The sequence below is a fragment of the Chlorocebus sabaeus genome, chromosome 29 (assembly GCF_047675955.1).
Source record: "Chlorocebus sabaeus isolate Y175 chromosome 29, mChlSab1.0.hap1, whole genome shotgun sequence".
Classification (NCBI taxonomy): domain Eukaryota; kingdom Metazoa; phylum Chordata; class Mammalia; order Primates; family Cercopithecidae; genus Chlorocebus; species Chlorocebus sabaeus.
In genome coordinates this window covers 15,749,681-15,893,859 of record NC_132932.1, presented here as the reverse complement: position 1 = coordinate 15,893,859, position 144,179 = coordinate 15,749,681, and the positions used below count along the sequence as shown (strand labels likewise).

Sequence of the window (144,179 nt, the reverse complement as noted above, 5' to 3'; positions counted from 1 at the left end):
ACCTGAGGTCAAGAGTTCTAGGACAGCCTGACCAACATGGTGAAACCCCGCCTCCACTAAAAATACAAAAATTAGCCGGGCATGGTGGCGGGAGCCTGTAATCCCAGCTACTCGGGAGGCTGAGGCAGGAGAATCACTTGAACCCAGGAGGCAGAGGTTACAGTGATCCGAGGTCATGCCACTGCACTCCAGCCTGGGCAACAGAGTGAGACACCGTCTCAAAAAAAAAAAAAAGAAAGAAAGTACTCAATTCACCAGGCATGGTGGCCCACACCTGTAATCCCAATACTTTGAGAGGCCAAGGCAGGAGGATCGGTTGAGCCCAGGAAGATGAGGCTGCAGTGAGCTGAGATCATGCCACTGCACTTCAGCCTGAGCGACAGAGCAAAACCCTGTCTTAAAAAGAAAAAAAAAAAGAAAATACTCAATCCACGCTTGTCTGAATGAATGAGCAAATGGGTGGGTGGGCATGAGTGAGTGGAGAGGCTACCCCACTGCCTGCAGCCCACCTGTCTGAGTCCTCAGGGAGGATTAAGTAAAACCCCCCTTGCTCACACGGTTCCATGTCTCAGTGAGTCTGTGCCACGTCCCCCCAGCAGGACTGTCATTGCTGTGGGCATCTTCCCCAGTGTGGCAGCACTACCCCCTCCCCACCAGGCACATCGCTGGGCCCCCCAGGCTCTTGGTCCCAGGCCACAGGTTCATGGAAGGCTCCCAGGCCCAGGGGAGCTAGGGAGGGTACAGCCAGGCCCTTGAGGCTGCAGGTCTGGCCCTGTCACTCATCTGCCTCCTCAGTTAAGGAGGTGGCATGGATGAGCCTCCAGGTCATTTTGGGGGCCTGTGCTATTTGCCAGCACAAAGCAGCACCAGTGTGGAGAAGCCACAGCCTCAGAGGCCCTGCTTATGGGTGGGGGCTGAGACCTGGGTGTTCAGGACCAGATTACTGCTCTGTTTACAGCCTGCCTCTGGCTCATCGTCACCAGCTGTTATGAAAGCACCTTCAGTCCATAAAACGTGGAAGTTGCATCTGAGCACTCAGGCTGAGTCATTTCTCTGAGCAAGCCTTCAGCTGGAACAGCATTTTTTTCGACCAGGCCTGGAGCGGGGCTCCATGTGGTTCTGTGTTTACTCTGTGGGCAGACCCAGGGGGCCTGGCAGGCCCTGGGCACAAGCTTCATTTACTCACTCATTGAATCAAGAACCATTTTTAGGCTGGACACGGTGGCTCATGCCTTTAATCCCAACACTTTGGGAGGCCAAGGCAGGAGAATGGCTTGAGTCCAGGAGATCGAAACCAGCTTAGGCAACATAGACTCCATCCCTACAAAAAAAAAAAAAAAATTGGCCAGGCATTGTGGCGTGTGCCTGTAGTGCCAGCTACTCAGAAGTCTCAGGGGTAAGATCGCTTGAGCCCTGGAGGTCAAGGCTGCAGTGGGCAGTGTTTGTGCCATTGCACTACAGCCTGGGGGACAAGACAAGACACTGTCTCAAAAACAAAAACAAAAACAAAAACAAAAACAAAAAACACCAGTTTTAGCCACGTGTGGTGGTATGTGCCTGTGGTCCCAGCTACTTAGGAGTCTGAGGCTGGAGAATTGCTTGAGCCCAGGAGTTGAAGGTTACAGTGTAACTGTGGTGACATCCAGCCTGGGTGATAGAGTGAGACTCTTCTCTAAAAAAGAATTTTTAAAAATTATTTTTTCTTTTTTTTTTGAGATGGAGTGTCACTCTTGTCGCCCAGGCTGGAGTGCAAAGGCGTGATCTTGGCTCACTGCAACCTCTGCCTCCTGTGTTCAAGTGATTCTCCTGCCTCAGCCTCCTGAGTAGCTGGGATTACAGACATGCTCCAACACACTCGGCTCATTTTGTATTTTTGGTAGAGACAGGGTTTCTCCATGTTGATCAGGCTGGTCTCGAACTCCTGACCTCAGGTGATCTGCCCGCCTCGGCCTCCCAAAGTGCTGGGATTACAGGTGTGAGCCACCAAGCCCGGCAAAAAAATTATTTTTTCAAAGGATCATTTTAGAGCCCCCTTTGTGTGTTGAGAGTCAAGCACTATCACCAGGATGGACAAGGAGAATAAGGGAGGGAGAACTCTGAGTTCTTACATCCACAAATAACCTGGGGATGTGTGGAGAGGCCAGGTGCAGGTTCAGGAAGACTGGGAAGAGAAAGGGAAGGGAGGAGCTGAACTGCAGGGTGGAAAGATTGAACTGTAGGGTGGAAAAAGATTGGGCTCAGCCTGGGTCTGCCCTGCACCTCCACCTGGGGGTCCTTGGCCTGGAGCTCTGTCTGCCCTGCCATAGCCTCTGGGCTGAATGAGAAGGAGGGAGGAGGGAGGTGTGGTAGAAACCAGTCTTTTTTTTTTTTTTTTTTTTTGAGACAGTCTTGCTCTGTTGCCCTGGCTGGAGTGCAGTGGTACGATCTTGGCTCACTGCAACGTCTACCTCCCAGGTTCAAGCTATTCCCCTCCCTCAGCCTCCCGAGAGCTGGGATTATAGGCAGGTGCCGCCACTGCACCTGACTAATCTTTTGTATTTTAGCAGAGACAGGGTTTCGCCATGTTGCCCAGGTTGGTCTGAAACTCCTGGGCTCAAGTGATCCTCCCACCTCAGCCTCCCAAAATGCTGGGATTGCAGGCATGAACCACTGTGCCCAGGCCAAAACCAGTTTTTATTGAGCACTTAATTCATGCCAAGCCCTGGGCTAGCTTGTTCTCTTAAGGCCTCACACCTGGTCCAAGAATTCTGACCACTTGCCGTCTGCAAGGATTTGGGTTAGTGACTTCACCTCCTACGTGTTATATCCTCTTAGTCCTCTGCCTCATCTTCCTCACGTGGCCTTATGGTTGTGAGGGTCAAGCGAGATGACACAAGCAAAGGCATTTACTCCATAAATGGCAGATGGTGCTTTTATAAAGCATCATGCTGTGGTTAGCATTTATGAAGTGCACATTATACCAGGCACGACGCTGAGTGTTTTCCTCACAGTAACTCAGTGAATCCATCATCTCTGGTCCATTAAAAAAAATTGTTTTATAGTCAGATAAGGAAAACATGCAAACATCACATTCTCCCTCCGGGGGAATTCCTGGAGCACTTGAATATATTAAAGGCTCTTAGCCTGGGCGCAGTGACTCATGCCTGTAATCCCAGCACTTTGGGAGGATGAGGCAGGAGGATTGCTTGAGCCCAGGAGTTCGAGGCTGCAGTGAGCTGTGATTGTGCCACTGTACTCCAGCCTGGGCAACAGAGCAAGACCCTTTACTGTATATTACAGGGACTCAGGAGTCCTGTGGTTAAATGGAAATAAAAGCAAAACCCACCTATTTGTGTTTAGCCAGAATTTTCCATGTTTGTTTGCTCCCTGAGCTTCATTTCTGCGGAGCCCTTATTAAGATTGACATTGAAGCCTGTCTGTGTTCACAGGTACACATGCAGACCTTCAATAGCTGCCTCACCCGTCTTTTACTGGCTTATGGGCCCCGTGTACCACTTTGGCTTTCAGACCCTGTATTGTTCATTTTTTCTCTCATTCATTCATTCTTTCAACCATGCATCCCTTGATTCTCAAAGGCACAGTGAGAGGTGGGTAAGACATAGCTTCTGTTTTAAGGATCTCATGGATCAGGCCAGGCACAGTGGCTCACACCTGTAATCCCAGCACTTTGGGAGGCCGAGGCAGGCAAATTGCTTAAGCCCAGGAGTTCGAGACCAGCCTGGGTAATAAAGCAAGACCTTGACAACTTAAAAATTAGCTGGGCATGGTGGCATACACTTCTAGTCCCAGCTACTAGGGAGGCTAAAGATCCCTTGAGCCCAGGAGTTTGAAGTTGTAGTGAGCTATGACTGTGCCACTGCACTCCAGCCTGGGTGACACAGTGAGACTCTGTCTCAAAAAAAAAAAAAAAAAAAATCTCGTATATCTGATGGGGGAGACGGAACAGTGTGATCAGAAATTCAAGGCACTGAGAGAGCCCAGGGGCTGGCACTTAACCCAGTCTGGGCATCAGGGGTGGCTTCCTGGAGGAGGTGTAGGTTAAGTTGACCAGGTAAAGGACGTCGGTGGTCAGAGTTGTACATATTTGTACATCTTTGAAAACATTTGTACATCTTTGAAAAACTGTGCATTATCTAGACTCTCCAGGACCTCCCTTGGATTATCTGATTCCATTCTGTGAAGACTACTTACAACTCTTTAACTTGTAGGCTAGTGATAGCAATGCAAAATTCATTGTACACCTGCAGATTCCAAACTCCAGTAGGACACTAGCTGACTCTCCCTTCCCTAGCTTTGCCCCATTTGCGTGTTGTTGTTGTTGTTGTTGTTGTTTTGAGATGGAGTTTTGCTCTTGTTGGCCAGGCTGGAATGCAGTGGTGCAATCTCAGCTCACTGCAACCTCTACCTCACAGGTTCAAGCGATTCTCCTGCCTCAGCCTACTGAGTAGCTTGGATTACAGGCATGTGCCACCACACCCAGCTAATTTTTTTTTTTTTTTTTTTTTTTTTTGGTGGAGACGGGTTTTTACCATGTTGACCAGGCTGGTCTGGAACTCCTGACCTCAGGTGATCTACCCACCTCGGCCTCCCAAAGTGCTGGAATTACAGGCATGAGCTGCTGTGCCCAGCCCCCATTTGCATGTTCTTTTCCATATTCCTGATTATTAACTGTGTCTGTTCTTTAGATTTCATTTGAACCAGTTGTAACATCTGCCTGGTTTCCTTAAATTGGTTTAGGAGTAGAATAAAATATTTAACACATGTTCTTTTTTAAATCTATGTATGGATGTCATGATTTTGCCTCTTTTTGAAGTGTCTTTTAAAAGGATGATAGTGAGAGGCTCACCAGGCAGAAGGCATGCGTGCAGAGGCCTGGAGGCTTGCTCTTCTCGGCTGTTGAGCAACCAGTGGCCTGATGCAAATCCTTACCAGAGCGTATCACCAGGAGCTGCTGCAATAGACACATTTTTCAGTCCCCACTCATGAAGGGTGGAGGGAGCCGGAGGAAAATGAAAATGTGCTAATGACCAGTGGCTAGGCATTGATGCGTCTGCACAACCAGGGATTTCAGGACTCTGCGTCACCTTCCAGTTATGTTTGCATTTGAGTTACATGCGCTTCTGCGGTGGAATCCATTGCATCTCGGTCAGTGCAATTGAAGTGGTCGTTTTAGAGAGCCAGCACTGGGCAGGGGCCACTGTGTTTAATGAATTCACCTTGTTCACTAACACAAGCAAAACTCACCAAGAACAGAAGTGAGTTGGGACATTCACAGCCTTGGTCTGAAACCAGTGAGATTCCACAAAAGCTTATTAGTATTGCTATTCAAGAGCCCTTCAATCAATTAGCTTAAAAAACTTCTGAAGTGCACACACAAAAAAAGCAAAAGAAACTGGACTTTCCATCTAAGAATGTTGTGTAATATACACAGCATTGGAAGGAAACTGGCTTTGGGCTCTTCCAGGCTGGCCTGGAGCGTGGGGCCCAGCATGGCCTGCATTAGCCTCAGGCTGTGTTGGGAAGCATCTCACACTTCTCTTCTCCCTCTTTCTTGTCCATTTTGTTGGCTGGGCTAACAGCAAAACCCCTGTTCTGTCATCCTCAAGAACAAGTCTAGGCCAGGCACGTTGGCTCACGCCTGTAACCCCAGCACTTTGGGAGGCCGAGGTGGGTGGATCACCTGAAGTCAGGAGTTTGAGACTTGCCTGGCCAACATTTGAAGCCGTCTCTACTAAAAATACAAAAATTAGTTGGGCATGGTGGTGCGTGCCTATAATCGCAACTACTCAGGAGGCTGAGGCAGGAGAATCATTTGAACCCAGGAGGCGGAGGTGGCAGTGAGCCAAGATTGAGCCACTGCACTCCAGCCTGGGTAATGAGTGAGACTCCATCTCAAAAAAAAGAGCAGGCCCTGTGTGGGTGCCTCAGCCAGGCATCACTTTGTTCCCTGAGGCCCAGTTCCCCGTGGATGTGGTGCTGTCAGGGGAGTTCGTTGGTGTAGGAGCACTAGGCATCTGTGATGTGCCAGGCACTGTGCCGGGCACTGGGGAGACAACACTGACCTAAGCACACTATGCTCTCATGGAGCTCACAGCTAAGGAGATAATGCAGTGTGGAGGGGGCTGGACTGAGAGGAGGCGCCCAGCGGGGCATGGGCACAGAGACACCCCAGGGGACGTCCCTGCAGTGGAGGGGCCCCGAGTGGTAGAGGGAAGGAAAATGGCCATCACATCCCAGTACCTGTTGGGACTGGTTCTGAGCTCCCATCAGATCCTCTGGAGAACTCGTAGGAATGCAGGAGGTGGAGCTGAGGGGCAGAGGCCAGAGTCAGACTCTTTTCCCTGCACCGGATGGATAGCGGGCCCTTTCCTGAACCCCAGGCCTCCCGCAGGGCCTAAGTAGGGGCTCCTACTGCAGCTTCTTCCCTGGTAGAGCCCAGCAGAAGCTCCTCTGCTCCCCTAGCTCTGCTTCCTCTTTTGATTTGCATAACAATCTGCCCAGACTAGCTTTGTACCTCTGCATCAGGGCTGGAACCCCGCACTGAGCTCTGCCAAAGGAGGAAAAAAAAAAGCTCTCACAATAAGAAAGCCCGATGGTGGTTCCTGGGCAGGCTTCCCAGGGAATCAGCTCTGGACGACCTGCTGCCTTTGGTGTGGGTTTGGGTCAGACCCAGGTGAGGGGCCCTCTTTGAATCTTCCCCTCCTGGCATAAGGCCCAGAGTCCTGTTCGTGGGGCCTGCTGGAGCCTGGTGCCCAGAACATTTATCCTATACACATCCACATGCCAAGATGTAGGATAACGTAGTCATCACAACACTGCTTGTCTTAGCAAAAGACTGGAAATAACCTGCATGTCCATCAGCAGGGGATTGGTGATTCTGGATGTCCATACAATAGAGTGCTGGGACCCTGTAAAAAGAATGAGGTCTGGGGCTGGGCGCAGTGGCTCACGCATGTAATCCCAGCAATTGGGGAGGCTGAGGCAGCCGGATCACCTGGATCACCTGAGGTCAGGAGTTCAAGACCAGCCTGGCCAACATGGCAAAACTCCGTCTCTACTAAAAATACAAAAATTAGCTGGGTGTGGTGGCTCATGCCTGTAATCCCAGCTACTTGGGAGGCTGAGTCAGGAGAATCGCTGGAACCCAGGAGGTGGAGGTTGCAGTGAGCCGAGATTATGCCACTGCACTCCAGCCTGGGTGATAAAGTGAGGCTCTGTCTCAAAAAAAGAACGAGGTTCCATGGGGTGTGCTGGGCATCAGTTCTTGCACCCCCATGTGGGCACTTTGCCTATTCCATGCCCCTAGAGGCTTCAACAAATGCATCAGCTGGGGGTGGCCCACATGCCCCAGAGACTCAGCATCCCTGGTTTCCGTGGCTCTAGTCCTTGCCTGGCACTGGGGCTGAGGAGTCTGCTGAACCCAATGGGCCTGCCAGTCTCCACTGTGTGGCCACGAGTGGCCTCTTCTGCACTTCCTGCCTCCACTCCCTCATCTGTAAAATGGGGACAATCCACCGACCTTGCATGTGTGGTGAGCGCCTGGTGTACAGAGTGGCTGTGCAATAAAGGTGACTCTGACGTTTTGCCTCATGGGAACTGCAGGGTGGGGGACTGTGCTGACCAGGGAGAGAGGAACAGAGTCCCAGAGATGCCCTGTTTGGTCTTCAGGGAGGAGCGGGGGCTTCAGGACTTGGGCCCTACCTGTCACCCGCTATGTGTGTGTTGGGGGCCTGAGCCGCCTTCATAGCAGACAGCGCTCTGGAGGGGAAGAGTTCACCTCACAATTTCCTGAACTGGGGAGGAGGGTGCGTCAGGCAACACCGCGGTGACAGCCCCCGCCCTCGCCCCCGCCTGCCCCGAGATTTACCCAGCCCTGCTGGCAGTGGCAGGTGACCTCAGCTCACCCACCAGTCTCAGGAAGGGGTGAGGTTGTGCTGGGGGATTGCCCTGAAGCTGCATTTGCTGCAGTGCCTAGAAGGTATGATTTGGGGGTGATTTTGTAGAACCTGGTGGAGATGGTGTGGGATGACACTTTCCAAGGCTCTGCAGGGGCACGGGTGCCTGAGCTGAAAGAGAAGGGGGCTGAGCCGGGCGCGGTGGCTAACGCCTGCAATCCCAGCATTTTGGGAGGCCGGGGCAGGCAGATCACCTGAAGTCAGGAGTTCGAGACCAGCCTGACCAACATGGTGAAACCCCATCTCTACTAAAAATACAAAAATTAGCCGGGCGTGGTGGCACATGCCTGTAGTCCCAGCTATTTGGGAGGCTGAGGCAGGAGAATCGCTTGAACCTGGGAGGTGGAGGTTGTAATGAGCCGAGATTGTGCCACTGCACTCCAACCTGGGTGACAGAGTGAAACTCCATCTCAAAGGAAAAAAAAAGAAAGTAGGGGGCTGAGAAGGGAGGCCCCACTGGGCCTGGAGGTCTGGGCCCAGTCCTGTCCAGCATCTCCCAGTGTCTGACAGTGCCCCTGTGACCCCCACAGACCCTCAGCTGGCTCCATAGGAAGCCTCTGTCCTCCCAGGAAAGTTAGGGTTTTTTAATTTCCATTACAACTTTTTTTCACATTCTTCCCTTACTGACTTGATTTCCCCTTTTCATTCCCCCTTCCTGTAAGCTCATGTCTCATTGTCATTCTTTCCAACAAACCTGAAACTAAAAATAGCTAACATTTCACACATGATCTTCTTGATTCCTATCAAGCAGCTTGTGATGCCCCTATTTTTCCGATGAGGAAACAGAGTCATCCAGGGCGAAGGACTTGGCCAAGGTCATCCAGTGGGCAGGGCTTGTGTGCCTTCCTGCCTCCTTGGTGCAAGGCCTCAAGGCTTTGCCGGCTCTGAGCCTCTGAGTCACTGGACCTTGGCAGAGCCAGGTGGTCTGGCCTGTCAGGGCAGCCTTCCAGAAAAGGAGGCCTGGAAGCCTGGGAGCGAGGGAAGCAGGGGAGGGAGGAGATTCTGGTGGAGGAAAAAGCACCTGCAAAAGCCAGGAAGTGGTTGGCTGGGTGCGGTGGCTCACACCTGTAACCCAGTACTCTGGGAGGCCAAGGCGGCAGATCACTTGAGGTCAGGAGTTCGAGACCAGCGTGGCCAACATGGTGAAGCCCCATCTGTACTAAAAATACAAAAATTAGCCAGGCATGGTGGTGCACACCTATAGTCCCAGTTACTCAGAAGGCTGAGGTAGGAGAATCACCTGAACCTGGGAGGCGGAGGTTGCAGTGAGCAGAGATCGTGCCACTGGCACTCCAGCCTGGGTGACAGAGCAAGACTCCATCTCCAAAAAAAAAAAAAAAAAAAAAGCCAGGCAGTGGGCAGGCCTGTATGGCCAGAGTGAGGGCACAGTGGACGGGGCAGGAGTCAGGGCCCCGCTTAAGAGATAGGTGGATGATGAGGGGGAGGAATGGATGGGGCTTGGGGGGCTCACCAATGCCAATGAAGCAAGGGCTTAGTTAGGATCAGGACTGGGACAAGCATCTCTGGCAAGAGGGCCTCAGGAGACAGGCTGGATGGTTCTTCCTTCCAAGAGGGGCTGAATACCCAGGGGAACCAACTTCCCTTTTCAGCTCTTCCCAGGGTCAGCTGCTCCGCAGGGAATCTTATCTTTAGCTGGGACCTCCAGAGACTCTGGGTCCCCACGCTGTCTTCCTGAAAACCCTGTTTACACAAGAGTGTCAATGACTCATCCAGCTTCAAATGTAGTGGTTCTCAACTCCAGCTGTTCAGAAGAATCATCCTCCATGGATGTGTGTGTTTATGTGTGTGTGTGAAGGTAAATAGTTTTCTTTTCTTTTCTTTTTTTGAGAAGGAGTCTTGCTCCATCACCCGGGCTGGAGTACAATGGCATGATCTCAGCTCACTGCAACCTCCACCTCCTGGGTTCAGGCAATTCTCCTGCCTCAGCCTCCCAAGTAGTTGGGATTACAGGCACCTACCACCACGCCTGGCTAGTTTTTGTATTTTTAATAGAGACAGGGTTTCACCATGTTGGTCAGGCTGGTCTCGAACTCCTGACTTCAGGTGATCCACCTGCCTTGGCCTTCAAAAGTGCTGGGATTACAGGCAGGAGTTATTGCGCCCAGCCTTTGTTTTTATAAAAATGATATATGGCCAGGCGTGGTGGCGCATGCTCTCTCTACTAAAAATGCAAAAATTAGCCAGGCATGGTGGCGCGTGCCTGTAATCTCAGCTACTTGGGAGGCTGAGGCAGGAGAATTACTTGAACCCAGGAGGCGTAGGTTACAGTGAGCCAAGATCACACCATTGCACTCCAGCCAGGGCGACAGAGTAAGACTCCATCTCAGGAAAAAAAAAAAAAAAAAATTATGTATTCTGGCTGGGTGTGGTGGCTCATGCCCATAATCCTAGCACTTTGGGAGGCCAAGGCAGGTGGATGACTTGAAGTCAGGAGATCGAAACCAGCCTGGCCAACATGGTCAAACCCTGTCTATAAGAAAAAAAAAAAAAAAAAAAAAATTAGCCAGGCGTGGTGGCGCGTGTCTCTAATCCCAGCTATTCAGGAGCCTGAGGCAGGAGAATTGCTTGAACCTGGGAGGTGGAGATTGCAGTGAGCTGAGATCATGCCACCACACTCCAGCCTGGGTGACAGAGACTCCGTCTCCAAAAAAAAAAAAAAAGATAGATGCTAACTCTCAAACAAAACAAACAATACAGAAAAGTACAAAGAAGGAAGTAACAAATTCCTCCCATTAGAATTATATCTTCGGGCTGGGTGTGGTGGCTCATGCCTGTAATCCCAGCACTTTGGGAGGCTGAGGTGGGTGGATCACGAGGTCAGGAGTTCAAGACCAGCCTGGCTAAGATGGTGAAACCCTATTTCTACTAAAAATACAAAAATTAGCCGGGCATGGTGGCGGGTGCCTGTAATCCCAGCTACTTGGGAGGCTGAGGCAGAGAATTGCTTGAACCCGGGGGGCAGAGGTTGCAATGAGCCGAGATCGTGCCACCACACTCCAGCCTAGGCGACAGAGTGAGACTCCATTTAAAAAAAAAAAAAAAGACATCTTCATGAAGGCAGGGGTTTCATCTGCTCTATTCTCTGCTGCACCTAAAACCTCTGGTGCTCAGTACATGCTTACTATAGCCCATTATTCGTGTTAACCTTGGGGAATGCCATCTACACAGAGAAGTTTGGAGAAATGAAGAGGGATAGGAAGGTTGGGACTCAGAAAGTGATACCCAGGACTGGTGCTCTGACATGCTGAGAGGCAGGTGAAGCTGCCTAACCTTGTCTTGTACCCTCTCACCCTCCCTACCCCTGACTGGAGGGAGGGACTCTTCCTGGAATCCTTATCTGACTAAGAAAGCTTCTTTCCGGCTGGGCGCGGTGGCTCAAGCCTGTAATCCCAGCACTTTGGGAGGCCGAGACGGGTGGATCACGAGGTCAGGAGATCGAGACCATCCTGGCTAACATGGTGAAACCCCATCTCTACTAAAAAATACAAAAAAAAACTAGCCGGGCGAGGTGGCGGGCGCTTGTAGTCCCAGCTACTCAGGAGGCTGAGGCAGGAGAATGGCATACACCCAGGAGGCGGAGCTTGCAGTGAGCTGAGATCCGGTCACTGCACTCCAGCCTGGGCAACAGAGTGAGACTCCATCTCAAAAAAAAAAAAAAAAAAAAAAGAAAGCTTCTTTCCAAAACAATTACAAAACCAGGTACAGCAGCATGCACCTATAATCCCAGCTATTTAGGAGGTTAAGGCTGGAGGATCACTTGAGCCCAGGAGTTTGAGACCAGACCCAGCAACATAAGGAGACTCCCATCTCAAAAACAATGACAATAAAAGAATTGTGGTTGTCTGGGCTGGGCACGGTGGCTCAGGCCTGTAATCACAGCACTTTGGGAGGCCGAGGCGAGTGAATCACCTGAGCTCAGTAGTTTGAGACCAGCCTGGCCAACATGGTGAAACCCCGTCTCTACTAAAAATACAAAAAATTGGCCAGGCATGGTGGTGCGTGCCTGTAGTTCCAGCTACTTGGGAGGCTGAGGCAAGAGAATTGCTTGAAACTGGGAGGCAGAGGTTGCAGTAAGCCGAGATCACGCCATTGCACTCCAGCCTGGGCAACAAGAGCGAAACTCTGTCTCAAAACAAACAAATGAACAAACCCAAGTTTTGTTCCTGTGCAGTTCTGCCCTCGCCTTCACATAACTTGTCCCGTTCAGCTCCCAGAGAATCATTTGCTAACCACTGTCTGAGCACTGAGCCATTCATTTCTCCATTTTCCTCTCTTCAACCTTTTGACGCCTCTTAGAGTTCATATATTGTATGTCTCATGTGCGTGTAATAAGCCTGCTATTCTTTTCTCTTGTTAACTTGTTTTTTGTTATAGGGGTGCCGGTCATGACCCTTTACATGGGAAGGAAAGAGATCACCCCCCTTCTGCCCCTGCAGTTCAGAGAAAGGTAAGTCCAAACAATTTTAGAAGATGAGATTTCACCGTACCAGTTCTATTTTAAACTAAATATATTCTGTTTTACTTGAGTTTAACAGAAAAAAAAAAAAAAAAAAAAATCAGGGGCTGTGGCTCACACCTGTAATCCCAGCTCTTTGGGAGGACAAGGTAAGAGGATCCCAGGAGTTTGAGACCAGCCTGGGCAACATAGTGAGACCCCCGTCTCTACAAAAAAAATTTTAAAAACTAGCTGGGTGTGGGAACATGTGCCGCCTGTAATCCTAGCTACTCAGGAGGCTGAGGTGGAAGGATCACTTAAGCCCAGAAGTTCAGAGCTGCAGTGAGCCATGATCGTGCCACTGCACTCCAGCCTGGGCAACAGAGTGAGACACTGTATCTGGAAAAAAAAAAAAAAAAAAAGGAAAAAAAAGAAAACCCAGAAAAATTGCTGAATCTTAAAATATTTACTTTCCACAAGAGCTGTTACTTCATAATGAATTTCTCATGGTTAACAAAAAAGATTACGAAATTCATTAAGACATTGGAGTCTTGGGGGGAAAACCCAGATGTTTCACTTTGAGCAGAATCAGTGATTTCTTGGGATAAAAGAGGGGACCACTCCCCTCAAACATCCTCCTTCTTCCTCTTGCCCACCCCAGCTCTGATTTTGATGCTGATATTTTTACTTTGTCAAGGTTTATTTGTTTATTTATTATTTTATTTATTTATTTTTGAGACAGAGTCTAGCTCTGTCACCCAGGCTGGAGTGCAGTGGCATGATGTCAGGTCACTGCAACCTCTGCCTCCTGGGTTCAGTCTGGTCTCGAACTCCTGACCTGAGGTGATCCGCCTGCCTCAGCCTCCCAAAGTGCTAGGATTACAGGTGTGAACCACTGCGCTGGATTTTGTCAAGGTTTGTAACACTTTTACTTTACAACCGTAATTCTCCCAGTATTTAGTCTTTTTTTTTTTTTTTTGAAATGGAGTTTCACTCTTTCTGCCTGCAACCTCTGCCTCCCAGGTTCAAGCAGTTCTCTTGCTTTAGCCTCCCAAGTAGCTGAGATTACAGGCGCACACCACCACGCCCAGCTAATTTTGTATTTTTAGTAGAGACGGGGTTTCACCATTTTGACCAGGCTGGTCTTGAACTCCTGACCTCCAGTAATCCACCCACCTCTGCCTCCCAAAGTGCTGGGATTATAGGCGTGAGCCACCACGCCTGGTCGTCTTTTTTTTTTTTTGAGATGTAGTGTTGCTGTGTCGCTCAGACTGGAGTGCAGTGGTGTGATCTTGGCTCACTGCAACTTCTGCCTCCCAGGTTCAAGTGATTCTCCTGACTCAGCCACCTGAGTAGTTGAGATTACAGGCACTGGCCATCACGCCTGGCTAATTTTTGTATTTTTATACACAGAGTTTCACCATGTTGTCCAGGCTGGTCTCGAACCCCTGAGCTCAAGTGATCCACCCGCCTTGGCCTCCCAAAATGCTGGAATTACTGGCGTGAGCCACTATGCCTGACTATCAGCATTTAGCCTTATATTGAAATTGAAATAGATTCCATTCCATTCTTTTTTTTTTTTAAACAGAGTTTTGCTCTTGTTGCCCAGCCTGGAGTGCAGTGGTGTGATCTTGGCTCACTGCAACCTCTGCCTCCCGGGTTCAAGTGATTCTCCTGCCTCAACCTCCCAAGTAGCTGGGATTACAGGCATGCACCACCACAATCCTGGCTAATTTTTGTATTTGTATTTGTATTTATTTATTTATTTTTGAGATGGAGTTTTGCTTTTCTTACCCAGGCTGGAGTGCAATGGCGCGATCTCCACTCACAGCAACCTTGCCTCCCGGGTTCAAATGATTCTCCTGCCTCAGCCTCCCCAGTAGCTAGGATTACAGGCCTGTGCCACCACACTGGCTAATTTTGCATTTTTAGTAGAGAAGGAGTTTCTCCTTGTTGGTCAGGCTGGTCTTGAACTCCTGACCTCAAGTGATCTGCCCACCTCAGCCTCCCAAAGTGCTGGGATTACAGGTTTAAGCCACCACGCCCGGCCTTCCATTCCATTCTTTCACGACATTTTGTCCGGGTGCCCGAAGAATTTTTTTCTTTATCCTTAAAGTTCAATAACTCGGCCAGGCACAGTGGCTCATGCCTGTAATCCTAGCACTTTGGGAGGCCAAGGCGGGCTGATTACCTGAGGTTGGGAGTTCGAGACCAGCCTGACCAACATGGCGAAACCCTGTCTCTATTAAAAATACAAAAATAGCCGGGCGTGGTGGCACTTTCCTGTAATCCTAGCTACTCGGGAGGCTGAGGCAGGAGAATCGCTTGAACCCGGAAGGCATAGGTTGTGGTGAGGCGATATTATGCCATTGCACTCCAGCCTAGGCAACAAGAGCAAAACTCTGTCTCAAAAAAAAAAAAAAAAAAAAAAAGTTCAGTAACTCAGCCAGTATGTTCCGATGTTGGTCATTCTGAATTTGCTTCCCTGCAGTCGTCCCTTACAGTCTGTAGACTTGGTTCTTCGTTTCAGAAAGGCTTTCTCTAAATAGCCTTCTGTTTTAGTTGTTGGATAATCTACTTCAGGGAGTCCAGTCACCCTGAGATTGGAAGGTCTGGGACCCATAATGACCATTGTCTCTCTAATTGTTTTAATTTATTTGTTCTTATTCTCTAAATTCATTGCAATTATTTCAAGTTTCTCTCCCACACTATTCCCTTGCTTTTCAGATGCATGTGCTATGTTCTAACTGTTTTTAGATGTGTTGTGGTCCTGTTTTGGTTAATGTGTTTCCTCCCCTCTGCAGTGTCTTTGCATTTCCTGATAATGTTTTTTTGGTCATCTCTCCTTTTTTTTTTTTCTTTTTTTTTTTTGAGACAGAATCTCGCTCTGTCACCTAGGCCAGAGTACAGTGGTGCAATCTTAGCTCACTGCAACACCTGCCTCCCAGATTCAAGCGATTCTCCTGCCTCAGCCTCCCGAGTAGCTGGGATTACAGGTGCCCCCCACCACACCGGGCTAATTTTTGTATTTTTAGTAGAAACAGGGTTTCACCATGTTGGCCAGGCTGGTCTCGAACTCCTGGCCTCAGGTGATCTGCTTGCCTTGGCCTCCCAAAGTGTTGTGATTATAGGCATGAGCCACGGTGCCTGGCCTGTCATCTCTTCTTTGTGCTCTTTTCGTTCAACAATTTTTTTTTTTAAAGAAATGGGGCTTCACAAGGTTGCCCAGGCTGGTCTCAAATCCCTGGGCTCAAGTGATGCTCCCTCCTGGCCCCCTAGCAGGTGGGGTTGACAGGCGCACACCACTGCACCTGGCTCGTGCTTTTTATACCTGGTTCATATTCTCATTCACTTTTGTCTAACGCGAAGCTATCAGTTCCAGGAAAGCCGCTCATGTCCTTGGCTCTGCTGGCTTTCAGCTGTGCCCCGTGCAATTTCCTTCCCTTTCCTGGCACTTGCATGTAGGGTGGCCTTGCAAGCTTTTTTCATCTTGCTCGGTTAGCTAACTCCTGACGTTTTACTTGTTCTGTTACAGGAACCTGCCTGTCTTCCCCACAGAAGGGCAGTTTTGAGGCTGCATCATTTTCAGTTGGGTAGCCTGAGTGTGTAGAGGTGGGTGGGAAAGACCCCCCGACTGAGGCCACCCTGTTGGGGGCCACAGGTCTTCTCTGCCCTGTCATCCCCTAAACACCCTGTGCCCAGCCCCTTCTGCCCTACTCCTCACCCCAGAAGCTGAACACGACAGCCCTGGAGGCCCCTTCTCACTCTGTCACCCAGGCTGGAGTGCAGTGGCAAGATCTCGGCTCACTGCAACCTCCATCTCCTGGGTGCAAGCAATTCTCCTGCCGGAGCCTCCTGAGTAGCTGGGACCACAAGTGAACCATCACAGCCAGCTCATTTTTGTATTTTTAGTAGAGATGGGGTTTCACCATGTTTGCCAGGATGGTCTCCGACTCCTGACCTTAGGTAATCCACCCACCTCGTCCTGTGCTGGCTCACTCTTTTCCCAAAAATTTGTCATTGTTGCGCATGTGGTCAGGTATTGGGGTGGGAGAGTCTGCGTTCTCCCCTCATCCTGTCTTCTAAAGTCTGAACTCGCCTCCTCAGCAGTCTCTGCAAAATGCAAATCTCCAGGGCCTGTCCACCCCAAGAGCAGAGGTCTGTGGGTCTGGGTGGGACCTCTCGCTCCCGCCCAAGTGACACGACTGAGCAGGCTTGGGGTTAAGTGCTGACTCATCCGCCAGGAACATTTGCATTTTACTCAGATTAAAGAAATGTAGCCCTGCTTATGTAAGTCCACATGGCACTGAAATTGAACAGTCCTGGAATGTCCACGTGGGTGGGCGGATTTATTATCAGCTTCCGATGAGGATCATTCTATTGGTGAGGCCTTTGAGGCACAGAGAGGTGAAGTGACTTGCCCAATGTCACCCAGCACGTCAGCAACAGGCAGGTTTGAAGAATTGGAAATGCTGACTCCAGATCTGGGGGCTGGGATCAGGGTGGCCCACTTCAGGAAGCAGGAAGGTCTTAAATTTTTTTTTTTTAAATTTTTTTTTGACACAGAGTTTCACTCTGTCTCCCAGGCTAGAGTGCAGTGGCATGATCTCGGTTCGCTGCAACCTCCGCCTCCTGGGTTCAAGCAATTCGCATGCCTCAGCCTGTCTAGTAGCTGGGACTACAGGCACGTACCACCACACCTAGCTAATTTTGTATTTTTAGTAGAGATAGGGTTTCACCTCACCACGTTGGCCAGGGTGGTCTTGAACTCCTGACCTCTAGTGAGGTCAGTGCTGGGATTATAGGCGTGAACCACTGCACCTGGCCAGGAAGGTCTTTGTCTTTAGTATGAGGAACCCATTCCCATTTCCGGGCCTCACAGAAGAAATGGTTGTGGCCTTCCCATGGGAACTTTGGTCTTGAACCTCATGGAGGGAGGGTGGCCAGACCAAGAGCTCACTGCCAATCCCAGCCCTCCCAGGAGCAGTGACCCCCCGCCTCCCCTCGTCCCTGCCCCACCCCCATCCACGCACTGTCAGGGCAGCCGTGTCCAAGCAGAGCTGAGCCCAGTGTGAGTGTGGGCTGAGCAGTGGGTGGAGAGGTCCAGGTAAGGAAACAGCATCAGAGAAGGTGGGGAGGCTGGGATTAGGTTGGGTCAGGTCTTCCTGGGAGGATCCCACATCCATCTGGGGAAGAAGCTACAGGCTACTTGGGCCATGACTAGTAGCAAAGCTTGGCTCTCTGACCGGGACCCTGGGCCGGGACCCCGGAGGGCAGTTGGGCCAGGATGTCCTACTGGGGTGCCTTGGGTGTCATCAGTCCCTGGCCCTGTTCTCATCTTGCCCCACTTTGCAGTGACCTGGCGGGACCAGCCTGGTGAACGTCAGGCAGATCCTCCTTTACTTGTTTCATGGCCTTGGTGATTCAGCTGCTTTGGCTGTGAAAAGGGAAAAATGACTGGACCTCCCCAACCCCCCACGGTTGTGAGGATGAATTCATGTGAAGAGCTGAGCTGAGGTACAAGAATCGCAGGCTGGGCATGGTGGCTCACACCTGTAATCCCAGCACTTTGGGAGGCCTAGTTGGGTGGATTATTTGAGGCCAGGAGTACAAGACCAGCCTGGCCAACATGGTGAAACCCCACGTCTACTAAAAATACAAAAATTAGCCAGGCATGGTGTCGTGCACCTGTAATCCCAGCTACTTGGGAGGCTGAGGCAGGAGAATCACTTGAACCCGAGAGGCAGAGGTTGTAGTGAGCTGATATCACGCCACTGCACTCCAGCCTGGGGTGACCGACAGAGCGAGATTCCATCTCAAGTAATAATAATAATCACTTGAACCCAGAAGGCAGAGCCCGGCGCACACTAAGCATAGGAGCTCAGGAACCGCGAGGGAGCTCAGAATAGATCTATGACACAAGGTGGCAAAGATTGTATTGGAATTTTTCGGTGAGGATATGGGAAAAAGGACTCTCACTGTTCACCGCAGAACTGCAATTTAATTTCTCTCTGGGACGTTTCTGCTCTTTCCTTGCTAAATTTCCCCCCTTCCTCCTTTCCCACCTCCCACCCGGCCCCAACTTCCCCTCTATTGTCCAGCCCCAGCCTTCTGCTGGCACAGCCCTGACCAAAAGCGGGGTGTAGGGGGGTGCCCACGGCAGCCCCCAAGTGTCCCCAGGGAGCGTGAATCATGACAAAGGCTACAGCTTGCCAGGCTCCCAATGTGCACAAAGCATGTTTGTACATTGCAGACTCTGCATCCCTGTGGCAGGGACTGTCACCACCCCCTTGGACCCAGGAGCCCCCAGGAGGAAGCGCTGGTGCGGGGTGTCAATGTGGCTACCCAGTGCCCGCTGCTTCTGAAGCTGACCTCAAATGAGTCGCCCATATCCATGGCTTCTGGGCTCTTCACAGCAACCGTGGAGGAAGGTGGGCTAGGTGACTGCTACCCATTTTCCCTGGAATCCCATTTCTCAGGTGAGAGAAGCTCAGAGAGGCCAAGGGCTCGGGGCAGCTGTGGTGCCGCCTCTGGCTGTTTGGTCTGAACTGCCCCGTGGGCTGCACACAGGTCCCATGTCCTGTGTCCTGTCCCCTGCAGACCTACCGCCTCCTGAAACCCTTGCTGTTTGTGACGATGCAGAGCCACTCTGTGTCCTAAGTCACAGGCAGCCTGTCATCGCGGCTAACTGGAATGATGCTTGCTCGCCAGGGGTTCACACTTCTGAGTGTGCGCTGCCATCCGATTTTGTTGTTTTCTCCTGGCTTCGGAGAGGGCTTGGCTCTCAGCAAAGGAGATGCGGAGTGAGCCACTCCCATCTTTGCCCCGGGGTTTTGATGCCTGGGGATGCCCAGGGTGTCCCTAGGAGTGTCTGTGCTGTTCAAGGCACCTGCTGAGGCCTGCATCAGCTTTCCTGAGGCAGAATCTTACACCTTCTGGGGGTTGCTGGCTCCTTTGACAACCTGAGAAAAATTGTGGTCCCTTTCCCAGAAATCTGCAAAGACACACAAGAATAATACATGCCCTTGAGGGATTTAAATACCCTCTGACACCTATTTCAGGATTTTCCAGGCGTTCCTAGAGCCTGGATTGAGACCTATATTATGGGGTGCTGTCTACCTGTTCTGCAATTTCCAGAGCTCCAAAATGTGGATGCTTACATTATGTTTGGATAGCTGGGTGTAGCCGTGCCTGAAGGAGACTTCTTTTTTGGAGACTGATTCCATAAAAGGATTAGGTTGAGATTGGCTGAGCCCCACTGAGTGAAAATGATGTCCTGTTTATCCACCGATCAACTTCTGCACAAATAGATGCGGCAAGCAACGAGTACATACAGTGTGGGTCTACATATTACGCTACAATAACCTTCACTGAGAGCCAGGCACTCTGTTATGGGCTGAGCAGGCATTATCCTGTTAGTCCTCATAATCCCCCAGTCGACCCTGTAGGGGATTAGAGTGGTGGGAAAAACTATAGGGAAAGGATGCAAACCTTCTGAAGGGTCAGAAGGTTTTGTAGAGCCCCGGGGAAGAGTAGCTGAAGGCAGCTGTTCTATAACCCTGAGGCAAAGGGCAAGGAGTAGGTACAAGGAAGTGTGGGGAAATTTATCTTAAAAGGCTTATTTACTTATGTTGACTAGGAACTGACCTTTGATCATGCACGTGTGAGGTTCTCTGAAAGGGGAACAATAATTTTTTTTTTTTAATTTTTTTTTTTTTTTGAGATAGAGTCTCACTCTGTCACCCAGGCTAAAGTGCAGTGTCACTATCTCAGCTCACTGCAACCTCTGCCACCCCGGGATTCAAGCAATTCTCCTGCCTTGTCCTCACGAGTAGCTGGGATTACAGGGGCCTGCCACCACTCCTGGCTAATTTTTGTATTTTTGGTAGAGACAGGGTTTCACCATCTTGGTCAGGCAGGTCTTGAACTCCTGACCTCGTGATCCACCTGCCTTGGCCTCCCAAAGTGCTGGGATTACAGGCATGAGCCACCACACCTGGCCACAATAATTGTTAATTACCTGCAGGTCGTGTTGGCTCCAGGTTTTCTGTATTGTGCCTTCACTGAATAAAAGCAAGCAGCTCCAGCTTCTTAGGGCTGCTCTCTAGCCACTAGAGCCAGGCAGTCACCTAGCTGCTCTTACACTGCGTACCTGTGTCTGAGTACTCATTTCATCAATTTCCCAGGGTCTATGGGACAGATCTGGCACAACCCTACAGTATAGTGCTGTTATGAGCTCCCTGAAGCACAGAGAAGTTAAATAACTTGCTCAAGGGCTCAAAGTCACACAGCAGGTGGTGAAAGTGGCCTTTGACCCCAAGCAATCTGACTCTGGGGCCATTCGATAGTCTAAGAAATTAGAGGCCCAGGCCGGCGCGGTGGCTCAAGCCTGTAATCCCAGCACTTTGGGAGGCCGAGACGGGCGGATCACGAGGTCAGGAGATCGAGATCATCCTGGCTAACCCGGTGAAACCCCGTCTCTACTAAAAAATACAAAAAACTAGCCGGGCAAGGTGGCAGGCGCCTGTAGTCCCTCCCAGCTACTCGGGAGGCTGAGGCAGGAGAATGGCGTAAACCCGGGAGGCGGAGCTTGTAGTGAGCCGAGATCCGGCCACTGCACTCCAGCCTGGGCGACAGAGCGAGACTCTGTCTCAAAAAAAAAAAAAAAAAAAAGAAATTGGAGGCCCAGCATGGTGGCTCAAGCTTGTAATCCCAGCACTTTGGGATGCTGAGGCAGGCAGATCACCTGTGTTGAGGAGTTCAAGACCAGCCTGGCCAACATGGTGAAACTCTGTCGCTACTAAAAATACAAGAATTATTTTGTATTTTTTGTATTTGGGCGTGGTGGCTGGCACCTGTGGTCCCAGCTACTTGGGAGGCTGAGGTACGAGAATCGCTTGAACCCAGGAGGCAGAGGTTGCAGTGAGCCGAGATCATGCCATTGCACTCCAGCCTGGGTGACAGAATAGAATAGAATAGAATAAAAAAAGAATAGAAAAGAAATTGGTTGAGTGTCCCCCATCCTGTTCTGGGACTTGAGTCTATTTCCCGCTGAGGCCATTGGATCCTGCTGGGGCCCAGGCAAGAAGAGCGGGCTCTGAGCAAACCCTGCAATTGAATTTTTCTAGAAAGCCTTCATCACATGTTGGAGTCTAAGGTCCCTATCTAGGAGTTCTCAACAGACCGTATCTTGAAGTGGCATTTGCCTGGCCCGGCAGGGAGACAGGACTCTGTTCTCAGACAGATTTGGGTGGTAACATGACCTCATTTGACTCCCAGGCTGGCAGGGCCTGGGAAATGTCAGTTTACGCTTGTTTCCAGAGTTTTAAAGGAGGTTTCCTTTGCCTCTTGTATACTGCAAAATGCCTGCTGGGAGTAGTGCTTTTGCTTCTTGCTTCCTGGTTGCTGAGTCTCCCTTTAAGTTCCAAGTCTCTCTCTAAGAGGCCCTTTGGTGTGGGAAGGGGCTTAGAACCCTGGCTTTGTCATGAGTCCCTTTCCTGAAAATGGCTCCCGTGCAAGGCTGTTCCACTTCCACATTCTCAAACACCTTCCCGCCCACGGATCCCCAGCCCACCCCAACAGGCCTGTCCAACTTGAGGATGGAGGTGACAGCCATCACGGAGTCTAATGTCCTCACTTTTTTTTTTTTTTTTTTTGAGACAGGGTCTCACTCTGTTGCCCAGGCTGACGTACAGTGGCATGGTCATGGCTCACGGCTCACAGCAGTCTCAACTTCCCAGGCTCAAGAGATCCTCCTGCCTCAGCTTCCTGAATAGCTGTGATTACAGGAGCACACCACCAGCCAGGCTAATTTTTTAATTTTTCTGTAGAGACGGGGGTCTTGCTATGTTGCCCAGGCTGGTGTCAGACTCCTAGGCTCAGGTGATCCTCCCACCTTGGCCTCCCAAAGTGCTGGGATTACAGGTGTGAGCCACTGCACCCTACTCCCTCACTCTTGCAGATGGGAAACCAAGGATGAAGGAGAGGAGAATCCCTTGCCCAAGACCTCAGAGCTAAAATTCCCAGCAGCTGTGGTTTGTATTCACCTGGGGCTGGCAGCGTCGGGACCACCAGGAGGCCAGGTGGAAATGCTCACCCTTGGGGTGCACCCCAGATTTGCTGCATTGGAAGCCGTGCCACAACCAGCCCTCCAGGTGACCAAGGCTAACACAAGTTTGAGAACTACTGCCCTGGCCCTTGCTTTCTCGGCTGGGACTGAAGTTCTGCACAGGTAGGACCCAGTGACAAAGTTTTACCTCCCAACTGCTCCATGCACCTTGGTCCCCACAAAAGCCTTCCTCACACACAAGTAAACTCTGGAAGCGCAGGATAGGAAAGAGAGCTAGAAGCAGACACTGTGGTTATGAAAATCTTCACATGATAGACAATGCAGCTCAAAGTGAAGAAACTGGCTTGCTCTTTCAGCACAAACAAGACGCCAACTGGCCAAAAACATTAGTACACAAGCAAAAGAAAACCTAGGCCAGGCACGGGGGCTCATGCCTGTAATCCCAGCACTTTGGGAGGCCGAGGTGGGTGGATCACCTGAGGTCAGGAGTTCAAGACCAGCCTGTCCAACATGGTGAAAACCCATCTCTACTAAAAATACAAAAAATTAGCTGGGTGTGGCGGCAGGCGCCTGTAATCCCAGCTACTCGGGAGGCTGAGACAGGAGAATTGCTTGAACCCAGGAGGCGGAGGTTGCAGTGAGCCGAGATCATGCCATCGCACTCCAGCCTGGGTAACAGAGCAAGACTGTCTCAAACAATAACAACAACAACAATAAAAATAAAAAACAGAAGAGAAAAGAAAACCTAGGCCAGGCACAGTGACTCATGTCTGCAATCCCAGCATTTTGGGAGCCGAGGCAGGCGGATAACCTGAGGTCAGGAGATCGAGACCATCCTGGCTAACACAGTGAAACCCCGTCTCTACTAAAAAAAAAAAAAAATACAAAAAAAAAAAATTAGCCAGATGTGGTAGCAGGTGTCTGTAGTCCCAGCTACTCCGGAGGCTGAGGCAGGAGAATGGTGTGAACCTGGGAGGCGGAGCTTGCAGTGAGCCGAAATCGTGCCACTGCACTCCAGCCTGGGTGACAGAGCGAGACTCCGCCTCAAAAAAAAAAAAAAGAAGAAAATCTAAGTGAAAACTGAAGCCAGCTGGAAAGCAGCTTCTACTTATCCAGATGAAGCCAGCAGAAGTAACAAGGGAGCCTTCGGTGACCTGGGACACCGTTCCCACTGGCCTGGTGCTGGCCGGGGGGCTGCAGGATTTTAGGGCCCTGCCGGCCTGAGGCCCCGTCTCCTCCTTGTATCTTATCCTTCCATGAGGAGGCAGTGAGACAGATGTCTTCACAGCGCCCCTGCGCCCACTCACCCACCCATCCGCTCATCTATCCATCCAACAAGCTGTTTTTAGGCACCTGCTGTGTGCCAAGTCCCTGGGGCTGGAACCCAGATGTGGGGCAAAGGTACAGACCCTAAGCTGAGGCCTGTGGAGAGAGTGGCAGGCCCTATGGGGCAGGGGTCCTGGCAGGTGTGCTGGGGTCACCCCCATTGTGCCCACTTGCTGGGCTGGAGCTCATACAGGCAGGTGGCCCAGCCCCGGGTGCGCATGTCCTCACAGTGAGGTGGTGGCCAGGCTGGCACAGGGCGCTTTCTGCTCAGGAAGGGGGTCCCACGGGTGGGCGCTGTGTCCTTTCTGCTCTTCCTAGGTGAGGAGGGGACCACAAAGGAGAGCACAGGGTGGCTTCAGCGAGGGTGGCTGGACACTGGGATGGTCAGCCTGGAGGTCACTTGGCTGCTTCAGCCCCCTGGGCACCCTCCCCCACTCCCACTGGCCCAGGTGCCCTGGGGTCTTCACCCCCACCCCTGCATACTCCAACACTGCTTTCTCCTCTCCCCGGGGCGCTTCACTCCCTGTCTGTGCCCTGGTTGAAGGCTGAACCATGCCTGGAGCGCTACTCTGGCCAAGAAATGTTTGTGGAATATCTGACCAAAAGGATGCCACAGCAGCCCTGGAGGTCAGGACCAAGTGGCATGTTTATGGTGCAGATGAGACACTGGGACTCAGAGAGGCCACAGAACTTGCCAAGGGCACTCGGTGGTTGAGGAAGGGGCCGGGTCCCACCCACTCCAGACTGGCTTTCATTTGGGTGCAAGGGACCTGTGGTGATGATGGCTGCAGAGGTCTCTGTCCTCATATTAACATCCAGCCTTGCAGGTGGGTGTCTGTGGTGGGGCTGGCATGGGCAGACCTCCGGTCTCCCTGGTGCTAACTGCTGAGTTCATCTCTGGGGTTAGCAGGGTTAACTGCGTCCGCGTCACAACGTCTCAATGCTCCCACAGCTGTGGGGGCCACAGTGGAGGGGGCCATCCCTTTCTGAGCCCAAGCAGGGCTCTGGGCAGAAGTGCCAGTGTCTCTCAGTGTCTCTAATGTCCTTCCTTCCAGGCGGGGGTTTCAGGTCTGGTAGTGGTGGCTCTTCAGACCCTTACTCCGCGTCAGCAGTTCCCGGGACACCATTGCCACCTCCTACCCTAAGGGTCCCTGCTCCAGGTTCTATCCCACTGAGGAGAGTCTTCCCTGCAGGAAGCAGGGACCTGAGCTCTCTGCTCCACTCCTGGCCCAGGCATAATGCCAGGGCCTGACCTTCATGGGGCCTTGTGGCTCCTGGCAGGGATTGAGTAGATGGGGCCGGGACAGGCAGACGCCTGTGGCCTGTGTGTGTGGCAGGCCCTGTGTGTGGGACCCATGGGGACAGACAGGCTCTCTGGGGTGAACTCCCACATCCTGAATAGACCCGAGCCTAGACACCATCAGAGTGCCATCCGGGCACCTTCTCAGGGCTCCCCGAACCCTCTGGGGGCTGTGGAACCACACAGTTGAGCTGTGATGATGCCAGAACCCCAACCTTCACCTTGGTTAGCTACAGGGACCAGCCTCAGACCTGTTCCGGGACTCCTCGCCGTGACTGGGGCTTTCTGGACTCTACTTCTGGCTTCTGTCTACCTTGTCCTGTCCTTTTTCCCAGTGGTGACCCTGTGGGGGAGGGTTCACAGCCCACCCCAACCAGGGAGGGTTTTCTCCCTTCCTCCTTCCTCTCCTGCCAACAGGGAGCGTGGGCCAGCCGAGGAGCCTTTCCGGGATGGGAGGAACAGCAGCGTGAGTGCATTTTGGAAAGCAGGAGCCTTCTGCAGGCCGAGGGGCTTGTCCCCGAAGTCCTGGGTCTGCCCTGCACAGCTGCAGAGTTGAGCCCCTGCCTACTAGTGGTTGCTGCACTCATGAACTGGAGCACCTAGCAGGCTCTGGGCCAGGCTCGGGTCCCCTGGGTGTGCCCACCAGCTGGCTTCTCTGAGCCCTGGCTTTGAGGCCACACGGGGCTGTGGCAGCTGCACTGAGGGAGAAGTGGCTGCTGGAGCCACTGGGGATTTCACTCCAGCTGCTACAGAAGACCCATCAGCCATGTCTCTGCCCAGAGGCCTCTGCCAGCAGGGGGTCCCAGGCTGGGGGAGGTTGACTGCTGCCTGCTGCTCCCCACCCAGGCAGCAGCTCTGAGCCACAGAAAGAGCCGGGCTGGGACTCTGGGAGCCTCCAAAGGACAGGGTGGGCCTCGGGGCCTCAGAGCAGTTCCAGACGGCTGCAGGAGTGGGAGAAGCAGCAGTTTCTCAAGAAGAACGAGAGGGCCTGGACCACAGCCTCCACTTCCTCTTCTGGAGAAAAGCCGCAGCTCAGCGATGCTGGCTGATAATTCTGCAGCCTCTGTGCCTGGAGCCTGCAGCAGAGGCCAGGAGTTTCGAACAGGTGACAGCAGGTGGCCCCTGAGGCTCTGGCTGGAAAGTGGGGTTGGGCGAGGAGGTTGGATAGTTCAGGGAAAGAGCTTAGATTCTTGATGCCACTGAACTTGTCTGAACTGGAGCACTTCTGAGAATGAAAGTGAGCTGTGTTAATTATCACACCAGGACAACGGATGTAAACTGGGACTCTTCAGGGCACATCGAGATGTGTATTACCCTACTTACTACCACTTGCTAGCTGCGTGGATTTGGGCAAGTTACATAACCTCTCTGAATTCTGGTTTCTGCATAAAAAAGGCCAACATCATGTGCCTGCCTCCCAGGGCTGCGGGAGGGATGGAAGAAGTGAATTACCTGAGTTCCAGAAACAGCCCTTGGCACAGTGCCAGTGGGGTGGGGGGCTCTCCATGCTTGTTCTTTTCCTCTGAGAGTGGTTGGTTCTGTCCCTGGAGGTGAGCAAGGGCCTGCCGGCCAGCGTTCTGCAGTGTGAGGGCCTCAGCAGGGCATATGTGCAGCTGCAGAGCCAGATTCCAGTCCTGCCTGTGCCCTCCAGAAGGGTGACAAGTGAGTGTGGGAGAGTTGGGCCTTCCTGTACCTAGGGAATTATGGGCCCGTGATGGGTCCCAGGCTGGCACTCCCTGGTGGACTTGTGCCCTCTCCTATCCCAGGTGGTGGCAATTTGTGCCCATGGAGGGGCACCAGCAGGGCCCAGCCCAGAGAAGCTTTGCTGTCACCGTGGACCTGTCTTTGGCTTCAAGGCCTTGGCATCGGTTCAGAGAAAGTTTGCCTGCTTCTGCCCTCCTGGGGTTGCGCTGGGCGAATGCAGAGCCTTCCCTGGGGGTCTGGGAGGGCTGGAAGATGAGCTGGAGGAAGGAGGCTGCTTGCATTTTCTGTGCCTGTTCCCGGGTCTTGAGAAACTGGGCAGAGCCTGTTCCAACCCAGAATGTTTTCAAGAGTTGGGTGTGGGGCCTGGCTCTGCCACTTGTGGTCATTTGAGCTTAGGCAAATCAGAGGTCTCTAAGCCTCAGGTTCCTTGCTGGGAGGCAGGGGCGAGCCACCCTGTCATCTTCCCAGGACATGGGGAAGGGCTGTAGGTCGTGTGGGCCCCACATGGCCTCTGCTCTCCACCTTCAGGCCCTGCACATGTTATGTTCATCTGTTCCCCCACAGCCCTGGGAGCCCCTGGAGGCACAGCCAGCGACCCTGAGGGATAAGCTCCATCTCCAGAAAGAACGAGTGGATGAGGTCAGAGCCCAGCAGTGACCTGTCTGTGCTGGGGTCCATCCCCACCAACAAGGCCAGAGCTGCTGCAGCAGGTGGAACGGACATGCCTCGTGCCAGATGCGCTGACTGGATCAGCAACTCTCCAAGGTGGCCTCATGCTGTGGACATTACCCCAGGTGCCTCAACTTCGGCTACTTTGTCTCCTTTCCACTCCTCATCCCCAGAGAAGGTTCTTCTGGCCAGAAGGATGGCCTCTGAAAATGTCAGATCCGGAAGGCATTCGTGCTAATGGTGCTCAGCCCTCAGCAAGTCACCTGGCCAGTCAACCCCATTAAATGAGGAGCCAAAAGCCCACAGGCCGCAGTTGGGGCTCACAGACAGCCCAGGAGGCAGGAAGTTGGTGTGCTACCACAAGGGTGGGTCCTCAGGGTGGGTGCAGGGTCCCTCTCAGGATTGAGTCACCAGGCGGAGGCCACATGGCTTCCAATCAACCCCTTCTTCACACCTTTGGCTTTGGCACAGGCAGGGTCTTCCCAGCTATACCCTCCTGAGTGAGGTCACAGGTAACACCACACAAGGGGCAGGTCGAGGTGTGTGTTTCACGACTTATGCCACTTCCTCGCTGTGTGGGACCCAAAGGTGACCTAGAGCTGAGAAACCCATGTCTGCAAAAACGGGGCCACTGGAGTTGAGGCAAGAGAGGCCAAAATCCTACCTAGGATGCTGGGGCCAATCAGCCCATTATGGAGCATCCTGAAAAGCGAGGCCACCACAATACCGAAGGACTAGAGGAACTGCCACACACGCCACCCAAACAACCTGCCAACCTTTCTCGCTGACCCCAAATACTGGGATATTATCCAGTGTAAATTTGTAGGCAAAAGAATGAACTCACGTGGTTTTATCATATTTTTATTCAGGGAGATTGACCATTTGCACGTATTTGCAGAGCATATGTATTTATTTCCTTCTCTTTTTTTTGGGGGGACGGAGTCTCACTGTTGCCCAGGCTGGACTGCAACGGCATGATCTTGGCTCACTGCAATCTCTGCCTCCCGGGTTCCAGCGATTCTCCTGCCTCAGCCTCCCGAGTAGCTGGGACTACAGTCGTGCCTGTACACCACACCTGGCTAATTTTTGTATTTTTAATAGAGACGGGGTTTCACCATGTTGGTCAGGCTAGTCTCGAAATCCTGACCTCATGATCCATCTGCCTCGGCCTCCCAAAGTGCTGGGATCACAGGCGTGAGCCACGGCACCCAGCCGTGGGCATGTGTATTTCTTCTTCTGAGACTAGCCTGTTCACATCCTTGGTTCACCTGCCCACTGGGATGTTTCTGACTGGTTCACAGGTATTTGGTATATGATGGATACTAATCCTTTGTAATATATTTTCTCCTCTTTTCCCCGTCATTTGTCTTTTAATTTTGTTTGTGTTGTCTCATACAAAAAGCTTTCGTTTCACAAGGGCCCACATGTGGCTTTTCCTTTGGCTTCTGGGTTTCGTGTTATGCTCAGAATCTCTTGCACTGAGATGATTCAGCTGCTGCCTCAGACGTTCTGAGAAACAACGGCCACAACACTTGCAGCAGCAGCAAAACATGCTTATTCAAAAGAAAATGTTTATTTTAAAAAGAACTATCACCCCCAGCATTTATTTAAATATTAATAGAGACGAGTAAAAATTTCAAATGGTGTAAGAAGAATAACAGCTTTATAGTCACAGATGGTCAGATGCTGACAAACAAGAAGGAGGGTCTATGTACATTGAGATTCGGTTGTTATGAGAATGCATACGAAGGCTTAAGAAATGGCCTATTTATAGGCTTCGGTGGAGCCATAATCCCCAATTTTCTATTGGCTCCTGATGTCACTTGAGAAGTATGTGAGGCTGAACTGGATCCAATGATGCTGGAGGATTTCGTTTTGGAAGATATCTTTCTACATGTGGCAGACCCCCTGAAATGTGACAAAGAAAAAATCAAAATGTTAAATGGAACCAAAAGTGAATGACCTTCTTCCTCTCGACCTGCACAGAGCTACACTATGGCTTTCCTGGGCCTTATGTGTCCTTGTGCATTTTCTGCCTATGAACCCCCCAGGTAAGGTCAGTTTCCTTTACTACTTAAGGAATAAAGGACCACTGCCCTTCATATAAATTTGTCCTGGATTTGTCCTTCTGAAATGTGAAGGACTGTTTCTTAATTTTCTGACTTGTGACCAACCCACCGCCCCTCTCTCCACCCACACCTTCGGCAGCCTACAACCAGAGCCGTACAACAAGAGGAGCTGAGGTTCACATGCCCTCATCCATTCCGACCAAATAAAGGAAGTGAAACACCTTGCTGCAAGGCCTCAGCTCCCTGCTGACAGGCACCCCGGAACGACTGGATTTGTACAGTCCAGAGCAAGGCAGCTGTGGGGTGAGCACGTGTGGCATGGAGCTGGGTGGCCAGGACTGGCAGAGCTGGGCGTCTTCCTGGCCAGCCCCAGGAAGCCCCAGGAGGGCTGCAGATGCAGCTTCCTGGGGAGGCTGAGCTCCCTTATCCAAGGGTGTGGCCTGTCTCTGTCAGGGCCGTGTCCTGCAGCTCCCTGGCTCACCTGCCTACACCGGGAGATCTGCCCGCTCTCCCTCCCACTCGCTGCCTTCTAAAGCCAAGGAAGAAGCTGCCACAGCCGATTACAAAGTCCTTCCAGCATCTCACTTTCCTTGCAGACCTTAAGATAACAGCTCCCTTCCCACCCCTAAATGAAATAAAAAACAAAACCATGAGGCCGGCATGTTTACAGTGATGACTGTGGGCAGCAGTACCCACAGAAGCCTTTCCTGCTGCTTTTAACCAGGCTGATGTCAGGCCCAACATTAGTGCCATGGCACCAGGGCATGCAAGCAGCCTCCCGTCTGAATTGAGGGTATAGGGCCACAGCCTGTGGGTAATGACATTCTGGGGGAGCTCCACGACTTCAACTCTGGCTCCAGGACAATTTTCCTGCAGAACTGGCGAAGATCTGCTAAACCGGCAGAGATGCAGCCTGAAGTTTCCCTATGTTGATTTCCTGCTGAGAAATTAAGCCCTGAGCGAAAACCTGCTGTTTATGTTGATTTACAGAATGAATCTGCCAACAGCAGCCTCCATTTCACCTGGGCCATCTATTTACTCCCACTCAGAGAGCCCAGAACACAACTGGTTCAGTGTATGTTGTTCTGAAGATGTAAAACTCTGAGGGTAGGGTGGGGAGGTGAGGTTGCTGGCAGAGAGCCACATTTATTCTTTCACTGCACAGGGACTCTCAATCCAGGGAGCAGACTGGGTTGGTGGAAAGGAGAGTGGAGCACAAAGAGGCTGCTCCAAGGGTAACACAAAGTCACACAGCGCACTGGCTTTAGCTGGTAGGGCTTAAAAAAGAATCCCATCTTGGCCAGACACAGTGGCTCACGCCTGTCATCCCAGCACTTTGGGAGGCTGAGGTGGGTGGATCACCTGAGGTCAGGAGTTTGAGACCAGCCTGGCCAACATGGTGAAACCCCATCTAAAAATACAAAAATTAGGCCGGGCACAGTGGCTCAAGCCTGTAATCCCAGCACTTTGGGAGACCGAGACGGGCAGATCACGAGGTCAGGAGATCGAGACCATCCTGGCTAACACGGTGAAACCCCGTCTCTACTAAAAAATACCAAAAAAAAAGCCGGGTGAGGTGGCGGGCGCCTGTAGTCCCAGCTACTCGGGAGGCTGAGGCAGGAGAATGGCGTAAACCTGGGAGGCGGAGCTTGCAGTGAGCTGAGATCCGGCCACTGCACTCTAGCCTGGGCAACAGAGTGAGACTCTGTCTCAAAAAAAAAAATAAAAATAAAAATAAAAATAAAAATTAGCCCAGCATGGTGGCATGCACCTGTAATCCCAGCTACTTGGGAGGCTGAGGCAGGAGAATAGCTTGAACCCGGGAGGCAGAGGTTGCAGTGAGCTGAGACAGTGCCACTGCACTCCAGCCTGGGTGACAAGAGTGAAACTCTGTAACAACAACAACAACAACAACAACAACAACAAATAATCCCATCTTAAACACCCAGGCTCACTGAACACAAGCATGGAAATTGGTACTGGCTTTTGCACGAGTGTGAGCTTTACTGCTTCTTATCAGTTTAGGTTCCAGGTGATGCTGCAAAGTGCTTCACTCTTACAAACAAAAGTTGTGAAAATTAAATAAGGGAGCCAATAGCACTGAACACTGGAATATGGTTTGCTTTGTTCTAATACATAAAAATGAGATGGGAGACCATGTGTGTTTTTTAGGAGTCTCCACAGGCAACATGCAGAAGTGGACGTGCTCCGGGCAGGTGTGGGCAGGCCAGTGTCCGCTTCTATCTTTGAAACTGATACTAGGCAGGGTTGGCCTCCGATAAGCCCTCCCCAGGCCAGGCCTCAGCTTCCTCTTCAAAAACCCAGGGTGTTGAGCCAGATGCCTTTTAAGGTCTCTGGCTCTGTGTTATGGAGGAAAGGAGTATTTCCCAAAGCGGAGGAATAAATGATGGAAATAAGAAAATGTCTTCACTTAAGAACATTTACTGATCACTTGCGCACTCAAAGCCACAAAATTAAAGTAACGTTTTCTAATGCCTTTAATTTCAGTACTCTGGCAGGAGAATTAGCACATACAAGATGTTTGTTTATGGACTTAACAAGAAAATGACAATTTGGTAATGTCTGCCTTCCTTTCTCTTCCCCCACTCAATTTTTGTTTTTTATTACCCAGAAGGACAAGAGGTAGAAAAACTGCAAAAGAAAACACAACAGCTTGCAAAGTTGACTGTGGACTTCTTTTTGGTTTCTTTTTTCTGCAAGCAATTCTGTTACAATATGCAGTTACTTTGGGGTCACGTTCTCAAGACTGATGGAATGGTCTCCCTCCTGCCAGGCCTTACCTACTAGCCAGAAGGCAGAGGGTGCCCTGGCAGAAAACCAAAAAGGGGCTGTCGGAAACAATGCAATTATTTAGAAAGGACACTGCCAAGATCATCACACAGATCAGACCGTGCTATCTTTGTTGTTCCCCTGGTGTGCAGAAAGCACCCAGAACAGACATGTCCCAGACGAGCGGCCCAGGCAAACGTGGGAAGGGGAAGACAGAAGCCATTTATGCAACCCTAAAGAGGCCTGGCTTGACTGAACTTTTGGTTTCTCTGTTGTGGCTTCTTCTTGCTACCCCTGCAAAGGCTGGGAGGTCGATTCTCCCAGGCGTTAATGAAAGGCAGGGAGTGTGCATGGCCTCAAGGTGGAGATCCATGGGATTCTGCAGCAATAAAAGCAGCAGAGCAAGTACTGACAGAATCGTAAAAGTCACGAGGACACAAAACCCTTTGTTATTTATTCAGGTAGTGTATGATTTATAGTATTTTAGGTGGAAAAGTCTCTTAGGAAGAGCCATCATTCCAAACAAGCACACAAATATCTAAGGGAAGATCAACATGGAAGACATCTTTGCAAACAAGAAATGTTAGTCAGGCCGAGTGCGGGGGCTCACGTCTGTAATGCAGCACTTTGGCGAGACCAAAGTGGGCTGATCACTTGAGCTTAGGAGTTTGAGACCCGCCTGGGCAACATGGGGAAACCCCATCTGTACAAAAAATACAAAAATTAGCCAGGAGTGATGGTATACACCTGGAGTCCCAGCTACTCAGGAGGCTGAGGTGGGAGGATCACTTGAGTACAGGAGGCAGAGGTTGCAGTGAGCCGAGATTGCGCCACTGCACTCCAGCCTGGGCAACAGAGCCGGACTTTGCCCCCGAATAAAAAAACAAAAAGAAAGAAAGAAAACTTTAGTCATAACTGTTAGTCAGTAGATGTTTTAAACATCTGAAGCAAATATTTTTTTGTTGTTTCTTGAAGCAAATATTTTTGCTTTGGATCAAACCTTAATTGTCACTCTATTAACTGGGGAGGCAATATTTAATAATGGCTTATTTTAATAAATACTTCAAAGCAAGGCAGAGCTGTTACATTTTTGTCCTTTCTTCTCTTGTTCCCTATATTGCAAAGATGTCACAAAACCTACCCCTTTGCCTTGGAACCACTGGAAGCAGTTTTTCTCCTCTTAGGCCTTTGGGAGGCTGGCATCTTTTTCCTCTTCCTTTCATTTCTGGTTTTACTTGTAAAGTAGTGGGAAGATACGGATATTTCCTCGTTGAGCTCCTCAGCGGTACTTCTTCCGGGGCCTCTGCTGCTGGACAGGCTCATCCCTGGGGAACTGTCTTCAGCTACAAATGGAAAATGCAGATGTTTACCGGTGATGTCGCACTGGTCCATGTGTTTTTAGTCTATATGAAGGGACACACTGCAGGGGCCTGTTTTAGCAGATAACCTGGCTTCCTCCCTGCCATATGGATTCAACAATTCAGCAAGAACCAAACCTTTTTTTGACTTCACAAAGCCCCAAAGTATTCAATGGCAATTCATTTTTAACAAAAGAGAATCAGAATTCATTTAAAAAATTTGTGATACTCTTGAAGTTAACTAGAGACATGAGGTTTAGCTCATACTGTCGCATATGGCCTGTGTTCCTGTTGTTGATCAGGCAGTTAGTTCTGGTAGGCAATTCAAAAAACATCAAGTGCTATAAAGATGGCAGGCAATTTTACTTATTTTAAATGTGCTGAAAAAATTAGCTCAATATCAGGGAAACAAACGGTTCTGTATCTCATCTTTGAACAATAGTTTCTTAGTAAATGAGCATAAGAAAATTCTAGACCCTATTTTACTCTTCACAGACAAAAAAACTTGTCTTTGCACAATGGTTGAACATGTCACATATTATGCGGGAGGTGGGACTGCATGAAAGCACACATTTGCAAAGAAGATGGTAATTTCCATAAGTATTTGCATCCCAAGGCACCCAAAAAGCACGAAACCTCCCTATAGATAGGTCACACGAAGACCCAGTCTCCATTTCCTGGCTGGTCTGGTTTGTCCTACAGGAGCAACATGGAGGGCACAGGACTCCACCGTGGCTGCTCCAAACCTGGCTCACTGTCAAAATGTATTCAGAACAAGGCTTTTAATGGACGAATTACCATATAGAAGAATTATAAGAAACTGACCAAGTGTGGTGGCTCATGCTGTAACCCCAGCACTTTAGGAGGCTGAGGCAGGTGGATCACTTGACGTCACAAGTTTGAGACCAGTCTGGCCAACATAGTGAAACCCCATCTCTACCAAAATATACAAAAATTAGTCAGGTATGGTGGTGCGTGCCTGCAGTCTCAGTTACTGGGGAGGCTGAGGTGGGATAAGGCTTGAACCTGGGAGGCAGAGTGAGCCAAGATTGTACCACTGAACTCCGGCCTGGAGTGAGACTCCAGACAGAGTGAGACTCTGTTAAAAAAAAAAAAAAAAAAGGTGACTGGGGAAAGAAACAACTTGAACCATCTCATCCTGCTCATCATTTCCATCACCCTTGGGAAGACCCCCACACTGCCCGTCTGGAAGCAGGAAGAACACTGAATTGGGCTTGTCTGTTGTGTCCTTTTACATGGTGATGTTATCAGAGGGCAGAAGACTTCTGTGCTCTCAATATCGCCTGCAACAAAATACTTCGTTGTTCTCATTCCCCCCGGTCAATGATTTCTAAAGCTGTAATGATGATGAAGCTCATGATTAGAGGTCAGGACAGGCCTAACGTGACTCTGGGAACGTCTGATAATGATGCACTCAGGCAGGTTCTGTCAATGACTAACGACAGTAACATTCTAGTTTCATGCTCATTTCTCCAAAACATTTAAACACTAGTCTTAAATTTTATCTTTAGACATGTTTGTCAGATAACATGTTCCTTCCTTGGTGGAGGAACCTGATTCACAAAGAGGCTATTGGTGGCCTGCCAAAGATCACACAGCATGACACGGTGGCAGATCTGGCACTGGCACCCAGGGCTCTGATTCCTCGAGCACTTGCATTACAGGAACTAGCAACCCCTGGGCCCAAAGGTCCCCTTTTGGATCCTATGAGTAAGTTCAGAACTGGCACCCGCAGGGGGCAAAAGCACTAGTGTCCTCTCAGAGATGACTGGCACACCACTGGGGGCTGACTTGGATGTCAGTGTGACGAGGTGTAGGAAGCATTCACACAACCCGGAAACTGCATCATTCTAATTCAGTGAGATGCGTCGCTTCACATTAAACAGGCTTTTAGAGAACACACATGGCTGTATACTAACCTGGTGATGTCCACTCAGAGTATTTCTGTAATACTGAAATCACTTCCGCACCATATTTTTCCAGTTTGTCTTCAGTAACACCATCAATTTGAAGCAAAACCTCAGGATCAGAAGATAAAGATTCTGTGCAGAGGCATAAAATTAGGAATTTAAATTATCACCCATAGAAAACCCACTGAATTCATGCTCATTCACGCATTCAGCACGTCTGCTAAGTGCCAACTAACTGCAGGGTACTGGGAACACAGGCCAATTTTGTAAAGGGCAAAGTTAGCACCTCAGAGGCAGCAGACGGGCGCAGAGGGCAGGAACCCACCATCCAATTCCAGCGGCACAGGCCAGGGCAGAGCAAGGGCAAGAGCCAGGGCAGGAGGAGGCTGAGGGTGGGACTTGTGCCATGTGCGCAGAGTGGAGCAGACCTGCTCTTGCCCACTATTCCCATGGCCAATACTCATCTAGCTGAGACTGGCATGCCCTGTCTTTACTGAGAAGGCTGCATTTCTATTTCCAGCTCCAGCCTCTTCTCTGCACTCCAGACTTGTACACCCCACCCTAGATGGCATAACCAAATTGTTACTTCCTCCAGCACAAACTTTTCTTCCTCCACTCTTCCCCACGTGGGGTGAGGCAACAAGCAGCCAGCTGAGTCCTCTGCATAGAGATTGCATATCAGTCTTGCAGCTAGACAAGCCTGTCATTTAAAGGTCACCCTGGCTGTGTATAAGAAACTGACTGTAGGCCGGGCACGGTGGCTCAAGCCTGTAATCCCAGCACTTTGGGAGGCTGAGACGGGTGGATCACGAGGTCAGGAGATCGAGACCATCCTGGCTAACACGGTGAAACCCCATCTCTACTAAAAAATACAAAAAACTAGCCGGGCGAGGTGGCGGGCACCTGTAGTCCCAGCTACTCGGGAGGCTGAGGCAGGAGAATGGCGTGAACCCGGGAGGTGGAGCTTGCAGTGAGCTGAGATCTGGCCACTGCACTCCATCCTGGGCGACAGAGCGAGACTCCGTCTCAAAAAAAAAAAAAAAAAAAAAAAAAGAGAAACTGACTGTAAAGGAAACAGTAGAATCCGGGAGCCTGGTGGAAGCCATTGCAGGAGCGAGTGAGGATGGAGTGAACTGGAATGCAGTAGTGGAGACACAGTGAAGCAAGGTTTGGGTGAGTTTTGGAGGCTGGCTCTGGAGGACTGACTGATGCACTGGCTCTGGGTAGCGAGGGAGTAATCATTCCTATGTATTTGAGCTGAGCAAAGGGTAGATTTCGAATCCTTTCCCATCTGGGATTTTCACATCATTCCCATGTTTAGAGGAAAAGCAACAGACTGTGGACAGAACAGAAGGTTTATGAAGGGTGTTTAATGGAAGATAAAGTGTGAGAGGCAGGAAGAAATGTAGACCCTTGATAAAATGTATACTTTATCTGGGCAGCTGTTGTAGTTTTACTAGTTTTTGAAAGATTAAAATGTACATCACATTCACAGCAGGAGGTAAGGAGGACAGTTAAGAAACTACACTAAGAGCCTAGAAATAACATACCATAAAATACCATATTTCATCAATTCCAAGATACACACCTTTTCACAACTTAGCATTCCTGAGGTCAAGATGTGTCTTAGAACTGCTGATGGCTAAATGGCAGCTGCCTTGCGGTTGTTACTGCTCACGCTTGTGAGAACTTAGTCACAGCTATTAGTACTGTCAGCATGTCAACAAAGTCACTGCACTGTTTGTACCTCATGTATTGAGTCTAACTGCCATGACATGTCTTCAAAAAGACTCTACTGTGATTAGCATTAAAAAAGTGATTGTGAATGCAGAAAAGTTCTGAAACAGAGTAGCAAGGAACACATCTGGCATTAAGAAAAGCACTATCTGGCTGAGCACGGTAGCTCATGCCTGTAATCCCAATACTTTGGGAGGCTGAGACAGGGTAGATTGCTTCAGCCCAAGAGTATGAGACCAGCCTGGGTAACAGTGAGGCCGTGTCTTTTCAAAAAAATGAAAAAGCTAGCCAAGCATGGTGGTACATGCCTGTAGTTCCAGCTACTCAGAAAGCTGGGGTAAGGAGGATCACTTGAGCCCAGGAGGTCTAGGCTGCAGTGAGCCGTGTTCAACCACTGCACCCAGCCTGGGCGACAGAATAAGATCTTATCTCCAAAAAAAAAAAAAAAAAAAACAAAGCAAAACAAAAAAAACCCAAGCACTATTTGTCTCTGAGGACACATGCCCACAATTCCATAGTTTCTTGCAAGTACAACCAAGTGCTTTACATGACCTAAGAAAGAAGACACCTAAAGTAGATGAGGCAGCATTACATCTTTGTTACTGAGAGATGTACAACCTTCTGTTGACACCTTCTGGTATCATTAAGAAACCACCACCTTCAAAATAGAACTGATAACAGAGGTTTCAATTAAATCTGGGGGAAAATAGTGGAACACTCTGGAAATGCCTTATGGCTAATGAGAATGTTAGTGATGACACAGGGAAAAACAAAGACATGGACAACTCAGTTAAAAAGTGACTCAGAAGAGTCAGGCTTTGAATGTGAACTTTTATAGGTACCTACAGTAATTTGATTATATGTATTTTTCATATAGGCACAGAGCTGTGGATAATAAAAATCAATGTCTAAATCAGTAAAAAACAGTTCTTTCAATAAAAGCACTGTGTCATAGTTTAATTAGCAGAATTTTTTCTTCCTTAACAGTCCATAAAGTAACAGTATCTTAATATAGCTGGCATCTTAGAGTCAGTGAAATATTGTAATGATCGATTATGGTAGAAGAGGGAATGAAGAAGACAGAAGGTGATGATTATGAGATTTTATGAGGAAGAACATGGAAGGTAATATAGCCCAGTTGGTCAACTGTACGAAGACGTTGTTTTCCAGGAACTCTACTACTGAAATTCTGGGTTGGGCTATCTGCCCATGGAAATAACTCAGACCAGTAAGTATTTATTAACTAAAGACATAGCAGTGTGCTAGATCCAGATTCACAGAAGCATAAAACACAATCTCTTCACTGCAGACTTTTTTTTTTTTGAGATGGAGTCTCGCTGTCACCCAGGCTGGAGTGCAGTGGCGCGATCTTGGCTCACCGCAACCTCCACCTCCTGGGTTCAAGCAATTTTCCTGCCTCAGTTTCCCAAGTAGCTGGGAGTACAAGTGCCCGCCACCACACCCAGCTAATTTTTGTATTCTTAGTAGAGAAGGGGTTTTGCCATGTTGGCCAGGCTAGTCTCTAACTCCTGACCTCAGTGATCTGCCCACCTCAGCCTCCCAAAGTGTAGGGATTACAGGTGGTGAGCCACGGCACCCAACCCATTACAATATTACAATTGGTCATTACAATATTTCACTGACTCTAAGATGCCAACTATATTAAGATACCGTTATTTTATGGACTATTAAGGAAGAAAAAATTCTGCTAATTAAACTATGACACAGTGCTTTTTTGAAAGAATTGTGTTTTAGTGATTTGGACATTGATTTTTATTATCCACAGCTCTGTGCCTATATGAAAAATACATATAATCAAAGTAAATGGTGGGCGCATGCCTGTTATGCCAGCTAATTGGGAGGTTGAGGCAGGAGAACAGCTTGAACCCAGGAGGTGGAGGATGAAGATATTTGTACATAACACAGCTAAACACTATAAGGCAAGCAAATAATCAGCACAAATAATGAAGTGATGTCTCGTTTTAGAAATTACAATAATCCGGCCGGACGCAATGGCTCACGCCTATAATCCCAGCACTTTGGGAGGCTGAGGTGGGTGGATCACCTGAGGTCAGCAGTCTGAGACTAGCCTGGCCAACATGGTGAAATCCTGCCTCTCGGGTTTAAGTGATTCTCCTGCGTCAGCCTCCCGAGTAGCTGGGATTACAGGCACCTGACACTACGCCCGGCTGATTTTTTTGTATTTTTAGTAGAGACGGGTTTTGCCATGTTGGGCAGGCTGGTCTTGAACTCCTGACCTCGTGATCCATCTGCCTCGGCCTCCCAAAGTGCTGGGGTTACAGGCATGAGCCACCGCGTCTGGCCAGATCATTGTAATTTCCAAAACCAGACATCACTTCATTATTTGTGCTGATTATTTGCCTGCCTGATAGTGTTCAGCTGTGTTATGTACGAATATCTGCAACCTCTGCCTCCTGGGTTTAAGCTATTCTCCTGTCTCAACCTCCCGAGTAGCTGGGATTACAGGCATGACCCACAATTTACTTTGAGTATATGTGTTTTTCATACAGGCACAGAGCTATAATTATACCATATATAACATATATAGGGTACTATTATACCATATATAACAAAGTACTGTATATATGTTAAAGAACATATTTTATCTTAAGAATGAGATTAATATTCAAGTCTTAGATGTCCTCAAAAAAAAAAAAAAAGAATAAGTTTCAGCCAGGCATGGTGGCTCACGCCTGTAATCCCAGCACTTTGGGAGGCTGAGGTAGGTGGATCACCTGAGGTTGGGAGTTCAAGACCAGCCTGACCAACATGGAGAAACCCCGTCTCCGCTAAAAATACAAAATTAGCTGGGCATGGTGGCGCATGCCTGTAATCCCAGCTACTTGGGAGGCTGAGGCAGGAGAATCGCTTGAACCCAGGAGGCAGAGGTTGTGATGAGTTGAGATCGCATCACTGCACTCCAGCCTGGGCAACAAGAGTGAAACACCATCTCAAAAACAAACAGAAAAAGAGTAAGTTTCAATTGTTTCTCTGAGATTTTAATCAGAGATTAAATAAAAACAGCTGAGGCCAGGCTCAGTGGCTCATGCCTATCTGTAATCCCAGCACTCTGGCAGGCTGAGGCGGGAGGATCGCTTGAAGCCAAGAGTTTGAGACCAGACTGGGCAACATGGTGAAACTCTGTCTCTACGAAAAAATACAAAAATTAACTGTGCATGCTGGTATGTACCTGTAGTCCCAGCTACTTGGGAAGTTGAGGTGGGAGGATCACTTGAGCCCAGGAGGCTGAGGCTGCAGTGAGCCATGATCACACCACAGCACTCCAGCCCGGGTGACACAGCTAGACCCTGTCTCAAAACAACCCCAAAAAGAAACAAACCACTGAGATATATTTATCACTTAAGGAGTTTCCTAGCAAGATTAACTTTCGGCCTATTAATCTGTGCCACGTAACAAAGGATACATGCGTACTCACCTGCAAGCTTCTTGAGAGTAACGGTATTAAAAATATTGAAGTAATGGACACCAAAAACTTTCCCCAGAGATTTGCAGACTTCTGTAAGTTCTCCAAGACATTTTTTAACCATCTCTTCCCTCTGAGATACTTTTGTTACTAACGCTTTTTGTTTTTTCACACTGCTGGAATTTTCTGTTTCCATAAAGTCTACCTTTTATGAGAGAGAAACAAATGATAGGAGTGGGTATATGTGCACTTGTACCCATACAGGGGCTTTATTTAATGCATAATTGCATTTTTTGGGGGTAGTTCTATTCTGTCACGCAGAGAGTGAGCCCCCTGGGAACAGGGGCTGTGCATTCTCCATCTTTGTATCTCTAGTGTCAAGCATAGAATAGCCTCTTGATAAATGTTTCTTTAATGAATATATAAAAATTTAGTGATCTGATAACCCATTAAATTACTTTTGACATTACTTGGGTTGAATTTTAAGATCTCTTTCCAATTTAAGAAGAACAGAATATGTTCATATAGAACAGTACATATAAATCCAGTATCTATAAGCTTGGACAAAGACACTATACTTCACAGTAATATATTTTGGTTGAACTCATTGTGAGATAATAAAATAAACATGAAAAATACCATACCTTTAAATTGCCATTTAGTACAGTTTGGGCTTTATTTCCGAGCATCACATAAGCAATTGCCTGGTCATTGGCATTGATATATAAGTCTTCATCCAAAATCTTGTCAAGTATCAGCTTTTTAAAAAGTCTTTCGGCATTGTGTCGTGAATAAGCAGATCCTTTTCCAAATATACCTGACTGGATTTTTGCACTCTTACTCCCTGATAAGAAGGTTCAGGAAGTAAGATGAGTAAATGTAGGTATATCATCACCCTCAAATAGAAGAGGCTAAAAAGTCATTTATGGACAAGTTTGGACAGATGGAATAGATCACAAACCCCTGGCACAGACACTCATTTCTGTAAAATGAGAATATTTGAGTAGAACGCTAAAATTTCTATGGTTGTATGTACTTTTCCTTATCTTTTTACAATACACATGGACAAAAAACAGCAGCAAAATTATATTGGAGCAAATAAATCAAAGAAAGAGTTTACATAAACCGTAATAGCTTTCTATCACTATGCTATGCATTAGGGTAACTGTCCATTACTTATCTAGTTACGATTTTTTTTTTTTTTTTTTTTTTAGAGAGAAGTTCTCACTCTATTGTGGAGGCTGGAGTGCAGTGGTGCAATCATGGTTCACTGCAGTCTCAAACTCCTGGGCTCAAGTGATCCTCCTGCCTCAGCCTCCTGACTAGCTGAGATAACAGGTGCAGTCCATCACACCCACTTATTTAAAAATTTTAAATATTTAACTGCATCTAGTATTTATTAATTTTTTAATTTTTGTAGTTACATAGTAGGTGTATATATTTGTGTAGTACATGAGATATTTGGATACAGGCATACAGCATGAAAAAAGCACATCATGGAGAATGGGCCATCCATTCCCTCAAGTATTTATCCATTGAGTTGCAAACAATCCAATGACACTCTTTATGTCCTTTTATAATATTTAATTTTTTTTGTAGAGACGAGGGTCTCACTATGTTGTTCAGGCTGGTCTCTGTAACTCCTGGCCTCAAGCAATCCTCCCACCCTGGTTTCTCAAACTATTGGGATTACAGGCATGAGCCACTGCACCTGGCTACAAAAAATTTTTGACAGTTTTATAAATACTATCCCTGGTCCTGTTATCAAAACTGCTACTAGTTGATAATCCAAGTATTTAAGTCTATTCTTTTTGTCACCCTCACTAAAGAAGCCTATTCAAATTCTCAAAGAAAAGCACAACACCCTATAAGGTGCTCAAGGGGAGAGATGAAGACAGGAATATGAACACACATTTCCCTCTTTCTCTTACCAGCCGAGAGCCACAGTAGGCTGGATCCTTTGTTTCATTCGCAAGCTGCTGTAACTGTTAATGTCTTCATTATAAACACAATTTTATTGTAACGATCTACTTAAGAGACTTTGTGACATTTATAACAATCAGAATTATTGGTTATTATGTAAAGCTTTAGCTCTGTTTTTAAAGAGTTCCAAATAATTATATTATTGTCAATTCCAAATGGCTTCTGGCCATATATCCTGAATTATTCAACTTTTTCTTTAAGTAATATATGTCCCTGAAAGGTCACATTACAGAAACAGGATTACTGTTTTGCTAATGATAGGCTGAGTGGCATGGACCAACCTTACTGCTAAGGACAACTAAGAAAGCTGGCTGAAATGCAATTTTTTTTTTTTTTTTTTTTTTTCTTTTTTGAGTCAGGGTCTTGCTCTGTTGCCTAGGCTGGGGTGCAGTGGCGAGATCACAGCTCGCTGCCACCTCAATCTCATGGGCGCAGGTGATCCTCCCACCTCAGCCTCTGGAGTAGCTGGCACTACAGGTGCGTGCCACCACGCTTGACTAATTTTTGTATTTTTGATAGAGACAGGGTTTCACCAGGTTGCTCAGGCTGATCTTGAACTCCTGGGCTCAAGCAATACACCTGTCTTGGCCTCCCAAAGTGCTGGAATTACAGACATGGGCCACTGTACCCAGCCAGAAAGGTTTATAAAAGCAATATTCCCCTGACTCATCCTTCCCTTCCCCAAGGGAATCACTTTTTGAACAGTTTTTGTTTTCAGCTGTTTACCTGAAATCTTGCCTTCTGTCCAATAGCCTGACATTTATCTATTGCCCTTGCCCCTTTACTATGAAAGATGAGGATTTATCTCATTCATACCACCCCCACTTTGTTTCATTCTTCTCTGAATTTTGCTAGTTATATGATACTATTGGGTCATGTACTAATTATGTTTCTAACTTTAGACAGAACTTCTGACCACTAACCCGCCCCACAATGTGAGATGTTATTAGTACCCAAGCCTTCCCTGTATATGCCTTCTTTTATTTTTAGTGATTGTACTTTTACTTTTACATCATCAATATTAACATTTACATCTGTTCTGTCCTGTAACCACATTTAGGTCTATGTTTATTTAAATCGTTGTTTACATGATGACAAATTTCCTTCCCTAACTGGAACAATGTCATGACTCTTATGGAACCAAAAGGAGAATGTTTATCACATCCATGTCAAATGGATATTTTTTGGTACATTTTACTAATTCTTCAAAGTCATGTTACAATTTTTTTTTTTGAAATGGAGTCTTGCTCTGTCGCCCAGGCTGGAGTGCAGTGGTGCGATCTCAGCTCACTGCAACCTCCACCTCCCAGATTCAAGCGATTCTCCTGCCTCGGCCTCCTGCGTAGCTGGGATTACAGGCACACACCATCAGTCCTGGCTAATTTTTGTATTTTTTTGTAGAGATGAGGTTTTGCCATGTTGGCCAGGCTGGTCTGGAAATCCTGACCTCAAGTGAAACACCCACCTTGGCCTCCCAAAGTACTGGGATTACAGGCATGAGCCACTGCACCTGGCCACAACTTCCTTTGTTTTATATTTGATCTTGCTCTCTTGTATAATCTTTTCCCTGGAGTTTCTAAGGGCCTCTCTCGCATTTTTTTTGTTGTTGTTGAGAAGTAACATTTGCATTCTTCACTGTTACCAATAAAACCATTCCTTTCTTACTCTCTCTCTATGTTGGGTGGGTCCTGTTCCTCCTGACTTTTTTTTTTTTTTTGAGATGGAGTTTCACTCTTGTTGCCCAGGCTGGAGTACAATGGCGTGATCTTGGCTTACCGCAACCTCCACCTTCTCAGTTCAAGCAATTCTCCTGCCTCAGCCTCGTGACTAGCTGGGATTTCTGGCACGTGCCACCACACCCAACTTATTTTGTATTTTTAGTAGAGACGGAGTTTTTCCATGTTGGTCGGGCTGGTCTCGAACTCCTGACCTCATGATTCGCCCGCCTCAGCCTCCCAAAGTGCTGGGATTACAGGCGTGAGCCACCGCGCGCAGCCTCCTCCTGACTTTTGTTAGTCTGCATGGATTGCTTACTGGCCCTGCTGCCTGACTGTGACAATGGGTTTTCTTCACTGGACCCCTGGGTGGGTTCCACTGCTTATCAAATCATGATGTGCGCTTACTTTCTTTGCCTGCTGGTCTCCAGGATTGCTGATATTAAGCTGATGTCAGTCTGGTTTGGGTTCCTGTTTTCTTTCCAGAGCTTTCAGGATTGTCTCTGAAGGGGTCCAGAATATGCCACTGTGGCATAAAAACTATTTTGAGCAGAAGGCATCTGAAATCTCTTATGTGCCAAAAAGCAGGGCCTCCCAAAAGAACTCTCAGTTGTCATAAATTCCCTCCCTTGGAAAAACCAGGGAAGGCTGACCCTTTTAAACAGAGATAAGACTTCACACCACACTTAAACAGACATTGTCATAAAAACCTTGTATCTCCCATCTGGTCTGCTAACAGTCCATCTGTCTTTCCTAACAGTCATTTGTTTTTCCGTAAGTGCCCCCCTCCTCCTCCCCTTCCTCTATTAAGATGGTATATAAGCCCCACATTCTAACTGCCCCTTTGAACCACATTTTTCTGTGAACTCCTATCCACACATGACTAAATCTGACTTTTCCCTTGCTAATCTGTCTTTTGTTGGTTTAATTTGCAGGCCCCATCACTGAATCTAAGAAGGGTTGAGGAAAAGGTTTTTCTTTTTGACATGTCTTTAACTCTTAGTATTCTCAAATCTCATGGCCATATGTCTTAATTTTTTTTTTTTTTTTTTTTTTTTTTTTTTTTTTTTTTTTACAGGCATCCTATTTGGCATTCAGTGAACATTTTAATCCAAAACTTTTATCTCTTCCACTCTAGGAAGTTTTCCTATATCATTGGTTTGATAATTCCCTTTATTTTCTATTTCCAAAATTTTTGTCAGATTTTACATCTGCTGAGGATTAATCCTTTCTATGCTTTCTCTATTTTCCATACATCATTTTGATCAGTTCCTAAATTTTCTTGACTTTATTTTCCAACCTCTCCACTAAATTTACTTTGTCAATCATTTAAAATTGACAGCTGTTTCTCATTTTTGCTTCTTTTCCATTATTCAATTATCTCTTTATTTTAAAAAATCTTTAAGATGATACTAAGGAGTCTTCTCTCCCCTCTCTCCCAAACTACTATATTCAATGATCTCTATTACCCAGGGTCAAATGTTCTATTTATTTGGTCTTCCTCTTTACTGTCCATTTCTTTCTTTCTTTTTTTTTTTTTTTTTTTTGAGATGGAGTCTCGCTCTGTCGCCCAGGCTGGAGTGCAGTGGCGCGATCTCAGCTCACTGCAAGCTCCGCCTCCCGGGTTTCTTTCTTTTTTTTGAGATGGAGTCTCACTCTGTCACCAGGCTGGAGTGCAGTGGTGCTACCTCGGCTCACTGCAACCTCCATCTCCTAGGTTCAAGCAATTCTCTTGCCTCAGTCTCCCGAGTAGCTGGGACTACAGGTGTGCGCCACCACGCCCAGCTAATTTTTGTATTTTTGGTAGAGACAGCGTTTCACCATGTTAGCAAGGATGGTCTCAATCTCTTGACCTCGTGATCCGCCCGCCTTGGCCTCCCAAAGTGGTGGGATTACAGGCATGAGCCACTGTGCTTGGCCTTTACTGTTCATTTCTAAGTAAATTTCAGGGACTAGGTGAAACTTTTTAGGTGGGTTTCTTCTGTTATTTTCTATCTAGATTTACTTCCTCCGAAATTCCTTCCCTGAATGGGGATATTTAATTGTCAGGTTTGCTTTAGGGTAAGTAGGTGGGACCAGACTTTAGGTAGGCCAGGCAGTTCCCAAATGCCACTTAGGGGCTCTGACCCCTAATTCAGCTGCCCTTCTACTCTTTAGGCAATCGCTTCATTTACTGTTGCTCTTGAGTCAATTCCAGGCATTCTATGCAGTTTTTTTGTGGGCACATTTTCTATTTTTCTTTTTTTTTTTGAGACGGAGTCTTGCTCTGTCGCCCAAGCTGGAATGCAGTGGTGTGATCTCGGCTCACTGCAACTTCCTCCTCCTGGGTTCAAGCGACCTACCTGCCTCAGCCTCCTGAGTAGCTGAGACTACAGGCATGTGCCACCATGCCTGGCTAATTCTTGTAATTTTTTTTGTAGAGACGGTATTTTGCCATGTTGCCCAGGCTAGTCTCGAACTCCTGGGCTTAGGCAATCCTCCTATGTTGGTTTCCCAAAGTGCTGGGATTACAGGTGTGAGCCACCATGTCCAGCCCTGCTTCCTAATTTTGGCTCCCTGGGTTTCACTCCTATCCTCTTGTATCTCTAGACTTCAAGACTGATGCTTAGTGTTGGGGTTTTGCCTGGCTGATAGTCCCTTTTCTGTTATAAATCTTCCCTATATTCATTTTGGGTTGTGGCTTTATTGCATTTTGTTCTATTTGTCAACATGCTTCCATCCATTTCCCAAGTCTTTTTTTTTTTTTTTTGAGACAGAGTTTTGCTCTTGTTGCCCACGCTGGAGTGCAATGGTGTGATCTCGGCTCACTGCAACCTCTGCCTCCCGGGTTCAAGTGATTCTCCTGCTTCAGCCTCCCTGGTAGCTGGGATTACAGGCGCACACCACCATACCCCACTAATTTTTGTGTTTGTTTGTTTATTTATTTTTGAGACAGAGTTTCACTCTTGTTGCCCAGGCTGGAGTACAATGGTGCGATCTCAGCTCACTGCAACCTTCACTTCCTGGGTTCAAGTGATTCTCCTGCCTTAGCCTCCCGAGTAGCTGGGATTACAGGCGCCTGCCACCACGCCTGGCTAACTTTTTGTATTTTTTAGTAGAGACAGGGTTTCACCATGTTGGCCAGGCTGATCTCGAACTCCTGACCTCAGGTGATCCACCCGCCTCAGCCTCCCAAAGTGCTGGGATTACAGGTGTGAGCTAATATGCTCAGCCCCTAAGAGATTTTTAAAGGCTCTAATCTGATAATAGTTTCTCTCCTATTCTCTAGGCTATTATGGGTCTAATCCTCATTTTATTTCCTTACTAACATTTTAATAGTTACATTCCACTCACTCAGATGAACTTGCATAAGCTTTATTATTTTCTTTTTTTGTATGTGAAACCATCTCAACTTAGTGACATATACATTATATAAAATAGTATAATAAAATTGACTTCCTTTTGTTACTCAAAAGTTTTATTCAGAAACTCCAGTTTTATAAGAAAATAGACAAAAGTGATTTTTTTCTATTGACTTGTAATAAATTCTTTAGATGCTCAATTTCAATGAATGTAATTCAAACATTCAAAACAGATGACTTACCCAAGAAAATGTCAACCAGCATATTCATAGTAAATCTTCCAGAAGGACCTACATGTTTTATATTTCTCGTTCCTTGTGATGAACTATGTTCTTGAACAAATCTTATAATACTTTTCACATCATCAGTCACATCTCTTGTTTTATAATCCTGTGAATAAAAAGAGAATACTTTCTGCTATAATTAAGGTAGCAACGCCTAGATTACTAGGGTTTAATATTAACTATGGTAGATTCATCTTAACCCATTTCCAGAGCAATACCAAGACTAAAAATTACGGAAATTTCAAATGTTCATTCTTATCTAAGTTCTAGAACAATTACCACTCTATGCTGTTACTGTTTCACAGAGATACAGCTTGTCTCTCAACTACCGGATAGCACTCTGTGGGTAGATGTTTAGCTAGTGATAGGCTGAGTGGCATGGACCAACCAACATATATAACATACAGACACACACACACACTTGAAATCCTTCATACCTCCTAGAATAGTGCTGTTACATACTGGGTGGCAACCTGTGGGATGAAAAATACTGTCCAGCCACGTATATCCACGAATTCTAACCCCTCTGGGGTCTTTGGTGCCACAGTCAATGCTCCTTCATCATCTCCTGTGAGTTTCCTTTCTCCTTTCCTTCAGCTATCCCCAAACTTTGCCCACTTTTTAGAGCCCCCATTACTAGATGACTTTTTGCCTTCCTCTCTCCTAGTTCTCTCTACCAGCAATACTGACCACTCACGGGTGTTAAAAGTTGCATCATGCTTGGTGCTTCTGTGCATGCAGTTCTCCCTACCTTCTAATCCTTGTCATTTGCACACACCAATAACCCGGAGATGAATAGGTTTGTGGTCTTACACTAACAACTGCAAGCAATTCTGAAGCCCTATCTAGAATCATTGAAAAAAGTACCCTGTCACTCCATTCCTACCTTAATATTTATTTATTTTTTGAGATGGAGTTTCGCTCTTGTTGCCCAGGCCGGAGTGCAATGGTGCAATCTCGGCTCCCTGCAACCCCCACCTCCCAGGTTCAAGCGATTCTTCTGCCTCAGCCTCCCAAGTAGCTGGGGTTACAGGCACCTGCCACCATGCCAGGCTAATTTTTTTGTATTTTTAGTAGAGATGGGGTTTCACCACGCTGGCCAGGCTAGTCTCTAACTCCTGACCTCAGGTGATCCACCGGCCTCAGCCTCCCAAAGTGCTGGGATTACAGGTGTGTGAGCCACTGCAACTGGCCACCTACCTTAATTCTTGGTGATTGGATATATAGAGCTGATCCTACTTTGACCTTTTGGTTCTTGATCTCCTCTGCTCCAATGATCCTGTCCTCCACATACATCAGTCACTCACACTTCCTACCTTAAGCTTGCTAATAATGGCAACTCCCTCATTCTCAGAAGACCACATCATATCTTTCCAACTCATGCCATCTGGTATTCTGACTCCAACAATCCCCTGGGAATGCCCATCTGCTGACTCTCACCCTCAGATGTCCTCCTAACTCAGCTGAAATTCCACAGTCAATCATTATAATCACTACCTCTCATAGAGCATCAGCTCTTTTGCCCTTAGGTCACTTCACCATATTACCTGGCAAAACATAGTGGACCCAATTCTCCATCTACACTATCCCTGTACCTACGTGACTGAACTTGGCATTTTCATGGTCAATACATGGTCACAAAGCTCGAATGGACTGTTAATGCTATAGGCAATCATTATCTTTATACTTCCCTAGCCTATCATTCCTCCATTCTCTCACAACAGAAGTCAGCAAACTATGGCCCAGGAGCTGGATGTCTGCTTTTGTGCATAAAGTTTTATTGGAACACAGCCATGGAAGATGACTGGAAAATCGGTGTATTTATTGTTTATGTCTGCATGTAGCCTACAATGGCAAAGTTGTGAGTCGTTGTGACAGAGACTATGGCTGCAAAGTGTACAACATTTACTCTGTGGCCCTTTAAAAGCAAGTTTACTGACTCCTGTCCTAGACAACTATTTCATACTTTCTCCCTTCTCTTCTGTCCCTTCTCTTATCCCAACTGTCAGCTAATGGCCATGCTTTAAATATCACCCATGTGCCATCAGTCTCTTTTCAGAATTTTTGAATCTAATATGTAACTCAATATTAGATTCCCAATTTAGGTAACCCAAACCAAACTCCTGATCTTCTCTGCCAACCAGCCTTCTGCATTGTAGCCAAGGAAAACTCCATCCTTCCAGTTACTCAGGCCTCTAGTTACTCTGGGACTCTAGCCCTCAAGTGGCTGCTCTGGCTCTCCATCACCTCTTCCTCTCGCTGGCTCTTAATCCTGCTCAGCCACATGGGGTTCCCTTGCTATCTCTCGAACACACCAGGCACACCACCACCTTAGGGCCTTTGCTCTAGCCAATGTTTCCTCCAGGAAAGCTCACATCCAGAGAGCTGCCAGCTAACTCCTTTCTTCAAGATTTTGCTCAGCTCCCATCTTCTCAATTAGACTTCCAACGACCACCCCGTCTAATACTGCATACTGCACTCTACCCATTCCTCCTGTCTTTTTACTCTGCTGTGTCATTCACCACAGTTCTTATCCTTTCACATACATTTATTGTGTATATTGTTTGTAACTGGCCTCCCTCTGCTAGAGTGTAAGCTCCGCAAGGGCAGGGATTTAAATTTTGTTTAGTGATATATCCCAAATTCCTACAATAGTGCCTGTTACACAGCCCAACAAATATCTGTTGAATGAGGGAAGTGATTAGCAATGTTTACGGGATTGTGTGGGGTGGGAGGAGATGGCATGAATTTGCCAATTCCACACTGAGAGAGATGACCCTCTGCTCTGCCTGTGCTCTGTCTTTAACTATACTTACTGAGAGTATTAAACTTTTTTTTTTTTTTTTGAGGTGAAGTTTTGCTCTTGTTGCCCAGGCTGGAGTGCAATGGCGTGATCTTGGCTCACTGTAGCCTCCTCCACCTACCAACTTCAAGCGATTCTCCTGCCTCAGCTTCCCAAGTAGCTGGGATTACAGGCATGGGCCACCACACCTGGCCAATTTTGTATTTTCTCAGTAGAGACAGGGTTTTACCATGTTGGTCAGGCTGGTCTTGAATTCCTGACCTCAGGTGATCCGCCCGCCTCGGCCACCCAAACTGCTGGAATTACAGGCATGAGCCACCGTGCCCAGCCAGAGTGTTAAACTTCTATGAACACATGTATGTCAGTCTCCACTCCAGTCTATGAATTGGTCTACACCATGTTCACTTGTGGCTCTCCAGCATCTTGCACATATAAGTTTAAAACTCCCAGATAGGTAAATAATATAACAAATATGAAAATGCTCAGTAAGCAGTAAGATACAGTAGACATTAAAATGTAGAATTACCATGATAGGTAAAATAAGTACCTAATGATTGAATTTAACAATTCCCAAGGGTATTTTAGGACAGATAATAGTGAATTTACCCACAAGCAGTTACTGTTATTCTTTACAGTTAAAAAAAAAAGGAGTAATGTAGGCCAGGCACGGTGGCTCACGCCTGTAATCCCAGCACTTTGGGAGGCCGAGGTGGGCGGATCACGAGGTCAGGAGATAGAGACCATCCTGGCTAACACGGTGAAACCCCATCTCTACTAAAAATATAAAAAAATTAGCCGGGTGTGGTGGTGGGTGCCTGTAGTCCCAGTTACTTGGAGGCTGAGGCAGGAGAATGGCGTGAACCCGGGAGGTGGAGCTTGCAGTGAGCCGAGATTGTGGCACTGCACTCCAGCCTGGGCGACAAAGCGAGACTCCGTCTCAAAAAAAAGAAAAAGAGTAATGTCATTGATTTGAATTCAAACATACAGTATGCTAGTTATTATTCTTTTGAGAATGAGCTCTTTTAGTATATTAATTAAATATTAAAAAATTAAACACTAATACATCAATCTAAATATATTTAATTTAATCAATTAAAATTTTAATATAATGTAATATATTAATAACATCAATATATTAAATTTAAAATATTCTATCTGCCCATGTTGAATCTTTTTGGGTGTTTGCATATTAATATTTCTAAAATATTTTGTAATCATCAGTGCACATATATAAACTCAATATTTTGGATATGCAGATGTCCACTATATTTTTTAACAGGGTTCTAATTATAAAGAAAAGATACTGCATGAAATTACTTTTTAAATGTTTCCATTCCAAATTACTACTGGAAGGAAGCTGTCTTTCCCCTGTTAATCTGTCGGAGACCACCTTTTGCAATCTAATTTGTATCTACATTTTTAAAATTAAAAAACATTTTAATTATAAATAATTTTAAAACTTCTTTTTTTACCTTTGTTTTACAGCAGTTATCACAAGAAACATCTGGGTGTTTCTTACAAAAATCAGGATTAAATCCATTTTCACCAAAATAGGCCAAAAGCTGTATTCTCCTGCATTCCGTTATATTTTCACAGTAATGTACCATGCTATACAAATTATTGAAGTGAGTTTCTCTTGTATGATGGTTTCCATCTTTTTCCACTGAAAGAGATGAAGAGTATAGTAAGACATATTTATAGGGGAAAAACAGAGAACATCACAGAAATATTTAGAATAGATTCATATAACTTTAAATATTAAATAAGAAAATTACTGTTAACAGCATTACGTCAATATGGCATTCTATATTATAATTAACTGAGTATTAATGTTCATCCTCAAGATTTTAGTATTATAGGAATAAATGTTAGATTTTTTTTTTTTTCAAATTTTCATTATCCCCAATGATGACGGTTTGACTTATATTTGCTGTATTTATCAGTTGAGCATGTACTGAACTGAACATCCCGAGGAAGCAGAGCCTGAGATTATGGCAGTGGCCATGCACTTCTCTGAGTATCTGAGGTCAAAGTAGTTACACCAATGGTTCCAAAATTGTGCGCCAACAAGCCCTGGGGTGCTGTGGTAAACTCACAGAGGCAGAATATTTTAAATTTAAGGGAAACACAGCAATGCCTAACATCTGTTGAACATCACCCAAATTATTAGCTTGAGGTAGTTAACGGTATTAACATTAGATTGTGCTATATTCCTATTAGCAATATCTTATCTTTGCAAAGCTGGGTTTTTGGTAGTTGTTATGATAAAAAGAAGTATCTCAAGAAAATCAATGTGAAACAGGAAATGAGGGTGGCAGTGTCTGATTTGATTCGAATGTGTGAGAACAGCAGTAGCATACTTTCCATCAGTAAGCAACTGTCGTTACTTAAGAATTTTAACACCAGGTATGGTGGCTCATGCCTGTAATCCTAGCACTCTGGGAGGCCAAGGTGGGCAGATCACCTGAGGTCAGGAGCTCGAGATCAGTCTGGCCAACATGGCAAAACCCTGTCTCTACTAAGAATACAAAAATCAGCTGAGTGTGGTGGCACGAGCCTGTAATCCCTGCTACTCAGGAGGCTGATGCTGGAGAATCGCTTAAACCCAGGAGGTGGAGGTTGCAGTGAGCTGAGATCACGCCACTGCACTCCAGCCTGGGCGACAAGAGTGCAACTCTGTCTCAAAAAAAAAAAAAAAAAAAAGAAAAGAATTTTTTAAAAATATTATTTTTTCTTCCAGTTTATGAGTATTTTTCCCCCCAAATAGTTGCTGTCATCAGGACTTAAATATCTATCAAATTGTCTGGGCCTAAATTTTTTCTTTTTTTTTGGCCTTGGCCTCCCAAAGTGCTGGGATTACAGGTGTGAGCCACCATGCCTGGCCATGTTTGGGCCTAGCTTTAATATAGATTTAAAAAAAACACACAAATCGGCAAACCGAGTATAAATATTTCATTTTCTTCACTGAGAATCACTTTGGTATAGTGCAAGGAACATGGACTTTGGAATCAGAGGAACTTGGGTTCTGTCAGGGCTCTACCATTTACTAGTTTTGCATTTCATTTTCCTCCTCTGTAAAATGAGGAAAGCAAAGGTCTTATCTCTGAGGGTTATTGTGGAGATGAAATTAGTTGATGATGCATGTAAGGCATTTAGAACGGCACACCGGAAGTGCTAAATAAATACTATCTATAATAATTACCGTTGTTATACTACCACTACAACTACTCCTATTGCTCCTGCTATATCAATGATCTTGGGGAAAAGTTACAAAACCTTTCTGAAGCTCACTTTTTATGGGAGTACCTCTACATCACAAGTTAGTTGTTTTGAACAAATAAGGTAATGAGGTGATACATGCAGCGTTGGGCACAGTGCTTGGTAAGTGCCATTTCCCATGCTCAGTACTTCTGCCAGAGTTAATTTAAAAGTGGTCTTGGCTGGGCACGGTGGCTCATGCCTGTAATCCCAGCACTTTGGGAGGCTGAGGCAGGCAGATCACTGGAGGTCAGGAGTTTAAGACCAGCCTGGCCAATGTGGTAAAACCCTGTCTCTACTAAAAATACAAAAATTAGCTGGGCGTGGTGGTGGGCGCCTGTAATCCCAGCTACTCAGGAGGCTGAGGTAGGAGAATTGCTTGAATCTGGGAGGCAGAGGTTGCAGTGAGCCAAGATCGCGCCACTACACTTCAGCCTGGGCAACAAGAGCAAAACTCCGTCTCAAAAAACAAAAAAGAGAGAGAGAAAAAAAAGTGGTCTCAAAAGAAATACATGTATTTATGAAATATATTTAACTCTCACAACCCAGGAGAAAAATGAGCAAAGAATGTAATAAAATTCTTAAATATGTATTCACTTTCACCCAGCAAGTTTAAGTTTAGAAATTTATCCTATAAGGCCGAGGGTGGTGGCTCACACCTGTAATACCAACACTTTGGGAGGCTGAGGTGGGCAGATCACCTGAGGTCAGGAGTTCGAGACCAGCTGGGACAACATGGTGAAATCCCTGTCTCTACTAAAAATACAAAAATTAGCTGGGCGTGGTAGCACATGCCTGTAGTCCCAGCTACTCTGGAGGCTGAGGAGAGAGAATTGCTTGAACCCGGGAGGCAGAGGTTGCAGTGAGCCAAGATTATGCCACTGCACTCCAGCCTGGGTGACCAAGTGAGGCTTGGTCTTAAAAAAAAAATTATCTTGTATAAATAATTGCAAAAATGCCCAAAGATATTTGTATAGGGATGTTCAACACTGCATTGTTGATAACAGTGAAAAACAATAAACAAGATGTAGTAAGAGGGGACTAGTTTAATAACCATGGAATAACCACACCGTGGAATTCTAGGTAGTCAGGCTATATGTATTCATTGGAATAATTATATCCTATTGTTGACTGAAAAAAATCGGGTCATTATATAATTCCATTTACATTTTAAAAGATGTGCGTTTGGAAAAGGTACATACCAAATACAAGATATTGCCTGCCTCTAATGGGAGAGGATGGATGAGACAAGACAGACTATGGGGTGGTGGGGAGGGGTTTAGCTCCATTGATTGTGTCTTATTTCTTTTTTTTTTTTTTTTTTTTTTTTTTGAGACGGAGTCTAGCTCTGTCGCCCAGGCTGGAATGCAGTGGCCGGATCTCAGCTCACTGCAAGCTCCGCCTCCCAGGTTTACGCCATTCTCCTGCCTCAGCCTCCCGAGTAGCTGGGACTACAGGCGCCCGCCACCGCACCCTGCTAGTTTTTTGTATTTTTAGTAGAGACCAGGTTTCACCGTGTTAGCCAGGATGGTCTCAATCTCCTGACCTTGTGATCCGCCCGTCTCGGCCTCCCAAAGTGCTGGGATTACAAGCTTGAGCCACCGCGCCCGGCCGATTGTGTTTTATTTCTTAACCCAGATGGTGGTATATGACAGCTCATTATTTTCTCCTTTTTATCTTCCTGCATGTTTGAAATATGTGTTACATGCAAGAATGCATGCAGAAATTGGGTCTGAAAGGATACAAAGGAAACCAATAACTAGAGTTATTTTTGGGGCAAAACTATAAGGCATAGTTTGTAAATTTTCTGCCTTGTACACATCTGTATCATTTGAGTTTTACATAATAAGTACTTACCACTTTTATAATAAAAATGAACTAAAATAAAATTGCCAATCTGTATAAACACCTCTATTTTTCTAAAATTATTTAAGGAAAACTGGACCAGAAGTACCACAATAGCAGGAGTAGATTACTATCATGAGACCAAAGATAATAGAATGTCTCTGCAATGGAGCCCAGCTTACTTATTATAAGTCTTTTCAGTCTGGTCACATCATGATAGGTATAGAAAAGCAGGCAGTGAGATATTTCCCCATCTCTTCCAGCTCTGCCAGATTCTTGGTAGTAACCCTCCATAGATTTAGGGAGAGATGCATGAATCACAAATCGCACGTCCGGTTTGTCAATCCCCATTCCAAATGCAATCGTCGCACAGATAACCTGATATAAAAGCAAAAGCTTATTAGATTCATAAAGCACAGACTTGAAGGAACATTTTTAATACCAGATGCTTCTAAAAGCTCTATCATTTGTTTACTTTAAAATGCACACTACATAACAACCTAATATCTTAACTTGGTCCCACTATTTAGTATAACTAATATGAGTTTTTATATTGATAACCTGCAATTCCATTAAAACCCAAGAAGGTAAAGAGAAGCTTAGCATGGCAGGCACTTTCTTGTATGACTCGGCATTCTCGTGTAAGAGAGCCAGAATCAACTGCAGTCAGCCCACGATGTGCTGCCACTGTTCTCTGTTTTTGCTACTGAGGTGTGGGGGGTGTTGCTCACACAGTCATGATATCCAGGTCACTGATCATAAGCAACATGTTGCTCAGGAGCTCCAGGGTGTTCCCAGGGCTCCTCAGAGGTCACTGCTGCTAGTTCCTCCAATGGCTCAGGAACAATGCGTTCTTACCTGCTCCACTGCTTATCATCAGTTTTCCCAATGGCACCAGCTGATCACACACCAACTCCTTCGATTCATCAGCTGATTTAAAGTCAAAGCTTGTACAATTTTAATGGAAACTCATGTGGGTAAAAGTCTGACAGTTACTTATACCAAAAAAAGGAAAAACACCAGGAACTGTGGATCTTAGCCCATACAAATTATTTAGTGGAAGCAAGGTGATAGTTCACTCTCAGGAGCTTGATAAATCCGTTTTCAAGGATATCCATTTCAGTTGCAAATTTAGGAGCTATTTAACCCAGACCAAAATGTTATATCTCCAGGCAAAATTACATTTCACAAATAAAACTGCAAGTTTTTTTTTTTTAGCACTTAAAAAAATGAATTGCTACTGCAAGAACAGTATTTCAAAGGCATCTGAAATATCTGGCAGGCAGACTGAGGCTAATGATATGATTTCAGTAACTGTGAGTACCAGCGGAAGGAACTGCAAGCTCTGGAGTATGTGGACAGTAAAGGGGTACATTTATCAACACCAGGAATGGCGGTGAGTGGCCTGTGCTCTCGGTTAGTCATCCATCTACATTTATGGCACTCCGATCAAAGGCAAATCTCCTTGGAAACAGAAAGACTATTGTAGCTTCTAGTGATGGAGAGCAGGTGGAGAGGCTGCACAGCAAGATGTCAGCCGACAGGTCCGGAAGCATGACCCACAGGGTTCCATGAAGTCCAGGTGCATCTCCCACTATCAGGGCGGGCACAGGGCTGTGAGGCACTGCCTCCAGCCTCCAGGTGAAGATGCAATGCTGCCAACTCTTTCTGAAAGCTCTTATTTCTTGAAATTGGGAAAAGTGGCTTTAATTGTGATTTCCTTTTTTATTTCTGTGCTTTTAAAACTTCAAACCACATCATTCTTTGTGAAGAATAATGGCCAAGTTTTATTCTATCTCATGAATCTAACAAGATCAAGTCTGTCGAGCTGGTGTAGGCTAATATTATATTCTGACTGTAAGGATTAATTAGTCCGAGAGCAGAAATAATTAGATTTTTATAAACCCCTATTTTTAAACCATATTTTTCATCAAAGTTATATGTATATCTCCACTGTAGATTATTTATACTATACATAACAATTTAAAGCACTTGAAAAAAATCATTTTTTTTTTTTTTTTTGAGAGAGTCTCAGTCTGTTGCCCAGGCTGGAATGCAGTGGCGCGATTTTGGCTCACCGCAACCTTCACCTCCAGGGTTCAAGCGATTCTCCTGCCTCAGCCTCGCGAGTAGCTGGGACTACAGGTGTGCACCAGTATGCCAGGCTAATTTTTGTGTTTTTTTGTAGAAACAGGGTTTCACCACATTGCTTGGGCTGGTAGTGAACTCCTAGGCTCAAGTGATCTTCCCACCTTGGCCTCCCAAAGTGCTGGGATTACAGGTGTGAACTACCATGCCTGGCCCTTTCCTGAAAACTTTTTCCTTATCATACATTGTTTTACATGTTTTCTGGTCAGTTCTGTTCCACTGATCTGCCTATAATGTATTGCAAACTAGTGTTCCTGTGTTATTAGTTGTTTTTTTTTTTTTCCAAACTCTTATTTTCACTTGAATATTCTTCCAGGCAAACTTTAGAAAAAGTTTATCAAAGGATGGAGGTGGGGGGGGGTGGACACACTGGCATTTGGGTTAAAATATAAACTAATTTGGGAAGACTGAAATCAGTATTTCAGTGAAGACAAATCAGTGATATATTTCTGAACTTTTTGCATATCTGAAAATGACCTTTCATAATGAGCTGGGTATGAAATTCTTCAGTCCCAGTCTTCCTTCTTCCAATCCTGAAGACAGTCTTCTATTATTTTTGTTATATATTTGTTATGTATTTATTTATAACGCACTTATCTGTTTCAATTATCCTGCTTTCTTGCTTGGGTACACTCACTGTTCTTAGGCTGAATCCTTACCTCCTTTTGTCAACAAAGATAATTTCTACCTCCACCCCATTTTAATCTCTTTTTTCCCTTGCATTCTCAAGTTATTCACTACATCACTGATTCTATTGTCTCCACTGAGTCATTCCATTTGTGTCTTAATATATAATTCTGCTCTTAGTTTTGTTTTTCTTATTTGGATAAACCAAATTTTTCTTTCTTTTTTTTTTTGAGATGGAGTCTCGTTCTGTTTCCTAGGCTGGAGTACAGTGGCATGATCTCAGCTCACTGCAACCTCCGGCTGCTACGTTCAAGTTATTCTCCTGCCTCAGCCTCCTGAGTAGCTGGGACTACAGATGCCCACTACCACATCTGGCTAATTTTTGCATTTTTAGTAGAGAAAGGGTTTCACCATAGTGGCCAGGCTGGTCTCAAACTCCTGATCTCAGGTGATCCGTCCACATTGGCCTCTCAAAGTGCTGGGATTACAGACATGGGCCACTGCACCTGGCCATAAACTGGATTTTTATTTCTCCCTTCATCTCACCCTGTGATCTTCTTATGGAAGTTGTTGCTAGTTCATGTATTTCAAGTCTTCTTATCTCTTTCTCAGGATACTAAACTGATATCCTCTAAAATTTTGTTTTCCCAGAGAAAACAATTTTGAGAGATATTTTTCCTCTGAATCTTCAAAGTAAATACTTTTTCCTACACCAAAACTTTTCATTGGCGTCAAGTAATTATTAGTTGTTTTGCTCAAATTCATCCTTACATTTAGAGGGATCTATCCAAGGCTGGCATTCATCACAATGAGAGATGCCTAAAGTATTCTCAGTATTTCCTCCCCACCCACCTGCGTGATGGAAAATTTCTCATCTCAGAAACAGATGCCCAATATTGTTAGTTACTAGGGAAATGCAAATCAAAACCACAAAGAGGGCCAGGCACGGTGGCTCACACCTGTAATCCCAGCACTTTGGGAGGCTGAGGTGGGCGGATCATGAGGTCAGGAGTTTGCGACCAGCCTGGCTAATATGGTGAAATCCGATCTCTACTAAAAATACAAAAATTAGCTGGGTGTGGTGGCACATGCCTGTAGTCTTGGCTACTTGGGAGGCTGAAGTAGGAAAATTGCTTGAACTGGGAGGTGGAAGTTGCAGTGAGCCAAGATCGCGCCACTGCACTCTAGCCTGGGTGACAGAGCGAGACTCTGTCTCAAAAAAGATAAAAACCCCACAAAGAGATGCCATTTCCCACCCACAAGGATGAACACATTAAAAAAGCTGGACAGTAAAAAATATTGGCGAAGATGTGGAGACACTGGCACCTCATACATTGCTGGTGAGAATGCAGAACTGCAGAGCCACTTGGAAAAGCAGTTTGACAGTTCCTCTAAAAGTTAGAGAGTTGCCATTTGACCCAGCAAGTCCACTCCCAGGTGTCTACCCAAGAGAACTGAAAGCATATGTCCATGGAAAAACTTGTACATGAATGCTCACAAAGCCATTATTCATAGTAGTCAAGAAGCAGAAACACACCGGGGATGGTGGCTACACCTATAATTGCAGCAATTTGGTAGGTTGAGGCAGGAGTATCACTTGAGTCCAGGAGTTCAAGACCAGGCTGGACAACACAGGGAGACCTCGTTTATACAAAAAATAAAAAAATTAGCTGGGCATAGTGGTGCACCTGTGGTCCTAGCAACTTGGGAAATGGAAGGATTGTTTGAGGTATGGTCTGGAGTGAGCAGAGATCATGCCACTGCACTCCAGCTCTGAATGAAAGAGTAAGACCTTGTCTCAAAAAAAAAAAAAAAAAAAAGAAAGAAAGAAAGAAAGAAACAAGCCAAATGTCTAACCAGCTGATGAGCAGATAAACAAACTGTGTTATATCCATATAACAGAATATTATCTGACCATAAAAAGGTATGAAGTACTTATATATGCTAAAATACGGATAAATCTTGAAAAATTTATGCTAAATAAAAGCAAACAGACTAGGCAAGGTGGCTCGTGCCTATAATCCCAGCAATTTGGGAGGCTGAGGCAGGTGGATCACTTGAGGCCACGAGTTCGAGATCAGCCTGGCCAACATGGCAAAATCCTGTCTCCACTAAAAATATTAAATACAAAAATTAGCCGGGCATGGTGGTGTGTGTCTGTAATTCCATCTACTCAGGAGGCTGAGGCAGGAGAATCATTTGAACCTGGGAGGTGGAGGTAGAAGTAAGTCGAGATCCCTCCACTACACTGCAGTCTGGGAGACAGAGTGAAACTCTGTCTCCGGAAAAAAAAAAAAAAGAAAAGTTACAAAGACCACATATTGTATGATTCTATTTACATGCAATGTACAGAGTAATAAACTCTAGAAACGGGTTAGTGGTAGTTAGTAGATTCGTGGTTTCCAGGCATTAGGGGGTGGGGGAAGTGAGTGGGTATGAGGTTTCTTTTTATGGTGATCAAAAATTCTGGAATTAGATAGTGATGATGATTGTACAACTTTGCAAATATAGTAAAAAGTACTAACTTATTTGCTTTGAAAGGATAAATTTTATGACATGTGAATTATATCTCAAGCACTATTTTTTTATGAAAGAAAAAGCAACTTTAGAAGTATCAAAGGAAAATCCGTTTTTAAATTTCAGTCTTATTTTGATGTTTACTACCTTCAAGGTAAAAGTTTGCATTCTACACATGCATGTTTGGTTATATGCTATAAAATATTATTTCTATTATTTGTTTATCTTTAAAAATGTTACCTGACAGCCATCCTGATTAATCCACTTCTGCTGCACTTCATCTCTGGCAGAATCACTGAGGCCAGCATGGTAAGCAAGAGCAGCGAGCCCATCTCTTTGTAATGTGTCGGCCATGGTGTCACATTCTCGCCTGGAGAGGCAGTAAATTATCCCTGAGTCATCTGCCAAGAAACCAAGAGTACTGAGAAACAAGAATTTTTAACATAAACAACAACACAATTTACACTATGTTTTTAGAAGTACATGAACCATAAATAGATCTCCCATAGTGTTCTTATACTGCTGGAAGACCACACACGTGAATAATTCAAGCAAGGAATTCATGTGCACTGGAAATGAGATGTGGCTTTTCATCCTGTTGCTGCTAATGACTCGTGAGTTGGACCTGGACGAACTCTGGGTTCTACTTCACACTAGATACATGTGGGCATCAAAAAGCCACCCTTGGTCGGGCGAGGTGGCTCATGCCTATAATCCCAGCACTTTGGGAGGCCAAGGAGGGCAGATCATTTGAGGTCAGGAGTTCAAGACCAGCGTGGCCAACATGGCGAAACCCTATCTCTATTAAAAATACAAAAAAAATTAGCCAGATGTGGTGGTGGGTGCCTGTAATCCCAGTTAGTCAGGAGGCTGAGGCAGGAGAATCACTTGAACCTAGGAGGCAGAGGTTGCAGAGAGCCAAGATTGTACCACTGTACTCCAGCCTGGAGATAGAGGAGACTCAGCCTCAAAAAAAAAAAAAAAAGCCATCCTTGCAAAACTTCAAACTTTAAAAATCACAAAGATTTTAATAGCAACATTAGGGAAATAAGTAAAGGGAACTGAGAAATAAAATATACTATAACTATCAAAAGTGTTTTCTAAATTTTTAAAAGACATGGGAAAATGCTCATGATATAAAGTAGATTAAGGATAGAAACGTATATAGTATGCTAGTGGAAAAAAATGCATAGAAAAATACTGGAAATTAATAATAACATGATAACAGTGATTTTGCTCATTGAATGATATTTGTCTTTTGTTTCTTCTTTTTGTTGCTTTCTAAATTTTCTTTTTTGTTTTTTGAGACAGTCTTGCTCTGTCGCCCAGGCTGGAGTGCAGTGGCACGATCTCAGCTCACTGCAACCTCTGCCTCCCGGGTTCAAGCAGTTCTTCTGCCTCAGCCTCCAGAATAGCTGGAATTACAGGTGTGTGCCACCATGCCTGGCTAATTTTTGTAGAGGTGGGGTTTCACCATTTTGGCCAGGCTGGTCTTGAAATCCTGACCTCAAGTGATTCACCCACCTTGGCCTCCCAAAATGCTGAGATTACAGGTGTGAGCCACAGTGCCTGGCCATCTAAATTTTCTTTAATAAGCATGTATTATATTTATTATTGTGTGTGTGTGTGTGTGTGTGTGTGTGTGTGTGTGTGTGTTTTTGAGACGGAGTCTTACCCTATCACCCAGGCTGGAGTGCAGTGGCATGATCTCGGCTCACTGCAACCTCTGCCTCCCAGGTTCATGCCATTCTCTCGCCTCAGCCGAGTAGCTGGGACAACAGGGGCCCGCCACTACACCCGGTTAATTTTTTTGTACTTTTAGTACAGACGGGGTTTTACTGTGTTAACCAGGTTGGTCTCGATCTCCTGACCTCGTGATCCTCCCATCTTGGCCTCCCAAAGTGCTGGGATTACAGGCGTGAGCCACCACGCCTGGCCATGTGTGTTGTTTTTGGAAATGGAAATTAAAAGATATTAAAGGAAAAGTCATCTCTCTGTGACTGAGCCAAAGGTCTAGATATACACGTGAAGCTATTGACATTAGCTGCCTGGGAGAGGTGGGCCTGAGCAGGGAAATCACTGACTTTTTCTTGGTGGATCTCTACTGACTGATTTGTCCACACAAACATGTATATTAATTTCTAAAAAATAAAATAGAAATACCAAAAATATTCTCCATGGAAAAGTGGAAAGGAGGTTACATGGAAAACTACTATGAATTCAGAATCTCATTTTAGTTAATAAAACTCAAAGGCAGGCAGGCTTGGGACAAGGAACTAAAACAAAAAGCTGTATAATTCAAACACTGATTGAAGCCTCAGGAAAGACATTGAAACCAAAAGTTATAATACACGTGTGCAGGAGGGAGTATTTAATATATTTTTGTTAGAATTTCTTGTTATCAAACCAAATGAGATTTTACAATTTCCAGAATTGAGAGAGTTGCAATAGTCTGCTCTATAAATAGCAAGTTAGCGCTGTCATAATGCAAAAAGGAATGTTTAATATGCAATTTTACATATCCTATTGTGGTACTAAAAAGACATTTATTTGTTACTTCTAGACAGTTAATCACATGGCTGTACTCACATGGGTAGTGTTTTCTGATCCATTCTAGGCAGTCAAATGCCACCTTTTTAGGCTTTTTCGGTAATACATAGTATTTCAGATTATGTCTGTTAAAGCTCATGCTAAACCTAAAAAAGTCCCAAACATAAAATTTAGTTATTATGAGAAAGTATAACTTTCGGTATTGTTATAGACTACATGTGTCCCCCTAAAATCCTAACCCCCAACGTGACAGTATTAGGAGTTAGAGCCTTTGGGAGATAATTAGGTCATGAGAGGTGGAGTTATGAATGAGGTAAGTGCTCAAAAATAAGCAGAGACCTCGCTGGCTCTCCCCACCCTCATATGTGAGTATACAAAGAGAATACTGCCATTTACTAACCAGGAAGAGGGACCTCATCTGACATGGGATCTGTCAGCATCTTGATCTTGGACTTCCTGGCTTTCAGAACCATGAGAAATAAATTTTTGTTTGAGCCACCCAGTCTACAGTATTCTGTCATAGCAGCCCAAGCTAATATCAAGTAGTTTTTTTTATTTTTTTGAGACAGTCTCACTCTGTCACCCAGGCTAGAGTACAGTGGCGTGATCTTGGCTCACTACAACCTCTGCCTTCTGGGTTCAAGCCATTCTCCTGCCTCAGCCTCCCAAGGAGCTGGGATTACGGATGCCCGCCATCGCGCCCGGTTAATTTTTGTATTTTTAGTAGAGACAGAGTTTCACTATGTTGGCCAGGCTGGTCTCAAACTCCTGACCTCAAGCAATCCACCCGCCTCAGCTTCCCAAAGTGCTGGGATTACAGGCATGAGCCACCAGGCCCAGCCTATCAAGTAGTCTTCAGTTGAATACTGTCATTAGCAGCTTACATAATAGAACACTGAAATGGAAGTTAGGCTAAGGGTTAAAGAAAAGAATGGTGATAAAGAGGGAATGTTTATGGGACTAGATGACAAAAAATTAGGATTGTAGAAGAGAAAACACATAGAAAAGACAAAGTAAGCAGGAGCCCAGTCTCTTGACTCCAAGATGAGGCTGACTATAAGCAGAGATGGTTAGAATATTATTTAAAATATTAAGGAACTCATACAGGAAATATACATTTTTTTTTTTTTTTGAAACGGAGTCTCGCTCTTTGGCCCAGGCTGGAGTGCAGTGGGGCGATCTTGGCTCACTGCAAGTTCCACCTCCCGGGTTGAAGCCATCCTCCCGCCTCAGCCTCCCAAGTAGCTGGGACTACAGGCGCCCACCACCACACCTGGCTAATTTTTTATTTTTAGTAGAGACGGGGTTTCACTGTGTTAGCCAGGATGGTCTTGATCTCCTGACCTCGTGATCCACCCGCCTTGGCCTCCCAAAGTGCTGGGATTACAGGCGTGAGCCAACGTGCCCGGCTGGAAATATGCGTATTTTTAGGCCATCAATATTCCCAAATTTTGACCAGGTACTCAAGCTTATCCAACCTGCAGCCCACAGGCCACATGCAGCCCAGGGTAGTTTTGAATGTGGCCCAACACAAATTCATAAGCTCCCTTAAAACAGTGAGATTTTTTGCAATTTTTAAATAAAGCTCATCAGCTATTGTTACTGTTAGTATATTATTATTATTTTTTTGAGAGGGAGTCTTGCACTTGTCACCCAGGCTGGACTGCAAGGGTGCAATCTCAGCTCACTACGACCTCCATCTCCTGGATTCAAGCACTTCTCCTGCCTCAGCCTCCTGAGTAGCTGGGATTACAGGTGCCCGCCACCACGCCCAGCTAATTTTTGTTATTTTTAGTAGAGACAGGGTTTCACCATGTTGGCCAGACTGGTCTCGAACTCCTGACCTCAGGTGATCTGCCCACCTCGGCCTCTCAAAGTGCTGGAATTACAGGTGTGAGCCACCGCACCCAGCCAGTTAGTGTATTTTATGTGTGGTCCAAGACAATCCTTCTTCTTCCAATATGGCCCAGGGAAGCCAAAAGATTGGACACCCCTGGGATATATAAAGAGCTAACTACAGGACAGCAGAAGTTGCTAAAGCCCTACTGATCATAGTCACTTTATTTTTGTTCTTGACCCCAAATAAAATGTGGCTAACTCTGAGACAGATGGGCTCCTCCTCTTCCTCTGATCTACTATTCTTGTCCCATTTCCTCCCTCCCACTTCCTCAGTGAGCTTGTTCTCTCCATTATCTCCTCTTTTGTATTTTCAGTCTGTTCTGTGAATTTTTCTTCTGTCTCTGAATATGTTCTAGGACCACCCTTTCCAACAAAAGCCTCTGTTGATCTATCTTCTAATCAACCTCTCTCTTTTCCTCCAATGGCAAGTTTCTCAGAAGATACTTATGTTCCCAACCAACTAACTACACATTCAATTTCAATTATCATTATTTTCTATTCTCAATTTTGCTTCTACCATTCTACCAATTTTTTTCCCAAGGCTTTTAAAACTAAAGAAAGGTGACAGAATTGTTATAGGGTCCTGCCCTCCAGGTACCTCCACTGCTCCACATTTCAACTATATCCAACCCACAGGAGGAGAGAGAACACTGTGGAACATGGTAAGGATAGAGCACAAAGACATCTCCATGCCTGGGTAGACAGAAGAAAAGATCATAAACTGCAGTAACCTGTGTCGCGGGGGCTGCCTATATACAGGATCAGAGGAAGAAAAGATGAGGAATAAAACCACTGGCTTTCTGTTTTTGCATCTAAATCCAACTAGATGGGCCCACACAATAGGCAGCAGTGATCTTGCTGCATTTGGTATATGCAAAGATGGGTCTTCTTTCAGACTTCACTCTCTCTGGCCTCTCTGTATTCTACTAATTTTTTTTTTTTTTTTTTTTTTTGACAGTCTCACTCTGTCCCCCAGGCTGGGGTGCAGTGGCATGATCTCGGCTCACTGCAACCTCTGCCTCCCAGGTTCAAGCAATTCTCCTGCCTCAGCCTCCTGAGCGGCTGGGACGACAGGCACTCACCACCACGCCCATCTAATATTTCATATTTTTAGTAGAAATGGGGTTTCACCATGGTGGTCAGGCTGGTCTTGAACTCTTGACCTCAGGTGATCCTCCTGCCTCAGCCTCCCAAAGTGCTGGGATTACAGTTGTGAGCCACCGCGCCTGGCCTGTATTCTACATTGTTGGCTACCCTTACTGAAAATTCTCTATTATGTCTTACAACTTTATATTCCCATGGGATTTTCTCCCTTGCATCTCTGGTTTCTCCACTTCCACCTCTTCTTCCTTTGCTCACTCCTTAAGTGAGAATCACCCCACAGACATCTGGCTCTCTTCTCTTCTCTTCCATCATCTCCTTCAGCACTCTCACTTCCTTAAACAGCACCCAAATTTCAGTCCCATGTGTCCCAGCTTTTGCCCTCACCTTAGACCTCTTTTCAGAGTTCTAAACCACATTTCAATATCTTTTTAGACCAGTGGTCTAAAATTGGGAAGCATACATTCCTAGGGGTTCACAAAGACTTTCTGTGTATACATGAGCAAAGATAGTCTTAAACAAATTCAGACCCTCAATTTTCGCATCCCTTGGTTTCCCACGGGGGATTGGTTCTAGGGCCTCCTCGGATACATAAATCCAAGGATGCTCAAGTCCCTGATATAAAATGGTGTAGTATATGTATATAACCTATGCACATCCTCCTGTATATTTTAAACCATCTCTAGATTACTTATAATACTCAATACAATGTATTAAATAAATGCCATCTAAATAGTTGCTACACTGTACTGTCAGTAATTATGTAACATTTTTCTTCTGTCATGGCGGCAGGATACAGCAGAGTATGCCTACACATCACTTCATTCATGTGGACGCAGCATAGCACTTGGTGCTCAGCAAATTCAAATCTTGCATTTTGAAATTTTCAGAAACTATTTTTCTTTCAAATGTGTTTGATATACAGTTGGGTGAATCTGCAGATGTAGAAACTGTGGATACGAAGGGCTGGCTGTCCTTTTCCCTAAGACTCATCTGAGAATGCTCCCAGACAAGACATCCTGGTCAGGGGCAGTGGCTCACATCAATAATCTCAACATTTTGGAAGGCAAAGGCAGGAGGATCACTTGTGCGCAGGAGTTAAAGACCAGTTGGGCAATAAAGTGAGACTCCTGTCTCTATTAAAAAAAAAAAAGACATCCTGGCTGGGCGCGCTAGCTCACGCCTGTAATCCCAGCACTTTGGGAGGCCAAGGCGGGCGGATGACAAGATCAGGAGTTCGAAACCAGCCTAACCAACATGGTGAAACCCTGTCTCTACTAAAAATACAAAAACTAGCCAGGCATGGTGGTACATGCCTATAATCCCAGCTACTTAGGAGGCTGAGGCAGGAGAATCCCTTGAACCCGAGAGGCGGAGGTTGCAGTGAGCCGACATCACGCCACTGCATTCCAGCCTGGGCAACAGAGCGAGACTCTGTCTAAAAAGAAAGAAAAAAAAAAAGACATCCTGCTTGTTTCACCTTTCCCATTTTTCCCCTTTACAATTGTCTCACTTTCTGAAAACAAACAAACCAATCCTACTTTTCATCCATTCTGAATTTTACCACTGTGCACTGTTCCAGGATGTAAAAACCTCCAGGACACCAAACAAAGGAAATTGAAATATAGTATGGGTGTAGGTGAAATTTTCTTTAATTAAAGCACTAGAAATCCTTGGTAGGAGGGCCTCATATCTTTAGGTGTTTTACTTATTTCTGTTAAGGGTGAAGAGTAACTAGGAACAAAGTATTTTGGCCCTTATTAGGATGTTCTGAATTCAGATATACTGAGAATAAGGCGTTGGGAATGAAGATGGCCTTCACTTCATGATGTTGTTTCTTTCATCTCTATAATCACAGAATGCATTACCCTGAAAGTCTTTGAGACTACCATTAAAAAACACTTTGATACTACTTCTCTTATGACAGCATTTCTTTGCAAAAAACACCTAGAGTCCTTTTAGTGCTTGAAAAGGAAGAATGTATAGCAGACTGTGGCAAAAAAAGGTAGTAGATTTAAGAACTGTCTAGGAATACAAATGATAAAATCTTAAAATTTATTTGACTCGATTTGGAAATGGTGCATGAGTCTCCCCACCAATAGGAATGCTATTGTGATTAGGCACAACAATGGCCTTATTGCTTTTTCCCACATTAAAAAAATATACTTTATTTTCAGAAAAGTGTTTTATTAATTTAAAAAAATCTTTGGGTCAAAAAGAGAGACAAAAACAAGTATTGGGGAGGATATGAAAAAAGTGGAACCCTCGTACATCACTAGTGAAAATGTAAAATGGCATAGCCACTTTGGAAAACAGTGTGACAGTTCTTTAAAAGGTTAAACATAGGCCAGGCACGGTGGCTTATGCCTGTAATTCCAGCACTTTGGGAGGCCGAGGCGGGCGGATCACGAGGTCAGGAGTTTGAGACCAGCCTGGCCAATATGGGGAAACCCCCATCTCTACTAAAAACACAAAAATTAGCCGGGTGTGGTGGTGCACACCTGTAGTACCAGCTACTCAGGAGGCTGAGGCAGAAGAATCACTTGAACTGGGGAGGCGGAGGTTGTGGTAAGCCAAGATTGCACCACTGCACTCCAGCCTGGGTTAGAGTGAGACTCCGTCTCAAAAAAAGAAAAAAAGAAAAGGTTAAACATCGAGTTACTATATGACCCAATAATTTCACTCCTGGTGTATATACCTAAGAGAAATGAAAACATATGTCCACACAAAAATTTATACATGTATGATTATACCAGCATTATTCATAATAGTAAAAAATAAAAATGGAAATAACCCAATATCAACTGATGAATAAATAAAATGTCATATACATATACAATGGAATATTATTCACCAATAAACCATGAAAACATTATATTAAGTAGACAGTCACAAAAGATCACATATTGGATGATTCTGATTCTGTTTACACAAGATACCCAGAGTAGGCAAATCTATACATAGAAAGTAGATTAGTGGTTGCCTAGGGCTGGCAGGGTGGAGATGTGAGGGGAAAAGGAGATTGAACTGTAATGGGTTTGGGTGTTTTTGGAGGGTGATGAAATGTTCTAAAACTCTGGCAATGGTTGTACAATTCTGAATATACTAAAAACTTTGAATTGTACTTTTTAAATATGGGAATTGTATGGTACGTGGGTTATACCACAACAAAGCTGTTACTAAAAACATCTGGCATATGATCTGAATTTCTTAAAATTTGTAGACACAATTGAAAAAGCTCAGAACTGTTTACCAGTTAATTTAGTCAAACGAATTACTTTTACTAAAAATAATAAAAATGACATGAGATTAGAACATAAAGTTGGATCACAAATCCAATTAAAACCAAGACAACTATCTCTTCTGCAAAAGGACTGTGGATAACTAACTAAAAGCAATATTTACACAATTTGTTATAATGAAAAAGTTAATAGACCCTTGGAGTTTATTACATGTAACAAATCTTACTCTGCCTGTTGGAAAATAAGACGTTTGGAATTACCAAATATCTAGTTACAGACAGTTCCCATCAACTGATGAATGGATAAATAAAATGCAAAACACTCATACACTGGAATATTATTCAGCTATAAAAATGAATGAAGTACTGACCAATGCACCAACATGGATGACCCTTGAAAACTATGCTCAGTGAAAGAAGCCAGGCACAAACAAGAGGGAGAGGATGGGGAGCAGCTGCTAATGGATACCAGGTTTCTTGCTGGGGTGATAAAAATGCCCTAAACTTAGATATTGGGGATGGTTGTACAATTCTGTGAAAATAGCAGCTGCTCCCCATCCTCTCAACTTAGATATTGGGGATGGTTGTACAATTCTGTGAAAATACAGGAAAAAACCAACCTACTAAATTGTACTCTTTAAATGGATGAATTTTATAGTGTGTGAATTACATTTTAATAAAGTTTTCTTAAAAGTTAGATTCTATTGTTTCTTGTCTAAGGTTCTGCTGGATATTACCATTAAAATGGTAAATATTATCATGTTTGAGGTGTCAAACTCATGTCTTTCCAAAGTGTTGTGTGAGGAAACAAAGTCAACTAGAGCTCAGCTTGCTGCTTTTGGAATTGACAATAGTTGTCATGTGATGTTTACTAAATAGTTAATGCAAATTGAAAAATGAGGCCAGGTGCAGTGGCTCACGCCTAATCCCAGCATTTTGGCAGGCAGAGGCGGGCAGATCACCTGAGGTCAGGAGTTCAAGACCAGCCTGCCCAACATGGCAAAACTCCGTCTCTACCAGAAACACAAAAAATTAGTTGGGCGTGGTAGCAGGAGCCTGTAATCCCAGCTACTCGGGAGGCTGAGACAGGAGAATCACTTGAACCCAGGAGGTGGAGGTTGTAGTGAGCCACTGCACTCCAGCCTTGGTGATAAGAGCAAAACTCCATCCTCCCCTCCCCCCACTCAAAAGAAAAGAAAAATGAAGTCAGCCAGGCATGGTGGTATGTGCCTGTAGTCCCAGCTACTCAGGAGGCTAGGGCAGGAAGATCACTTAAGCCCAGGAGTTCAAGACCAGCCTGGGCAACATAGTGAGAGTAAGACCTCATCTCCAAAACAAAAACAAAAACAAAAACAAAACAAAACAAAACCCACAAAGAAAAGTCTAATTTAGCAGTAAAGACTGGCTTTACCAATTAGGTTATATGGCAGTCATTTCCCAATTTTGGAAAGAGCTAATCTATAGCCACAAAGTTTTGACAAAACTGTATTTAAAAGTATATCACACAATATGGTTGGAAATGGTGGTCCACGCCTGTAATCCCAGTACTTTGGGAGGCTGGGGCAGGCAGATCCCTTGAGCTCAGGAGTTTGAGACCAGTCTGGGCAAGATGGTGAAACTCTGTCTCTACGAAAAAACAATACAGACAAACAAACAAACAAAAACCATAAAAATTAACCAGTTATGGTGGTGCACGCCTGTAGTCCCGGCTACTCGGGTGGTTGAGGCAGGAGGAGAAATTGAGCCTGGGAGGTGGAGGTTGCAGTGAGCTGAGATCGCACCACTGTACTCACTCCATTCTGGGTGACAGACTGGGACCCCTTCTCAAAAACCAACAACAAAAAAGTTATTAGAGAAGAACATCACACAATAAAATATTTTGTCAAAAATATCATATTGGAAAGGTATAATGAAACTAACAGTATTCTGATTTCTCCAACTCTTCCATACATGTTGGATACAGGGAACAGGATTCTTGTTGAAAGAATAATAAGACTACTTAATAGTCATTAGGTAAGTATTGGTAAAGCTTTTTTTAGGGTATTTTTCCTAGAAAAAAATAAAGTGAATAACCATTGATCTTGCTTATTTTCCCAGTCAGAGAGTTTCCAATTCTTTGCTTACCACAAATTTGAAGGACCTAATTGAATTAGGTTGACAGATAATTAAAAATAATTTTTGATGATGGATCATTATGTAATCTTGGCATATATGTCAGAAGGAATTCAAATAATTGTTACAGCTACAAAAAATGCCTTCCATTCTCATCTACATGTTTATGTATGCAATGTTTCTTAGTGCTTACATCCATAAAAATAAGAAATATGAACAGACCCAATTCATCCAGACATGTGAACTAACTGAACAACAAAAAGTCCTAGCTGGGTGTGGTGGTACTCACCTGTAGTCCCCACTATTTAGAAGATTAAGGTGGGAGGATCACTTGAGGCCAGAAATTCTAGACTAACCCCAACCCCAACAATATAAGGAGACCTCATCTCTTAAACAAACTAAAGGCCTATCTCATTAAGAGATCCATTCTCAATCAAAATGTTTGCTTATGGCTGGGTGTGGTGGCTCACGTAATCCCAGCATTTTGGGAGGCTGGGGCAGGCGGATCACCTGAGGTTAGGAGTTTGAGACCAGCCTGGCCAACACGGTGAAACCCTGTCTCTAATAAAAATACAAAAATTAGCCGGGCATGGTGGCAAGTGCCTGTAGTCCCAGCTACTCGGGAGGCTGAGGCAGGAGAATCACTTGAACTCGGGAGGTGGAGGTTGTAGAGATCGTGTCATTGCACTCCAGCCTGGGCAACAAGAACCAAACTCAGTCTAAAACATATATATATATATGTATGTATGTATGCAGGAGGTACACAGTTTTCCAGGGTTCTTTCAGGAGGTACATGTGACCAAAGAAGATTGAAGATAGCTATCTCGGTCATCCACTCATCCCTTAAACATCCCAGGCACCATGCATCTAAAATCAAATTTATTACTCATCTTACTTCCTCCATTTCCATTTACGGTCAATGGTACTAGTCACCTGCCCCAGGAACTACTATAAACTTCAACCATATCCACTTTTCTCATTCCATTTAGTTGCCATTCCTGCCCTCTCTCTTGACTCCATTTCTTCCTTCCACTTCTGCTGTTACCACCAGCATCAGCTCTCCTCAATTACTGCAACAGGTTCCTGAAGGGCTGCTCTACCTCTAACTTTCTGTTCTCCCACTCATCCTCTCCTCTATTCTCTTGCCAGGGTTATCATTCATCCACACAGTTCAGATCAAGCCACTTCCCAGGTTAAAGTGCCAAAAGAATAAAGTCCAAACATTTTGCCATCGTTATATGCAAGGCCCTCCATGATCTGGTCTCAAGACACCTTGTCAGGGTCATCCCTTCTCTATGTTTCTCCACTTATCCAATGGATTATTCACCATTCCTTGGGCGTGACCTGTACTTTTTTTTTTGGCTGGAGTGTAGTGGTGTGATCTTGGCTCACTGCAACCTCCGCCTCCCAGTTTCAAGCAATTCTCTTGTCTCAGCCTCCCGAGTAGCTGCAACTATAGGTGCATGCCATCACGCCCGGCTAATTTTTGTAGTTTTAGTAGAGATGGGGTTTCACCATGTTGGCCAGGCTAGTCTCCAGCTCCTGACCTCAGGTGATCCACCCGCCTCAGCCACCCAAAGTGCTGGGATTACAGGCGTGAGCCACCGAGCCTGGCCTGACCAGTATTTTTATAACAGAAACGTCAGCCCTGAATTTTCACTCTTTGCCTGCTAAAATGCCATTCACCTACCACTTCATATAGCTGTAATTAAAAAAAGACGGTAACAAATGTTGATGAGCATGTGGAAAAACTGCAACCCCCATACACTGCTGAAGGTAATATAAAATGATAGAGGCAGCCGGGCGCGGTGACTCACACCTGTAATCCCAGCATTTTGGGAGGTCGAGACAGGTGGATCACCTGAGGTCAGGAGTTTGAGAACAGCCTGGCCAACATGGTAGAACCCCGTCTCTACTAAAAATACAAAATTAGCCAGGTGTGGTGACACGTGCCTGTACTCCCAGCTTCTCGGGAGGCTAAGGCAGGAGAATCGCTTGAACCCAGGAGGTGGAGGTTGCAGTGAGCCAAGATTGTGTCACTGTACTCCAGCCTGGGTGACAGAGTGAGACTCCATTTCAAAAAAAAAAAACAAAAGATGGAGGCACTTTGAAAAATAGTTTAGCAGTCCTTGAAAAGGTTAATCGTACAGTTACCACAGACCCAGCAACCCAAGAGAAATAAAACTTATGACCACAGAACAACTTCTACACAAATGTTCACAGCAGCATTATTCAAAAAAACCAAAAAATTGAAACAGCTTGAACATCCATCAAATGATGAATGGGTAAATAAAACAGAGAGTAGGATCCATAAAATGGAGTATTATTTGAAAATTGAAAGGAATGAAATACTGGAACAGGCTACAACATGGAGGAACCTTAAAAACATGCTCAGTGAAATAAGTCAGTCACAAAAGGTCACATGTTATGTGATTCCATTTAATTCCATTTATATGAAATGTACAGAATAGGTGCAAATCTACGGAGACAGAAAGTAGATGAGGGGTTGCCTAGGAATGGAGGAGTGAGAAAGTAGGAATTGACTGCTACTGGGTGTGCTCTCCCTTTCAATGGAGACGAACATGTTCTAAAATTAGATAATGGTGATGGCTGCACAACCCTATAAACAAACTAAAAAAAAGGCCACTGAAGTGTCAACTTTAGGTGAATTTTATGATATGTAAACTGTATCTCAATACAGCTGTTTAAGCTTTTGTTGTTGTTTGTTTGTTTTTGAGATGGAGTCTTGCTCTATCACCCAGGCTGCAGTGCAGTAGCATGATCTTGGATCATTGCAACCTCCACCTCCCAGGTACAACTAATTTTCCTGCCTCAGCCTCCCAAGTAGCTGGCATTACAGATGCCCACCACCACACCTGGTTAATTTTTATATTTTTAGTAGAGATGGGGTTTCAACATGTTGGCCAGGCTGGTCTTGAACTCCTGACCTCAGGTGATCTGTCTGCCTTGGACTCCCAAAGTGCTGGGATTACAGGTGCACAGGTGTGAGCCACTGCGCTAGGCTGCTGTTCACACTTTTATTTATTTATTTATTTATTTTTTAGACAGAGTCTCACTCTTGTTGCCCAGGATGGGGTGCAGTGGTACAATCTCGGCTCACTGCAACCTCCAACTCCCAGGTTCAAGCAATTCTCCCGCCTCAGCCTCCCCAGTAGCTGGGATTACAGGCATGCACCACCAGGCCTGGCTAGTTTTGTATTTTTAGTAGAGACAGGGTTTCTTCTTGTTGGTCAGGCTGGTCTTGAATTCCTGACCTCAGGTGATCCACCCACCTCGGCCTCCCAAAGTGCTGGGATTACAGGCGTGAGCCACCACGCCCAGCCTACGCTTTTAAATAAACTACTCCTCCTACAATGCCCAGTTCCTTTATGAAATTTGATCTGACCCCTCCTCATAACAGCTGTTACTGGGGGTTCTAGCTTATCTTGTCTTCTTCAGTTCCTGTAGTTGTAATTTACATCTCAAATCACTGCTTTCTTCTTTCTGCAATTTGACCTAGTATTTAAAGGATTCTGAAACCAGCTTTCTGGGGTTTTAAGTTCTCACTCCAACTCTTGCTAGGCATATGAAGTTATGTAGTCTCTTTGTGCCTCAATTTCCTCACCTGTAGAATGAGGAAAACAGGAATACCTACCTTGCTTCTGTGTGGACAAGGGGATTAATACACATAAAATGACAACAGTGCCTGGCACACTGAGTAGGCTGGATATGTAAGTGTTAGCTATTATTATTGTTCTACTATAGTTAACTCTATATGCCTGTCTCTTTGCTCTCTTCCAGTTCATATTTGAAGGCCCTAAGGAAATGGAATATAGCCTTTCTTATGTGCCTTGTATTTCCCAAAGAGGAAGAATATTATTATAGACTGGCAGGAGGAGAGCAGCACAGGGGCTGTGGCTTCAACCTTAAGAATACCTGACTTCACCAGGGTCACGACATGGCAGCAGTTGAGCAAATTTAATCCAAACCAGGGGCCTACTGGCAGAAGAGATCAGGAAACAGAGTCCCAGAAAGTGTTCCTTAAAATTTCCTACTTCTAAATGCAGGGAAGGGCCAAACACATTAAGGAGTCAACAGACATACCTAAATTTTTACATTTACCCAAATTCCTCCATGTTTTTCATTTACTGATTATTACTGAGTACCAATTATGTACCAAGTGCTGGAAACTGGAAATCCACAACCTTGCTTTCCCAGGCAGATCTCTTCTCCACAGTACTAAGAAAAGAGATTCAAGGTGCCTGCCCCTAAATAAATAAATAAATATGTGCACTGTTTACTCAAACATAAATCACAAATCCTATACTTACAAAAAGTCATTCAAAAGGAAAAGAAATTTTTTTATCATTTAACTATGGGCATTCGCCATTAATGTAACTGATCCAAAAGAACAGTAGATTGCATCTGGCATAAGCAGACAGAAAAACCCCAGCACTTAGGAAGGCTGAGACGGGAGGATTGTTTAAGCCCAGGAGTTCGAGACCAGCCTGGGTAACAAGGCAACATGGCAAGATCTGTCTCAAAAAAAAAAAAAAAAAAAAAAAAAAATTATGGATCAATGCAGTACTTATAGAAGCAAAGTTCTTGCAAATAGGCTATTTATTAGAATCTAAAGTATAACATAAATTTTTTGTTTTTTGTGTGTGTGTGTGTTTTTTTTTTTTTTTTTTTTTTTTTGAGACAGAGCCTCACACTGTTGCCCAGGCTGGAGTACAGTGGCGTGATCTCGGCTCACTGCAACCTCCACCTCCTGGGTTTAAGCAATTCTCCTGCCTCAGCCTCCTGAGTAGCAGGTATTATAGGCGCATGCCACCAGGCCTGGCTAATTTTTGTATTTTTAGTAAAGATGGGGTATTGCCACGCTGGCCAGGCTGGTCTTGAACTCCTGACCGCAGGTGATCCGTCTGCCTTGGCTTCCCAAAGTGCTGGGATTACAGGTGTGAGCCACTATGCCTAGCCTAATATGACACGTTAAATATAGCATTATAATGCATATCAATTATAGAAGCAAAATATTTTCCCCCAAATTTTATACAAATACTCCTCTGCAAGTGAGATTAAATTAAAATATTCCATTCCAAACTTTGTGATCACACACGCAAAATTCTGAGGACTCTAAAATCCTTGCACTTGAGTATGGTCATTAGTGCTATATAACAGTGCTACTAGCAATAAAATATTCTAGGCCGGAACCAAACAACTTAAAGGCTGGAAGAAACCCAAAATGTTGGAATTCCTTGATTTAGATCAGATAATTTAGAAGCTGCCAGTTTAACCTGCAAAAGCCTTTGTAGCTATCTTACTCCAATGACCCATTCATATCCTTCATAAGGAACCTTCAGTTCTTCTCATAATCCTCTAAGAGATACTGTTGCTGTTCTTACTGCTTATAATATTTACAGAACCAGCTTGTCTTTCTTTTCTTTTTTTTTTTTTTTCTTTTTTTTTTTTGAGACAGAGTCTCGCTCTGTCGCCCAGGCTGGAGTGCAGTGGCCGGATCTCAGCTCGCTGCAAGCTCCGCCTCCCGGGTTTGCGCCATTCTCCGGCCTCAGCCTCCCGAGTAGCTGGGACTACAGGCGCCCGCCACCTCACCCGGCTAGTTTTTTGTATTTTTTTTTTTTTTTTTAGTAGAGACGGGGTTTCACCGTGTTAGCCAGGATGGTCTCGATCTCCTGACCTCGTGACCCGCCCGTCTCGGCCTCCCAAAGTGCTGGGATTACAGGCTTGAGCCACCGCGCCCGGCCCTTTATTTTCAAATGAACAAAAGCTGTGCTTCAAAAATTCACCCCAGTATCCGGTTCCGTCATTACTCCTTCAGGCATACCATGTTAATGTTTACATCTCAAACTCAAGCGCACACTAACAAACTAGAAGAAAAAAATACTTTAACCCTGGCACACAACGGTTGTTAAATAAATATTTGCTGAGTGAATAAACCTACCAAAAATCCATATCTCTACAAACTCAGGTAGAAGTATAAAATAATCCAGTACAGCCTAGATACATATGCGGGGATTTCTTTTATAGGTTTTGTTACTGAAGAGCTATGGATGTGGTGGCAACAAGCAGCAATTTGTTGTTGAGAAGAAAACAAAGTAAAAAAACTATTCGACATAGTATCTGGACCATTTTCAACATCGTGGATTCAATTGGGACCTTAGGGGGAAATGACAAAGCAGGGTCATCTTTCACTTCACGAAATATACTCTAGGATATATGGACGCCAAAATTAGATAAGTAAAAATTTATTTATTGCTGGGACTATACCAGGGATGATAGGTATGGTATGCAATTTATCCCTACTTCCAAAGTAGGTACTGAAATGGAGTTTTAATTTTAGTAAGTGAAGAAAAGCCCTAGGACTCTGGTTCCCAAACTCCGCTGCACATTGTAATCACTTGGGGATTTTTAAAAAACTACTGGCTCTCAGCCCCAAACATTCTGATTTAGCTGCCATCGGGTACAACTTGGGCATGGGGGTGGGGTGGGGTGGTGGTGTTAAAGCGCCACAGGTAATTCTAACGTGTAGCAGCTCTGGCAATCACTGCCCCAGGGTTCTCAAATAGATGACGTGCAACAACTTACACCTGAGGTCTGAGAATCTTCAGCTGAGTGAGGATGTCCTTCTGTACCCTGGGATTAGCTGTGGCCGTAAGAGCCATCACCGGAACAGAAGGAAACTTCTGGCGAAGCATATTCATTCTTTTGTAATCTTGACGAAAATCATGTCCCCACTAGTTGGGAAAAAAAAAAAAATACTGCTTTTCAGACTATTTGGAGCTTCCCTCTATAAAAAGCCAACACTGCTCAATATATTAAGAACCACCTTATTCTTCAGTAAAATAGCAGACTAGTTCACTCAACGTGGGTTTTTCTTCAGTATTGAAAATACATATATTGTTGGTAGTATGTATTTATTGATATTTCCGGATATAAAAAACAGTATTTACCTGACTGACACAATGTGCTTCATCAATAACAAAACGTGCCAAGAGCTTCCTCTCATAGAGATTCTCCAGCGTAGAAATGAGTCTGTTACTTGCACAGATCTAGGCCAGAAATATATTAGACATTTAAAAACACTGAAACACATCACCTTATGATTCTGTTGTCTTCGAATTCCATTACAACTTAAGCTGTATTAAAACCTCCATATAAGGCTGGTGCGGTGGCTCATGCCTGTAATCCCAGCACTTTGGGAGGCTGAGGCAGGCGGGTCATCTGAGGTCGCGAGTTTGTGACCAGCCTGACCAACATGGGGAAACCCCGTCTCTACTAAAAATACAAAATTAGCCGAGCGTGGTGGTGCATGCCTGTAATCTCAGCTACTCAGGAAGGCTGAGGCAGGAGAATTGCTTGAACCCGGGAGGTAGAGGTTGCAGTGAGCCGAGATCACGCCACTGCACTCCAGCCTGGGCAACAGCAGCAAAACTCGGTCTCAAGAAAAAACAAAACAAACAAAAAAAACACCTCCATATAAAATGGGTTCTTATTTCAATCTATGAGGAGAACAGCAGAAGTAACAGAAAATAGCAGATCACATTTTAGAATGTTCACCAACATTAAGCAAACAGCTTATTTAGCAGGTTAGTGGTTCTAAAACTTTTGTCTGCTTCAAGACATCTGAGGGCCATCACACATTTACACTGGCAACACGGTTCCATATCTGGGTTATATGGATGCATATTGGCTGGGGAAGAAATTATATATTTTATAGCTCTCTTCATAACAGGGCCTAGAAGCAAGGACATCTCAGTAGCAACGAGCACATGTAGCACTCACATCTTGACGGACATGTCAAAAGGACAGAGAAGCCAGCTTGATAGAGATGTCTCACTGGTCACATCTAGGACAATTAGAACATCAAAATACTTGATAATTGATTGTAACTCATTGAATAAATTAAGAAGTCATGAGTTCATGCTGTATCAATAAATATGTGGGCTGGGCACAGTGGCTCACGCTTGTAATCCTAGTACTTGGGAGGCCGAGGCGGGTGGATTACTTAAGGTCAGGAGTTCCAGACCAGCCTGGCCAACATGGCAAAACCCCATCTCTACTAAAACTACAAAAATTAGCCAGGTGTCGTGGCACGCACCTGTAGTCCTAGCTACTTGGGAGGCAGAGGCAGGAGAATTGCTTGAACCCAGGTTGCAGTAAGCTGAGATTGCGCCACTGCACTCCAGCCTGGGTGACACAGTGAGACTCCACCTCAAAAAAAAAAAAAAAAAAAAAAAAAAAAAGTGTACTCAACGGGAAAACTCTTTTTACAGCAAAACGCCAACTACATTTAAAAAATAATTTTATATCTATTATAGTAATAATTGATTTGAGGAAGAATCATCAATGGATGCTAAAATTGTGGGTAAAATTCTGATCACTAACAGGGTATTTACATAGTCTCAAAGCATCCCACAACAGGATATCTACTAATTACAAAGGCCGAAAAGAAAGGATAACTTTGTAGCAGAGAAGTCTATCAGACACTACCATAACCAAGCGATCAGTTAACTAACATTGTCAGTAATGGGACGAATCGACATCAAGTGCCTTCTGACAGTGGGCATGAGAACATATCACCGTTTCTGTGATATTCAAGGAGTAACAGGAATCTAAGCAGGAGGAAGCAAGATAAACTCAAATTGAGGGATAGTTCTCAAAACGACTGGCCTTCAAAAATGTCAAAATCATTAAAGACATTAAGAGAGAGAAACTGTTTACAAGATTACAGAGAAGGACAACTGAATGCATGCAAGATCTGGGATTTTCTTTTGCTATAAAGGACATTATTGGGACAACTAGTGAAACCGGAATAAGGTTTACAGATTAAGTAATAGTACTGCATCAATATACATCTCCTAATTTTGATCATTATACTGAGGTTATATAAGAGAATACTTTGTTTTTAGGAAATGCACAGTGAAGTACTTAGGGTTTAAAAGGATACCATGTCTGCAATTTTCAATCAAATGTTTCAGGAAAATATATGCAGAGAGAGAATAACAAAGCAATTATAGTAAAATGCTACCATTTGGGGTTTCTGGATGAAAGTTATACAAAAATTCTTTGTACTACATATAAAAAATTTTGTTAAAATTTTAAAAATATATGTATTCTAGTGGTCTTTAATATATTTTAAAATAATGATATAAATACAAACCTTTTCTGGAGTGACATACAGAAGTTTTATGATTGGGTCTTTTTTTGATAACTGGAGGTAAATATTTGTAGCTTCTGAGTCAGTCTTATCACCTGTCAGATATGTAGCTGGAATCTAAGTATAAAAGTAGTAAACAATTTCAATTTTATACATTAACCTGACAAAATTACATTTGTCTTTAGGTTTTATAAATACTTTATTAGTCACATATCAAACCTATCAAAGGAAATACATATCTCAATATAACAAGTATGTAAGTACATACATACATATATTTTTTAAGAACCCTTATTAAGTGTAACTCAGGCAGGGCGTGGTGGCTCACACCTGTAATTTCCGCACTTTGGGAGGCTGAGGCAGGTGAATCACTTGGGGTCAGGAGTTCGAGAGTAGCGTGGCCAACACGGTGAAACCCCATCTCTACTGAAAATACAAAAATTAGCCTGGCGTGGTGCTGGGTGCCTGTAATCCCAGCTACTCAGGAGGCTGAGGCAGGAAAATTGCTTGAGCTTGGGAGGCAGAGGTTGCAGTGAGCCAAGGTTGCACCACTGCACTCCAGCCTGGACGACAAAACAAGACTCTGTCTTCAAAAAAAAAAAAAAAGCATAACACAAAATGGTCTTCTCATTGTTTATTTCCTTTTCTTGCTTTATTTTTCATCTTTGTAAATAAGATAAATATGAATTTGGTATACAAGATATTCCAGTCCTACTGTATGGTGTCATTTTTTTTTTTTTTTAGATAAATGTATTTCAGGGTTTTAAAGATTAATGACAAGGAAGGGGCCATAATATCACAAATGGTTGAATAATGGCTACCATCACTGCACTAAGACATTCTTTGGAAGCAAACCAAACTAGTGGTCTTATCGAGGAGTGGTTACTTTAACTCCTAAAACAGTTCTTTTTAATCACAATGTGAAGACTGAGTTGGGGTCTTGCTTTCACCAAGGCTAGATTGTAGTGGCATGATCATGACTCACTGCAGCCTCAAACTCCTGGGCTCAAGTGACCCTCAGCTTCCTAAGTAGCTGGGACCACAGGTGTTCACCACCATGTCCAGCTTATTTTATTTTTCTGTAGAAAAAGTCTTGCTGTGTTGCCCAGGCTGATCTTGAATTCTTGGCCTCAAGCAATCCTCCCACCTTAGCCTTCCAAGTCACTGGGATTACAGGCGTGAGCCACCACCCGCACCAACATTGTGAAGAGTTAGGTAGAATGCATTCATTTACTTCCTTAAACTCAGCCATGAGGAAAAAAGACGTATGTGTGCAGGCATGCATGTGTGTATGCATTTTAAGATATAAGGGAAAGAGAACTACGCTGACCTGGCAGTACTGAAAAAAGAAATGATTTTCTATTAGTTAAAAAAAATTACATCAGCAAAAAATAGCATTGGTTAAAAGTTCTTACTAAAATACATTCTTGTAGAATAAAATGAGATTGAACTACAGGTTATCTGTATCAAATTTTCAGACTTCTGTTTAACTGCACAACTTAATTTAATTGCTGTGCTTTATTTTTACAAATTATGAACTATTTAATAAAAAGGTTATCCAGAGGACTGAAATTTAATTGTTTCTAAGGCATGTTTTTATTACTATTTTTATAACTTACATCCAAGGAAGTCAGCTTTTGGACTTGATCTACTATTAGTGATCTCAAGGGAGAAATGACAATAGTGACCCCAGGAGAAACACACGCGGGGAGCTGGTAACACAAACTCTTACCACCTCCTGAAAGAGAAACAATGAAAAAATATCTGTCAGGTTCTATCTTGAGAGCATGAATGTAAAAGTTACAACACTCCAGCCTGGGCGACAGAGCGAGACTCCGTCTCAAAAAAAAAAAAAAAAGAAAAAAAAAAAAAAAAAAAGAAATCATATCTTTAATAGGACACCAAGGCATATTGTCCCTGGTGTCAACAATTTGCCACACTCAAATGACTCCAACTATTACATTTAGGCAATTTAAAAATGATTTTTAAAAAAAAAGTTTTTTTTTTTTTTGAGACAGAGTCTCGTTCTGTTGCCCAGACTGGAGTGCAGTGGTGCCACCTGAGCTCACTACAACTTCCACCTCCCAGGTTCAAGCAATTGTCATGTCTCACCCTCCCCAGTAGCTAGGACTATAAGCGCCCACCACCACACCCTGCTAGTTTTTGTATTTTCAGTAGAGATGGGTTTCACCATGTTGGCCAGGCTGGTCTTGAACTCCTGACCTCAGGTAATCCACCTTCCTCGGACTCCCAAAGTGCTGGGATTACAGGCAAGAGCCACTGTGCCTAGGACATCTTACACAGACATACATAATAGCAAAGGCAAGAATTAGGGCAGGACATTTAAAATGTAATGGAATACAGTAAACTTTTTATTTCTAGTAGTAGAAGAGTCTCTAAAAATGACACTAGGATTAAAATAATTACTTTCTATATAATGTTTATTTATTTTTATTATTTATAAATCCCATAACTTTGGGAGCCTCAGGCAGGTGGACTGCTTGAGCCCAGGGAATTTGAGATCAGCTTTGGCAACACAGTGAGATCTCGTCTCTACAACAAATTTAAAAATTAGCCAGGTGTGGTGGCACATGCCTATAGTCCCAGCTTCTTGGGAGGCTTAGGTGGGGGGGATTGTTTGAACCCAGTTGAAGCTGCCGTGAGCTGTGACAGCACCACTGTATTCCAGCATGGGTGACAGACCAAGAGACCCTATCTCAAAAATAATAAATAAAAATAAAATAAATCTTACTTGGAATATTTATACACACACACTATACCTATATTATAATTACATACAATAGACATATTATCTATAATACAATATACATAGTATACACAATTATATTTTTATATGTATATATCTCAAGTGGTTGAAATTGGGGTAGAAGGACCTTAAAAATGCCCTCTTGAAACCCTAAAGGACAATGGAAAGCCCTGAAAAAAAATCAACGGATTAGATCATTGCCAAGGTTTTTTCCAGCTTTAGAGTTCTGGAACACCAAAATAGGGTTGAAAGGAAGGCACAGAGTGATTAATAAATTAATAAAAATTGAAATGCTGATTATTAAGCCAAGGCTATCTAAATCTAAAAACCAGGCTGAAAAAGTTCAGATGCCCAGTCAACGTTATACAATAATGACAGCACTAACTAACTTGCTAAAGGTCACAAATCAAGTGATAGACAGAGGGAGGACTAGACACGTAGGTACTGAAACTGCAAATTCTCCATGTGCTCTGCCCTGTTTATTTAATATTCTCATGTGAGTGACTATAAATCATTGAACAGCTATCATAAGCTTTAACAGCACAATGAATGTCCTAGACTCTTTAAAGTGGGGCCAACACAATATCGTGCTAAATGATTTTCATTTAATCCTCATGCCATTCTGTGAACCAGGTACTTCACTGCTATCACCATTGCACACATGAGAAAACGGGTCCAGGGAGTAAAGCGCCTTGCACGTGGCCACACTGCTGTGAGCAGCAGAGCTGTTCTTTAAGTTCAGGCCTTTGGTCCACAGCTGATGGACCACTATGCACATATGCATACATGATTTAACCACTATGCAACACTAGATTGTTGCAAATAGACTGCCAGAAATGGTCATGGTCTCTGACAGTGATTTTTCTGTTTGATTTCCAAAATTGCTTAGACTAAAACAAAGAAAAATTCCCAATGAAAAATTCTAGATTAGTTCAACACAATGAGCTTCAAGTTGAAAATCTTACAGGAGGCTGGGTGCAGTGGCTCATGCCTGTAATCCCAGCACTTTGGGAGACCGAGGCGGGCGGATCACGAGGTCAGGAGATCGAGACCACCCTGGCTAACACGGTGAAACCCCGTCTCTACTAAAAATACAAAAAATTAGCTGGGCGTGGTGGCGCACGCCTATAGTCCCAGCTACTCTGGAGGCTGAGGCAGGAGAATGGCGTGAAGCCAGGAGGCGGAGCTTGCAGTGAGCAGAGATCGCGCCACTGCACTCCAGCCTGGGCGACAGAGCCAGACTCCATCTCCCCTCCACCCAAAAAAAAAAAAGAAAATTTTACAGGGCTATAAACTTCATCATGTCAACAACCAGACCAGAGGATATAAAGTAATATACTTTCTTACTACAGTATGGGAGGTTTAAGAGGTCCCTAAATGATAGAAATAGTGTGTAGGTGGTCTTTTTATTTCTATTAAAGAGCTTTCATTTAACATCTGCCAATGGATTCCTGCCAATTCTCTTCTAAAAATACATACCAGTCGGCATCAGGATAAAACAGTCTTCACCAAGCAGTGCAGCATTGATCGCCTCTAGCTGATTAGTTCTAAAATTATGCAGGCCAAATTTTTTATGAAAAATCTTCATCATTTCCTTTGTATGAGGAAAACTAAGACTTTGGAAACGTTCATGTTTCAGATTTCTGGATGCTAAATTTTGTGCTGACTTGTCTAGGAAAATAATCAACATTAAGAAAAATCAGTGCATGAATACAGTGAAAGTACAGCTTTAGCATTTCCCTTGGCCTGCAGAATCACTGGCACACGTTTCCCTGCAGCACAGTTCCTAAACTGTTCACCGGCTTTCCTTCCCTACAAGTCTCAAAGCCACCAAAGACTTGTCAAAGGCCCAAATCAAGTATTTCCTTGACTTTTTCTACAGCACCTACCACTACTTTTATTCCTTCCTTCCTCTTCTCCCTTCCTCCAACCACGATCATCAAGACAATCATGGTTTTCTACTCACTTTAAATTCCCTTTCCTGGCTCTACTTCCTCCATCTGCCCCATAAACAGGGGAGTCTTTCAGATATTTGGGACTGGGCTCTGTAGACATTCTTTTTTGGAGCTTTCCTAGTCCTATGATCTTAGTCACATGACCTGTGTGCAGCAAATGTCTACACCTCTCTTAAGACCCAAATGACACCCTCCTAAGTTCCAGTCCTGCGCACAGCTCCCGTTGTCTGCAAGGCATTGGTACCTGAATGACTTACCAGCACTTTAACCTCTAGTCTTAAAATAGCCCTTCTCAGCCTTTCTCCAAATCTGACTCTGCCTCCTGACTCCCCTGTTTGTGTTACTGTTGTCACAGTTTTCCCAGTCATCAGCGTCTGAAACCTTGGAGTCATCTGAGCTTCCTCAGGCTCTACTTTCATAACATCTCTCACACGCGCCCCTGCTCTGTCTGCAGCCTGGCTGTCGTAACTCTGGTTCAGCACAGAGAACAAGAGGTACTCACTCAGCTCTGGCAGTTACGCTAACCCCAACACTCAACTGTCTCAAGATAATTGCAAATATCAAGTATGACACATTCTAACATGATACAAAAATAAATCCATTAATGGTTGTTTTAAAGGTCAGCAGCGTAACTGTAAGAACAACCTCCGTGGTATTAAGTCATCAATGACAAAAATAGGGAGGGCTGTACTTTATAAACTTTTTTCAGCTAACAAATACTTTTGATAACTTTATATAGTTGATGTAAGGTTTTAAAATTATTTTTGGCTTTTCTCTGGAGCCTTAACAGTGGCTAATTTCATTCCTCTCAAAACTTCTCTCTCACTAAGCTGTGAGCTCCAGGAGGGCAGGAACTACTTAGTATTTGTTATTCATCTTTAAATGACCAGCGCCCAGCATAGCACATGGCATGTAGTGAGCACATAGGCCCAAAGAAGTAGTTTGACTGATGTAAGACACTTCTGACTTCATATCCTTTTTAGACTGCCCTATATTTTAACATTTTAAGACATAAAACATGCTTCCCTACTTTGTATTAATTGATTCTCATCAGTACATAATTCTAAAGTACATTTTTAGCATGCGAATTCATTTTTGCTTTTGCTCATCCCAGAATCATTAAAAACTTGGCCCTCATGAGTTTATTGTTTTAGGAACTAAAAAATGTCAATTCAAAGGCAAAGCACATTTGTAATGACTTTAGAGCCTTACTACAATAGGTTATAATTACACATCTTATAAAACTACAGCTGCTATAGAGACAAAAGAGTAACTTGCTTTTGAAATTGTGATTTGTAATTCATATCATCAGTAGAAATTTGCATAGCAACAATGTGGTTTTCAGGCAATCATGATTTGCTATGGTTCTTCTTACATAATTCCTATTTTGGGACAGTTTTGTTTTCATATAAGCATTTAATTTATTTTAAACTTACCAGTGTAATTCTGAATTGACTCCGAGAAGTTTATATTTTGAGCAGTAGATGCCACTGGAAGACAGTTTGTCTTGGCTGAAGAAAGTCTTTCCGATACTGATTTAACTGGCCGACCTTCCTTGATGGGTTGATAGGCAGCTGTGGAAGATTTGCTGGCTGCTAAATTATGCATTATGTTTTCCCAGTCATCATCATCATCAAAGTCATCTATGTCAAAATTATCAATATCATACGAAGGCTGGGTTTCTCTTTCTAAGTCATTTATTGAAGCAGTATGTTTATTCTGATCTTTCACAGCAGTGCTTGTGAGAACATTTCCTGGGAAATAAGAACTTTCATTTTTTTTTCCTAGTCTTGGTGTTTCAGCCCAGTTGCTACTTACAAAGGACTTCTGTAAAGGGGTATTGAATGAAGGCCTTTCAAAAAGATTCTCCCTGGTGGCTGAGAATCCTGTCTTTCCTAGGATGGTGGTCAGTAAATAGTCCCCAGGGGAAACAGAATTTGAGGGAAGGTGTGAAAAATTTAACTCCTTCATAGAATTCCCTGCAGAGCAGGAATCACCCTCCACAGGGCCATCAAGTGAATCAGGCCTGCATCTCCACACGGAGCCAAGAAGACTGGCATCACTTTTATTAAAATCTACTTCTGTTAGAAGTTTCCTTCTGAAGAGAGAAAACAGAACAACGTATTAAATATAAGTAGTTTACTCTGGTAGGCCACAAAAGCAAATCTTTAGTTTTCATACCAAATAGAAATTGTAGCAAAATACATTCGTTTTTTTCTAACTTAAAAATATGAATACGAACGGTAAAGGAGTAGTTTGAAAAGTAAATGAATTTAAAAAATAGTTGCATGATGAGCATCTTTATGCCATTTCCAGGCCAGAAAGCCTGAACATTTTGCCTTGTCCATTTTTTTACTTAAGAGTGGTAAAAATATAATCGGATTTATTCCAGAAGGAGGAAAATCAAGATACCTTATGTTCCGCTGCTGAAGCAGTTCGTTCCCACAATCCAAAAGTTTCAGTTTATCAGCAGGAATAGTATCAATTAATTTACAGATGTGGTCCATCACGTGAATAAGCTGCTGCTGTAAATTTATCTGTCTAGCTATAAAGTAATTATGTTGTTAATATTTTTCTTTGAAAAAAAACCAAAAAACAAAAAACAAAATGTCTTGGCTAGGCGTGGTGGCTCATGACTGTAATCCCAGCACTTTGGGGAGGCCAAGGCAGGAGGATTGCTTAAGTCCAGGAGTTCAAGACCAGCTTGGGCAACACAGTGAGACCCTGTCACTAAAATGAAAAAAAAACAAAAAAGGGAAAAAAAAAAGTCTTAAGACCTTAATTTTTTTTTTAAATAGCGTGGGCCGGGCACGGTGGCTCACGCCTGTAATCCCAGCACTTTGGGAGGCTGAGGCAGGTGTATCACCTGAGGTCAGGAGTTCGAGACCAGCCTGGCCAACGTGGTGAAACCCCGTCTTTACTAATAATACGAAAATTAGCCGGGCGTGGTGGTGCGTGCCTGTAATCCCAGCTACTTGGAAGGCTGAGGCAAGAGAATCGCTTGAACCTGGGAGGTGGAGGTTTCAGTGAGCTGAGATCGTGCCACTGCACTCCAGCCTGGGGGAGAAGAACGAGATTTTGTCTCAAAAAAAAAAAAGAAAGAAAGAAAGAAAGAAAGTGGGTCTGGCTCTGCTGCCCAGGTTAAACTGCAGTGGTGCAATCACTGCTCACTGAACCCTCAAACTCTTGGGCTCAAGAAATCCTCCTGCCTCAGCCTCCCAAGTAGCTGAGACTACAGGCCTATGCCACTGTGCCCAGCAACACAACACATCTTTTTTTTTTTTTTTTTTTTTAATTAATTATTTTTTGTAGAGACAGGGTCTTGGCATGTTGCCCAGGCTGGTCTCAAACTCCTGGGCTCAAGTGATCCTCCCACCTTGGCCTCCTAAAGTGCTGGGATTACAGGTGTGAGCCACTGTGCCCAGTCAAGTCTTAAGATTTTGAAAGCCACATATGTAAAATGTGAAGCAGTGTAAAAACAAGATCATAAACAACCATATATTGTCCTATTATCTTCCTGTGAATTAACTTGAAATTAGGTTGTCTCTATGCTTTATCATAAGAGCTCATAACTGTTTTCATTTAATTTAATAATATTTAATAAACATTTCTCGGGGTAAGCAAGGTCATTGGCTGGAACAAAGGTTTATCAGTTAGCTATGATTTTTTTTTTAAACTAACTTCATGTGCAAAGCTCACTGTGCCAACACAAAGTGTAATGTTAAGCGTTGGACAGGCAAGAGCCCTACCCATTGTTTTGATCGGCCTGGAATCCAGGCTTCCCTTTAAAGGTAACAGTATAGCACCGAGATTTCCTATTAGACCTACCCTTCCCACTCCCTCAGTAGGCATCTGACATAAGGCAGCCCAGTGAAAATTAACTCTGGAAATAATTCGGACTGACTGGGAAAAAGTACCTCTCTTTTTCCAAGTTTAATATGATTCTGGTGGCCATTTCTGTCACCTTATAAAGAAAGACAGATTTCAAATAAGATTGATACAAAGGAAAAGTAGAAAGCAGATAGAAAGAAATGGAGGCTTGACCCGGAGAGATGGGACAGAAGAGAGGGGAGAGAAGGCAAGTGAGAGAGAGAGCAACTCCTGATACGATGTTGGAACAACTGAATCCTGCCAGCCCACTCCCATTTTAAAAATTAAGCCATAACTAATAAATAGAATTTCAAAGCAGTTGAGGTTTTATTTTATTTTATTTTTTGACACAGATTCTCACTCTGTCTTCCAGGCTGGAGTGCAGTGGTGCAATGTCGGCTCACTGCAACCTCCATCTCCCAGGTTCAAGCGATTCTCCTGCCTCAGCCTCCTGAGTGCCTGGGACTACAAGCACACGCTACCATGCTCGGCTTTTTTGTATTTTTATTAAGCATGGGGTTTTGCCACGTTGGCCAGGCTGGTCTCGAACTCCTGACCTCAAATGATCCACCCAGCTCGCCTCCCAAAGTGCTGGGATTATAGGTGTGAGCCACCGTGCCGGCCCTTTCCTTCATCTAAAATCTCAACTGTGGCTGGGCATGGTGGCTCACGCCTGTAATCCCAGCACTTTGGGAGGCTAAGGCTGGAGGATCACCTGAGGTCAGGAGTTCGACACCAGCCTGGCCAACGTGGCGAAATCCTGTCTCTAATAAAAATACAAAAAAGTTGGGCATGATGGCGCACGCCTGTAGTCCCAGCTATTCAGGAGGCTAAGGCAGGAGAATCACTTGAACCTGGGAGGCGGAGGTTGCAGTGGACAGAGATTGCACCAGTGCAATCCAGCCTGGGTGACAGAGCAAGAAAAAAAAAAAATGAAGAAAAGGAAAAAAAAATGGCAACAGGAAGCAAGGACAACAGATGCCTGTGCCACCTCTCAGGCCTAAAGTCTGCAGGAGAAAAAAACAGTTTAGGTGGGCTGCAGGGGAAACAGTGCATATTCTCAGAAAATGATTAGAGAAAGAAGGGGAAGAAAATGATCAGAGAAGACGATGAGGCTACCGGGAAGTTGTTGATGGAGCAGTCAGTTAAATGGTTTACAAGCCAGGAAGGACAGGAAGTGAGGACAGAACAGGGAGTGAAGATGGCAGGGTGGGGAAGGGCATCTGCACAAGAATGGCCTGGGAAATTTGGACTTCTGCTGGTGACTGAGAGAAATGTGAGGTATGAGATGTAAAACCGGAATTGCTGAATTCCTATGTTACTTCTGTTTTCTCTGCAAGAAAAACAAGCATCTGATTGGAAAGAGAATACACAATGGTCTGATGGAACTGAAAGCCAAGACAGGCTCAGAGGGAGATAAAAGAGAGTACCTAGCTATCAGAAACTAGCTCAAGACTCCTTGTCTAGACAGATTATACCTCAGAGTACAAAGGAAACCTGCAAACAGGATCTCAGAGCCCCTGTCACTGACACGTGTGTGAGGCATCTAGTGAATAAGAGAAATAATGGAAAGTGAGGACAGACAAACATTGTTCTAATTTTCAAAAAATTTGAAAGTGATTGACAAAAACTACAGGCTGGTGATTTGATGTAAATTCAAAGCAAAATTCTAGAGTCTGTTATCAAATAGCTGCTTTGTGAGCTCTAAGGGGGAGGAAACAATTATAGAGTCAGAAAGAGTTCATAAAAACAAACCACCCATCTTAACGTATTTCCTTCTTTATAAGGATTACTAGACTGGCAGATAACAATAGCTATCATTTATGAAAGGCCTGCAGTGTACTAGGCACTTTACCTTGAATCCTGACAACTACCCAGCAAGGTAGATATCATTCTCCTCATTTTATAGAAGAAAAAAACTGAAGTCCAGAGAAGTTTAACTATTTGCCATAGTCACGCAGCCAAGAGTAGGAGGAGACAGGTTTCTATCACAGGTCTGTAGCACTCTAGAGTCAATGTCCCACCCATTCCTTCTTCCTGCCTCACACTTCAAACTTTTTGGAGTCACATGGCCAAGTCTTTTGTGTCTCCATGGATAAAGAACGGAAATGTGGTCTGAAGACAGGTATGTAACTAGCTGAACAAGAAGTGGTAATGAATGGACTGATGTAAGCCAAGAGGGAAGCCTCTACTGATATGCTGGAGAACTCTGTCCTTGCCCCTGTTCTGGCTAACCATTTTATTAGTGAAACTTAATGATATAGAGACAGTATAATGCAGTTGTTATCAATGAAAACTCAAAGCCTCAAGACTGCTGTGTTCAGATCCTAGCTCTGCGGCTAATTCTATGACGGTGTGTAATTATTTAATGCTCCTGTACCTTAGTTTCATTATCTGTTAAATGGGGATAACAGAAACTACCTTAAAGTGGGCCGGGTGCCATGGCTCACGCCTGCAATCCCAGCACTTTGGGAGGCCAAGGTAGGCGGATTACGAGGTCAGGAGATCGAGACCATCCTGGCTAACATGGTGAACCCATATCTCTATTAAAAATACAAAAAATTAGCCAGGTGTGATGGCACACATCTGTAATCTCAGCTAATCGGGAGGCTGAGGCAGGAGAATTGCTTGATCCCGGAAGGCGGAGGTTGCAGTGAGCCAAGATCCTGCCACTGCACTCCAGCCTGGGTGATAGAGCGAGACTCTGTCTCAGAAAAAAAAAAAAAAGAAAAAAGAAATTACCTTAAAGTTTGACGTAGTTTATTGTGATGAGTGAATTAGTTAATATTGTAAGGCACTTTATAAGAGTGCCCAGCATATCAGTTATTTCATGAATATCTCTAAAATAAATTGAGTCCAAAATAAACAACAAAAAAACTGGAGGAAACAAAAACAACAGAGAACACCACACACATGACCTGCACATGCATGCAGACATCGCTAAAAAAGCCCAGCAGCCCTCAGACTCGAATGCATGACAGAAATATTCAGAGAACAAAAAAGAGCTCTCGGAAATTGCCTTGATAGAACTTAAAAAATTCCATAGAAGAGTTAACGATAAAATTGAGGAAATATCCTAAAAAGCAGAAAATCAAGAGATGAAAAATAGAAAAGATAATTAGTGGAAGTCTAACATGCAAATCATAGAAGTTCCAGGAAGAGTGAAAAAGAGAAAAAGAAAGTAAAAAGAAATAATGCCAGAAAAATGTCTACAAGAGGATGTAAATTTTCAGACTGAAGGCGCCTCTGAGAAGCAGACACCAAGGGTCGTCTGTCAAAGACTTGCACTGCTATCTGATTATTTACATTAGATATTTAATAAAAAACAAAAAATGAACTAGAAACAAAACAAACAAGCAAACAAGTATTTAGTTTTAAATGAACATCAAGACCCAGACCCAGACTCAGACTCAGAGTATATGCAAGGGAGAACTGGAGGATAAAAGGTCAAGAAAGCAATTTCTAGCAAGGAGAGTTAAAAGACCTAACAATATTTAGCCAAGGTGGGGAAAAACTCTATTATGATGAGATTACGCTCTGTGGTCTATGTTTCTGAAACACATGATTTTGTGGAAGTTCTCATTTGTGGAACATTAAATAAATAAATAAATAAATAAATAAATAAATATGTAAAAACCTCCTAGAATTTAAAGTTGAGTATGAGAGATGATTTCTAACACGTAGCGTTTTCAAAATATGGAATGAACGCCCTTGTGAGAGCATGAGTTCATGAGTTCTTCAGGCAAATGCTGGCTATCCAGTGAACAGGGTTATAACATTAGAAAAGACTACAAATCTGAAATTTTATAACATACAGCCACAGGTTGAAAACACAATCTTTGTGTTACGTTGTTTTCGAAAGTAAGTAGTTGAAATACATGATATGTCTAAAATATTGTTTGTACCGTCACAGTCTGTGCTGGTTTCTGGATTCGGCTCCTGTGTACTCATTTTCTCAGGTTTTGACAAAAGATCTTTTGATGTGCTAAGAACATCCTCTTTTCTGTCAGAGGTGTCAAGGTCCTTTAACATACTGCAAATAAAAAAATGTTAAGCCAATCATACTACAGGCTAGACCTAATAAATGTATAATTTCAAAACCCTTAATATTTTTTCTACAACTGATCAGACAATATATAACAGAAAAGAAAAGTAGTTTTTAAAATTTCCTCAGTTATAAAACTTCTTTAGCTGGTCCTCAAAGTTGTCCCTCCTCTGGTCCCAAGAGCCCTTTTCAACTTTATCTCCAATTATGTCCTTTCAGTAACCCAAGGCTTCAATCATACTGTACCACTTACATTCTTCATATAAGCCCTGCATTGCCTGTTTTGGGGATTTTGCTACTGATCCCCTCAATTTGGAAAACCTGCCATTCCAATCTCTTTTTACCCAAATCACACCTGTTCTTCTAGCCCCAGCCCAAGCGTTACTTCTCCAGCAAATGATCATTAATGTCTCTTTTTTCTGAGATTTCAAAGCACTTTTTCTGGACTTCTCTTATTATGCAAATATATGTATATGTGTTTGTGTGTGTCTGTATATATAATTACCTCACCACACAGATTATACAAAAACATATTAACATACAAACCTGGTCAGTCTGATTAGACAGAAAAAATACTTTACAAATAACAAAATAAATTAGTACTGAATGAGTGTTAAAGAGAGGATACAGCAGGCAGAGTGCTGGAGAGCGGCAGCGGCGACCGGAGCGGTAGGAGTAGCAATTTATCCGTGTGCAGCCCCAAACTGGAAAGAAGATACTAATTAAAGTGAAGGAACCAAAGCGGGGAGTGTGTTCAGTCAGCATCTGCCTTTCTGAGCCTGGACCAGCCTCACTTCCTTGACTGAGGCAGATGCTGACCGGAAAGGAGACTGAGATTGACATTGAACCTACAGACAAGGTGGAGCGGATCAAGGAGCGTGTGGAGGAGAAAGAGGGAATCCCCCCACAACAGCAGAGGCTCATCTACAGTGGCAAACAGATGAATGATGAGAAAACAGCAGCTGATTACAAGATTTTAGGTGGTTCAGTTCTTCACCTGGTGTTGGCTCTGAGAGGAGGAGGTCTTAGGCAGTGATGGACCCTCCATTTTACCTCCGTACTGTGTCACTCATAATGAGGCATCATATATCCTCTCACTCTCTGGGACACCAGAGCCACTGCCCCCTCCCCTGGATGCCCAGTATTGTACATCTACTGGTGGGAGACTGTGAGGACCCCAGGATTCAGTATTCCTGGCCCAGAGGGCCCTTGCTGGCTATTGGGTGTTAGTTTGCAGTCCTGTGTGCTTCCTTCTTTTATGGCTGTGTCCCTGGTTGTCAATAAAATATTTCCTGGCCAAAAAAAAAAAAAAAAAAGAGAGGATACAGTGGAAATCCAAAGAAAGATAACATTTTTTGGAACTTGAGAAGGCTTTCCCAAGGAGATAAGATTTAAGCAAACTTTGAATGACAAGTATGGGGAAAGTGCCAGACTATGAAAGAAAGATTTTAAAAAGGACAATTCTATTTGCTTCACATCTGGGAATCAACCATATTTTCCTAAAGCAGAATTTTGGAAGGCAACTTTCTAACTAAATCAAAACAGTGTAACTTTTTTATATTAGTTTTTAAACAATAACATTATAATTAAAGAAAATGATAATGCTTTCTAGATTGTTGGTTTGACTCATTAAGACCATTGGATTATTGCAAGGGCATAAGTGGAGATAAAGCTGAAAAAGGTAAATTGTGGCCAGAAGATGCAGAATCTTGAGGGCCAGCTACAGAGGTTTTGGAAAAGAGGAGATTGAAAAACAGGTCTCTCTTTTCTGTTATATACTGTCTGACCACTTGACTTCTGAAATTCAGAGGATACAACTAGTATTTTTTAAAACTGAAATAAAGTGTAGCATAGAATTTAAGCTGTGCACTGCACAAAAAATATTGTGAAAATTCTATTTCAGTTTTATAATATATACACATATGTATACTAAGTTACAATGGGAAATGTACAAAGAGAGTCTACCTTGGAAATACTTTGCAAAATAAGCTTTTTTAACTGTTAAGACTCTAGGTAAATTTATTTATGGTATGACAATTTGATAAATTATGTAGCCACTAAAAGGAATTAAATATTAGCAATTGGAAAATAATTTAGAAATAATGCTAAGAGAAATAAAGCAGAATATAAAATTATAATTACATGTTGATTACAACAATGCAGAAATCAAACACATGTAGAAAACGATCAAAACTGGCTGGGCGTGGTGGCTCACGCCTGTAATCCCGGCACTTTGGGAGGCCGAAGTGGGCGGATCATGAGGTCAGGAGATTAAGACCATCCTAGCTAACACGGTGAAAACCCGTCTCTACTAAAAATACATAAAAATTAGCTGGGCGTGGTGGCGGGCGCCTGTAGTCCCAGCTACTCAGGAGGCTGAGGCAGGAGAATAGCATGAACCCGGGAGGCGAGCTTGCAGTGAGTGGAGATCATGCCACTGCACTCTAGCCTGGGCGACAGAGCGAGACTCCGTCTCAAAAAAAAAAAAGAAAAGGATCAAAACTGAAGATGGATAAAGAAAATAGTCAGAATTGTGGGACTACTAGTATTCCTTCTCTCTCTCTCTCTCCTTAATTTTTTAGAGATGAGGGTCTTGCTATGTTGCCCAGGCTGGGGTGCAATGGTTATTCATAGGCGTAATCACAGCATGCTACAGCCTTGAACTCCTCGGCTTAAGGGATCCTCCTCCCTCAGCCTCCTGAGTAGCTGGGACTACAGGCCACTACCACACCACCGCACCCAGCAGTGCTCCTTCTTTCTTATTTAGAATCCTTGTTAAAATGATTATATTATTTGTGTAATACATATTTTTAATAAGTAAAGAAAAAAGCCAGGCATTCAACAAGGAATCAGTATGACACCGGGAAAGCACTACACTGGATCTGAGTTCATCTCTCATTCATTTTATCATCCTGGGCAATTCCTTGCTCCTCCCTGGGCCTCAGCTGTTCCACCTAGTAAATGAGAATGCTGGTTTAGAATTGAGACCCCATACAAACTTTTGCTCAGTTTAGTATATATTACACTCTACCACTCAACTGGTCTGAGAGTGAGACTGGGATGAGGATGAAGGTAACATTGACACTTAGCAATTTAAGCTATTGATGAGTCATATGGAGTATCTATTTTTCTCATAATACTACCAATTAACAATAATCATGTCACCAATTTGCTAAAATTGAATAACAAATACAATGGCCAATTCTATCCTGTAGGATTTTTTTAAAAAGTACTAATGTCCCACCTCACTTCCCATATAATGGGTTAGCTTTGTGTCATTTCAGGTCAGGTTTGGAAATATATTTTCAGAAATATATTCCTTATGTCAAAATCAACTATATAAGGCCAGGCAAGGTGGCTTATGTCTGTAATCCTAGCACTTTGGGAGGTCAATGCGGGAGGATTGCCTGAGCTCAGGGGTTCAAGACCAGCCTAGGCAACATGGCAAAACCTCGTCTTTACTGAAAATACAAAAAATTAGCCAGGCATGGTGGCGTGTGTCTGTAGCTCCAGCTACTTGGGAGGCTGAGGCACAAGAATCACTTGAACCTGGGAGGTTGAGGCTGCAGTGAGACGAGATCACACCACTTCACTCCAGCCTGGGCGACAGAGCGAGATTGTCTCAAAAAAATTAAAAAAAAAAATCAACTACATAAAATTGTTTGGAAGGTTCATGTAATTAATCATAATGGGACTTCATCTTTAGAATGCAACCAATTAAATGTATAAATAGGGTTTTTTTTTGAGACTTTCACTTGAATGTAAAATAATTACACAAAGCACAAAATACTTTTATATAGAAATGATATTATATAACTAAACTATTTAAAGTATCTCAGAAACAAATAATAATGCTAATTATTTAGCTAGTTTACCTAGGGCATTTTGAAGAGGAATAAGAAGCAGAAATTTCTTCTGGAGAAGGTGGAACAAAATCTATATCATAATCATCATCATCAAATTCAATACATGGAACTTTCTCAGTTGAATGTAATTCAGCTTCTTCCAAATTCTTCTTTTCGCTATTATCTACAGTAAAACAGTTGATAAACGTAGATTTGTTAACCACTAATGAGGCAGAAAGAACAGGGCATGAGTGCGTAAGAATGAGTGCTTCCAGCAAAAGTGAACAGGCAACCTACAGAATGGGAGAAAATTTTTGCAATCTACTCATTTCACAAAGGGCTAATATCCAGAACCTACAAAGAATTCAAACAAATTTACAAGAAAAAAACAACCCCATCAAAAAGTGGGCAAAGGATATGAACAGATACTTCTCAAAAGAAGACATTTATGCAGCCAACAGACACATGAAAAAATGCTCATCATCACTCGCCATCAGAGAAATGCAAATCAAAACCACAATGAGGTACCATCTCACACCCAGTTAGAATGGTAATCATTAAAAAACCAGGAAACAACAGGTGCTGGAGAGGATGTGGAGAAACAGGAACACTTTTACACTGTTGGTGGGACTGTAAACTAGTTCAACCATTGTGGAAAACAGTGTGGTGGTTCCTCAAGGATCTAGAACTAGAAATACCATTTGACCCAACCATCCCATTACTGGGGATATACCCAAAGGATTATAAATCATGCTGCTATAAAGACACATGCACACGTATGTTTATTGCGGCACTATTCACAATAGCAAAGACTTGGAATCAACCCAAATGTCCATCAGTGACAGACTGGATTAAGAAAATGTGGCACATACACACCTTGGAATACTATGCAGCCATAAAAAAGGATGAGTTCGTGTCCTTTGTAGGGACATGGATGCAGCTGGAAACCATCATTCTCAGCAAACTGTCACAAGAACAGAAAACCAAACCCCATGTTCTCACTCATACGTGGGAACTGAACAATGAGATCACTTGGACACCGGAAGGGGAGCATCACACACCGGGTCCTATTGTGGGGAGGGGGTAGGAGGGAGGGATAGCACTAGGAGATATACCTAATGTAAATGACGAGTTAAGGGGTGCAGCACACCAACATGGCACATGTATACATATGTAACAAACCTGCACGTTGTGCACATGTACCCTAGAACTTAAAGTATTAAAAAAAAAAAAAAAAAAAAGAATGAGTGCTTCTGGCAAGTCACAAACAATCACACCACTTTGTATGGATCCTCTCCCTTCACACACTAATGCTGGCTTATTTATTCATAAATGATTATTATTGAGTCAACTGGATTAAGTCTAGTGAATGCTCGACTGAGGCCAAAGACTTGCTTAGGGATTTTCATGTCTGTCTCTGGTTAATTAGGAGACACATATTTGGTATCAACGTTTCTAGTTTTCAGCTTTTCACTCATATTTAAATAAGGGTAAAGTGTAACAGATAAGTCTGATAATAACATAAACATGGCTGCTTGTACAAACCACCTTTACCACAAAGTTTCCTAGTTATTTAAGTCTCTCTTTTGGACTATGGGGGAAAACACAACCCAAATTGTTGCTCTCTATCTTTTAACAAATTTTCCCTTCAGAAACAGAAGCATCATTGATGAGACTATAGTTTTGCTTATCATCAATCACTTTTCAGTGCTCTCTCACTCTAGAGTAACCTTAATGGGATTCAGGTGTTTAAAAATTTTACTCTCATATTTGCAACTGCTTCATAAGGTGGTTACTTCCACATGTAGGTAATCTCAATTACTCAATTTTGGACACTTAATAATTACAAGATCTAGCCAGGAAAAACTTTGAATGTAATTTATAATACTTTAATAGTACAATTAGTGTATATTATTCATCAATATTAGGTGGCAACAAGCCATAAAGGAATTACAGTAGAAAGGCTTAGTTTCATTTTCCAATTTACCGCTGACCACCATTTAACCTCTATGGATCTTACAACAGCACCCCCCTTTTCCTCGGGAAATATGTGACAAGACCCCAGTGGATGCCTGAAATCTCGGACAGTATCAAACCCTATAAGTACTGTGTGTTTTCCCATACATCCATACCTATGATAGAGTTTAATTTATGAATTAAGCACAGCAAAAAGATGAACAATGAAATAGCACAATTATAACAATATTCTGCAATAAAAATTACGTGACTATGGTCTCTCGCTCAACATATCTTACTGTACTGTACTCACCCTTCCTCTTGTAAAGATATAAGATGATAAAAAATGCCTACATGATGAGATGAAGAGAGGTGAATAAAGTAGGCATTGTGATGTAAATGGAAAATCCCAGAAATAAATTAATTCATAAAGTTTCGGTTTCAAGCTGTTTTGAGTAGTGTGATAAAATCTTGCCCCGGCCTGATCTGTCCACCTGAGTTGCTGTTAATCACTTAGTAGTGGTCTCAGTTATCAGATTGACTGTCGCGGTATTGCAGGGCTTGTGTTTTCTTAACAATGGTTCCAAAGCGCAAGAGAAGATACGCAGTATTTTCAGACCGCGGCTGGCTGCGGGTAACTGAAACCTCAGAATGCAAAGCTGTGGACAAGGGGAAACTACTGCATTTTCTTCATGTATAAAATCACAGAGCTATCCTGGAAATTCCATTAGCAGACTAAAACCTTCCATTTCATCAGTATGTCCTGCCTTAGATATGTGGCCAACAGATTATTCAAAAAGCACCACTAAAGACCCTAACAACCTTAAGGACAAAAACTCTGTATATTCATGACTATTCCTAATGGCTAGCTTTGAATAAAAAAGTACAATGAACATACTAAAATGAAGATAAAATAATTGTTACCTCTTTCATCTTCCAAATGAGTTTTCAAAGAGTCACTTTCCTGAGCATCTTCATTTATATGCACTTCACCAATGGGGCCATCATCAATGCAAATCACATCGCTGCTTAACCATTCTGAGTCATCCTTCTGTTCCTTAGTCAAATCTATTTGCTCGCTTTCAGAGAAGGATGGAGGCAAATCAGACTTTACTGTGTTTGTTGTATAAAGCTGTGCTTTAAAAAAGTTTCTCTTAGCCTTTTTTGATTTCTGAGCAGTGCTTACTCTTACAAAGTGACTTTGGGGTGGTGTAACAAATGCTTTTGAAGTCCCAGAAGTATCAAAGTCATCCATATCATCCCAATCATTGATGGTTCTGAAAGAATCTGGTGAAGAACTAAATTCTAATTTCTTGAGAGCAGTATTCTGGGATTTCTTTACAGTTGGTGTGTTTTGGGTAGTGCATAAAACTTCCTTCGGAGTCTGCAAGAAATCTGGCAATAATGGTTTTGAGCCAACTCTCTGTGTTTGCTGTCCTGCTGGAGCATTTTTAAAGAAGTCCTTGACCCTCTGCTGATTTGTGGTGTCAGGTGGAGGTTCACTGAAGGAAAAGTCTTCGGTAACATTAACATCTTTATTTTCGGTAACATTAACATCTTTATTTCTTAATACAGGTGTTTTTGCTACTGACACATTAGTTACAGACACATTGTTATCTGAAGATGTTTTCTTTTTAAAAGTGAAACCTCTGAAAAATAATGGAAAAACTGGATTAGATAGATCCATATTAACAAACCCCCCCTCCCAATTCTACAAAACAAAACTGTAATTTTTAAAACTAATTCACACAGGTTACATTAATTGTATCCCAACTCCAACTGAGCAAAGAATCCATCTCTCTCTTGATTTTAAATTTATCAGGTAACTTAAATTCTATTTGTTCTCTGGTCCTTCCCATTCAGAGGCTAATTATATTTGGCTTTGAGAGTCCATTCCCACTACTTTATTTCTCAGGCTAGTAGTCCTTAGTCAATAGCATCTCCAGAGCGGGGTGACAGCATAAATGAAAAAGGGAAGAGGTTGGGCGCAGTGGCTCATGCCTGTAATCCCAGCACTTTGGGAGGCTGAGGCAGGTGGATTGCTTGAGGTCAGGAGTTCGAGACCAGCCTGGCCAACATGGTGAAACCCCATCTCTAATAAAAATACAAAAAAATTAGCCGGGCACAGTGGTGTATGCCTAAAGCCCTAGCTACTCAGGAAGCTGAGGCAGGAGAATCGCTTGAACCCAGGAGGTGGAGGTTGCAGTGAGCCAAGACTGTGCCACTGCATTCCAGCCTGGGTGACAGAGCAAGACTATATCAAAAAAAAAAAAAAAAAAAAAGAGAGAAAGAAAAAGAAAAAGGGAAGAGATTCAAATGTGGCTACTTTTTGCTACTCTGATAAGAATTTTAAGGGGAAAGAGTTAAAAACTGCTAACTCTGTTAAAATCTGCAGGATAAGTAAAAGAGGCGGGAATCATGGCTGTCTGCTGGATTTAATGATCTGAAAGTCAGTGGTGACTTCAAAGCCAGGCACCCCAGACAGAGTCTACAACCTGGTAAAAGCATCACTTATAATATAAATTATTATCAGATATCATTAGGAGTCTGGAGGATAGCTCAGAGGAGAGGCAGAACTGGAGAGCTGTAGTTTCCTTATAAACTGTTGTTCGAAAGGATGTAAAATTATATTAAAATACTTGGCCAGGCGTGGTGGCTCATGCCTGTAATCCCAGCACTTTAGGAGGCCAAGGAGGGCGGATCACTTGAGGTCAGGAGTTCGAGACCAGCCTGCCCAACATGGAGAAACCCCATTTCTACTAAAAATACGAAATTAGCCGGGCATGGTGGCGCATGCCTGTAATCCCAGTTACTGGGGAGGCTGAAGCAGAAGAATCGCTTGCACCTGGAAGGCAGAGGTTGTGGTGAGCCAAGATTACGCCATTGCACTCCAGCCTGGGCAACAAGAGTGAAATTCCGTCTCAAAAAAGTAAAAAAAAAAGGCCAAGCATGGTGGCTCATGCATGTAATCCCAGCACTTTGGGAGGCCGAGGCAGGCAGATCACGAGGTCAGGAGATCGAGATCATCCTGGCTAACACAGTGAAACCGTCTCTACTAAAAAGTACAAAAAAAATTAGCTGGGTGTGGTGGCGGGCACCTATAGTCCCAGCTACTTGGGAGGCTGAGGCAGGAGAATGGCATGCACCCAGGAGGCGGAGCTTGCAGTGAGTCGAGATCACGCCACTGCACTCCAGCCTGGGCACAGAGCAAGACTCTGCCTCAAAAATCAAAACAAAACAAAACAAAAACAAAAACAAAAAACCCCACAAAACTTAAAAAACACTTATCTGCCCAAATTTACAAGATTATTCATTTACTCAACAAATCTTTATTGAGCAAATATTATGTGCCAGGAACCATGCAAAGGTGAGACACAATCTCACCTGGTGCTGCTAAAACATACTCTACCATTAATTGACAAAGTGGGAAGATCAATGACTCTCTCAGCTTCATTTCCTCATCTGTACAATGACGGAGTTTAAAGAGAAGGTATCTCATGCGTACAATGTGGTAAGTTAGTGCCTAGGTGACAGCAAACCAATAAAAACACTTACGAAAATTTTGGTTTTGAAAGACTTAATTTATTATTAAGTGTTCTGGCTGAATGACGTTCTAGTTGCTCCTGTAGATTATTCTGAGGAACAGCAGCCATAATCCTAAAAAGTGAAGGGAAAAAAAATTCAGTGAAGTTAGGTATTTTGCATTAATCACAATGTTTATTGAGGGGAGGAAGGACTTGATTCAAACAGGCATTGTTCCAAGTGGGCCCAGAGTAATAGGACTTTTTTTTGGGGGGGGGGTCAATAGATGTTTTGACATTTACAACTAGTGACACTTGAAATATATAATCTTCAACTAACTGAAGGCTCACTTGAATAACGCAATAACCAGGTTCCCCCTCTCTTCCTCTACAATACTAAAATAAGTACAAAAGACATTAGGGAGGGGATTATTAGGAAAGGGCTTTTAGAAAAATGGGACCTGGCCTAGAAGGATAAACGGAAGCTGGAAGGGAGCGAGATGGGAGGAAATGATCAAAGCACACAGAAAGCCCAAAGAACAAATGAATAACTGAATTCCGTGCAAGGGCAAAATTGGGGAAAGGAGGAACGCCACCACCAATGAGAGCAAAGGTTTACTAGCAAGATACTATGCTTCATAATCATCTAGTTTCAACCTGAAAGAATATGTTTACCAAGCACATTTATATCTCTGTGTAACAAGCTGTGGTAATGCTGAGTTATAGCCCTCCTCGGCTTAACCACCTTAAAATTACTGGGGCTAAAGGAAGATCCTAGCTGTAATCCATGCATTAAAAAATCCTCACTTTAGCTGATAGTTATAACCCCATAAACCCTTTTCCCTACCTTTACCAGACATCTACTTTTATTATTTTATAGCATATATCTTAGGAGGCAGGGTTAACGCTAGATGATATTTCTAGAAATATGAAGTTTCACATAAGCCATGTTCCACTCATTAACCTATATCTATCAACCATCTTGACTTTAGATAACAGTGAAAAGCAGAATTTAGAAGAAACTAAGTTACACTCAATTGAGAAATCTTCATGTTTATAAGCATGACCATAATACAGCTTTTGTCCCACCTTCTCCAGAAGGAATTATTTCTGCTGCTTTTTCCTCTTTAACCTGCTTTAGGTAATATAGCTAGTTATTTAATAAACATTGAATAATTCACATTGGCATGTGAATTATATCTTAATTGTTACCCCAAAAAAAGTAGATGGAAGGAATAAATCCCTACATACCTATCACCCAGATTCAACACTTATCAACTCATCCAATATTGTTACAGCTATACATACACCCTGAGTTCCTTACTCCACCATTTTGGAAGGCCACCTCCCAAAATAGTAACATTTAGATTCTGTTATTACTTCTTTCATTCATTAGCAGGAATACTTTTTGTTTGTTTGTTTTCTTTCTGAGACAGGGTATTGATCTGTTGCCCAGGATAGAGCACAATGGCTCAATCACAGCTCACCGCAGCCTCGACCTCCTGGGCTCAAGTGATCCTCCCACCTCAGCTTCCTGAGTATCTGGGACTACAGGTGTACACTACCACAACCCAGTTAACTTTTAAATTTTTAGTAAAGACAGGGTCTCACCATGTCGCCCAGTCCAGTCTTGAACTCCTGCGCTCAAGTCATTATCCCACCTCAGCCTGCCAAAGTGCTGGGATTACAGGTGTGAGCCATGCCTAGCCAGCTATAAGACTTTTATCATAAGTTTCAAAATAATGATGCAGTACACTAAAAGCCCATACCTCACAACTATACAGTATATGCACGTGGCTGGCAGCAGCAGCTCATGCCTGTAGTCCCAGCACTTTGGGAGGCTGAGGTGGACGGATTGCTTGAGCCCAGGAGTTTGAGACCAGGCTGGGCAACATGGCAAAACCCTGTCTCTACAAAAACTACAAAAAAATTAGCCTGGCATAATGGTGCAGGCCTGTGGTCCCCGCTACTCAGCAGGTTGAGGTGGGAGGGTTGCTTGAGTTGCAGTGAGCCGAGATTGTGCCACCGCACTCCAGCCTGTGCAACAGAGCAAGACTGTTTCAAAAAAAAAAAAAACACGACAAAAAAGAAGTCTAGGCCAGGCGCGGTGGCTCAAGCCTGTAATCCCAGCACTTTGGGAGGCCGAGACGGGCGGATCACGAGGTCAGGAGATCGAGACCATCCTGGTTAACACGGCGAAACCCCGTCTCTACTAAAAAATACAAAAAACTAGCCGGGCGAGGTGGCGGGCGCCTGTAGTCCCAGCTACTCGGGAGGCTGAGGCAGGAGAATGGCGTAAACCCGGGAGGCGGAGCTTGCAGTGAGCTGAGATCCGGCCACTGCACTCCAGCCCGGGCGACAGAGCCAGACTCCGTCTCAAAAAAAAAAAAAAAAAAAAGAAGTCTACACTTGTATCCCTTAAATATATTAATAATAATAAATAAAAAATGATATTCATTCTTTCACCACCTTCAAATAGTGAATTTTTTTTCAGTATCATTATGAACTCACGGATTAAACATATTAGGTGTGTTTCAATCCAATACAGTGATCATCCTTATTGATTCTCAAATTGATTCATGTTTTGCCAGTGGGAGTTTTCAGGTGGGCTCTTCAGTCCTTATGACTTAACCTTATGAGTCATTGAGAGCTTCCTTCCTATATGGCATGAAAAGATGTTCCAGGCTTACCTTGTGCATTTTTTTGCACCAGATTTGGAATCAGCCGTTTCTTCAAGCATCCCTAATTCTTGTTTTCTTTTTCTTTTATTGAGACAGGGTCTCACTTTGTTGCCCAGGCTGGAGTGTAGTGGTGGCTCACTGTAGCCTCTGCCTCCCCATCTCAAGTGTTCCTCCCACACAGCTGAACCACAGGTGCACACCACTATGCCCCGCTATTTTTTTTGTATTTTTGGTAGAGATGGGGTTTCACCATGTTGCCCAGGCTAGCCTCGAACTCCTGTGCTCAAGGGATCCTCCTGCCTTGGCCTCCCAAAGTGCTGGGATTGCAGGTGTGAGCCACCGCACCCGGCTTCCCTGATTCTTTTTAATGGAAAATATTTTAAGAACTTGATCTCTACAGTTCCTAGGGCACCTCACCATTTGGAATCCAGTTTAAAAGTATTGATCTTGGCTGGGCACAGTGGCTTACTCCTGTAATCCCAGCACTTTGGGAGGACGAGGTGGGTGGATCACGGGGTCAGGAGATTCAGACCATCCTGGCCAATATGGTGAAACTCCATCTCTACTTAAAATACCAAAATTAGCTGGGCATGGCGGCATGTGCCTGTAATCCCAGTTACTTGGGAAGCTGAGGCAGGAGAACTGCTTGAACCAGAGAGGCGGAGGATGCAGTGAACCAGATTGCACCACTGCAATCCAGCCTGGCAACAGAGCTAGACTCCATCTCAATAAATAAATAAATAAATAAATAATAAAATTATTGATCTTTTGTTAAGGTGTCCTCTCTCCAAGGTGCTGTACAATGTGGAAGTCTTTCCCACATTAATAAATGACATGAAGTGATAAAGAGTGAAGTCAGACTATTGCCTTCTCAGAATTTCAACATCAACAAAGTAGACTACTGACAAGGAGGCAGAGGTACACAGATCTTCAGTCTTATGACACTAAGCAGAACAAAGTGGTCCATGGCATCATTCCTTACCCTTTTCTCACATTCCTTCCATAACTTAATTTATTTTTGGATCAAAACTAGCCATGGTATTCTAATAACAGAGATTTCCTACATTACTGCACAGCATGGTTTTATGTTTATTTAGCCATCCCAGGAGAACAATTGTTTGATTAACTATTTTACAACTGTAGTGATTACACTATGGATTCACAGCTAGCATGCAGTCAACCTTCACTCTGAGAGGACCTCTTCCTACTTTTGATATGCACAGCTCTTTGGTTATTCCTCTCCAGGTAGTACCCTCCAGCAGAATCACATTCTGAAGCATGGTAATGAGTACATAATTTTCTTACTCAAAATCCTCAGTGGGAATGCTTTTAAGAAGTTGGTGAGTACTAAGAACTATAAGGGTGTCTCTTCTGTACATAGTCCATTAAAATATCAATACAATTGTTTGACACAAAAAGAAAATTGTTCACCAACATGGCTGTAGTCTCTGCTATTCAGGAGACTGTGGCAGGAGGACTGTATGAGCCCAGGAGTTCAGGGCTGTAGTGCACTATGATTGCACCTGTAAACAGCCACTGCACTATAGTCTGGGCGACACTGTGAGACCTCATCTCTTAAAAAAAAGTGTTCATCCACAATAACAAAGATCAGTGATAAAGGAGAAAAAATAACTGAAAACAAATAAATTTAGGCTAGTGAAGTTTCACAATATTAAAAAAAGGAACAATTTCTGGGTACAGTGAGCACTCAGAAACCAAAAAAATAAACCTATGAATTAGAGTGACCACAAGAATCACAAGTTCAATCTGGAAAACGATTAAAATTTTCTCCTACATATATGAAAGAAGCTATCATGCCATTACAAAAGCATATAAATAAGCAGGCCAGGAGCGGAGGCTCACGCCTATAATCCCAGCACTTTGGGAGGCTAAGGCGGGAGAATGGCTTGAGCTCAGGAGTTTGAGACAAGCCTGGGCAACATAGGGAGATCCTGTCTTTAGCCAGGCACGGTGGCACACACCTACAGTTCCAGCTACTCAGGGAGGCTGAGGCGGGAGGATCCCTTGAGCCCAGGAGTTTGAGGCTGCAGTGAGTAATTCTGTGCCATTGCTCCAGCCTGGGTGACAGTGAGACCCTGTGTTTAAAAAAAGTCACAGGAAATGTAAGCTTCAAGCATTACCTTTAAAACTGGCTATTAAGAATTTTTCGGCTGGGCACGGTGGCTCAAGCCTGTAATCCCTCGCCGAGACGGGAGGATCACGAGGTTAGGAGATCGAGACCATCCTGGCTAACACGGTGAAACTCCGTCTCTACTAAAAAATACAAAAAACTATCCGGGCGAGATGGCGGGCGCCTGCAGTCCCAGCTACTCCGGAGGCTGAGGCAGGAGAATGGCATAAACCCAGGAGGCGGAGCTTGCAGTGAGCTGAGATCCGGCTACTGCACTCCAGCCTGGGCGCCAGAGCGAGACTCCGTCTCAAAAAAAAAAAAAAAAGAATTTTTCAAGTAGGCTGGGCACAGTGGCTCACACTTGGAATACTAGCATTTCGGGAAGCCAAAGCAGGAGGATCACTTGAGCCCAGGAGTTGGAGGAGCAGCTGAAAGGACACAAAAACACAAAAAAATGCGTACCCGCTCCCCCGCTACACCCTATTGCTAAACGTTCTGCTCTCTTTGCACATACCAGAGATTTCCTAAGTTCTGTGAGTACCTGTTTCTCTGCACGTACCAGAGATTTTGTTTTGCACATACCAGAGATTTCGTAAGTTCTGTGAGTACCTGTTTTTCTGCACGTACCAGAGCTCTCCTGCCCGTCTCGTTTCGCGAGCGAGGGAGAGTTCCAGGTTCGAACCTGTAATAAAGATCCTTGCTGCTTAGCTTTGACTCTGGACTCTGGTGGTCTTCTTCAGGGAATAAACGGTCTGGGCATTACAAATGGGGGCTCGTCCGGGATTTCCCCCAAGCCCACCAGACCCCCAAGTCAATGCATCTTAATCTGTAGGTAAGCCAGCTTTGTCACTGTCTCTGTCTTTGTCTCTGTCTGTCTCCCTGAAATTTCACGAAATCCGTAATCTGTAATCTGTATTGGTCTGTTCTGTAAGTGGCACGGTCTTGGCGGACGCGCTAAAAGACAGCCACTCGGGACTGGTAGGAGACGTCCCCCAGTGCCCATCTGGGGGTCCCCATCCTTGGTTGCCCCGTCTGACTCAGGTCGGAAGTCCGACACGCGCTCGCAAAGGCTCATCGTTTATCATTGTCTGTCCGTTATTGTTAAGTGTTAAGTGTAAGTCCAAAACGAAACATAAAACCTTTTCTTCCCCTTCCAGGACCGGACCTGTCGGATACCCCCCCCCCCCCCCCCCCCCGCTTCACACTCATTTTCGTCCCTCCGTCTCTTTGTAGGAGCAGTCCAAAGATGGGCAACAACCAGAGCACGCCGCTCTCACTCCTAGTTACCAATTTCAAAGATGTGAAGGCTCGGAGGCGTAACTTAAGCGTAGAACTAAAGAAAGGAAAGCTAGTTACTTTCTGCCGTTCGGAGTGGCCCTCTTTCAGCGTAAGGTGGCCCTCCGAAGGAACTTTCTGTCTCTCTATTATTACTAAGGTAAAAACTAAGATTTTCCTGCCAGGGCAGTCAGGACATCCTGATCAAATTCCTTATATTCTAATGTGGCAGGATCTTGTGGAAAACCCACCGCCCTGGGTAACTCCATTCATCCCTGAGCCCTGCAAGGTCCTAGTAACGCCACCTACAAGACAAAGGACTCCCTCTGCTCCCTCGGCCCCTGTGCTGCCAGACAGCCAGGACCCCCTTACGTTAGAACCCACACTTCCCCCACCATATCCGCACCTTATCCCGCAGGACCCAGTCCCCCAGGGTGGTGCTTCCATAGGGGGAAACCGAGAAGCGGAAGCAGCCGAGAGCGAAAGTAACCCGGGGGGACTGGCCGGCCGAACGTGAGGCCGCGTACTGCGGGACCAAGTTTCCCGACTCCCTGACTCCACAGTAGCCCTGCCTCTCAGAGAAATAGGATCGCTCGATGATACCGGGCTCTCCCGTCTCATATATTGGCCTTTTTTCACTAGTGATTTATACAATTGGAAGTCCCAAAAATGCTCGGTTCTCAGATAATCCTAAAGATCTAACCTCGTTGTTAGACAGTGTCATGTTTACTCACCAGCCGACCTAGGATGACTGTCAACAGCTCCTCCGAATCCTGTTCACAACGGAGGAGCGGGAAAGAATCCAAGTTGAGGCCAGAAAACTGGTTCCAGGAGATGACGGCCAGCCAACTGCAAATCCTGACCTCATTAACGCGGCTTTTCCTTTGACCCGGCCCAGATAGGACTACAACACGGCAGAAGGTAAGGGACGACTGCTCATTTATCGCCAGACTCTAATGGCGGGTCTCTGGGCTGCAGCTCGCAAGCCCACCAATTTGGCTAAAGTATATTCTGTGTTACAAGGTAAGACAGAAAGCCCCGCTGTGTATTTAGAGAGATTAATGGAAGCCTTCAGACAGTTTACCCCTATGGACCCGGAAGCACCGGAAAATCAGGCAGCGGTAGTAATGTCCTTTGTAAACCAGGCAGCACCAGATATTAAAAGAAAACTCCAGAAATTAGAGGGTTTAGAGGGAAAGCAGATTCAGGACCTCCTTCAGATGGCCCAGCGAGTTTATTATAATAAGGATACTCCAGAAGAAAAACAGTTCAAGGCAACCAAAGAAATGACCAAAGTCTTAGTAGCAGCTTTCCCCCAGGCAGGGAATGGCCAAAGCAGAAAGCAGAAAAAGCAAGGCTCTAGGCAAGGATTAGAAAAGGATCAGTGTGCTTATTGCAAGGAACGTGGTCACTGGATTAAGGACTGCCCAAAGAAACGGAGACTAGCTAACCCTACCTCCGTACTCGTTACCCAGGACTCTGACTAGGGAGGACGGGGTTCGGACCCCCTCCCCGAACCCAGGGTAATTTTGCAAGTGGAGGGGTCCCCAGTTCGCTTCTTGGTCGATACTGGGGTGGAACGCTCAGTCCTAACCAAACCAATTGGAAAAATGTCTAAGAAAACATCCTGGGTGCACGGGGCCACAGGCATCAAAAAATACTCCTGGAACACCCAGAGGACTGTAGACTTAGGAACGGGAGAAGTCTCCCATTCCTTCCTAGTCATCCCAGAGAGCCCCTGCCCTCTACTAGGAAGGGACTTGCTGACAAAGATGGAGGCCCAAATCCACTTTGAGCCAGAAGGGCCCAAGATAACTGATTCCCAAAACAGGCCAATAACTATCCTGACTGTCACCTTAGAAGATGAGTACAGGCTCCATCAAGAGCAAAAGCCCCCCGATCAAAAAAATTGACTCTTGGCTCCAGCGTTTCCCTGAAGCGTGGGCAGAAACTGGGGGCTTGAGGCTAGCTAAACATCGACCTGCTATATTTGTGGAAGTTAAGCCAAGGACGGACCCAGTTCAGGTTCGACAATACCCTATGCCCCTGGAGGCAAGAGAAGGAATTACGCCCCATATCCACCGACTCTTAGACCAGGGAGTCCTACGGGCTTGCCACTCATCCTGGAATACTCCACTGTTACCTGTTCGTAAACCCAACAGTACGGACTACAGGCCAGTACAGGATTTAAGAGAAGTTAATAAAAAGGTCATGGACATACATCCCACTGTGCCCAATCGATACACCCTTCTGAGTGCCTTACATCCCGAAAAACAATGGTATACCATTCTTGATCTAAAAGATGCTTTCTTCAGCCTTCCTCTGGCTCCCAAAAGTCAAGAACTCTTTGCATTTCAATGGACGGATCCTGAGAGGGGCATCAACGGTCAGCTAACATGGACCAGGCTGCCACAAGGGTTCAAGAACTCGCCAACCCTGTTCGATGAAGCCCTTCATGAAGATCTGGGTGAGTACCGGCGGCAACACCCTGAAATAACTCTTTTGCAATATGTTGATGATCTCTTAATAGCGGCCAGGTCCCCGGAAACTTGTGTTCAAAGGACTGAGGACCTCTTGAAGACTGGGGGAGCTAGGCTACCGAGCCTCAGCAACAAAGGCTCAGATCTGCAAGCCGGAGGTAACTTATCTGGGGTACCTATTAAAAGGGGGGCAACGCTGGCTAACCAAAGCCCGAAAGGAAACAGTCCTACGCATCCCTAGACCCCAGTCGACACGGCAAGTGAGAGAATTCCTGGGGTCGGCAGGGTTCTGTAGGTTATGGATACCCGGATTTGCTGAGTTAGCCAAGCCCCTATACCAGGCAACAAAGGAACGGCAGCCCTTCAATTGGACGGAGGAGGCTGAGCTGGCCTTTCAACAAATCAAAACTGCCTTGTTATCAGCCCCCGCGCTGGGGCTCCCTGATGTCTCCAAGCCCTTCCACTTATACGTGGATGAAAATAAAGGTGTTGCAAAAGCCGTGTTAACACAGTACCTAGGCCCCTGGCAGAGGCCAGTTGCCTATTTGTCAAAAAAATTAGATTCAGTGGCTGCTGGCTGGCCACCCTGCCTCCGGATAATCGCAGCGACCGCCCTAATGGTCCGAGACGCTGATAAACTTATCATGGGGCAAGAGTTGCGAGTTATAACCCCGCATGCCATTGAAGGCGTCCTCCGGCAGCCGCCGGACCGATGGATGAGTAACGCCCGGCTCACCCACTATCAAGGACTGCTGTTAAACCCCCTCAGAATAACTTTTCTGCCCCCAACCTCTTTAAACCCTGCTTCACTGCTGCCAAATCCAGACTTGGACGCCCCGCCCCATGAGTGCACTGAGATACTGGCTCAGGTGCATGGGGTGCGGGAGGACCTGCAAGATCGTCCGCTCCCCGACACAGAACTCATCTGGTTCACTGATGGCAGCAGCTACGTCCACCAAGGCCAGCGGTATGCAGGAGCGGCTGTAACGTCAGAGACTGAGGTAATCTGGGCGGAACCCTTGCCTCCAAGGACATCGGCCCAAAGAGCCGAACTGATAGCACTCACACAGGCCCTCAATCTAGGGGCAGAGAAAAAACTAACAGTATACACGGATAGCCGCTATGCTTTCGCTACTGCGCACATACATGGGGCCATCTACAGAGAGAGGGGACTATTAACAGCCGAAGGCAAAGAAATAAAAAACAAGCAAGAGATCCTAGCTCTATTAACTGCTTTGTGGAAACCAAAGAAATTGGCTATCGTACATTGCCCTGGGCATCAGAAACCAACTACGCCAATTGCTCGAGGCAACTTCTTAGCCGACCAAACCGCAAGGAGCATAGCAAAGGCTCCCGGTCAGCTTCTCATGCTCCAGCTCCCTGATCCTGGCCCGCGAGATCTGCCATGTTTTCCTGACTATACTGAACGGGACTGCGAATGGATGGACACGCTTCCCCTAAAACAGGTTCAAAACGGGTGGTGGACTGATGTAAATGACCAAACCATCCTACCAGAAAAATTAAGATGGCAGGTGTTAGAACATATCCACCGGACAACCCACCTAGGTGCCCGGCGAATGATAGACTTAATCAGGCACGCCAAGTTCAGAATCAGGCATATAGCTGAACTGGCCAGCGATGTCACAACAAATTGCAAAGCCTGCCAACTGAACAACGCTTGCCCCCAAACCCAGACCACTGCAAGAATTAGGTGTAGAGGAACTAGGCCTGGCGTCTATTGGGAAATAGACTTTACTGAGATAAAGCCTGGAAAATATAGGTATCGGTACTTACTTGTCTTTGTAGATACTTTTTCAGGATGGACAGAAGCGTTCCCAACTAAGAGAAAAACTGCTCAGGTTATAGCAAAAAAAATTTTGGAAGAAATCCTCCCCAGGTATGGCTTTCCCGTCCAGATAAGGTCAGACAATGGACCAGCCTTCGTTGCTAAGGTAAGTCAGGATTTGGCTTCCATTCTTGGGGCAAATTAGAAATTACATTGTGTTTATAGGCCCCAAAGCTCAGGACAGGTAGAAAGGATGAATCGGACTCTAAAGGAGACCTTAACTAAATTGACCATGGAGACTGGCGCTAATTAGGTAGTACTTCTCCCCTACGCTCTGTTCCGGGCCCAAAATACCACTTACAGACTGGGCCTCACACCATATGAAATCATGTATGGCAGACCCCCACCCCTGGTCCCCAGTCTAAAAGATGACTTACTCAAACCTGAAACTGAAAATGTCTCTGAGCTCTTGTTCTCCTTACAAGCCTTACAGAAAATTCACCAGGAAATTTGGCCCAGACTACGAGAACTGTACGAAGCAGGACCTCCGCCGACGCCCCATCCATTCCAGCCGGGAGACTGGGTCCTAGTCAAGCGCCACTGGCAAGAAACTCTTCAACCCAGGTGGAAAGGACCACTGCAAGTACTCCTGACTACTCCCACCGCTCTCAAGGTAGAAGGCATTGCTTCGTGGATCCACTACACACACGTCAAACCAGTGGACCCAACATCCGACCTTCTCGGGCCATCTGGAGCACCGGTTACATGGACTGTAGACAAAGCTAAGAACAATCCCTTAAAGCTAACCCTGCGCCGTCATCCCCATAGCCGTAACCATGTCTAGCTTACTTATGCTTTTATGCCTTATGCATCTGACTCTCCTCACTACTGCGCCGTCTAATCCCTATGTCTGGAGGTTCTGGCTCTATGAGAACAAAACTCACCGTGGGGAAACCCCCCCAGGCGGGTAAACTGCTAGCTAGTGCAGACTGCCCCCCCTCCGGGTGCAATACTCCAATTTGTCAGAGAAAGATTTGATACCATCCAACTAATAGTCCTCCGTAGCCATCACCAGCCTCTCCTGCACCCAGAAGGTGAGACTACATTGTAAGACTCTGGAAATCCAAGATTGGACGTCCAGTTACTTGAGAGAGGGGGAAATGAAAGGACACAAAAACACAAAAAAATGCGTACCCGCTCCCCCGCTACACCCTATTGCTAAACGTTCTGCTCTCTTATCTTTGCACATACCAGAGATTTCCTAAGTTCTGTGAGTACCTGTTTTTCTGCACGTACCAGAGATTTTGTTTTGCACATACCAGAGATTTTGTAAGTTCTGTGAGTACCTGTTTTTCTGCACGTACCAGAGCTCTCCTGCCCGTCTCGTTTCACGAGCAAGGGAGAGTTCCAGGTTCGAACCTGTAATAAAGATCCTTGCTGCTTAGCTTTGACTCTGGACTCTGGTGGTCTTCTTCGGGGAATAAACGGTCTGGGCATAACACAGCCTGGGCAACAAAGTAAGACCTGTCTCTACAAAAAATACAAAAATTAGCTGGGTGAGGTGGCACGTGCCTGTCGTCCCAGTTACTCAGGAGGCTGAGGTGGGAAGGATCATTTGAGCCCGGGAGGTCGAGGTTTCAGTGAGCCATGATCACCCCACTGCACTCCAGCCTGGGCAACAGAGACCCTGTCTCAAAAAAAAAAAAAAAGAATAAAAGTAAACACAATAAACCTTTAAAAAAAAGAGAGAGAGAGAGAGAGAGAGACATGGGATGGAGAAAAACATAGTGAAAAAAAAGAGTGCCTTTTCTTTGAAATAAGTGACACTAAAGTTACTGGTTGGGGATCTATCAAAATTAAGACTAGGTCAAACCTGACTTTTTATTCATTTTGTTGTCAGAGATGGCTATTTCAGTCTATCAAGGGATAGACTGCCAAAAAGACTACTCTAAGACATTCAGTGCCAAGTAACATTTAGATGTTTCTGTTTCCAGTCTTCTGCTAAAAGTGGAGATTTTAGGGGGTGGTTCCTGAAAAACAGAGCGTCGCTCTGTAAGCCTCACTCAGTGACTGTTCAAAGGGGAGGAGTTACTTTCCCTGGGGCAAAGGTGGTGAGCCTAACTAAGAAAAATAAAAAAATCTAATTTTTGTATTTTTTGAAGTTGAGGTATTTATGAACCTCAACTTCATCTTAACTGGGGAACTAGGGCAAGCAACTTTCTGTTCTCTGATAAAATTAAACATCAAACACAATTTCTAAACAAAGAAAGATTTTTGACAGAATTTTATGTCATATGTTCTCTTCGTTCATTGTTTCTCAAACTTCTTGATTCATATATATAGAATCATACAGTATGTATTATCAATGCATTTTTGAAAAGGCATCTAATAAAACTCAAACCATGTCTAACAAACACATTAAAACACAAAATTACAAGTATTTAAAATCTGGAACCAACAAACACCATATATTTTACACTAGGGGTGAATCCATTAAAAACAACAGCAAAAACAATGTTGTTCTCTCATTTTCACTCCTATATTGGATGCTCTTGCCAATACAAAAATATTCGAAAAAGAAAATACTAGAAGAGATGAGATTATCATTACATGTAGACAACCTGATTATATACCAAAACAATCCAAAGAAAATCAGTCATAACAATAGATAATTAGAACTTCAGAAAAGTGGTTAAAGATAAATATAGCTATAAATGTAGGATAAATGTAGGGTAAAACTTCAGACCCTTCATAGTTTTTGACTTAATAGATGCACACAGAGAGAGAGAGAAAAAACAGATGGAAAATATGAGAAGTTAAGAGACATGGAAGACAGAGTAAGAAAGTCTAACATAAATCTAGCCAGGGTTCCAGAAAGAAGAGAAAATAGGGAAGAATTAATATTTGAAAAGATAACAGCTGGCACTTTTCCAGGACTAATTAAAGACACTAACCTTCAGATTTGAGAAAGCCAAAAAATTCCAAGCAGTGATAAAAAGAAATCTACATCAAAATATATCACTGTGTACCATATGGACAAAAAATTGATTTCTCTTTAGCAAAAATGAAAATCTAAAGACAGTGGAATGATAACTTCAATGTGCTGATAGAAAATAACCCAGAATTATCTTCCCAGAAAAAATATCCTTTACAAATCAAGGGCAGTGAATTGTACACTAGGTTTTTAAAGGTGAATTTCATGGTATATGAATTATATCTCAATAAAGTTGTTATTTTTAAAAAGTAGCTATAATAACAGCAACAGGTAAGTGTTGGCAATGATGTGGGGAAATCAGAACCCTCATACACTGCTGGTAGGATTCTAAAATGGCACAGCGACTTTGGAAAACAGTCAGGCAGTACCTCAAAAAGCAAAACGTAGTCACCATGTGTACTAGTCTATTTTCATACTGCTATGAAGAAATACTGAGAGTGGGTAATTTATAAAGAAAAAGAAGTTTAATGGACTCCGTTCCACATGGCGGGGGAGGCCTCACAATCATGGCAGAAGGCAAAGGAGGGGCAAAGGCACATCCTACATGGTGGCAGGCAAGAAAGTGTGTGCAGGGGAACTGCCCTTTATAAAACTATCAGCTCTCATGAGACTTATTCACTCTCACAAGAACAGCATGGGAAAAACCCATGTTCAATTACCTCCCACGAGGTCCTTCCCATGACACATGGGGATTATGGGAGTCATAATTCAAGATGAGATTTCAGTGGGGACACAGGCAAACCGTATCACCACGTAACCCAGCAATTTCACTCCTAGCTATATATGCGTGAAGAGTGAAAAATGGGTATTCAAAATAAATACTTGTACTCAAATGTTCACAAGAGCATTATTCACAATAGCCAAATTCAGAAACCACTCAAATGTCCATCAAGTGATGAATGGATAAATAAAATGTGTATATCAACAAAATATTATTTGGCCATATAAAAAATATAGTACTGATAAATGCTACAATAATGATGAGCCTTGAAAGCATTATGTTAAGTGAAAGAATCCAGTCACAAAAGATGAAATAGTATATGATTCCATTTATATGAAATGTATAACAATAGGCATATCCATGGATACAGTGTAGATTAGTGATTGCCTAAGGTTGGGAAAGATGAGAGGATTTGGGGATGATGGCAAGGGGTATGCAAGTTTCTCTGTGGGCTGACGAAAATGTTCTAACATTGATTGTGGTGATGGCTGCATAACTGAATACACTCAAAGCCATTGGATTGTACAGTTTATGGGTGAATTTTATATGTATAATGTACTTCAATAGACCTGTCATTCAGGTCGGCCACAGTAGCTCATGCCTGTAATCCCAGCCCTTTGGGAGGCTGAGGTGGGGGGCTCGCTTGAGCCCAGGAGTTGGAGAGCAGCCTGGGCAACATGGTGAAACCCCTCATCTACCAAAAATACAAAAGATTAGCCAGGAATGATGGTGCATGCCTATTGTCCCAGCTACTTGGGAAGCTGAGGTAGGAGAACAGCTCAATCAGGAGGTCAAGGCTGTAGTGAGCTGTGATTGCACCACTACACTCTAGCCTGGGCAACAGAGCAAGACCCTGTCTCAAAAAAATCACAAATACTAATTTAAAAACAATACAGCTGTTATTTAAAAAGCAACAAGAAATAAAGACACTTCCAGATTATCAAAAAAACAAGTTTGTCATCAGCCGACTCATACAGTATGGGAATCATACTATATTCACACTGTAAGTGGAATCACACAGTATGTGCCTTTTTGGGACTGGCTTATTTCACTCAGCACAATGTCCTCAAGCTTCATCTGTGTTATGAGACGTGTCAGAATTTCCTTCTTTTTTTGTGCAGTGGCAAGATCAGAGCTTGCTGCAGCCTCAAACTCCTGAGCTCTAATGATCCTCCTACCTCTGCCTCCAGAGTAGCTGGGATTACAGGTGTGAGTCACCATGAGAGGCTCCTTCCTTTTTTATTATTATTATTATTTTTTGAGGTGGAGTCTTGCTCTATTGCCCAGGCTGGAGTGCAGTGGTGCAATCTCGGCTCACTGCCACCTCCGCCTCCCAGGTTCAAGTGATTCTCCTGCCTGAGCCTCCTGAATAGCTGGGATTATAGGTGCCCGCCATCAAGCCCAGCTAATTTTTGTTTTGTATTTTTAGTAGAGACAGGGTTTCACCATGTTGGCCAGGCTGGTCTTGAACTTGTGACCTCGTGATCCACCTGTCTTGGCCTCCCAAAGTGCTAGGATTACAAGTGTGAGCCACTGCGCCTGGCCGCTCCTTCCTTTTTAAGGCTGAATAATATCTAACTGTAGATACATACCACATTTGCTTATCCATTCAAGGACATTAGAGTTGCTTCCACCTTTTAGCTATTGTGAATAATGCTGTTATGAACATGGGTGTACAAATATATTTTTGAGAATCGCTGAATCATATGGTAATTTATTTTTAATTTTTAAGGAACCACCATACTGTTTTCCACAGTGGTTGCACCACTTCACATTGCTGTAAATAATGCACAGGGCTTCCCATTTTTCCACATCCTAATTTCTCCACATCCTCAGCAACACTTGTTATTTTCTGGTTGTTTTGTTGTTTTGTTGTTTTGTTTTGTAACAGGCATTCTAACAGGTGTGACGTCTTATCTCCTGGGATTTGCCTTTCTCTAATGATTAGTGATAATGGGCATCATTTGCTTTTTGGTCATTTGTATATCTTCTTTGGGGAAGTGTCTATTCAAATCCTTTCTCCATTTTCTAAATGGGTTATTTGTCAAGCTGTATGAGTTTTTTTTTTTTTTTTTTTTTTTTTTTTGGAGACAGGGTCTCACTCTGTCACCCAGGCTGGAGTGCACCAGCTCATAGCTGCCTCGACCTCCTGGGCTCAAGTGATCCTCCCACCTCAGCCTCCTGAGTAGCTGGGACCACAGCAGTGTACCACCACACCTGGCAAATTTTTAAATTTTTTGTACAGACAGGGTTTCACTATGTTGCTTAGGCTGGTCTCCAACTTCTAGGCTCAAGAAATTCTCCTGTCTTGGCAGCCTCCCAAAGTGCTGAGGAGGAATTCTTTATATATTCTGGGTATTAACCCTTTATCAAATATATCATTAATTGGAAGAGTTTGAGGAAAATTGGGGTTAATTCTTCTTTAAATATTGGTTAGAAATGACCAGTGAGGCCATCTGGCCCTGAGCTTTTCTTTGTTGGGTGATTCCTGATTACTAACTGAATCTCCTTACTAGTTATAGGTCTGTTCAGATTTTCTGTTTCTTCATGATTCTGTCTTGGTGGTTATGTATTTTAAGGAATTTATCCATTTCTTTTATGTTATCAAATTTGTTGGCATACATTTGCTCACAGTATTCTCTTATAAATCTTTTTACTTCTGTAAATCAGTTATAATGTCCCCGTGTTCACTTCTGATTTCAGTAATTTTTCTTATTTTTTCTTAGTCCATCTGGCTAAAGTTTTATCAATTTTTTTTATCACTTCAAAGAATCAATTCTGTTTTGTCAATTTCTCTGCTGCTTTTCTATTCTTGTTTTGTTTATCTCTGCCCTAATATTTATTATTTTCTTGTTTCTGCCAGCTTTGGGTTTGGTTTGTTCTTTTTACAGTTCTTTTAAGTGTAAAGTTAAGTTGTTGATTTTGGATCTTTCTTTTTTAATGTAAGCATTTGTAGCTATAAATTTCCTTCCTAGTACTGCTTTCAGTGTATTCCATGAGTTTTGGCACGTTGTGTTTTCGTTTTCATTTGTCTCAAGATATACTCTAATGTCTCTTGTTTTCTTCTTCAACCCATTGGTTCCTCTGCCCTTCCCATCAGGCACTTTCTTACTACCTGGCACAACATTCATGGTCTTCCTGTACTTTCCCTGCTTCAGCCATAGAATCACCATTTCCCCAAATAGCCTTCATTTATTTTAATGAGGAAAAATATTTAAAATCTAAGACCTGGTCATTAGATATGATCTGCTACTTGCATATCATTGCTCCTAGGCCCTTTTAGTAGACAGATCTAGGAAACATAAACACTTCTATCTATTTCGGTATCTACATCTATACATCCATTGATGTAACCATCTATCTTAAAACTCATAGAAAAAAAACCATCATATATTTATTCATTTATTTAATCTGAAACTACAGGAAGTAATTTCAAATTGCTACACTCCTGTCACTAAAAAAACAAACCTAGGCCGGGCGCGGTGGCTCAAGCCTGTAATCCCAGCACTTTCGGAGGCCGAGACGGGCGGATCACGAGGTCAGGAGATCGAGACCATCCTGGCTAACAAGGTGAAACCCCGTCTCTACTAAAAAATACAAAAAACTAGCCGGGCGAGGTGGCGGGCGCCTGTAGTCCCAGCTACTCTAGTCCCAGCTACTCGGGAGGCTGAGGCAGGAGAATGGCGTAAACCTGGGAGGTGGAGCTTGCAGTGAGCTGAGATCCGGCTATTGCACTCCAGCCTGGGCGACAGAGCGAGACTCCGTCTCAAAACAAAACAAAACAAACATACTAAAAAGAGTTCAAAATGCAGTTGCATTTCTTTCTTTAGATTAAGGGTACATAATTAAAGTACTATATTCAAAAGTTACTTGATTGGTCATCCCCACCTCACCTTCAGGGTGACTACATTCATCATTTGAAATACATTAGTTTGTGTTTGTACTGTTCTTGTGGATTTGATTTTTGAATATATAAAACATTTACATAGTTCTAAAAGTTAAAACTACATAAAAGACTGTTTTTCCCACAGAGAAGTGTTCTTCCCACTCCATCCTTTGCCATCTACCTCCTGTGGGTTATCGATTTCAATAATTTCTGATTTATCTTTCCCGTTTTTCTTTTTGCAAAATAAGCAGATATTAGTCTCTTTCCCTTCTTTCTTACATAAAAAATAGCACACTGTATGTACATTTTCCATTCATATGTTAGAAATCACTCTATACCCGTTTGTAAAGATTTTCCTCATTTTTCTTTACAGCTGTACAGGACTCCATTGTGTAGATATTTATCAACAAATTTCCTGTATGGACATTTGAAGTATTCTCCGATATTTTACAATTACAAATAATGCTGCAACAAATAACTTTGTGCATTCATATTTCCCTACTGTTGAAAACGTAAGGCCGGGCATGGTGGCTCACACCTGTCATCCCAGCAATTTGGAAGGCAGCAACGGGATTGCTTGAGTCCAGGAGTTCAAGACCAGCCTGGGCAACATGGTGAGACTCTGTCTCTATAACATTTTTTTTTTAATTAGTAAGGCGTGATGGCATGCACTTGTGGTCCCAGTTACTCCAGAGGCCAAGGTGGAATCAATTGAGCCTAGGAGTCTGAGGCTGCAGTGAGCCAAGATCACACTACTGCACTTCAGTTTGGGTAACAGAGCAAGACCCTGTCTCAAAAAAAGAAGAAAAGAAAAAAAAGAAAAGAAAAGAAAAGAAAAGAAAGAAAAGAAAAGAAAAGAAAAGAAAAGAAAATGTATCTTTAGGGAATATTCCTACAAGTGGAATGGCTGGGTCAAAGGGCAAATGCATGTGTAGTCTGCTGGACTGCCAAATTCTCCCTCAAAGGGGGTTTTACAAGTTTGCATTCCTCACAGCCTCACCAATGGGGCTTCTTGTGAAGCTTTCTAATTAGTGCAGAGCTGATAGGTGAGAAGTGGTATTTCAGTGCAGCTTTAAATTTATACTACCTATTTTAGGTGAAATTGAATATTTTCTTCATATATTTAACAGAGACACTTTATTCTATTTTTAAATATTTTTTATTTTTTATTTTTTTTTTTTATTTTTTTTTTGAGACGGAGTCTCGCTCTGTCGCCCAGGCTGGAGTGCAGTGGTGCAATCTCGGCTCACTGCAAGCTCCGCCTCCCAGGTTCACGCCATTCTCCTGCCTCAGCCTCCTGAGTAGCTGGGACTACAGGCGCCCGCCACTGCGCCCGGCTAATTTTTTTCTATTTTTTAGTAAAGACGGGGTTTCACCATGGTCTCGATCTCCTGACCTTGTGATCCGCCCGCCTCGGCCTCCCAAAGTGCTGGGATTACAGGCGTGAGCCACCGCGCCCGGCCTATTTTTAAATATTTTTTAAAAATTGTATCTGGTCATGTATTCTGCCTTTTTAATCCAATTTTGGTATTTTTTTCTCTCAATTTAGACTAGGGATAGTAGGTCTTTAAAACGTATTTTGCAAATATTTTTTCCTGGTTTCTCATCTATCTTTTAAATTTGCTTATGGTGTTTTTCATTTTTGTAATCAAGAATTTGCTTTTCAATGTAGCCAATTTTTCCCCCCTCTTTTATTGCCCTTCCCCACATTCAGGTTATAGAAAACTCATCTATGTATTCTTCTAGTAGGTAATTTTTAAAAAAATTAGATTTCTGGTTCATTTGGAGTTTATTCCTGTATCTGATACAAAGTATAGATATAATTTTGTTTTTTCAAGTGGCTAACAAGTTGTCCCAGCACTATTTATTAAAAAGTCCGTCTCTGCCCTAATAATTTCAGAACCACCTTTATCATACACTAAATTTATGTGTTTAGGAGACTACTTCTTGACTTTCTATTCTATACCATTGGTCTATATCACAATATTTTCATGATAGAAGCTTTGCAATATGTTACAATATCTGGAAGTCTACTTTCTCTTTGTAGTTCTTCTGTTTCCTAGCTATTCTTGTATGTTTATTTTTCTATATGAACTTTAGAATCAACTTGTCTAGTGCCAGAAAAAACTCTGTTGATATTTATATTGAGATTGCATTAAATTTATATATTAACTTAGGTATAACTGGCATTTTTATGATGTTGTTGTCCTATCCTAGAATAAATGATTCTTTTCATTTGTTTAAGGCTACTTTTGTTATTCAGAAGTGTTTTAAAGATTTCTTCACCTAGGTTTTACATGTTTTTAATCTTCTAAATACTTTCTCTTTTTCTTGTTGCTGTAAATGGGATTTTACCCTCCATTATATATTCAAACTTGTTATCTGTCTATATGAAGACCACTGATTTTTGCATATTCTTATAAAATTCCTTTTTTGTTTTAGTTTCACTATTGATTTTCTGCAGTATTCCAGATACACTACCATATCACCTGCAAGTAGGGACAACATTACTTTCTATTTTCCAAATCTTGTGCCTCTAATTGATTTATCTAACTGCACTGCCTAAGCCCCCAGTACAAGGTTAAATACAAGTGGAGTTGGTGAGTATCTCTGCCTTTTTCTCAATCTTAGTAAAAATGCCTCCAGTATTTTCCTATTAGACAAAATACAAGATTTAGGAATAAAGTGTCTCTGTCTGTCTCTCTCTCTTCTCTCTCTCTCTGTCTCTCTCTCTCCCCCCCTCCCTCCCTCCCTCCCTCTCCCTCTCCCTTTCTCTCTCTGTGTATGTGGTGGGGTGTGTGTGTGTGTGAGAGAGAGAGAGAGCGAATACCATCATTAAGAAGTATTGATTGGCCAGGTATGGTGGCTCACATCTGTAATCCCAGCACTTTGGGAGGCCAAGGTGGGCAGATCACCTGAGGCTGGGAGTTTGAGACCAGCCTGGCCAAGATGGTGAAACCCCATTTCTACTAAAAATACAAAAATTAGCCAGGAGTGGTGGTGGGCGCCTGTAATCCCAGCTACTTGGGAGGCTAAGGCAGGAGAATGGCTTGAACCTGGGAGGTGGAGGTTGCAGTGAGCTGAGGTCATGCTACTGCACTTCAGCCTGGGCTACAGGGTGAGACTCCATCTCAAAAAAAAAAAAAAAAAAAAAAAAAGAAGTATTGATTATAATATAATTTCTTAAGAGTTTTTTTTTTTTCTTTCTTAAGTTTTTACTATATATTGGTGTTGAATCTTGTCAAAGGTTTTTCAACACATATAAAAGTAAATATATGAGTGCTCTCCTTAGGCTAAATATGGTGAATTACATTGATGATTCTAATGTTACACCATCTTTGCATTCCTAGTATACATCTTGGTGATGAGCTAATATTTTTGTAATAGAGTGCTGGATTCTGTTCTGTTTGGTGGTATTTTATTTAGAACTTTTACATAATTTTTATATATAATATCCTAATATCCATCTGTAATTTTCTTTGTGCTACCTTTTTTTTTTTTTGAGACGGAGTCTCGCTCTGTCGCCCAGGCTGGAGTGCAGTGGTGCGATCTCCATTTACTGCAAGCTCCGCCTCCCGAGTTCACGCCATTCTCCTGCCTCAGCCCCCAGAGTAGCTGGGACTACAGGCGCCCGCCACCGCGCCCGGCTAATTTTTGTATTTTCAGTAGAGCGGGGTTTCACCGTGTTAGCCAGGGTGGTCTCGGTCTCCCGACCTCGTGATCCGCCCGTCTCGGCCTCCCAAAGTGCTGGGATTACAGGCGTGAGCCACCGCGCCCGGCCCTTTAATTTGTATGTTAAATATTTGTTTTATACTTGCTTCATAAAAACTGATATAAAATAATTATGCTGTGTAAAAGAAGTGAGATACAAAAGAATATATACTTGTATTATTACATTTATTAAAAGTCCAAGAACATGCTAATTATTCTACAGTGACAGAAACCAGATAAGCGGTTGTCTGGCAAGAAGAGAGCAAGAAGGCAGAATTAAATGGGCATCAGAAAGCTTTTGAGAGTGATGGATATGTTCATTAACTGGATTATCGTGATGATGTATGTATGTCAAAACTGCACAAATTATATACTTTAAATGTGTGCAGTCTATATCAATAAAACTACTTAAAAAAAAAGAGGGTCTAAGAACTAAAAAGTGTTTTAAGATGTTTTACTTTCTTTCACTTTAGCCCTTCAACAACTGGAGACAGACAATTAAATCAGCATTTACAATACCAAGCCATTTAGAAAATAAATAATTTGGAAGTTGGCCGGGCGCGGTGGCTCAAGCCTGTAATCCCAGCACTTTGGGAGGCCGAGGCGGGCGGATCACGAGGTCAGGAGATCGAAACCATCCTGGCTAACCCGGTGAAACCCCGTCTCTACTAAAAAATACAAAAAAAAACTAGCTGGGCGTGGTGGCGGGCGCCTGTAGTCCCAGCTGCTCGGGAGGCTGAGGCAGGAGAATGGCGTAAACCCGGGAGGCGGAGCTTGCAGTGAGCTGAGATCCGGCCACTGCACTCCAGCCTGGGTGACAGAGCGAGACTTCGCCTCAAAAAAAAAAAAAAAAAAAAAAAAAAAATTTGGAAGTTTTCCTTCTTTTCTATGTTCTTTTTTTTTTTTTTTGAGACGGAGTCTCGCTCTGTCACCCAGGCTGGAGTGCAGCAGCCGGATCTCAGCTCACTGCAAGCTCCGCCTCCCGGGTTCACGCCATTCTCCTGCCTCAGCCTCCCTTGTAGCTGGGACTACAGGCGCCCACAACCTCGCCCGGCTAGTTTTTTGTATTTTTTAGTAGAGACGGGGTTTCACCTTGTTAGCCAGGATGGTCTCGATCTTCTGACCTCGTGATCCGCCCGTCTCAGCCTCCCAAAGTGCTGGAATTACAGGCTTGAGCCACCGCGCCGGGCCCTTTTCTATGTTCTAAAACAATTTATTTTGCATTAGGATTATTTGAACTCCATAAATGTAGCAGAATTTTCCTGTTAAACCATTTGGACTTCATGTTTTTTATTTTTCAGTGAGATAGTTATTTCGTAACTTCAAAAACTTATTCAATGGAAATTGTGCTATTTAACTTCCAATATCTACTTGAGTCAATTTTGGTAAACTATACTGTCACACATAATTATCCATTTCATTTTAGTTTTCAAATTTGTTTACGTAAAGGTATGTAAATTAATCTGGTTATAAAAACTACCCTTTGTCAATGGTTACTTACCACTTATCATTTGTTATTCTGTATATTTGTAATTTCTATTAGGTTAATTTATTTGCTTCATTAAACAATTCAAGATACACATCTTTTTTTTTTTTTTTTTTTTTTTTGGAGACAGAGTCTCGCTCTGTCGCCCAGGCTGGAGTGCGGTGGCACGATCTCGGCTCACTACAAACTCTGCCTTCCAGATTCAAGCAATTCTCCTGCCTCAGCCTCCCGAGTAGCTGGGATTACAGGCGCCCGCCACCATGCCCGGCTAAGATTTTGTATTTAGTAGAGATGGGGTTTCACCATGTTAGACAGAATGGTCTTGATCTCCTGACCTCGTGATCTGCCTGCTTCGGCCTCCCAAAGTGTTGGGATTACGGGTGTGAGCTACGGCGCTCAGCCAAGATAAAAATCTTAATTTTTGAATCAGATGTTTTTCTGTTCTCTTACTAATTTCTCTTTTTATCTTTATTATTTATTCTCTTGTGCTTTCCTTTACTTGTTTTTCTTTTTCTAACTTTCTAAGTTTGGAATTTACTTATTTCCCTTCCTTCATTTATAATATGTACTAAAGATTATAAATTTTCCCCTGATAAGTGCCTTACCTTTTTTTGTTTTAAGAATCTGATATGCTGTGTTTTCATTTCGTTAAGTTTCAGAAATCCTTTATTTCAGTTTCTATTTTCCTTACATCCAATAGTTGTTTTCAGTTTTCCAGATGGAAGGGCCTTTCTGCTTTTTTATAAATTTCATTTTTAATTTCTAGTTTTGTTGCATGGTGATCATAATTATAATATTTCTACTTTATGAAATTACTAATGTCTTCCTTGTGACCTAATATATGAACTATTTTTATGAATGTAAATTGTTTGCTTGGGAAGATGATATACTACACTAATTCTTCAACTTTTCTGTAGGGTTTTTTTTCCTGTAAATTTTTAAAACTTCAAAATAAATGAGATCTAGAAAATCCCTTTGTGTTGAAAATAAAGAAATATACTTGTGAATAAGCCATCAGTCAAGTAAGATATCATAGTGAGTATTCAAATGTATTTTTAACTGTATAATGTAAGTCTACACATAAAAATATGTAACATGCAACTAAAGAAGTAGTTACAAGAAAATGCATGATCCAGGCCGGGCGCAGTGGCTCACACTTGTAATCCCAGCACTTTGGGAGGCCGAGACGGGCGGATCACGAGGTCAAGAGATCCAGACCATCCTGGCTAACACGGGAAAACCCCGTCTCTACTAAAAATACAAAAAAAATTAGCCGGGTGTGGTGGCAGGCGCCTGTAGTCCCAGCTACTAGGGAAGCCGAGGCAGGAGAATGGCGTGAACCCGGGAGGTGGGGCTTGCAGTGAGCTGAGATCCGGCTACTGCACTCCAGCCTGGGCGACAGAGTGAGGCTCCGTCTCAAAAAAAAAAAAAAGAAAAAAAGAAAAAGAAAATGGATGATCCTAATTACTAGAAAAGAAAGAAACTGAAAAAATAAGCCTGATGAAAATAAAAAGGAGGAAGCTGTAAAGATAAGAGGCTCAGGCGCAGTGGCTCATGCCTGTAATCCCAGCACTTTGGGAGGCCAAGGCAGGTGGATCGCTTGAGCCCAGGAGTTCAAGACCAGCCTTGGCAACATAGTGAAACCCCATCTCTACCAAAAATACAAAAATTAGCCAGTTTCATAAACCGGTCTCAAAATAAATAAATAAATAGATTTTTAAAAAATTTAAGGCCGGGCGCGGTGGCTCAAGCCTGTAATCCCAGCACTTTGGGAGGCCAAGATGGGCGGATCACGAGGTCAGGAGATCCAGACCCTCCTGGCTAACACGGTGAAACCCCGTCTCTACTAAAAAATACAAAAAACTAGCCGGGCGAGGTTGCGGGCGCCTGTAGTCCCAGCTACTCGGGAGGCTGAGGCAGGAGAATGGCATAAACCCAGGAGGCAGAGCTTGCAGTAAGCTGAGATCCGGCCACTGCACTCCAGTCTGGGCGACAGAGCGAGACTCCGTCTCGGGGAAAAAAAAAAAAAAAAAAAAAAAAAAAAAAAAAAAAAAAAAAAAAAATTAAGAGTAAAAAATAATAGATATAGAATAGAGAAGATCAATCCAATAACATAACAGCCTAATAGAGAAGATTATGTTCTGTGAAAAGACATAAAAAGAAGAGACTGAGCTCGAGCCCGGAGTCGCTCGGGGATGGCACCAGGTCACTGCAGCCAGAGCGGTCCGGAAGAGAGAGGAGGCACTGCCTCCACTACAGCAACTGCACCCACGATGCAGAGCATCAAGTGCGTGGTGGTGGGTGATGGAGCTGTGGGCAAGACGTGCCTGCTCATCTGCTACACAACTAACGCTTTCCCCAAAGAGTACATCCCCACTGTGTTCGACAATTACAGCGCGCAGAACGCAGCTGACAGGCGCACAGTGAACCTGAACCTGTGGGACACTGCGGGCCAGGAGGAGTATGACCGCCGCCACACTCTCCTACCATCAGGCCAACGTCTTCGTCATCTGTTTCTCCATTGCCAGTCCGCCTTCCCATGAGAAGGTGCGGCACAAGTGGCTTCCAGAGGTGTGCCACCACTGCCCTGATGTACCCATCCTGCTGGTGGGCACCAAGAAGGACCTGAGAGCCCAGCCTTACACCCTACGGCGCCTCAAGGAGCCGGGCCAGGCACCCATCACACTGCAGACCCACGCTGCAGATCCACGCTGTGTGCTACCTTGAATGCTCAGCCCTGCAACAGGATGGTGTCAAGGAAGTGTTCGCCGAGGCTGTCCCGGCTGTGCTCAACCCCACGCCGATCAAGTGTGGGTGGTCCTGCGTCCTCTTGTGACCCTGGCACTTGGCTTGGAGGCTGCCCCTGCCCTCCCCCACCAGTTGCACCTTGGTGCCTTGTCCACCCCAGCTGTGCCTTAAGGACTAATTCTGGCACCCCTTTCCAGGGGGCTCCCTGAATGCTTTTTTCTCTGAGCGCCTTTTCCCCTTAAGGAGGCCTGCAGAGAAAGGAGCTTTGGGCTCTGCCCCCCTCTGGTTGGGAACACTAGGTATTCTCATGAGCTCATCCAAGCCAAGGTTGGACCCCTCCCCAAGAGGCCAACCCAGTGCCGCCTCCCATTTTCCACTGCTGACCAGTTCATCCAGCTTTCCACACAGTTGTTGGCTTGCCTATTGTGGTGCCTCCTCAGGTCAGGGGCTCTCAGCCATCTCTAACCTCTGTCCTGGCTGCTCTTGGAATTGCACCCCCAAGATGCTCTCTCCCTTCTCCAATGAGGGAGCCACAGAATCCTGAGAGGGTGAATGTACCCTAACCTGCTCCTCTGTGCCCAGGCCTTATGCATTTGCTGACTGACTCAGCCCCCATGCTTCTGGGGGCCTTTCCTACCCCCTTCAGCATCAATAAAACCTCCTGTCTCCAGTGGAAAAAAAAAAAGAAGAATAGATTGAAAGATGAGATTTAACTACCTATGCCATAGACATTAAAAGATAACATTAGGTTGTTATGAACAACTTTGCATCAATAAATTTTAAAATTTAGATGAGATGGACACATTCCTTAAAAATTAACTTATCAAAACTCACTCAAAAATAAACAGAAAACCTAATAGCCTCATAGCCATTAAAGAAGTCCTATCGATGGTCAAAAATCCACCTACAAAGCATCAAGACCAGAGAGTGTCGCAGGTGAGTTCTTCTGAGCACTTATAGCAGTAAAATACTGCAATTTTACATAAACTATTCCAAAATATAGAAAGAAACAACTCCCCAACTCATTCTATGAGGCCAGCATAACTCTGATACTGAGTCCTGCAAGGACAGCTCATCAGTGAAAAATTCCAGGCTAATTCTTATCCATAAATGTAGACGCAAAAGTCCCAAACAATATGTTAGCAAAGTAAATCTAGCCATGTATAAAATAAACCAAGAGCCATGGGCATGGTGACTCACACCTGTAATCCCAGCACTTTTGGAGGCCGAGGCAGGAGGATTGCTTGAGCTCAGGATTTTGAGACCAGACTGGGCAGTGTGATTAAATCTCATCTCTACAAAAATTTATAAAAATTAACTGGGCATAGTGACACTTGCCTATAGTCCCAGCTACTTGGGAGGCTGAGATGGGAGGATGACTTGGGAGATGGAAGCTGCAGTGAGCTTAAGTCACGCCACTGCATTCCAGCCTGGGTAACAGTGAGACCCTGTCTAAAAAGATAAATAAATAAATAAAATAAAAAATACCAAGACTAAGTTGTGTTGCCTCAAAAATGACTCAGAAGTGGTTGAACATTTAAAAATGAATTGATATAACTCACCACAACATTAAAGCTAAACAATCATATCATTGTCTCAAGAAGTCCAGAATAAGCATATGATAAAATCAAACATCCATTCACAGTGGAATCTATTCACAATGAAAACTCTTATCACACCGGGTGTGGTGGCTCATGCCTGTAATCCCAGCACTTTGGGAGGCTGAGATGGGCAAATCACGAGGTCAGGAGTTCGAGACCAGTCTGGCCAATATGGTGAAACCCCGTCTCTACCTAAAATACAAAAATTAGCTGGGCACAGTGGCGCAGCCTCTAGTCTTAGCTACTTGGGAGGCTGAGACAGGAGAATCACTTGAACCCAGGAGGCAGAGGTTGCAGTGGGCTGAGATTGCGCCACAGCACTCCAGCCTGGGTGACAGAGCAAGACTCCATCTCAAAAAAAACACAAAAAACAAAAAACAAAAAAAACACAACTCTTATCAAACAGGAATAGAAAGGAACTTCTACAACCTCACAGAGAGAATACAGTAAGGTGAAATTTAGGAAGCTTTTCTTTTTAGATCAGGGACAATTCCGAATGCCACTATTACCACTTTTACCTGATATACACTGGAAGTACAAGCCAGAGCAGTAGAGCATGAAAAATAAATAAAAGGCATGTTAACTGGAAAGATGTAAAATCATTAATATTCACAAAGGCTATAATTTTGTGTGTGGAACATCTAAAAGACTCTTCAGATTAAATTATTAAAATTCTTGGCCGGAAGCGGTGGCTCAAGCCTGTAATCCCAGCACTTTGGGAGGCCAAGGTGGGTGGATCATGAGGTCAGTAGTTCGAGATAAGCCTGGTCACATAGTGAAACCCCGTCTCTACTAAAAACACATACACACAAAAAAAATTAGGTGGGCATGATGGCGCGTGCCTGTAGTCCCAGCTACTTGGGAGGTTGAGGCAGGAGAATTGCTTGAACCCGGGAGGCGGAAGTTGCAGTGAGCCAAGATAATGCCACTGCACTCCAGCCTGGGTGATATAGCAAGACTCCGTCTCAAAAAAAAAAAAAAAAAATCTTAAGTTAGTGCAGGAGGCAGAATAATGTGACCACCACCACTATTCCCGTCTCCCACACTCATCCAAAGATGTCTATATCCTGATCCTTGGATGTTGTGAATATGCTTGGTTACATGACAAAGGTGAATTACTGTCATATGGAATTAAGACTGCTCATAAGCTGACCTTAAAATAGGAAGATTATCCTGGACTAACCAGATGGACCCAATGTAATCACAAGTGTCTTTTTAAGTGGAAGACAAAATAAGATGACAGACCAGAAAGATGGCAACTTGAGGAGGACTCAAAGTTGCTGGCTTTGATAATGGAGGAGGAAGGCCAGGGGTCAAGGAATATGAATAGTCTCTAAAAGCTGAAAAGGGGAAGGAAATGGATTCTGCCCTTGAGCCTCCAGAAAGGAACTCAGCCTGCCAACACCTTGACTTTAGCCCAATGAAACCCATTCAGACTTCTGAACTACACAACTGTAAGATAATAAATCTATGTTGTTGTTGTTTTTATTTATCTTATTTATTTATTTTGAAACTGAGTTTCACTCTTGTTGCCCAGGCTGGAGTACAGTGGCACAATCTCGGCAAACTGCAACCTCCGTCTCCTGTGCTCAAGCGATTCTCCTGCGTCAGCCTCCTGAACAGCTGGGATTACAAGCGTGCACCACCATGCCTGGCTCATTTTTGTATTTTTAGTAGGGATGGAGTTTCGCCATGTTGGCCAGGCTGGTCTCAAACTCCTGACCTCAGATGATCTGCCTGCCTCAGCCTCTCAAAGTGCTGGGATTACAGGCATGAGCCACCTTGTGTTGTTATTTTTAAATAGAGACGGTGACTCACTGTGTTGCCCAGGCCGGTCTCGAATTTCTGGGCTCCAGTGATACTCCCACCTTGGCCTCCCAAAGTGCTGGGATTACAGGCATGAGCCAATGTTCCCAGCCTCTATGTTGTTTTAAGCCACTAAGTTTATGGTAATTTATCACAGCAGCTATAGAAAACTAATACAGTGAGTTTAGGAAGACTGCTGGAGACAAGGTCAATATACAAAAATAAATTGTTTTTCTATAACACCAATAAACAAAAAATAAAATGTCAGAAAACTTATTTACGATGACATCAAAAATTTAAATACCCAGCCGGGTGTGGTGGCTCATGCCTGTAATCTCAGCACTTTGGGAGGCCAAAGTGGGTGGGTCATTTGAGGTCAGGAGTTTGAGACCAGCCTGGCCAACATGGTAAACCCTGTCTCTACTAAAAACACAAAAATTAGCTGAGCGTGGTGGCAGTAGTGGCACGTGCCTGTAATCCCAGCTACTCGGGAGGCTGAGGCAGGAGAATCACTTGAGCCTGGAAGGTGGTGGTTGCAGTGAGCTGAGATCACGCCACTGCACTTCAGGCCGGGCGACAAAGTGAGACACTGTCTCAAAAAACAAAAAAAATTTTTTTAAATATTATATACCCAAAAATACATCTAACAAATTATGTCCATGATATCTATTCAGAAAATAGGGCTGGGCACAGTGGCTCATGCCTATAATCCCAGCACTTTGGGAGGCCAAGGTGGGAGGATCACTAGAGTCCAGGAGTTTGAGAGCAGCCTGGGCAACACAGCAAAACCCTGTCTCTACAAAAATATAAAAATTTGTTTGGCCGGGCGCGGTGGCTCAAGCCTGTAATCCCAGCACTTTGGGAGGCCGAGACGGGCGGATCACGAGGTCAGGAGATCGAGACCATCCTGGCTAACACGGTGAAACCCCGTCTCTACTAAAAATACAAAAAAATAGCCGGGCGAGGTGGCGGGCGCCTGTAGTCCCAGCTACTCAGGAGGCTGAGGCAGGAGAATGGCGGGAACCCGGGAGGCGGAGCTTGCAGTGAGCTGAGATCCGGCCACTGCACTCCAGTCCGGGCTACAGAGCAAGAAAAAAAAAAAAAAAAAAAAAATTTGTTTGTCATGGTGGCATGTGCCTATGGTCCTAGCTACTTAGGAGGCTGAGGTGGAAGGATCACCTGAGCCCAGGAGGTCGAGGCTCCAGTAAGCTATGATTGCACCACTTACTCTAGCCTAGGAGAGAGAGCAAGACCCTGTCTCAAAAAAAAGAAAAGAAAATTGTAAGTTGTTAAGAGAAGTCAAGGAGGGAGGAAACAATCATATGAACCATATTCACATTGGAAGACAATATTGAGATGCTAATTCTCCCCAAATTCATCTATAACTTAATGCATTTCTAATCCAAATTCCAGCTTTTTTTTTTCCTAGAGGAACTTAATAGCTAAGTTCAATACTTTGCTAGAAGAACTCATGGGACTCAGCGTACAGTTGTACTCACAGCTAACATTTATTACATCATAAACACTTTAAGGATACACAGCCAGATCAGTAAGGGAAAAAAACACATCAGGTAGTGTCTGTAGGAATTCATGTGCAGGCTTCCCATGCTCTCCAGCTCCTGAGACAGTACACGCTCTCTCAGTGAAAATGCAGCTATGCGTGTGCACTGTTTCTGCCCCAAAGAAGCTGGATAGAGACTCTGAATCTAGGGGTTTTATTGAGGACAGGTCAGTTAGGCACCTTCCTCCCACCAAAATTTCAGACTCCCACAAGGAAAACAGGTACCAGCGGCTACAGTGGGCAAAACAACCTGATCAGTGTAGGAAAGGTTTCGAAAGCCAAGTTCCCAGACATAGCCAGGGACCAATTGTGCAAGCAGGCTTTTCTGAAGGTACCAGTTTCAGGCCTACTATATTAGCTCATTCATGTACAAGTTATGTCTACGAAATATAACATACAACAATTCACAATAAAAGATGTTAAAAAAAAAATAGTGCAAATCAAAAATACAATTAGGGCCAGGCACAGTGGCTCATGCGTTGAATCCAGCACTTTAGGAGGCTGAGGCAGGAGGACTGCTTGAGACCAGGAGTTCAGGACCAGCCTGGGCAACACAGCAAGACTCTGTCTCTACAAAAAATTTTAGAAATTAAAAAAACAAAAACCAAACAAACAAAAAAACCACAATGAAGTCTCATCCTACCCCAGTTAAGACAGCTGTTATCAAAAAGACAGAAAATAACAAATGCTGGTGAGGATGCAGAGAAAAGAGAACTCTTACACTTCCACTGCTGGTGGGAATATAAACTAGTACAGCCACTATGGAGAATAGTATGGAAGTTCCTCAAATAACTACGAATAGACCTACCATATGATGCAGCGATCCCACTACTGAGCACTTATCCAAAGGAAAAGATGTCAGTATATCAAAGAGACATTTGCACCCCCATGCTTATTGCAGCACTATTCACAATAGCCAAGATATGGAATCAACCAAGGTGTTCAACAAGCACTGAATGAATTAAAAAAAAAAAAAAAAGTACATATACACAACAGAATACTATTCGGCCATAAAAAAGAATAAAATCCTGTTATTCACAGCAACATGGAACCTGAAGACATTATGTTAGGTGGAATAAAGAACAGAAAGTTAAACACCACATGTTCTCACTCATATGTGGAACCTAAAAATTGTTGCTCTCATAGAAGTAAAACATAGAACAGAGGGCACTAGAAGCTGGGAAGGGTAGAGGGAAAGGCATAGGGCGAGACTTGTTAAAGAATACAAAATTGGTTGGGTGTGGTGGCTCATGCCTGTAATCCCAGCACTTTGGGAGGCCGAGGTGGGTGGATGATCTGAAGTCAGGAGTTCAAGACCAGCCTGACCAACGTGGAGAAACCCTGTCTCTACTAAAAATGCAAAATTAGCCAGGGGTGGTGGCACATGCCTATAATCCCAGCTACTTGGGAGGCTGAGGCAGGAGAATTGCTTGAATCCAGGAGGCAGAGGTTGCAGTGAGCCGAGAACGCACCATTGCACTCCAGTCTGGGCAACAAGAGTGAAACTCTGTCTCAAAAAAAAAAAAAATACAAAATTACAGCTAGATGGGAAGAATAAGTTCTGGTGTTCTGTAGCACTACAGGATGACAGTTAACAATAATGTACTATACAGTTTCAAATAGCTAGGAGGAGGATATTGAATGCTCCCAACACAAAGAAATGATAAATGTCTTAAGATGACAGATATGCTAATTACCCTGATCTGATCATTATACAGTATATGTATCAAAATATCACTATGAACCCCATAAATTATTGGGGTACAATTATGTCAATTTAAAGAAATGTAAAAATGAAAAAAATCATTGACTAAAATTATGTTAAATCCATTTAAAAAGCCAAAGTAGAAGATATTTGCTATACATATGTGTATGTATGTACATATAAAAATGTAGATAACTATATATAAATATGTTTATACATACATAAAACAAAGACAACTCAACAGAGAAGACAGAAAACTTAAAAAGGGACTGTAAAAAAGAGGAAATAGCCCATAAACACATCAAGGTACTCATCTTCACTAACAATCAGAGAAATTAAAGCTACCAGAAAAATACTACTATACGTGAATATACCAGATTGGAAAATAAAAATATATATAATATAAAGCATTAGCCAGTATGCAGAGCAACGGAAAATCTAATACACTGGTGAGAGTCCAAGCACTTCTGAAAACAATTTAGTATTACATAGTAAGGTAAAACATACACACTCTTTGACCTATCAGTTTGTAATTAATTCAATAAAAACTTCCTCTAGGGGCCGGGCATGGTGGCTTACGCCTGTAATCCCAGCACTTAGGGAGGCCGAGGCAGGGAGATCACCTGAGGTCAGGAGTTCCAGACCATCCTGGCCAGCATGGCAAGACCCTATCTCTACTAAAAATACAAAAATTAGCCAGGCATGATGGTGCGCGCCTATAATCCCAGCTACTCAGGAAGCTGAGACATGAGAATCTCTTGAACCCAGCAGGTAGACGTTGCAGTGAGCCCAGATCACACCACTGCACTCCAACCTGGGTGACAGAGTGAGACTCCTCAAAAAACAAAACAAAACTTCCTCTGTGGAGGACAAAGGGGCTGGGAAGTGACTTAATCACCAATGGCCAATTATTTAATCAGTCATGTCTAGGTAAGGAGGCCCACATAAAAATCCAGAAGGATAGGGCTTAGGGAGCTTCTGGGTTGGTGAGAACATGTAGAGACGGTGGGAAGCTGGTGTGCCTGGAGAAGGCATGGAAGTGCCACACTCCTTCCCACATACCTTGTCCTGTGTATTTCTTGCAGCTGGCTGCTTCTGAGTTGTTTATAATAAGCTGATAATCTAGTAAGGAAACTGTTCTGTGAGCTGAATGTGGAGGACTTACCACTTGTGATTGTAGTGTGAAGTAAGGGGTCTAGAATGGGGGTGGACAGGGAGGAGTTAACATATGGGGTCTGCACTAACTCCTGGCAGTTAGAGTCAGAACTGAGCTAAATGTAGGACACCCAGTGTCTGCTAAAGAACTGAACTATTGTGGGGAAAAAAACACCACACATTTGGTGACAGAAGTGAAGAATTATTATATGGGTACAGAGTACAGAGGAAATGGAGTTTTCTTTACAGTGGTATACACATAAAATGAAATATTCAGCCTTTAAAAAGAAACAAATCAACTAGATGCAGTGGCTCATGCTTGAATCCCAGCACTTTGGGAGGCCAAGGCAGGAGTATTGCTTGAGCCCAGGAGTTCAAGACCAGCCTAGGCAATATAGTGAGACCCAGAATCTACAAAAAACAAAAAAGTTAGCCAAGCATGGTGGTGCACTCCTGTAGTCTCACCTTCTTGGGAGGCTGAGGCAGAAGGATCACTTGAGCCCAGGAGTTCAAGGCTGCAGTGAGCTACGATCATTCTACTGCACTCCAGCCTGTATAGCTGAGCAAGACCCTGTCTGAAAAATAATAAAATACAATTAAATTAAATAATAAATTTAAAAAAAAAATCCTGCAACATGAGATGGACCTTGAAGTCATTATGCAAAGTGAAATAAACCAGTCACAGGACAAATACTGCAAGATTCCACTGCAATGAGGTATCTAAAATAGGCAAACTCATAGACGCAAGGAGGGGCACAGTGGTCGCCAGCATAGGGGCTTTCAGGAAATGGGAAGTTGTTAATCAAAAAGTATAAAGTTTCAGTAATGCATTCTAGAGATCTGCCATACAACATTGTGGCTATGTGGTACTATACATGTAAAACTCTGTTAAGAGGTTAAGAAAAACAATTAAAAATTTTTTTAGAGACAAAGTATCGCTCTGTCACCCAGGCTAGAGTGCAGTGGCAAAATTATAGTTCACTGCAGCCTCAAACTCCCAGGCTCAAGTGATTCTCCTGCCTCAGCCTCTGGAGAATCTGGAACTACAGGTGCATGCCATCATGCTCGACAAATTTTTTAAAATTTGTCGTTGCCAGGCTGGTCTTGAACTCCCGGCCTCAAGAGATCTTTCTTCCTCAGCCTCCCAAAGTGCTGGGATTACAGAAGTGAGCTACCATCCCAGCCAAAATTACTATTAAAAAAAAAAAAGAAAGAAAAACTATATCTACAACATGGAAGAATCTCACAAACATAATGATGCAAACTAGAAAGACTCAGTAGAATACATATAGTATCATCCCATTTATAGAGCTCAAAACCATGCAAAACTAAACTGTATTATTTACAGATGCATAGATCAGGGCAAACTACGAAGACAAGAAAAGCATTATCATAAAAATTGGGACAATAGGGCCCGGCGCGGTGGCTCATGCCTGTAATCCCACTACTTTGGGACGCTGAGGCGGGCAGATTACCAGAGGTCAGGAGTTTGAGACCAGCCTGGCCAACATGGTGTAACCCCGTCTCTACTAAAAATAGAAAAAATTAGCCGGGTATGGTGGTAGGCGCCTGTAATCCAAGCTACTCAGGAGGCTGAGGCAGAAGAATCGCTTGAACCCAGGAGGCGAAGGTTGCAGTGAGCCAAGATCATGCCACTGCACTCCAGCCTGGGCAACAAGAGCAAAACTCCATCTCAAAAGAAATAAATAAATAATTGGGACAATAGTTAACATAAGGAGGAGGTATGAAGAGAAAGATACACTTCTGGCGTCCTGGGATCCTGGTAATACTCTACTTCTTTCTTGATCTAGATGATGATTATGTATAACTGTAATTTTATACTGAGTCTTCACGTTTACTATGGATACAATATAATTTTTATGCATAACTAAACTTCATAATTTCTTTGTAACTATTCTTTAAATTATGTAAGTTTTTTTTTTTAATTTTATTTTTTTGAGACAGAGTCTCACTCTGTTGCCCAGGCTGGAGTGCAATGGCATGATCGTGATCTAGGCTCACTGCAACCTCCACTGCCCAGGTTCAAACGATTCTCGTGCCTCTGCCTCCCGAGTAGCCAGGATTACAGACATGGGCCACCATGGCCGGTTAATTTTTGTATTTCAGTAGAGATGGGGTTTCATCATGTTGGCCAGGCTGGTCTCGAACTCCTGCCCTTAAGTGATCCACCTGCCTCAGCCTCCTGAAGTGCTGGGATTACAGGTGTGAGCCACTGTAACTCTTGGTTTCCAGCCAAATTATGTATATTTTTACAAATGTATCTTGGTCTCATAATAAATTTTTTTTTTTTTTTTGAAATGGAGTCTCACTCTGTCACCAGGCTGGAGTGCAGTGGTGCAATCTCGGCTCACTGCAATCTCTTCCTCCTGGGTTCAAGTGATTATCCTGTCTCAGCCTCCCGAGTAGCTGGGATTACAGGTGTGTGCCCCCATGCTCAGCTGACTTTTACATTTTTAGTAGAGATGGGGTTTCACCATGTTGGCCACACTGGTCTTGAACTGCTGACCTCATGATCCACCTGCCTAGGCCTCCCAAAGTGCTGGGATTACAGGCGTGAGCCACCGCCTGGCCAATAAAAACATATAAAAAAAAATTAGGCTGGGCACAGTGGCTCATGCCTGTAATTCCAGCACTTTGGGAGGCCAAGGTGGGTAGATCTCCTGAGGTCAGGAGTTTGAGACCAGCCTGACTTGGTGAAACCCCATCTGTACCAAAAATATAAAAATTAGCTGGGCGCGGTAGCATGTGCCCATAATCCCAGTTACCCAGGAGGCTGAGGCAGGAGAATTGCTTGAACCCAGGAGACGGAGGTTGTAGGGAGCTGAGATCATGCCACAGAACTCCAGCCTGAGCAACAGAATGAGACTCCATCTCAAAAAAAAAAAAAAAAAAAAGGAGGCCGGGCGCGGTGGCTCACGTCTGTAATCCCAGCACTTTGGGAGGCCGAGGCGGGTGGATCACGAGGTCAGGAGTTCGAGACCATCCTGGCTAACATGGTGAAACCCCGTCTCTACTAAAATTACAAAAAATTAGCCGGGTGTGGTGGCGTGCGCCTGTAGTCCCAGCTACTTGGGAAGCTGAGGCAGGAGAATGGCGTGAACCCGGAAGGCGGAGCGGAGCTTGCAGTGAGCCGAGATTGTGCCACTGCACTCCAGCCTGGGCGACAGAGCGAGACTCCGTCTCAAAAAAAAAAAAAAAAAAAGGAAAAATTAGCAACAAATAACAGATAAAGAATTAATATTAAAAACATATAAAGAATATCCAGTTCCAATGAACAAATGTTCAGGGAATATAAACACAACAGCTCACCAGAATATATATACACTAAGTAAACTTATGAAAAAATTGTCAAATTTTTCTAATAATTAATAACATGGAGCATCATTTCATACCTATTAAGCCAAAGAGAGAGGAATATTGCGAAAATTTATAAGATAAATGACAAGCATGACGACTGATTCGTTAAAAGAAATAATTTGTTCAGATTTTTATTTTATTTTTTGGTAGACATGGAGTTTTGCAATGTTGCCCAGGCTGGTCTTGAACTCCTGGGCTCAAGCAATCCCTCACCTTGGCTTCCCAAAGTGCTGGGGTCATAGGCATGAGCTACTGCGCCCAGCCAAGAAATGATTTAATATTGAAAAAAGCAGGCCAGGCGTGGTGGCTCACACCTGTAATCCCAGCACTTTGAGAGGCCAACGTGGGCAAACTGCTTGAGCCTATGAGTTCGAATCAGCCTGGACAACATGGCGAAACCCTATCTCTACAAAAAATCAAAAGCCCATCTCTACAACAAATACAAAAATTAGCCAGGCGTGGTGGTACACCCCTGTACTCCCAGCTGAGGTGGGAGGATCACTTGAGCCCGGGAGGTTGGAGCTACAGTGAGCCCTGTCTTTTAAAAAAAAAAAGAAAAAAGAAAAAAATTCCTCAAGTGTCAGGTTAAAAAACAAAGAAAAAAGAAAAACACTAAGTTATGAATACATTAAGGCTATAGCTACCTAAGAAATCTGTATAGCTAAATCTGTATAACTAATTTTATAGCTGAAATTTGGAAAGGGCTCATGGAAAATAAAAATAGTTCAAGTGTTTGAAAGATAATATTATGACTGGAATATTTTTCTTGACATTGAGAATATGTTTCAATAAAATACAGGAATTTTTAAACAAAGTAAACTCAATAGTTCCCTGTCATTCCAGAGAACAAAGTCGGTATGTCATAACACCAAGAACTTTCACTCTCGGTCTTCGACTTGTATTTTTCATTCAGCTAACATCTACAGTGACTACTCTGTGCCAGTCATGGTAGGCACTGAGGTACAGAGATGGGCAAGTCATTATTACTGCCTTCAAGGAGCTTATAGACTAGCAGAAAATAGACATGTCAACAAATAATTACAAAGCAATGAGATAAGTCCGACAATCAAGTATTTTCTTTTCTTTTTTTTTTTTTTTTTTTTTTTTTTGAGATGGAGTCTTCCTCTGTCGCCCAGGCTGGAGCGCAGTGGCCAGATCTCTGCTCACTGCAAGCTCCGCCTCCCAGGTTCACGCCATTCTCCTGCCGCAGCCTCCCGAGTAGCTGGGACTACAGGCGCCCGCCACCTCGCCCGGCTATTTTTTTGTATTTTTTTAGTAGAGACGGGGTTTCACCGTGTTAGCCAGGATGGTCTCGATCTCTTGACCTCGTGATCCGCCCGTCTCGGCCTCCCAAAGTGCTGGGATTACAGGCTTGAAAGTCTTTTCTTAAAAGACTATGGCTTCCCAGATTAAGGAAAAACAGGCAAAAGATAGAGAAGCTTTTCAAAGAACACTGAATTGGATCTTGAAGGACAAGTGGAACTTTACAGACAGGACTGAGGTTGTGAAGACTAGTCTATCAGTGGTACAAAGGCTGAGGTAGAATAGTATATGTAGAGAAAGAATGTTCAAAAGCCTCAAGTATCATGCTAAGGAGTTTAGATTTTATCCTACAGGTAATGGAGACCCTCAGGGCCTTTCAGCACTTAAGTCCTAGGATTATTCTACGATTATCTTGGACCTCTTTTATTCTATCCATTTTTTATCTTAGAAAAAAATATGTAAATTAAAAGATATATATATCTTTTAATTTTTAATATGTCTTACATGAAGATACAGAAAATAGAATTACACCCATGTACCCACTAACCAAATTTAAAAAGTTAAATTGGGCCCTATTCCCTCTCTTTTAAAGGCATAAAACATTTCAGAATGATTGACGAAGGAATCTCACTCTGTCACCCAGGCTGGAGTGCAGTGGTGCAGTCTTGGCTAACTGCAGCCTCCTGGGTTCAAGCGATTCTCGTGCCTCAGCCTCCACAGTAGCTAGAACCACAGGCACACACCACCACGCCCAGATAGTTTTTGTATTTACTGCAGAGAGGGGGCTTCATCATGTTGGTCAGGCAAGTCTCTAACTCCTGGCCTCAGGTGATCCGCCTGCCTGTCTCCCAAAGTGTTGGGATTATGGAGAAAGCCTGATGTTGTGGGACATGATTTAAAATCAGGCGCTCTTAGTTCAAATTCTGTATCTCTAGCACTTAATCGCCAAATGCTCTTTCTGTACAGAGACAACCTCTTTATGCTTCAGATTCTCCATGTCTAAAATGAGGACAATTTCATCCGCTTCTCTGGGTAATAATAACAGAACCCTTACTATGTACTATGTAACAGGTAGTCTTCGAAGTATTTATTATTGCATACATTAAGTCGTTTAATCCTAACAAAAACGCCAGGAAGTAGAAGAGACCATTTCCCCCATATGACAGACGAAAACCAAGACACTTAGTGTTTCAGTAACGTGCAGTAGACACAGCTAAGCGTGAAGGAGCTAGAATTCGAACCCAAGCAATCTGATGCGGTATTCTTAATCACTTCGCTTTGCTGGGATATCGTGAAGCTACAGTTGTAAGATCATGGGTGCCAGGAACACGGCACACAGTAGACACTCAAAAACAAGAGTAGCCCAGTTCGTGATTATGGAAGGCCATAGAAAAAGTTCAAAGTGTTTTCGTTGTTCCCCAGGAGGGACACGGAGGTAATAGTGTCAGAGGTCTGGGCTGGGATTACCCCGTGCGGGGCATCATGTTAGGCACTGGAGTACACGGGCAAGAACATGCCGGGTCCTAGCCCATGCTCGGCCTCCGACGCTCCGGGAGACCTTGGCAGAGTTCGCTCCTGCCCTGGGCCTCTGTTTTCCCATCTGGGAACGTATTATGTATCTGCTGTCCTCCCAGGATGTTCGCCAGACTAGATGACTCAGCGAGGCGAGGCGAACCAGTGCAGGAAACGGAAGAACTCGTGCTACCTCCAGCTCCGGGCCGGACAGCCAGAGCAGGGCTAGGTCGGCGCAGATCGACCCGTAGTTACGCGCGCGGCACTCACCTCGCACGCAGACTCCAAGCGGGCGGAACCAGGATCCAAACTCCCCGCCGCGCGACCACGGCTGCCGCGCAGAGATCTCGCTCACTTCGCGCCGGAAGTCTGCCTATTCCGATTGGCTGCTTTCTGGGGAAACCGACCAATACTGTCGTACCCCCACATCTGTTCCCGCCCTTCAGGCTGCTGGGGCGGGGTCGCCGTGCGGCGCCGGGAGGGGCACGTATCTCCAAACCCCAATCAGAGTCAGGACGGGAGGGTCAGGTGACTACGGTTACATCCCGGGCTTCCGGCGCTAATTGGGTCTTTGTTTTTGGTGTTTTAGAGTCAGTGAAGGCTTTAAAGGAAGTAGGAAGCTAGAACCCGGCTGTGGCGGGCTTGAAAAGCTCGGGCGTCTGAGAGCTGAGACTTGCCAGTTCCCACAGGCCAAGCCAGGCGTCTTCACCCCGTCTCTTGTCTCTGCGACGGTGTATCTCTGCGAGGTTTTGGCGGCCTTGCCTCTCCATCCCCTTAATAATGCTGGTCTCTTCACCCGTACCCCTCTACACGAGCAGGTGCAAATTGTCATTGCACCGGGAAAGGGGGCGCACACTCAGATGCCTCCAGTGACACGTGAGAAGCCATGCTTCTGTTTCAGCCTATTGCTGACACGCGGAAATGTGGG

At 44.0% G+C, this 144,179-nt stretch overlaps 2 protein-coding genes, 1 non-coding gene and 1 pseudogene across 6 annotated transcripts; 3 read left to right on the top strand and 1 right to left on the bottom strand.

Moving 5' to 3' along the window:
• Nucleotides 1–28,324: 28,324 nt before the first annotated feature.
• Nucleotides 28,325–143,642, bottom strand: BLM (BLM RecQ like helicase). Of its 3 annotated transcripts, XM_073013000.1 has the most exons (23): nucleotides 143,522–143,638; nucleotides 137,564–137,673; nucleotides 103,405–103,506; nucleotides 100,774–101,498; nucleotides 97,924–98,077; nucleotides 93,909–94,036; nucleotides 88,546–88,678; nucleotides 87,570–88,231; nucleotides 85,658–85,849; nucleotides 83,031–83,149; nucleotides 81,415–81,528; nucleotides 79,205–79,303; nucleotides 78,840–78,988; nucleotides 63,920–64,026; nucleotides 61,571–61,731; nucleotides 56,221–56,416; nucleotides 52,408–52,598; nucleotides 48,091–48,238; nucleotides 41,454–41,653; nucleotides 40,822–41,014; nucleotides 35,637–35,759; nucleotides 33,480–33,681; nucleotides 28,325–29,387 (listed from the first exon to the last, which is right to left on the bottom strand). In XM_073013000.1, exons 3-23 carry the CDS (start codon nucleotides 103,500–103,502, stop codon nucleotides 29,210–29,212), a joined length of 4,272 nt encoding a protein of 1,423 aa, XP_072869101.1. In that variant the 5' UTR covers nucleotides 103,503–103,506; nucleotides 137,564–137,673; nucleotides 143,522–143,638; the 3' UTR covers nucleotides 28,325–29,209. The 3 variants fall into 3 exon arrangements, with proteins under 3 accessions (XP_072869101.1, XP_007988649.3, XP_037843587.2); XM_007990458.3 differs by lacking the exon at nucleotides 137,564–137,673 and having other exon boundaries at nucleotides 143,522–143,642; XM_037987659.2 differs by lacking the exons at nucleotides 88,546–88,678; nucleotides 137,564–137,673 and having other exon boundaries at nucleotides 87,570–87,707; nucleotides 143,522–143,642.
• LOC119620438 (small nucleolar RNA SNORD18) lies at nucleotides 93,520–93,589 on the top strand. The gene has a single exon (XR_005236961.1). It is a non-coding gene; the product is annotated as a small nucleolar RNA SNORD18 (small nucleolar RNA).
• Nucleotides 111,695–114,578, top strand: LOC140710679 (uncharacterized). Of its 2 annotated transcripts, none has more exons than XM_073012998.1 (2): nucleotides 111,695–113,717; nucleotides 114,209–114,578. In XM_073012998.1, the coding sequence occupies exons 1-2, from the start codon at nucleotides 112,555–112,557 to the stop codon at nucleotides 114,507–114,509; spliced, it is 1,464 nt and encodes a 487-aa protein (XP_072869099.1). In that variant the 5' UTR covers nucleotides 111,695–112,554; the 3' UTR covers nucleotides 114,510–114,578. The 2 variants fall into 2 exon arrangements, with proteins under 2 accessions (XP_072869099.1, XP_072869100.1); XM_073012999.1 differs by having other exon boundaries at nucleotides 111,695–113,889; nucleotides 114,209–114,419.
• Nucleotides 128,648–130,975, top strand: LOC140710651 (rho-related GTP-binding protein RhoG-like; annotated as a pseudogene).
• Nucleotides 143,643–144,179: the final 537 nt, after the last annotated feature.

Excerpts from the sequence above, each read along its gene's own strand:
- BLM (XM_007990458.3), bottom strand. The coding sequence starts at position 103,502 with ATGGCTGCTGTTCCTCAGAATAATCTACAGGAGCAACTAGAACGTCAT. Across the intron at positions 94,037-97,923 it reads TCCTCTTCAAAATGCCCTAG|TATGTTAAAGGACCTTGACA; the intron begins GTAAACTAGCTA and ends TTTTATTTGCAG. Across the intron at positions 88,679-93,908 it reads AACCAGCACAGACTGTGACG|CTAGACAGATAAATTTACAG; the intron begins GTACAAACAATA and ends ATTACTTTATAG.
- LOC140710679 (XM_073012998.1), top strand. The coding sequence starts at position 112,555 with ATGGTCCGAGACGCTGATAAACTTATCATGGGGCAAGAGTTGCGAGTT. Across the intron at positions 113,718-114,208 it reads ATAAAGCCTGGAAAATATAG|CCTTACAGAAAATTCACCAG; the intron begins GTATCGGTACTT and ends TCTCCTTACAAG.